General features: G+C 44.0%; 1 protein-coding gene across 1 annotated transcript; it reads left to right on the top strand.

Annotated features, from left to right (window-relative positions):
* The first annotated feature begins 17,754 nt into the window (after positions 1-17,754).
* Positions 17,755-110,759, top strand: NECTIN3 (nectin cell adhesion molecule 3). Its single transcript, XM_040424227.1, has 6 exons — positions 17,755-18,185; positions 81,989-82,330; positions 87,336-87,632; positions 96,516-96,633; positions 99,285-99,436; positions 109,979-110,759. Exons 1-6 carry the CDS (start codon positions 18,110-18,112, stop codon positions 110,560-110,562), a joined length of 1,569 nt encoding a protein of 522 aa, XP_040280161.1. The 5' UTR covers positions 17,755-18,109; the 3' UTR covers positions 110,563-110,759.
* Positions 110,760-144,179: the final 33,420 nt, after the last annotated feature.

Consider the following 144,179-nt stretch of genomic DNA (forward strand, 5'->3'; position numbering starts at 1 on the left):
AACTACAAACTCTGGTGAAATATGGTGGTGAAAAAGGCATCCTGAGCAAAAAAGAGATGGATTATTTAAATATAAAAGAACCAATGACCCCAATTATCTATATACTGCCGAAAATACATAAGAGTATTACGAATCCCCCCGGGAGACCGATAGTTTCGGGGATCAATTCTCTTACTAGTAGATTGACGGAGTATATAGATAATTTCCTGCAAAAGTATGTACCAATAGCACCTTCCTATTTGAAAAATAGCGGGAGTGTGGTTGAAATAATAAAGGAATTACAGGGAATTGGGGACAATACATGGATGGCCACCATCGATGTATCGTCCCTATACACCATCATCCCGAAAAAACTAGGATTGCAAGCAATAAGAGAAACCCTGTACAGTGACCCTGACACAAGCGGACTTTATAGTACGATGTGTTGAATTCTGTTTAGAACATAACTACTTCTGGTTCAAGGATCAGTTTTACCTACAGAAGGTCGGGACGGCGATGGGGGCGAAATTCGCCCCCAGTTTCGCTAACATCTTCATGACCAGGTGGGAAAAGCAGTTCATTGACCCCGAGCTAAACAAATCCAGTAAAAGGGGATCCCTAAAAACCTGGAAAAGATATATAGACGATTGCCTGGTGATATGGGAAGGGGAAAAGAACCTACTTGAGATCTTCATTGCCAATTTGGAAAATAAAGAATGGAATCTTAGCTTTACCAGTACGATCAGTGCGGTTGCTGTGGATTTCCTGGACCTTACTATATATGCCGAAGAAGGACGGCTCAAAACCAAGACCTTTTTTAAACCAACTGATGTAAACGGCTATATAGATTTAACGAGCTGTCACTATGCCCCTTGGTTACTTAATGTACCGAAGGGACAGGTCCAGCGAATCCACCGCAACTGCACTGATTCGGCGATTTTTAAAAAACAGAGCAATGTAATAAAGGAGCGCTTTGTTGAAAAGGGCTATAAAAATGAAGACCTGGAGAGGTGTATAAAAGATATAACAGAACAGCAAGAGAGAACTCCCAATAGTAAACCTAAAAAAATAGAGAAGACCATGGATTTTCGCTTTTCATTTATAACCCAGTTCACACAGTGTTCTGGTGAACTGAAAAACGCAATCAGAAAAAACTGGTCGATTTTAAAAAATGACCCAATTTTGGGACGTGTTATTCCTGAGCAACCGACAGTCATCTATAAAAAGGCTTCCAACCTAAAAAATAAATTGGTACACAGCGCCAATCGTTCTGAAAATAAATATAAAAATAAAAAAACGAAAAATAGCTTTAATTGGTGTGGTTTTTGCATTCCATGCAAGAACAGAAAAAGAACAGAAAAATTACAAAAGAGTACGCTAATCAAAAGCACCAATAAAGATAAAAAATTAGAAGTAGTAGGTGAGATGACTTGTCATAGTAAAGGGGTTGTATATGTACTGGAGTGCCCTTGTGGCCTCCAGTATGTTGGACGGACTATTAGACCTCTAAAAGTCCGCATACAGGAACACATAAGAAATATAAAAAAAGGTCTTGAAAGTCATGGAGTATCGGCCCATTATAAAAAATACCACCAAAAAAACCCAGAGGGTCTAAAGTTTATGGGAGTGGAATCCGTACAAAACCATTGGAGGGGAGGCAGTCTTTTGGAAAAAATCAATAGGCAGGAAACCAAGTGGATATACGAATTAGGTACACTACAGCCGGGAGGTCTAAATGTAGATTTTGACCTGCAGGCTGTATTGAATTAGTGAAAAAACGTTATACTAAAAAGCATGCTCATGTGAATGGGGACGTAACTACTTGCGTCTTCTTTCCCCTGGGGATGAGGAGAGTCCAGTATAGGGTTAATAGCAGGATAGGAAAATACTGTGGAAGAATACACCTGATTCCTGATTAGTTGCAAGGAAGGAATAAGAAGGTGGGGGAGGGAGAAAACAAGTGTGCCCCTGACGAAGCTCTAGGAGTGAAACCCGGGTCGGGCAGAAGCAGCAGACGCTGGGAATTTTATGTGTTTTAAAAGCTGTTTTAAGAAAGTTGTCTTGTGAGTATGGACAAATAAAATGTTTTAAAGAAGTATTACGGAGCTTCACTATTGCAGAAGCCATTCTTGTCCACAGAATACTTCCAGGAATCTGAAGAAAAGAAATACAGATTTGTCTGTGGTATATACCATTTGAGTCCGTGTGGGGACTGAACCAGATTGTATGGAAACGTGGCTGTTTCGACAGAATAAGAGCAACCTACCACGGAGAGATTACATTTACGCCTTGTGTGATACGCAGTGTGTGAGTATAATCAGTGCAATGCAGGTTATTGTTACATACGGATTTACACTATTATAATTCCATTGGTTGCAGGATATCTACTTGAGGCATATTTGCAGCCCTCAGGCTCTCTCTGCAAACGAGGAAGTGAGAAGGATTAAAGAACTTGCATACTGACCTGGACCAGAAACGCGGTCCGAACCCTATATATTGTACCTGTTTATAACGTGATTGAACCCACATCACTTTTCGGACCTGCTGCATAACATTATTGCGGACTAGTGATATTTTTATTTCTTTATCAGGTCAAGTATATGGTGGCTTTCATGTCTTATTGTCATTCGGTATTGGCTTTATCCTACAACACCATTAGGCTATATTTGGCTGGGGTGCAGCATTTTTTGGCACTTCAAGAGCCAGACAGACCCTCTATATTTTCAGCTCACCCGATCAAGGCCATCCTCAGAGGCATTCAAAAAAGCCAGGTCACGGTCAAGTCGGTCCGTCGACCTATTAAGGGGTACACGTTTCGTAGCCTGTCGGAAGTTCTCACATTGTCACCATTCGGAGTCCTTCCCAGCCTGGTGATCAAGGCGGCGATGTACTTGGCGTTTTACGGGTTTTTAAGACCAGGTGAAGTGACACAGGCCAGACAAGGGGCGGTGGCTCTCCGCAAGGGAGATTTAGTCAGGATGGGCAGTAACTCATTCGCAGTTGCCTCACAACAAAACAAGGCAGGTAGGTCCCGGCCATGTAGTTAAGTTCTTCCAGACCACAAACGCATGGTGTCCAGTGACAGTCTTGGACAACCTCTTGCTAGCCCTTAGTCTTCACAGCCCCACCGACCCATTACTTCCATTCCCTGTTGGTCCACTGACGTCCAGCCAGTTCATCAAACATATTCGCATCCTGTTGACCAGTGTAGGATTGAATCCGGCTCAATTCTCGGGGCATTCTTTCCGCATCGGTGCGGCATCCGCAGCGTCCAAGCATGGAGTCCCTGTGCATATCATTAAACACTTGGGGCGCTGGCGCTCGGGGTGCTTTGTACGGTATATCCCGGAGCCACAAGCGGAGCTGGTCCAAGCATTCAGTACATTGGCAGAGTAGCACCTCAGGCCAATCCTTCCCTCACTGGTGGGTTTTGCCCCCTTTTTCAGGCATACCGACCTAGTGAGGCCAAGGCACACCTCAGGCCAATTAGGTAGGGGGGTGGTGGTTGGGCATCTTCCACTCGTTTAGGTCCTGACCACAAGTGTTAAGGCTGGCCGCAGGCTAGCCTGGATTTGTGGGAGGGGCCGGTACCTGTCTTAAGCAGTCTGACTCTCCCAGGCAGCACGTCGGCATTCGGACGTCCCCTGCCCACCCATTCCCATTCTTCATTCAGTCATTCAACCATCACATTCAGGGTATGCCCCCATTTTCAGGCATACCGACCTAGTGAGGCCAAGGCACACCTCAGGCCAATTAGGTAGGGGGGTGGTGGTTGGGCATCTTCCACTCGTTTAGGTCCTGACCACAATTGTTTTTAAGCCATTGCATTGATGTTTTAATTATCCCTTTAAAGTCCATTCCCTAGGCAAGTCCAATATGACTATGAGGGGAAGGGGTTGTGAACCACATAGTTCTCAACCTACAGTACACTGTTCCTAGCAAACCACCCATTCCCTTACAGGGGTTGTCCGAGTTATGAAAAAAAAATAATATAGCACTGAAAATCTGATGGGTAGCAATATATAACTAAGCTAAGCAAGTTTTATGCAAAAAAAATATATATATATACAGTGGGATGCAAAAGTTTGGGCAACCTTGTTAATCGTCATGATTTTCCTGTATAAATCGTTGGTTGTTACGATAAAAAATGTCAGTTAAATATATCATATAGGAGACACACACAGTGATATTTGAGAAGTGAAATGAAGTTTATTGGATTTACAGAAAGTGTGCTATAATTGTTTAAACAAAATTAGGCAGGTGCATAAATTTGGGCACCACAAAAAAGAAATGAAATCAATATTTAGTAGATCCTCCTTTTGCAGAAATTACAGCCTCTAAACGCTTCCTGTAGGTTCCAATGAGAGTCTGGACTCTGGTTGAAGGTATTTTGGACCATTCCTCTTTACAAAACATCTTTAGTTCATTCAGGTTTGATGGCTTCCGAGCATGGACAGCTCTCTTTAAGTCACACCACAGATTTTCAATTATATTCAGGTCTGGGGACTGAGATGGCCATTCCAGAACGTTGTACTTGTTCCTCTGCATAAATGCCTTAGTGGATTTTGAGCAGTGTTTAGGGTCATTGTCTTGTTGAAAGATCCAGCCCCGGCGCAGCTTCAGCTTTGTCACTGATTCCTGGACATTGGTCTCCAGAATCTGCTGATACTGAGTGGAATCCATGCGTCCCTCAACTTTGACAAGATTCCCAGTCCCTGCACTGGCCACACAGCCCCACAGCATGATGGAACCACCACCATATTTTACTGTAGGTAGCAGGTGTTTTTCTTGGAATGCTGTGTTCTTTTTCCTCCATGCATAACGCCCCTTGTTATGGCCAAATAACTAAATTTTAGTTTCATCAGTCCACAGCACCTTATTCCAAAATGAAGCTGGCTTGTCCAAATGTGCTTTATCCCACCTCAAGTGGCACTTTTTTTACTGCTGTGGGCGGAGAAAAGGCTTCCTCTGCATCACTCTCGCATACAGCATCTCCTTGTGTAAAGTGCGCCGAATGGTTGAACGATGCACAGTGACTCCATCTGCAGCAAGATGATGTTGTAGGTCTTTGGTGCTGGTCTGTGGGTTGACTCTGACTGTTCTCACCATTCGTTGCTTCTGTCTATCCGAGATTTTTCGTGGTCTGCCACTTCGAGCCTTAACTTGAACTGAGCCTGTGGTCTTCCATTTCCTCAATATGTTCCTAACTGTGGAAACAGAAGCTGAAATCTCTGAGACAGCTTTCTGTATCCTTCCCCTAAACCATGATGGTGAACAATCTTTGTCTTCAGGTCATTTGAGAGTTGTTTTGAGACCCCCATGTTGCTACTCTTCAGAGAAAATTAAAAGAGGAGGGAAACTTACAATTGACCCCCTTAAATACTCTTTCTCATAATTGGATTCACATGTGTATGTAGGTCAGGGGACACTGAGCTTACCAAGCCAATTTGAGTTCCAATAATTAGTTCTAAAGGTTTTGGAATCAATAAAAGGACAACAGTTCCCAAATTTATGCACCTGACAAATTTTGTTTAAACAATTATAGCACACTTTCTGTAAAGCCAATAAACTTCATTTCACTTCTCAAATATCACTGTGTGTGTCTCCTATATGATATATTTAACTGACATTTTTTATCATAACAACCAATGATTTATACAGGAAAATCATGACGATTAACAAGGTTGCCCAAACTTTTGCATCCCACTGTATATTTCCTCATTTCCCTGGTTCTTTTCTGGCCCTTTGTTTACATGCAATAAAAACACTCTCTGCCCCTCCTCCTGCACTGCTAAGGGAGTGAATACAAGAGCTGCCCTGAGTGACATGTCTGCCTGCTGGGAGACTCTGCAGCTTGTTGTATGTGTAGGACTACAAGTCCCAGCTGTATAATGACACTGCTAAGGGAGTGGATACAAGAGCTGCCCTGAGTGCTGGGAGAATCAGCAGCACGTTGTATGTGTAGGACTACAAGTCCCAGCTGTATAATGACACTGCTAAGGGAGTGGATACAAGTGCTGCTCGGAGTGCTGGGAGAATCAACAGCAACTTGTATGTGTAGAACTACAAGTCCCAGCTGTATAATGACACTGCTAATACACACAGGATCTTCCCCCTACCTTCTTGTGCAATGCTCTCTCTAGTCTGTCAGCTCCTGTGCCCAGAATCGTCACTGCTGCAGCTACACAGTCTGTGCAGCTGAAGGGGTTAAGAATCCTAGGAGAGAGCAGACGGCAGTGAAGGGGGGCGTTGCCAGCACAGTGTTTACAGGCTTGTAAACTAACTTTATCAGAGCAGGGAGAGAAGCTGACATCACAGGTCATGTGACCCTGAGAAACCAGGCACTGCAGATAAAGTGAGTTAGGCTACTTTCACACTTGCGTTAGGAGCGGATCCGTCTGGTATCTGCACAGACGGATCCGCTCCTATAATGCAAACGCTTGCATCCGTTCAGAACGGATCCGTTTGCATAACCATGAACAAAAAAAAATAATAATAATAATTTTTTTTTTTTGTTCATGATAATGCAAACGGATCCGTTTTGACTTTACATTGAAAGTCAATGGGGGACGGATCCGTTTGAAAATTGAGCCATACTGTGTCATCTTCAAACGGATCCGTCCCCATTGACTTCCATTATAAGTCTAGACGGATCCGTTCGCCTTCGCACGGCCAGGCGGACACCCAAACGCTGCAAGCAGCGTTCAGGTGTCCGCTCACTGAGCGGAGCGGAGGCTGAGCGCTGGCAGGCGGATGCATTCTCAGTGGATCCGCCTCCATTGAGAATGCATCAGGGCTGGACGGCTGCGTTCGGGACCGCTCGTGAGCCCCTTCAAACGGAACTCACGAGCGGACACCTGAACGCAGGTGTGAAAGTAGCCTAAATTGGAAAGCTGTTACATTTTCTTAGTTAGGAACATAGAAAGAACAAAAAAATAACTTGGACAACCCCTTTAATTAGCTCAGTCACTCTCCTCTGCAGTTAAGGCCTCATGCACACAACCGTTGTTTTGGTCCGCATCCGAGCCGCAGTATTTGCAGCTTGGATGCGGACCCATTCACTTCAATGGGGCCGCAAAAGATGCGGACAGCACTCTGTGTGCTTTCCACATCCGTTGCTCCGTTCCGTGGTCCACAAAAAAAATATAACCTATTCTTGTCCGTTTTGCAAACAAGAATAGGCAGTTATAATAATGGCTGTCGGCTCCGTTCCGCAAATTGCGGAACGCACACGGACACCATCTGTGTTTTGTGGATCCGCAATTTGTGAACCGCAAAACACACAACGGCCTAAGCCTCATTCACATGTCAGTGTTTTCCCATCAGTGATTGTGAGCCAAAACCAGGATGGAGCCTCCACAGACATAGGGTATAAGGGAAAGATCTGTTGCTGTTCTGTGTTTAGAGCCGCACCTGGTTTTGGCTCAAAATCACTGATGGAAATCACTGACCGAACACTGACGTGTGAATAAGGCCTCTTTCACACGTGCGAGATTTCCGCGCGGATGCAATGCGTGAGGTGAACGCATTGCACCCGCACTGAATCAGGACCCATTCATTTCTATGGGGCTGTGCACATGAGCAGTGATTTTCACGCATCACTTGTGCGTTGCGTGAAAATCGCAGCATGCTCTATTTTGTGCATTTTTCACGCAACGCAGGCCCCATAGAAGTGAATAGGGCTGCGTGAAAATCGCAAGCATCCACAAGCAAGTGCAGATGCGATGCGATTTTCACGCATGGTTGCTAGGAGATGATCAGGATGGGGACCCGACCATTATTATTTTCCCTTATAACATGGTTATAAGGGAAAATAATAGCATTCTTAATACAGAATGCTTAGTAAAATAGTGATGGAGGGGTTAAAAAAAAATTATAATAATTTAACTCACCTCATCCACTTGTTCGCACAGCCCGGCTTCTCTTCTTTCTTCTTCTTTGATGATTTGTGAGGAAAAGCACCTGTGGTAACGTCACTGAGCTTATCACATGGTCTGTCACATGAGCCATCACCATGGTGATGGATCATGTGACGGACCATGTGATGAGCGCAGTGACGTCACCACAGGTCCTTTTCCTCCTGGGCATCAAAGAAGAAGACAGAAGAGAAGTTGGGCTGCGCGAACAAGTGGATGAGGTGAGTTAAATTATTATTTTTAAAAAATTAACCCCTCCAGCCCTATTTTACTATGCATTCTGTATTAAGAATGCTATTATTTTCCCTTATAACCATGTTATAAGGGAAAAGAATAAAATCTACACACCTAACCCAAACCCGAACTTCTGTGAAGAAGTCCGGGTTCGGGTACCAAACATGCACGATTTTTCTCACGCGCTTGCAAAACGCATTAAAATGCTTTGCACTCGCGTGGAAAAATTGTGCGTTTTCCCGCAACGCACCCGCATCTTATCCGGCCCTCAAACGCGACGCCCGTGTGAAAGAGGCCTAGGGCTTTACTCTAGTTCAGCTGCTTCCTTCTTATAGACAGGTTAATCATCTATGATGTATATGTTTACCAAGGGAAATTGTCTATTCCTTAATTTTCTTTATAAATTACTTTTTTGAATATTGATTGTACCACCAGATTTGTTTTGCAATCACTAAAAAAAACACTGCAGTTAACAGCATTATTTTAATCCAGAAGGTAGATCCTTCTCCTTGCCAGCAAGATTTGAAATTTTGCTTGTCCTTCCATGCCCTTCATCCGTGCAGAATGCAGAACTATAACCGTGAAGATGCAGGCAATACCCACCGACTACCTGACCGGCCATGTGCATCTTACGAAGCTTTACAGTGCTGCTATGCCAGTTGCATCAGAATGAATTGGCATGGGGTAATGCACTGAATTCCCTCTCCAGTAATACAGGCCCATGTCTGGAGCGTTTTCTTTATCTGCTTGGGACATGTACATGGTCATAGAAATAATCCTGTTCCCTTCAGTCAAATACTAACCAAAATGCAGTTCATACTAACTAAGGGTCAAAACATGCAAAAGTAAACTTGATTGATACTGATTTTTAGATCACCAGTCATTATGATCTCAGAAGGCAGCGTAGGGTAAGGAAGAGAACATTTTATTTGGGGATGTTTTCTACTCCCCTGTGCTGGGATCCCTCCCTGGCTTTGGTGAATAAAGACAACCCGTGTGAATACATCTCATGACCCCATACTGCTGACACTTGAACAATCCTGACATATAATGTTAATTCTACATGTGGGCAGGTGGCTGGCTGGCTGGTGAAACAGTATCTGCGTTTGAGGCTACATTTATGAAACCAGGCCCAAAAATGGGAAAAGTGATATCCTTCTGCTCAGCAGGTGGGTAACTGTGTGGAGACAGTCTATTCATTTAGCCTCTTGATGGCTTTTGATGTGCCATTCTAAGCCTATAGGATGTTGCATCTATGTGCTTGTAACCTAGCGTTGGGTTCAGTCAACGTGAATTATTTCTAGAGAAACATCTATGACTGCTACAGTTTGAGATCCGCAACCAATGACTGGCCACAGAGGTGACGTGTCTGCATTCTGTCACGTTGGGTTAGATGACACACGTTTGCTAACATGTTCTGTACAATGTGTTAGAGGTGTAAAAGTACGTCTCGCCCCCCGTTCGTATAGTGCTTTATGTAAAGGGTAGTGCAGGGTGTTCTCTTTTCTGTTCTTTCTTATGAGCTCCGTTATGACCCGCTGTTAAACTATGTTACCCACCCACTTTGATCACTTGAATTCTACAGCGCCTGCTGTGTGAACTGTGCAATCCAACAACAGCCTCAATACAACTCTCATAGGAATGCATAGACATACTGACTTCTCCTTCAAAAAGCTGTCACAGTAGGATTCGGGTGGTCACATTTAAGGCTCGCGTGAAATAAATGGAAGCCCAAAATGCCTTGCACTATTTTTCATTTGCTTGTGCAGGCAGTATATATTGATGACCTATCCTCAGAATAGGTCATCAATATCTGAACGGCAGCCCTGTCAATCATCTGTTTGAAGAGGAGGTGGTGATCCATGTGAGCACTACTTCCTTTTCATTAGGGCTCCTGCACATGACCGTGTGCCGGCCGGGCCTGTGCTGCGGACTGCAATGCACGGGCACTCACTGTAGGGCCGCCGCATGTGAACGCAGGACCCATTCACTTGAATGGGGTCCACGATCCACATCCAAAGGTCCGCACCGCAAAGAAGTAGTGCATGCATCTGTTCCGCACCGGACCTTCCGGATTGCGGACCAATTTAAGTGAATGGGTCCGGCCGAGGCCTGTATATTGCAGACCCGCTGTTTGCGTGCCACAATACGGGCCCGGCCGGCACACGATCTTGTACATGAGCCCTTCCAATGCACATCGTCTCCCTTGACAAAGTGAATTGAGCAAGTACTGGCAAGATGACGGGCAGTTTAATGAAGAGAAAGTAACGCTCACGTGGAGCACTGCCTCCTCTTCAAAAAGTTGAATGATGGGGGTGCCGGATGTCGTACCCACTGATCAAATATTGATGACCTATACTGAGTATAGGTCGCCAATATACTATATACTGACTATACAATCCCTTTAATGCATATTACAAACAGATGGGAAAATATTTTTCCACGGTGTGCATCTTTAAAGGGGTTTTTGTCTGAGTTGAATAAAACTTTGGGCAGCCTCTAACATGTGGTAAAATAACAAAAGAAGTGATACTTACCCCTTTTCTCCCCTGCCATTTCCAGCGCTGTACTCCATTCCTCCTTGGTTTTTTGTGACTTTTTCAAAAGCTGCAAATCATAAATCTGCCTTACAAATGGTGTAAGCAGAAAACACAGATACGTTTGTACTCCAAACCCAAAAGTGACGCCACAAAGCGCCTAGATCAAAACATCACATTTTGCACAAGTACTGCATGTAACATCACTTGCAACATTTTTATGCCAAAATACTGGCACATCAGACTTCATATATATCCTCCATACAGTGGAGGTGATTGCTATATGTAAATGCAGCTCTCCGCTACTTTGAAGAGGAGGCAGTTTTTGGGAAGGAATGGTTCCTTTCCGATAATTCCCTGCTCAGTCGGTGTGTAGAAATGTGCCATTAGAGAAACAAACGGATAAAATAAGTAGTCATACATAAAACTGCACTCTTACATTGCACTTTCCATCATTGGAATATAAGATATTACTAATCATTCCTTATGTATAAAATTGACAGTTGAGGGCTGGCAGGCGATGTGGCCTTTGATTAAGGCCTCCTACACACGAACGTATGGCTTTTTCAGTGTTTTGCGGTCCATTTTAAACAGATCCGTTTTTCCATTTTTTTGTTTCAGTAGTGTTTCCGTTCCGTTCCATTTTTCCGTTTGGTTTGCGTTTTTTGCGGATCGGAAACGGAAGCATTGCATATACAGTAATTACAAAAATTGGGTTGGGCATAACATTTTCAATAGATGGTTCCACAAAAACGGAATGGATACGGAAGACATACGTTTTTTTTACAGCCCCATTGACTTGAATGGAGCCACGGAACGTGATTTGTGGGCAATAATAAGGCATGTTCTATCTTTGTACGGAACGGAATCAGTCTAATGCCATGTGCTCCTGAGAAACTAGCAGTGTCCATAACGGGGGCTCACGCTCACACACGGAGCCTGTATTCTGCACTGGATGTCTGAAGCTACCCTAAAGAGTGCAGTCTTCATCCTGTATGTGACACAGCCGCACCGTGTGGCCGGGCCCTAATCCTGGATAAGGCTACATGTACACAACCGTATGTGTTTTGCGGTTCTATTTATTTTTTTTTTGCGGGGCTACAGAACGGACATGCTTATGCGGACAGCACACGGTGTGCTGTCCGCATTTTTTGCGGACCCGCTGAACTGAATGGGTCTGCATCCTATCCGCGAAAAAAACAGAACGGACATGGAAACAAACAACGTTCATGTGCATGTAGCCTAAATGGCACAAGAACCTAATCCTTCATATGTAGCCATCATAGAACATAAGCCTTTTGCACATTTTATGGCATTGAAGCGTTTTCCCAGTAAGCATCCTTGCTTGGACACAAATGTCATCAACTTGGGATCACTGGATACGGATGACTTGCTTAGTCTTTGTAGAATGACAAAAGCTGTGGAAAGCTTCTCATTGGTTCCTTGAGGATAATGTGGGTCAGTGATATAGTGAGGAGATGTGTTGAAATCTGCATCATCAAGATGATAAACATTTAGGTATCACCAGAACAATGAGAAATGTCAATGCCCCATTCTACTGAACGTCTTATCTCTGAAGTGCTCAGCTATTTATGGCAGGAAGGTGGTATACAAGCTACAAGTAAAAGATATCCCAGGGAGACTTTACAACTACCTACAGCAGCTGATTGAAATGTTGTAACTATATTAATAGAATAGCTTGCTGCTTGTATAGCAGACATTGATATCTGGATATGCTTTAGCTATGCTGACTTTAAAGAAAATTGCTGTTATCCACAGTGGATTACTCGGTCACATTTTGGTGACTTTCTGAATTCTCTAGCTGGATCTCAACCACCTGGTACTGAACCCAGAATGAATGGCATGTCTTAACCTGGACAATATGCACTATCCCTCCTCCTTGTTTATAAGGCTATGGTTACATGCACACAACCGTTTGTGTTTTGCGGCCCGCAAGAAAAAAAAACGGATGACATCCGTTTGCCAGCCGTTTTTTTTTTTGCGGATCCATTGTAACAATGCCTAAAACGGACAAGAATAGGACATGTTTTTGCGGGGCTAAGGAACAGGCATACGGATGTGGATAGCACACGGTGTGCTGCCCGCATTTTTTGCGGACCCATTGAAATAAATGGGTCTGTAGCCTATCCGCAAAAAAAACAGAACGGATACGGAAACAAAATACGTTTGTGTGCATGAGGTTTATGTCTAAGGTTTTATTTTTCTTACACATCCCCCCTTACCTTGCCTATTTTCTTTTATGCTAGTGCTAATGCTAGTTGAGATGACATTAGCACTGTTTGGCTGTGCCTTGATTTATATCTGTAAATCTTGTGATTTTTTTTTGCATTGATGTGGTGTATTTGTTCCATTGTTTTCTTTTTTTATATACACTCACCTAAAGAATTATTAGGAACACCATACTAATACGGTGTTGGACCCCCTTTTGCCTTCAGAACTGCCTTAATTCTACGTGGCATTGATTCAACAAGGTGCTGATAGCATTCTTTAGAAATGTTGGCCCATATTGATAGGATAGCATCTTGCAGTTGATGGAGATTTGAGGGATGCACATCCAGGGCACGAAGCTCCTGTTCCACCACATCCCAAAGATGCTCTATTGGGTTGAGATCTGGTGACTGTGTGGGCCATTTTAGTACAGTGAACTCATTGTCATGTTCAAGAAACCAATTTGAAATGATTCGAGCTTTGTGACATGGTGCATTATCCTGCTGGAAGTAGCCATCAGAGGATGGATACATGTTCTCATTCTGTTTACGCCAAATTCTGACTCTACCATTTGAATGTCTCAACAGAAATCGAGACTCATCAGACCAGGCAACATTTTTCCAGTCTTCAACAGTCCAATTTTGGTGAGCTCGTGCAAATTGTAGCCTCTCTTTCCTATTTGTAGTGGAGATGAGTGGTACCCGGTGGGGTCTTCTGCTGTTGTAGCCCATCCGCCTCAAGGTTGTGCGTGTTGTGGCTTCACAAATGCTTTGCTGCATACCTCGGTTGTAACGAGTGGTTATTTCAGTCAACGTTGCTCTTCTATCAGCTTGAATCAGTCGGCCCATTCTCCTCTGACCTCTAGCATCCACAAGGCATTTTTGCCCACAGGACTGCCGAATACTGGATGTTTTTCCCTTTTCACGCCATTCTTTGTAAACCCTAGAAATGCTTGTGCGTGAAAATCCCAGTAACTGAGCAGATTGTGAAATACTCAGACCGGCCTGTCTGGCACCAACAACCATGTCACGCTCAAAATTGCTTAAATCACCTTTCTTTCCCATTCTGACATTCAGTTTGGAGTTCAGGAGATTGTCTTGACCAGGACCACACCCCTAAATGCATTGAAGCAACTGCCATGTGATTGGTTGACTAGATAATTGCATTAATGAGAAATAGAACAGGTGTTCCTAATAATTCTTTAGGTGAGTGTATACTCTACTTCAATAAAAACCTACTTAACCAGAAACCATTACTGTTATCCAAACCGACTTGTCTGCATTGGCATCCTGGGCAGTGATGGTCAGTTCGCAGTGTTCGCCAGCGAACACATGCGGGCTGCCATCTTTAGTAAGGTAGACTCACCCGTTCAGCGATGCACAGGTAAGCCCTTACTTGTGCTGGGAGCCGGTCTGAAATCAAATGCAGTCACCGGGAGGCCTTCATCACTCTCAAATATTGTTCACAAATCTGTCTAAATCTGTGTTAGTGAGCAATTTTTCTTTGCCGAGATAATCCATCCCACCTCACAGGTGTGGCATATAAAAGGCCACTCTGAAATGTGCACAGTTTTGCCTTACTGGGGGATGACAGAAAACCAGTCAGTATCTGTTGTGGCCACCATTTGCCTCACACATCTCCGTCACATAGAGTTGATCAGGTTGTTGATTGTGGCCTGTGGGAAGTTGGTCCATTCCTCTTCAATAGCTGTGCGAAGTTGCAGAATATTGGCAGGAACTGAAACACGCTGTCGTATACGCCGATCCAGAGCATCCCAAACATGCTGAATGGGTGACATGTCCGGTGAGTATGCTGGCCATGCAAGAACTGGGATGTTTTCAGCTTCCAGGAATTGTGTACAGATCCTTGCAATATGGTGCCGTGCATTATCATGATGCAACATGAGGTGATGGTCATGGATGAATGGCACAACAATGGGCCTCAGGATCTCGTCATGGTATCTCTGTGCATTCAAAATGCCATCAATAAAATGCACCTGTTTGTTGTCCATAACATACGCCTGCCCATACCATAACCCCACCGCCACCATGGGCCACTCTATCCACAACGTTGACGTCAGCAAACCCCTCACCCACACACGCTGTCTGCCCTGAACAGTGAAAACCGGGACTTATCCGTGAACAGAACGCCTCTCCAACGTGCCAGACGCCATAGAATGTGAGCATTTGCCCACTCAAGTCGGTTACGACGACAAACTGCAGTCAGGTCCAGACCCCGATGAGGACGACGAGCATGCAGATGAGCTTCCCTGAGACGGTTTCTGACAGTTTGTGCAGAAAATCTTTGGTTATGCAAACCGACTGTTGATGAAGCTGTCTGGGTGGCTGGTCTTAGACGACCATGGTGGTGTACATACTGGATGTGGAGGTCCTGGGCTGGTGTGGTTACACATGGTCTGCGGTTGTGAGGACGGTTGGATGTACTGCCAAATTCTCTGAAACGCCTTTGGAGATGGCTTATGGTAGAGAAATAAACATTTATTGCATGGGCAACAGCTCTGGTAGACATTCCTGCAGTCAGCATGCCAATTGCATGCTCCCTCAAAAGTTGCGACATCTGTGGTGCTGTGTGATCAAACTGCACATTTCAGAGTGGAATTTTATTGTGGGCAGTCTAAGGCACACCTGTGCGAAATTCATGCTGTCTAATCAGCACCTTGATATGCCACACCTGTGAGGTGGAATGGATTATCTCGGCAAAAGAGAAGTGCTCACTAATACAGATTTAGACAGATTTGTGAACAATATTTGAGAGTAATGGGTCTTTTGTGTATGTAGAAAATGTTTCAGATCTATGAGTTCAGCTCATGCAAAATGGGAGCAAAACCGAAAGTGTTGTGTTCAATGTAATTCATGGGAATGGTCAGATTGCTTTTGTGGGGTCAGAAAGGAGTCTCTTTTGTTTTTATGAGGCAAAATTGTCTACAATCACCCAGAAGATTGTTTCTTGCTTTTCTGTGGATCAATTAGGTCTGGAAAAGGTTGAACTAGACGGATATGAGTCTTTTTACTTATTAAAAAACATATCATATGAGATAACGACTGCACTACTGAGGTAGGTAGTAAGCAGCTTTAGGGGTCTGTGCCGTTTCTCTTTGAAACAGACAAGGAGATATGGGCTTAGGAATGGCTCCAGGGGAGAAGGTGCTGGATCACCTTTCTGTACCAATAAAGCCTGTTTCACATGTTCATGTCTGTGATGACATCCATGAAAAGATGGTCGGTGAATTCATTAAGATGTCTATGAAGGATCTGTGTTTGGTCCGTGTGTCCATTTTTTGCCCTCCATGTGTTATCCATATTTCATGTACACTGCTAGGCTTAAAATTTGTTTCCAGAGCATCTCCTAGCAATGGTCCGTGAAAGCCACTGAACACTGATGCCAAAATAAATGGGTACCTGTGAAAGAGGCCTAACAGATAAAGTGGTAAGATGGCCAGCAGTCTTGTTCTCTGCTCATAACGGCCAACAATGATAAATCTGGGTTTTGGGGGGTGACAGGCACTGCAGCAATGCATGGATTTATTGATAGATAAGTTTGTAGAAGCAAAGGTGGCCGTCCATCCACATCACCTGATCATGTTCATGAATTTGAAGATGATGTGTGTGATCGAATTCAATCTTGTACATACAGGCAGATATCTGCTGTCCAAGAGTGCGAATGTCAGGGAAAGCTTTTTCTCTTACACTGACGACATTTGCCATGGAGACGAAGCTTACCTGATGGTGCCTGTCACACTAAGATACAACCTGATCCTATGCAATGTGAATGCACAATAAACCAACCAACAGTGAGAGACACAATGGTCACTGCGATTCCAAGATGGCAGACTCAATGTAGCAATGAAGGAAAGAAGTTCACTAGCTTTGCACAGCTATCCGTGTGAGGTCCAATATCACTGCCTTTTATAACAGCAGTTCATTGTCTGTCTATCCATATCATATCTATCTATCTATCTCATATCTATCCATCTCATATCTATCTATGTATCCATCTATCTATCCATCCATCTCATATCTATCTATGTATCCATCTATCTATCCATCCCATATCTATCCATCCATCTCATATCTATGTATCTATCTCATATCTATCCATCCATCTCATATCTATGGCATATCTATCCATCTCACATATATCTATCCATCCCATATCTATGTATCTCATATCTATGTATCCATCTCATATCTATCCATCCCATATCTATGTATCTATCACATATCTATCCATCTCATATCTATGTATCTATCACATATCTATGTATCTATCTCATATCTATCCATCCATCTCATATCTATGGCATATCTATCCATCTCACATATATCTATCCATCCCATATCTATGTATCTCATATCTATCTATCCATCTCATATATATCTATCCATCCATCCATCTCATATCTATCCATCCTATCTATCTCATATCTATCCATCTCATATCTATCCATCCTATCTATCTCATATCTATCCATCTCACATATATCTATCCATCTCATATCTATGTATCTATCTCATATCTATCCATCTCATTTCTATCCATACATCTCACATATATCTATCCATTTCATTATCTATCTCACATATATTTATCCATCCCATATGTATCTATCCATTCATCCCATATCTATCCATCCATCAATCTCATACCTATCTAATATATATCTATCCATCAATCTCATATCCATCTAATAGCTATGGATCTATCCATCTCATGTATGGGTCTCCCTTCCTCTCCCTGTGTCCAGTGACTCTGGAGAGTGGACTTCGGAGCCTGTTGCCAGTGCAGATGGCAGACCTCTACCCAGCAGGGTGAGTGTTCCGGGGACACCGGGGGACGTGTGGAGCATACGTAACCAGCGAGCCCTCACACTTCGGACTGAGATTTGTACACGCCGCCTCCTCTCTGCTCTACAGCAGCCGCTTCTCCCCTGAATGCAGGGCGGATCTCTCCGGTTGCCAGGGGCTGGCGGGGGTCACACATGGTCATTCCAGGGGTCCCCAGCAGCTCTCGGGTGACCTCTGAGATCTGTCTGGCCTAGCCCCTCCCAGTCGGCTCGGGTTCTGCGGCGCATCCCAGCCGCCACCCCCCTCCATGCTCCTAGCATTGTGAGGCTGGGACTAGGAACCGCGTTGTGTTCCATTACAGCAGCTGCGATTCGGGGAGAGGAGGGCAGGCGGCATTCCGCGCACAATCATGGCGCGGAGAAGAGGCTGTGCTGCGGGACTGGCGCGCTCTGCCCTCGCCTGGCTGCTGCTCTGCAGGGTGTACGGTGAGTAGAGTTCGGGCAGGGGGCGGGGTTGATTGCTGGAGGGGAGCACAGCTCTGTGGTGAGGTGCCCGGCTTGTGTCACTCATCTCCCACAACTTTTCCATGCACCGTCATGCTGTCCAGGGCTCACCCCACCCTGTGACCGGTCCCCGGGGACGAGCCGTGCCCTGCGGCGGTTGTCACTTGCCCCTGCCTGAGGACCGTTACTTGCAGGGCAGGAAGTCCTCGTCTGATTGAAGAGCCCACATTCCTTCACAAAGTCCGAGGCATCCCTGCCCGCCCCGTCCATGTTTCCATGCCTCGTTCTATTCTTCCTTTTAAACTTTGGAGTTTGGAGAGCGCTCCCCTCCCCCTATGCAGGCAATTGTCTGCCATGGGCTGAGCCTCCCCTCACAATGTCTGTGATACGGGCCTGTTCTCGGTGCTGGCTCCCGTTCTGTGCCAAGGACCGGCCACCTCGCTGTGACCTGGGAGACCATGGCTGATGTCACAGGGAAGGAGGCGGCTGGAACCTGTGTGCAGTGACAATGGGGATTAACCTTCGCTTTGGTTACCACCTGTGCGTGCATAGGCATTGTCAAGGCTTTCCATCTTCTCCCGGTCTCTGAGGGGAAGGATTCGTATGGCTGCAATGTGAGCACGGTCCTGTCAGTCAGATATTCCCTCATGGACATGACGTTGGAGTCAGACCTTCATGTTCTCCATCACCTCTGGTTTCCCCAGAGGGGAAATTACCTCAGCCCTGCGAGCTGTGCTGCATTTACCTCAGTCTTCTGTGTCATATCCTATATCTACATGTGTATATATATATATATATATATATATATATATATATATATTAGACATTAGGTGGTGGCTCTCTGGCTTTAGTGACTGAGGCTTATCAGCTGTTTTTTAACTCCAACTCCCCTCATGTCCTGACAGAAACGGGCTGTCGGGGAATTGGAGATCCAGAGGTTGGTTAGGTTGAGCAGTTGGCATTGGCATATTCACCTCATGTTTGTGTGGGTACACTCACCGTCTCACTCTTAAACTTCACTGTTGCATACCCTCCAACATTTGTAACGTTATACAAAAGATTCACCCCAAAACGCCAGCAGCAGTGATGCCCCCCACACGAGTGCCCTACTTGTCACGTTGTACAATGGAGCTCGGTGAATTCTTTGGTACATTTTACAGGGAAATATTTCAAGCAATTCTTGGATTCTGTCTGCAGGCACAGACTTCGAACTTCTGCGGAATATAGGCTGCCATAAACACGCATGGTAAACCGATGGACATTACATGGGATTGTGTGATTGCCACAAACTAAAGTGAGAAGCAGTCCCAATTCAGCGTAGCCGAGCGTCGCCCGTCCCTGGGGGTAGTGTGTATAGTAGGGTGCTGTTTGCAGCGTTACATTAGGCACATTGAGTCGACAACACCTCGGAATCTGATTACATGTTTGCTTGTGAAATCTATTAACAGCCTAGATCCACATTTCCCTTTAGAAAACGGAGTATCTTCAGTTTCGTGTATGAGGTCCTCCTGATCGTCGTAATAATGAGATAAAAAGCCAGCCCACCCCTCGTCTGTGTGCAGCACCAAGGATAAAAGTCACTTCAACTTCACTTCAATGCTATAGAATAAAATCACAGCCAAGGGATGAGTTGTAATGAAAAGTAGGAACCACTTATACGTTTTCAGCACAACACGCCCTCTTATTTATAGATTGACCTTCGGCAGTAGTTTGGGGAGGGGTGAAATAAACTTACATGCTCAGCCAAGTTACGGTACAACCACGCGGCACAGTCGGTTGTGGCACAGCCAAGCTGCCGTTGGGTACCGCACTGCCGTACAAGTTGCAGAGGTCTGTGATTAAATTTGCGGTCCACAGCACGGGCACGGAGGGGCAACGGTCGCGTGAACAAGCCATTATACTGTGTGTCTGTGTCCAACCTTGCATCTACTAAATTGGGCCTCATGCACACGACAGTATTTTTTTGCGGTCCGCAAAAAGCTGTTCCCTTGTTCCGTGATCCGTTTCCGTTTTTGTTTCCGTGTGTCTTCCTTGATTTTTGGAGGATCACCAGACATGAAAAGTGAAAAAAAAAAATCTAAGTCAAGTTTGCCTTGCAAATGATAGGAAAAAAAACGGACGCGGATGACAATCTTGTGTGCCTCCGTGTTTTTTCACAGACCCATTGACTTGAATGGGTCCGCGAACCGTTGTCCGTGAAAAAAATAGGACAGGTCATATTTTTTTGACCGACTGGAAACACCGATCACGGACGCGAATGACAAACGGTGCATTATCCGAGTTTTCAACAGACCCATTGAGAGTCAATGGGTCCGCAGAAAATCACGGAAAACAGAACAACGGACACGGAACACAACAACGGTCGTGTGCATGAGGCCTTGTACTGACATAATGCTGCAGAGACATACAGCATTAGGCCTCCTGCACCCGACCGTATGGTTTTGCGGTCCGTTTTAAACGGATCAGTTTTTTCAGCTTTTTTTGTTTCAGTATTGTTACCGTTCCGTTTTCCCTTTTGGTTTCAATTTGTGATCCATTTTTTGCGGATCGGAAACGGAAGCATACAATAAGGCCTCATGCACATGAATGTATTTTCTTTCTGTGTCTGTTCCGTTTTTTTTCCAGACCGTATGTGGAACCATTCATTTCAATGGGTCCGCAAAAAAAATGGAAGGCACACCGTTTCCGTATTTCCGTTCCGCAAAAAAAATAGAACATGTCCTATTATTATCCGCATTACGGACAAGGATAGTACTGTTCTATTAGGGGCCAGCTGTTCCGTTACGCAAAATACGGAATGCACACAGACGTAATCCGTATTTTTTTGCGGACTGCAAAATACATATGGTCGTGTGCATAATGCCTAATGTTTAGGGTCCATTCAGACGTCCTTAGTGTTTTGAGCTCCGCAAATTGCGAATCGCAAAACACTGACGCCGCACATTGCTGGCAGCTGCGGACAAGAATAGGACATGCTCTATTTTTTTTGCGGAGCCGCGGACCGGAAATGCGGATGCGGACAGCACACAGTGTGCTGTCTGCATCTCTTCCGTCCCCGTTGAAAATGAATGGGTCTGGATCCGTTCCGCAACGTTGCGGAACGGATCCGGACCATTCTACGGACGTCTGAATGGACCCTTAAACAGTAAGTGCATAAAAAAATTGGGCTGGGCATAAAAGTTTCAATAGATGGTTACTCAAAAACGGAACGGATACGGAAGACATATGGAGTAAATTCCGTATGCATTCAGTTTTTTTTGTGGAACCATTGACTTGAATGGAGCCATGGAACGTGATTTGCAGGCAATAATAGGACATGTTCTATCTTTGAACGGAAATATGGAAACGGAAGGCATATGGAGTACCTTCTGTTTTTTTGGGGGATCCATTGAAATGAATGGTTCCGTATATGGAACGCAAAAAACGGAACGTAAACGGAAAAAAAAACGTTTGTGTGCAGGAGGCCTAATGCCATGTGCTCCTGAGAAACTAGCAGTGCCCATAACGGGGGCTCACGCTCGCACACGGAGCCTGTTTTCCGCACTGGATGTCTGAAGCTCCCCTAAAGACAACAGAATTTGGTGCAAAATTGCTCAGCTTAGGTCATGCTTCCTTTAAACGAAGCAAGTCGAAAAAAGTGTAGCATGTGTAATTGCGCCACAGTATTTGGCGTTTATAAGGCCTGCTGAATGTACGCCATACATGGTTAAAAAAAAAGTACAGTTGGGGCTGGCAATTGTGTGCAAGGCAAAGGGCACTGTTTTGGCATACAGGTTTGCCTACTAGTGTCTATGGGCACGTCAGCGTATACCTGGGAAATACACCATAGACCATGGATGCTCAACCTGCGGCCCCTCCAGCTGTTGTAAAACTGTAACTCCCACCATGCCCTGCAGTAGGCCGATAGCTGTAGGTTGTCCAGGCATGCTGGGATTTGTAGTTTTGCAACAGCTGGAGGGCCGCAGACGTATGTGGCATGAATGGAGGCTGTCTTCTGCATGTAGGCAGGGTAGTGGTATGGGAATATTTTCACATTTTCCACCCTGTTTGTGTGCGGCGCCCGGTCAGCGGTCACCACCTTGCAGTCTTGGTTAATCATAAATGAGCTCAGGTATGTGAACTGTGATTACCTACTTCCTGCTTTCACTTAGAGACGCTGGCTGTCAGGCCGCTTGTTTACTCGGTGACATCTTGCTTTGTCAGGTTGTGTACTAGGGCGTTGTGCCACTACATTCAAGAGGTGCACTAGCAATATGGGAGCAGGACTAGACCAACAAAAGACGGGCGCTTCTCACATGCCTTAACACTGCATGGACTCTGATCTCACAAACCTGATGATGGGGGTGCTGCCCCCTCCTGACTTGTCTCTATAACAATTCTGGAGCATCTTCTCTTACAGTTGTTATTCCTCATATCACTGTATGAATAATTTGACACTTGGTTGGTACCAGTCAGGGGTGGATCCCTGCATACTCTCATATAGTCCAATCAGTGTGGTCTGCCAGTCATTGTAGACAGACACTGCCTTGGCAAGGAGAATGATGGCACAAATGTCTGATAGTTGCGGCTGGAACCCTCACCTATCGCTGGAACGGAGCCCGCAAAGTGAAGGAGAGCGGACTGCACATGTGCGGTTATTTCTGTGATCCTGCTGAAAATAGCTGAGCAGCGCTGGGCTATTTTCGAACGTCCATTGTGCAAGCATGGCCATAATTCCATTCACTTCTATGGGACAGATGGAAATTTTCATCAGTCCCATAAAAATGAATGGAGGGTGGCTGGGCGGGCACGGTGTGCTCTCCTTCACTTTGCGGGTTCCATTCTAGAGATAGACATTTAGTGATATATCCTAGCGATATGCCACCAATGTGTCAGTCTATTCATGATTTTCTAGAAGGAATAAAAGAGGAACAGTACAGTTGACAGTTTGGATAAAAGGTGCTCCTATGATAATGACAGGACCGTCTTTAACAAGGGGCAAAAGGGGCAGCTGCCCCTGGCCCAGTTGCTCCTGGGGGGCCCAAGGCAGCTGCCTCTTGAGCCCTGCTAGCCACTGCCCCGGGTGTCAGGCTGTCAGCTACACAGGGGGTGCTGCCATGCCTGCCTGCCGGCACTCCAGGCAGCGTACTGTGAGAGCTGTGATTCTCTAGGACCTTAGATGACATCACCATGTGACCAGTAACCTAGCAATATTACTGGTCACATGGCTATGAGGTTATCAAGGTCCTACCAGGAGTGTTGCTGTAGAAGTTTGCCTTAACTGTGGAGCTTTTTTTGTGAAGATTACATCAGAAAAAGGTGACCGGGGCTATTATGCTAATTAGGGATGTCCCGATACCAGTATCGGTATCGGGACCGATACCGGGCATTTGCACGAGTACATGTACTCGTGCAAATGTCCCCGATACCACTGCCGATACCTGTGCGCTGCTTCTGTGTCCGTCCACGGCCCCTGCACCTCGCACAGCTAACAGCTTCAGAGGCAACAGCAGGCAGTGTAATAGGAGCCTACAGTGGAAGCTAGCTCCGCCCCGCCCCTCCCCGCCCTCCAACCAATCAGAGGCAACCAGCACTGACTCACAGCACAGGGAGCGTAGTGCAGGGACTCAGAGAATCGTCTGACAGTTTATTAGTTAAAAGAATCGCCACCGAGTCCCTGCCAGCCGTCCTGCTCTGCGGCTCCCTGTAAGTCCGTCCGGGGGGAAGAGGGGGTGGGGGGGGGGCATTATTAGCATAGCATGTAGTGGAGCTGTGTGTGTACAGGGTGCATGTAGCAGAGCAGGAAGCCTGGCAGGGACTCGGTGACACAGTCTCTGACTCATTCGATTCTTTTAACTAATAAACTCTCAGACGATTCTCTGAGTCCCTGCAATAACTATACATTGTAATTACATCAGTCTGCTCCACTGCATTCACTGCAGCAGAGCTGTGTTTGCCAGGAGCGAGTCCCTCTAAGGCTACTTTCACACTAGCGTTTGGGTGTCCGCTCGTGCGCACCGTTTGAAGGGGCTCACGAGCGGCCCCGAACGCATCCGTCTGGCCCCAATGCATTCTCAGTGGAGGCGGATCCACTGAGAATGCATCCGCCTGCCAGCGTTCAGCCTCCGCTCCGTTCAGTGAGCGGACACCTGAACGCTGCTTGCAGCGTTCGGGTGTCCGCCTGGCCGTGCGGAGGCGAGCGGATCCGTCCACACTTACAATGTAAGTCAATGGGGACGGATCCGCTTGAAGATGACACAATATGGCTCAATCTTCAAGCGGATCCGTTCCCCATTGACTTTCAATGTAAAGTCTGAACGGATCCGCTCAGACAACTTTCACACTTAGAAAATTTTCTAAGTTTTAATGCAGACACATCCGTTCTGAACGGATGCGAACGTCTGCATTATCGGAGCGGATCCGTCTGATGAAACATCAGACGGATCCGCTCCGAACGCTAGTGTGAAAGGAGCCTAAAGGTGATAGTGTCTGTCTTCTATGGCCCTGGTCCTTCCCTTCCTGCAAGCTGCACATTGATCTCTAAAAGCAGGCATTAGGGCAAGAAGAAATATACATTACTGTATGATGGCCACAAGACTATTATACTGAGGAGGGGCTTCAAAAATTGTTGTCCTGACTCCTTACAGTAGCGTCTCCTTGTGGCCGTCCCATACAGTGTAACGTCTCCTTGTGGCCGTCCCATACAGTATAACGTCTCCTTGTGGCTGCCCCCATACAGTATAACGTCTCCTTGTGGCTGCCCCCATACAGTGTAACGTCTCCTTGTGGCTGCCCCCATACAGTATAACGTCTCCTTGTGGCTGCCCCCATACAGTATAACGTCTCCTTGTGGCTGCCCCCATACAGTATAACGTACCCTTGTGGCTGCCCCCATACAGTATAACGTCTCCTTGTGGCCGCCCCATACAGTATAACGTCTCCTTGTAGCTGCCCCCCATACAGTATAATGTCTCCTTGTAGCTGCCCCCATACAGTATAATGTCTCCTTGTAGCTGCCCCCATACAGTGTAACATCTCCTTGTGGCTGCCCCCATACAGTATAACGTCTCCTTGTGGCTGCCCCCATACAGTGTAACGTCTCCTTGTGGCTGCCCCCATACAGTATAACGTCTCCTTGTGGCTGCCCCATACAGTATAACGTACCCTTGTGGCTGCCCCCATACAGTATAACGTCTCCTTGTGGCCGCCCCATACAGTATAACGTCTCCTTGTAGCTGCCCCCCATACAGTATAATGTCTCCTTGTAGCTGCCCCCCATACAGTATAATGTCTCCTTGTAGCTGCCCCCATACAGTGTAACATCTCCTTGTGGCTGCCCCCATACAGTATAATGTCTCCTTGTAGCTGCCCCATACAGTATAACGTCTCCTTGTAGCTGCCCCCATACAGTATAACGTCTCCTTGTAGCTGCCCCCCATACAGTATAACGTCTCCTTGTAGCTGCCCCATACAGTATAATGTCTCCTTGTAGCTGCCCCATACAGTATAACGTCTCCTTGTGGCTGCCCCCATACAGTATAACATCTCCTTGTGGCTGCCCCCATACAGTATAACATCTCCTTGTAGCTGCCCCCCATACAGTATAATGTCTCCTTGTAGCTGCCCCCATACAGTATAACGTCTCCTTGTAGCTGCCCCCATACAATATAACGTCTCCTTGTGGCTGCCCCCATACAGTATAACGTCTCCTTGAAATGTTATAGTTCTGTTTTTGGGCCTTTTGGTTGGTCAGTGGTCAGAAAATACATGTGTGTGTATTTTATTGTTAAAATTTGTATCGGTAATTGGTATCGGTGAGTACTTAAATAAAAGTATCGGTACTCGTACTCAGTCTTAAAAAAATGGTATCGGGACATCCCTAATGCTAATATACTGTAAACTGCTGTATACTGTGGGGGCCTGTATAGTGTGGGGGGCTGTATACTGTGGGTGCTGTATATTGTGGAGTGCTATACTGCTGTACTGTATACTGTGGGGGGCTGTATACTGTGGGTGCTGTATATTGTGGAGTGCTATACTGCTGTACTGTATACTGTGGGTGCTGTATATTGTGGAGTGCTATACTGCTGTACTGTATAGTGTGGGGGACTATATACTGTGGGTGCTGTATATTGTGGAGTGCTATACTGCTGTACTGTATAGTGTGGGGGACTGTATACTGTGGGTGCTGTATATTGTGGAGTGCTATACTGCTGTACTGTATAGTGTGGGGGACTGTATACTGTGGGTGCTGTATATTGTGGAGTGCTATACTGCTGTACTGTATAGTGTGGGGGGCTGTATACTGTGGGTGCTGTATATTGTGGAGTGCTATACTGCTGTACTGTATACTGTGGGTGCTGTATATTGTGAAGTGCTATACTGCTGTACTGTATACTGTGGGTGCTGTATATTGTGGAGTGCTATACTGCTGTACTGTATAGTGTGGGGGGCTGTATACCAGGGCTGTGGAGTCGGTAGATAAATGTTCCGACTCCGACTCCTCAGTTTTATGTACTTCCGACTCCCCGACTCCGACTCCTCTGTATTAATATGCAAATGTATTTTATACATTCCTTGAGGGAAAGAAACGCAGCCTACCACAGGACTACTGGCTGGGAAGCTGCTTTCTCCTTTGTGTGCTGATCTTCTGCTGAAGATAGGGCAGTGGGAGGATCCAGGAAGGGGCATTTATTCTAAAACATGATTTTCCTAGGAGAATCCCATAGTCATGTTTAAAGTTTAAGCTAACAATCAGAGTTTACAAGTTTTTATAGCCTTGGCTAAATGACAGCAGTTTTTCCAATGGTTTACAGCTTCAGTCTTGAGCTATTGGCCCTTCATTCCCTTCACTTATACAAGTGTCTCACTCTCTAGTCCTGCAAAAAACATATTTTTTTAATCCCTTATCAGTGAGAGGCTAGGTTACACATGGACGCTGCGTTCCCTGTAAAAGCAGAACACAACATTATGGAAAGTATAAGTATTGCAGCTCCTAATTGTGCGTTGCGTGCCATATAGTGAAGCACATGAAAAGCATGCTTCTTCACGGTCACTTAACGTGTTTGTTTTGCGGTTACGTGAGGCACTGCATGCATTGGTCTTTATTCTTACAGTAGAGAAGTCATTAATTATAACTTTTTGTGAATTGGGACATTTAAACTTGCTTTTTTTTTTTTTATTGAAATCTAAATTTTGTAGGAGTAGGAGTCGGAGTCGGTGCATTGTTTGCCGACTCCGACTCCAGGTACCCAAAATTTCCCCCGACTCCGACTCCTCGACTCCGACTCCACAGCCCTGCTGTATACTGTGGGTGCTGTATATTGTGGAGTGCTATACTGCTGTACTGTATACTGTGGGTGCTGTATATTGTAGAGTGCTATACTCCTGTACTGTATAGTGTGGGGGGCTGTATAGTGTGGGGTGCTGTATTGTGTATAGTTTGGGGTGCTGTATACGGTGAGGTGCTATACTGCTCTACTGTATACTGTGAGGTGATGTATACTGTGGGATGCTGTATACTGGGGGCTGCTATACTGCTCTACTATATACTGTGGGGTACTGTATAGTGTGGGGTGCTATACTGCATACTGTGTGGTGCTGTATACTATAGGGTGCTATACTGCATACTGTGGGGTGCTGGGGTGCACTGTAACACTAGGGTGAGCCGAGCCCTGGTCTCCTTCCTGCAGAGCGGTGCCTACTTCCAGCCTGAGCCCAGCTGCCCAGAGCACTGATCATGAGCCGCTGGAGTCTTCAGAACTGGAAGTATTTACAGTCATTCACTGTACTCTACCAGATGTGTGGATTTTTTGTGTGTGTGTTGTGATGGAGGGCGTGATTGCCTGCTAGGTTGTGGGAAGGCGGGATCCAGGGGGGACCAAGTAAATTTTTGCCCAGGGTCCAATCAATATTAAAGACGGCCCTGGATAATGATACATCCTGTCCATATTATAGGACATGTCTCCTGACATAACAATTCTAGATCTTCTTTCCATAGAGCTCTGCATTGTTCCATTCCATATTATTCCTCCTAAAAATGTATGAATAAATTGAGAAGAAGGATACCATAACTATCGAGTCAGTGCTGACAGTGTCACATTCTGCAGGGACACACCCTTTTTGACAAGGATACTGGTATCACCCAACAGTCCGTTTATTCACACATTTCTCGGAGGAATAATTACAGAACTGCACAATAAGAAAATATTCTCCAGAATTTTAACATTAAAAAGATACGTTATTGCATATCTGTACATGACCCATAATTTCATACGGACGTGTGAAGGAGCCCAAAGGCTTGTTCCCTTGACCAGCAGCGTCTTGGTTAGGCCTCTTTTACATGGCCGTGTGCTGGCCAGGCCTGTGCTGCGGACCGCAAATTGAATGGGGTCACTTGAATGGGGTCCACGATCCATCCGTTCCGCAAAAAGATAGAACAAGTTCTATATTTTTGCACAACGAAAGCACGGAACGGAACAAGCCGTAGTGCTTCCGTGGGGTTCCGTTCCGTGCTTCCGTTCCGCACCGCATCTCCGGATTTGCGGACCAATTCAAGTGAATGGTTCTGCATCCGTGATGCGGAATGCACACGGCTGGTGACCCGTGTATTGCGGAACCGCCGTTTGCAGGAGCACTACGGCCGTGTGAAAGAGGCCTTAATGTTAGGCCTCTTGCACACAAAGTTTTTTTTTTTTTTTTTCTGTTTTTTTTTATTTGAATGGTTCCGCAAAAAAAACAGAATGTACACCTAATGGGCGTTCTTATGTTTTTTTTTTTTTTTGTACCAGACGTGAAAAACAGATGACATAGGGCTCATGCACACGACCATTGGCTGTTTTGTGGTCTGCAAATTGCGCATCCGCAAAACACTGTACGTGTGCATTCCGCATTTTGCAGAACGGAGCGGTCAGCCCCTGACAGAACAGTCCTATCCTTGTTCGGAATATGGACAATAATAGGACATGTTCTATTTTTTATTTTTTTTGCAGCATAGACATACGGACATGGAAGGTACATGTCATTTCCGTTAGTTTTTTTTCACGGCCCAATTGAAGTGAATGGTTCTGCATACGGGCCGCAAAAAAGTGGACATGGAAAAAAAATAAGTTTGTGTGCATGAGCCCATACCACACGGACGGGAATAAACGCACAACAGAACGCAGGCTGAGACCAAACTGATTCAACCTGATGGAAAACTGCCTCTTTTTACCGCCAGAATCCAAACTATCCCTAGACTGGCATCAAACGGCCATGTGTGTTGTGTGAAAAATGGCTCTTGTGTCAGCTGCATCTCCCGGACTGACCGCAGCTCTTCTGGCATGATAATATGTGATGTCCGCTTTATGTCAGACATGTGCACTCATTGGTGGCATTTCTGTTTGCCATGCTGAGGTTTCCTGTCATAGATTCCTGTACTTCCTATTACCTACAGGACATCCCGTGATGAGCCGTCCGCTATCAGATGTGGCGCTGATTCCTCTTCTGATGCCTTCTGTTATCAGGTTACTAGTAATACATATTCAATGGACAACGTAAAGGTCGTTATAATGTCTTTACGATTGTTATTGTTAATATCGGTATAATGGTGGTTTTTATGCTATTATTCTTCTAGATCTTGGGAACAGTAACTAATGACAGAAGTAGAATTTAAAGGGGTATTCCCATTTCAGACGATGGCATATTGCTAGGATATGCCATCAATGTCTGATAGGTTCGGCTCCCACCTCTGTCTCCAGAACAGGTCCCCCAAAGTTAAAGAGGTGACACCACATTTGCAACTGCTATGGGAATTCCAAAAATAGAATGCGCACCACCTCTCCATTTACCACTATGGGACTGCCTGATTTTGGGCCTCCCATAGCAGGGACAAGGATAGCTTTGCATACATGGCTGCACTCCCTTCACATACGGGGGCCCCTTTCTGGAGGTAGGGGCAGGTCTATTGATGCCATATCCTAGCGCTATGCCTTCAGTGTTTGAGATTGGAATACCCCTTTAACGTCTATAGTACAGTACTAAACTTTAGCGTTAACCCTGGGAGTTACTTACATTGCCAGTGTTTTGGTCACACTAATAGGATTAAACGGGGTTGTTCGCCAATAGACATCTATCACCTATCCAGGATAGATGTAAAATCTCTGATCACAGGGGGCCCCACTGCTAGGACCCCACTGATCACTGCTCAATTCTTTCATTGCTATTTATTTCTTATAATCTAATTTAGATGCCTTCCTATTATGAAAAACAAAAATTATTGACACTCCGTCTTCAAGTCATTTTCAAAAATATAGCGAGGTTAGAGATTACAGTCCATAATTCAACTGCTGGCTATTGTGCTGATCAGTGATAGTGCTCAGTGTAGGGCTGTCCATGGCAAGATTTACTAATGTGTACGTGCCAAAAATCTGTCTAAAAAGTGGCGCAATTTGGAGCAGCTAGGATTTCTACATTTTGAGACATGTTTGATAGGGGGTTGGACTAAGTGGAAAGGGTGGAGCTTATTAGGAAGCTAGGTGGCCTTAAGATAGTGTAGATTTGAACTCTAATCTATGCTGCTTTCCGATGTAAATAAAGTGAATCTGATGGGCCACGAGAAGCCACACCCTCTCCCACTTTTCCACCCACCTTTCTCACCACTTTTGAAAAATGGTGAGAACAATGAAAAGTCAAAAAATGATGCCACAATTATGGCGTGCAGCATTGTTTGCGACTTTTTGTACTCCACAAAATTGGTGTAAAAAGCTTAGTAAATGTGCCCCATAAGCCTTTCTGAGAGGTGTCACTTTAAAGAATTTAGAAGCCTATTTTCATCACATGGTAAAGCAGCCTACTGTTCTTCATTCATAGGCCTCATGCACACTGCCATTGTGCAGACGTTACGTGCATTGAGGACTGCAATTTTTGGTCCCCAATGCACAGGCAACATCCGTGCGGCGGCCGGGACGGATTCAGACCCATTCAACTTGAATGGGTCCGTGATCCGTCCACACCGTAAAAAAAATAGAACATGTTCTATTTTTCTGCGGTGCAGAGGCACCTCTCCCGGATTGCGGACCCATTCAGGTAAATGGGTCTGCATCCGTGATGCGGGGTGCACACGGCCGGTGCCCGTGTATTGCGGACCCCCTATATGTGGGTCGCAATACAGCCACGGCCGGGCAACAACCGTGTGCATGAGGCCATAGGCAAACCTTTGGAGGGGGCTGTTCAACTCCAGAGACTGTGACACTATAACTCTCAGCATACCATTTCGAAAAAGTCATTTAAAAACAAGGGGGATTTGCACTTTATTCATTACTTCATCTCCAAACAAAAATTTTATACAAAATTATCAAAAAGTCATACACAACCAAGTGGTATCAATGAAAACTACAGATCGCCCAGCAAAAAAGGAGCCTTCACACAGTTCCGTAGAGATAAATATAAAAAAGTTATGGCCTCAGAATATGGTGATGACAAAAAATTATAATAGTTTTTATTTTTTTAAAGTATTAAAACATAAGAAAAACTATACAAATGTAGTATTTCTTTAATTGTACTGATCCAGAGAATGAAGGGAACAGGTCTGTTTTACCTCATAGGGAACGCTGTAAGAACAAAACGTAAAAATCTGTGGTGGAATAATTTTTTTCCCCAGTTTTATCCTATTTGGAGTTTTTCTTCCAGCTTCCCACTGCATCATATGCAATAATAAATGGTTCTATTAGAGAGTACAACAAGTCCTGCAAAAAACAAGCCATCATACAGCTATGTGCATGGAAAAGTAAAAGGTTACGGCTCTGGTAATGCAGGAGGTGAAAAATGAAAGTGTAAAAACAGAAAATTGCTATCTCAGGAACTACGAGAAGTTTTAATTAGTAGAAAATATTAATTTTCTAATTTCCTGGTGTCTAAACCTTGGGAGAAGCTTATGTTCAGGTGCGTCTTATCGTCTTAAAAACACAGTAATTTATAAGAAATTGAGGAAAACTGTGCAGTGGGTTTGCCCTACCACAGTGGCACACGTGTTGGCTGGATTTAGAAGCGAGGACCCCTGCACCTGTTATGCTTTTTTTTATAGTTGGAACTGTAGCTTTTGGTCTTTGTTGTAACAGTTGCTCTTAGATGTTGGTTGCACGCTTGCACAGTAATAACACACCCTCTGGTGTGCAGTCATTTTCCTAAAAGTCATGACCTGTCATGTGCCAGGACATTTTCTAACTTGTTGTAACATTTCAACAGATGGCCATATAAAGGTTAAAGGTTAGCCATTCCTTGGACATGATGTTAGAAGATCTAGAAGAAGAGGTGGAGTAGGATATGTGATTCCAGAGTAAGTGCATTGAAGGTATCTGAACCATACCATACACAGGCATGCTTGCAGTTTATTTTGTTTGGTAAAATGAGAGCCTATGGGTGACAGATGCACCGAAATCCTCCTGACTTATACACACATCCTTCTGATGGAAAGTGGAAATGCCGGGTGACACCGGCCTAGGCATCTCTGTTTTTTGCATGAAAATGAGATTCCAGCTGTTTGATCAGCTGTTGTGTTCTGTGAGGTTGACTTCTAATAAGCGCTGAAAGGAGAATCCAGCCACAAACATCTGTGACCTGTCCAGCACGGGGAGTCCCCCTATCCGCATTGCTGTGAATGGAGCACTCATCACCTGTGGGGCTGAAATACCCCTGAGTCAGATGTCTCATCAGCCCCTTTAATGACTGTTTTTAATAACTTTCCTATGTATTTTGTCTGTCACCATTTCAAGATCTGTTTGCTGTAAGTGAATGTGGACATTTTCATTTACATCTTGAGGCTAGACTCTAGTACAGACCTCAGCCTTTTCACAGCTGACAGCCTGATAACATTGTATTCAGTAGTAATCTATCACCAGACACCTCTGGTGGTGGCATACTGAAATTCATCCTGGTCCTGCCCAGTCCTTTCTCCCCCTGAGATATGCCGAATGAGCGTCACTGGACCATTAAATGGTCGGCTGGTGTTACTGTAATTGGTCGGTTCGGTTGACCTGAATTTACTGTGTGAGCTAAACCAATACATTTAGTCACCACTGCCATGGTTCGCCCAGGAGATGGGCGTCCTGTGTGAGTCCTGCATGTAGACCATGGTCTGAATGTGGGGCAGATCATGAATACATTTCTCTCCATTGTTGTCTTCAGTTTCTATTATGATGTCTCCTTTTTTCTCGTAAGGCAAAAACAAAGATTACTTATGGTGCAGCAGCTTGTACCTCCATCTGTACCGACAAGTACTTGGACTGACTGTAACCATACAGATTGTATTTATACAGTAGGTTCTTCACATCGTCTGTCTGGTCCTAATGAATTCTGCTTCTCATTGTATCACATTATGTACGTTTCCTGTAACTTATATAGTGAGGTCACCCTCGCCAGTCCCTGGCAGTACTCCTGATAGCTGTCATTCAGACTCTCATTCAGCCGACAACTACTCCTCCCAGCCTTCCATAGGGGAGAGGAGAATGAGCCTCTGCTAGACATCTCTGGGTAGGGCATATTGACTGCCCAATCCTTATTTTTCTTCGCACGGACAGAAGCTAATGCTTCCTGCCATTATCATGGTGATATGGTGAGCGGTTTTCTTCTTATGGTCAATAGAAAGTATATCAGTTAGGGTACACTGTAATATCATGTATAATAATAGAAAGGTGATACATAGCTCTTCAAATATTTCATCTCCGCAGATGATTAAAATGATAGGTTTTCGCAGCATTGGAGACATTGCCCAGAAAACAGATGGATCATTACTGTTCCTGTTTAAGTCACAAGATATGAAGGCTGGAGGATGAGGAAGAGAATTAATTAGTTACAGGAAACTATAAGCTTATGATGGGGGCTACATCTGTTCCATTCTGGAGAAAAAGATCCATATTACATATTGGAGCGCTGCCTCATGTTATTACAGATCCTCAGGAACTATGATTTTATTGAACCTTAAAATTCCCTGGGGATTCAGGTAAATGAATCCTGTATGTGCGGTACTATACTGAAATGGCAAGCATGTTCTACAATCCTGACGCTACGTCTCGCCAAGGAAACTTCCTTCCTTATTTCCCGCTCGTTAATTATAACTTGCCATACCGTTAGACATAAGATAAATGACTATTCCTTTTTTCAGTTTTGCTATTGATTTTACTGTCTCTTGTGAAAGGGCATTCCACAGTTTAACCACATTTACAGTAAAGGTTCCCCTCCTCATGTTGATGATGGGAATTCCTGTTCTGCCCACAAATAACCTGTGTTATTCTGTTGTACACATCTTGTGATGAAAAGCTCTGTATTGCTATTCCTCATATTCTTAGTTTTTTTTTCTTCTTCTCCCGTTTTACAGCCCGAACCGCTTAACGTACAGACTCTGTTCAAACTGCGTTTCAAAGCTTTTATTGCTGAGAGGTGTTCCGGAGTTGTCATTTTTAATACATTTTAATACACGGCACCTCTAGTATTACAGTCAGGCCCTTAAATATTGGGGCATCTACACAATTCTAAAATTTTTGGCTCTATACACCACCACAATGGATTTGAAATGAAACGAACTAGATGTGCTTTAACTGCAGACTGTCAGCTTTAATTTGAGGGTATTTACATCTAAATCAGGTGAACGGTGTAGGAATTACAACAGTTTGCATATGTGCCTCCCACTTGTTAAGGAACCAAAAGTAATGGGACAATTGGCTTCTCAGCGGTTCCATGGTCAGGTGTGTGTTATTCCCTCATTATCCCAATTACAATGAGCAGATAAAAGGTCCAGAGTTAATTTCAAGTGTGCTATTTGCATTTGGAATCTGTTGCTGTCAACTCTCAAAATGAGATCCAAAGAGCTGTCACTATCAGTGAAGCAAGCCATCATTAGGCTGAAAAAACAAAACAAACCTCTCAGAGAGATAGCAAAAACATTAGGCGTGGCCAAAAAAACTGTTTGGAACATTCTTAAAAAGAAGGAACGCACCGGTGAGCTCAGCAACACCAAAAGACCCGGAAGACCACGGAAAACAACTGTGGTGGATGACCGAAGAATTCTTTCCCTGGTGAAGAAAACACCCTTCACAACAGTTGGCCAGATCAAGAACACTCTCCAGGAGGTAGGTGTATGTGTGTCAAAGTCAACAATCAAGAGAAGACTTCACCAGAGTGAATACAGAGGGTTCACCACAAGATGTAAACCATTAGTGAGCCTCAAAAACAGGAAGGCCAGATTAGAGTTTGCCAAACGACTTCTAAAAAAAGCCTTCACAGTTCTTGAACAACATCCTATGGATGAGTGATGGGAAGAGAAGAGTATGGAGAAGGAAAGGAACTGGTCCTGATCCTAAGCATACCACCTCATCAATGAAGCATGGTGGTGGAAGTGTCATGGAGTGGACATGTATGGCTGCCAATGTAACTGGTTCGCTTGTATTTATTGATGTTTTGACTGCTGAGAAAAGCAGCAGGATGAATTCTGAAGTGTTTCGGGCAATATTATCTTCTCATATTCAGCCAAATGCTTCAGAACTAATTAGACGGCACTTCACAGTGCAGATGGACTATGACCCAATTCATACTGAAAAAGCAACCAAAGAGTTTTTTTTTCAGGGAAAGAAGTGGAATGTTATGCAATGGCCAAGTCAATCACCTGAGCTGAATCCGATTGAGCATGCATTTCACTTGCTGAAGACAAAACTGAAGGGAAATTGCCCCAAGAACAAGCAGGAACTGAAAACCGTTGCAGTAGACGCCTGGCAGATCATCACCAGGGATGAAACCCAGCGTCTGGTGATGTCTATGCGTTCTAGACTTCAGGCTGTAACTGACTGCAAAGGATTTGTAACCAAGTATTAAAAAGTGAAAGTTTGATTTATGATTATTATTCTGTCCCATTACTTTTGGTCCCTTAACAAGTGGGAGGCACATATGCAAACTGTTGTAATTCCTACACCGTTCACCTGATTTGGATGTAAATACCCTCAAATTAAAGCTGACAGTCTGCAGTTAAAGCACATCTTTTTCATTTCAAATCCATTGTGGTGGTGTATAGAGCCAAAAATGTTAGAATTGTTTTGATGTCCCAATATTTATGGACCTGACTGTATATTCATTATATTCAAAGTAACACTCACAACCACAGTATTATGCAGAGCTTACTATGTACTTTGAACTGTTCTCTCTCTCTCTCTCTCTCTCTCTCTCTCTCTCACACACATACTCTTTCAGCTCTTTTCAAGCACTAGGTATTTCCTTATTTCCTTCAGGAAATGCACATGTAGTTTGTGCTTAAAATCTTTATGTGGTCCCTTTATATGTTTGTTCATAATACAATATGGCTAGATAGGTGAAAAGGAGCTTATTCTGAATGTCATTTTTACCTTGCTGCCCTCTGGCATTCCCCCACATTCAGCTCACAAAATGGGCCTGTATGCTTTATGGTGAGCGTGATTACGTCAGCGCAGGTCCTGCAAGAAGAAGAAAGAAGACGATAACGTGGATGAGGTGAGTAATTTTTTTTAAATTATTTTTTAACCCTCAAGGGACATTTTACTTAGCATTCTGTATTAAAGAATGCTATTATTTTACATTATAACCATGTTATAATGGAAAACAATAAAATCTACAGAACACCAAACCCGAACTTCAGTAAAGAAGTCTGGGTACCACATTCAGTTTTTTATTACGCGCATGCAAAACGCATTAAAGCGCTTTGCACTCACGCGGAAAAAACTGAGCAACGCAAACGCAGACAAAACTGACTAAAATTGCGTGCGCACTCGCGCGGGTTTCCTGCAATGCACCCGCAACGCATCCGGACAAAATTCGTGACGCCTGTGTGAAAAGGGCCTAAGGGTTGTTTCACACGAGCGATTCCACTGCGGGAATCGCGCTCCGTGTGTAGCATGATCATCCGTTCTGAACTTGCAGGAACGCATGGCATTATACTGATTTATAATGCTATGTGACTCTGCTTGACCTTACTGCTACAGAGTCATACTGACAGCTTTATGTCACTGATTCTGTAGCAGTAAGATCAAGCAGAGTCACATAGCATTATAAATCAGTATAATGCCATGCGCTCCAGAACAGGGGATCATGCTACACACTGCATGATTCCCGCAGTGGACTTGCTCGTGTGAAACAACCCTAAGTGACCCATTCCAGCCATTACTTGAGTTAGTCGGAATAACTGCGGGGCCGCAATGGAACGGAAGTGCGGATGCGGACAGCACACGGTGTGCTGTCTGCATCTTTTGCGGCCCCATTGAAAATGAATAGGTTCGCACCCGTTCCGCAAAATTGCGGAATGGATGCGGGCGCATTTTGTGGACGTGTTAATGGACCCTGTCAGCTCTCCTGACATGGTTGCTGTTGTCTTTATTCACACACACCACTGTGCAGTAGCAGAATCTGCCACAGAGGACCTGACAAAGATATGAACATATTCTAATTACTCACTTGTATTCCCCATTAAATAATTCTGAATCATTTTTCCATAGAACTGTACTTTGTAGTGTCCCTCTGTTATTCCTTATATAAATGTCTGAATAAATTGACAACTGGGTACTACCATTCCTTGTGCGAACATGATGTACCCCTATAACATCAACTTCAACTTGGCCACACTGTGTGCAGGGACATGCCACTTTGAGTGACAGCGACAAGTTGTCAGTTTATTCATACATTTTCAATAGGAAAAACAGAAGAAGGTACAACACAGCATTCTGAAATGAGAAATACGAATATTTACTAAAATAGTCAGGAGAGCTTACAGATTCTCTTTCTTCCCCAGCAACCTGTTTCTGCTTCTTATAGGGGCTGCCAGCAATATCTGATAGGCGGTGGTCCAGCTCCTCGCACCCGCAGTGATCAGCTGTTTCAGCAGCGGAACAAAGCAGCTCCATCCATTGTGTAGTAGATATTTCTCATTACTGCAGCAAAGTGAATGGGGCAGTGCTCCATCCGCTGCAAAATAGACGGAGCTGTATAGTCCCGATGCTGGCGTTAACCCAAGATAGCTGATCATTGGGGGTGCCATAAGATATTGCTGGCCAAGTCCGTATATTTCTCCAATTCTGTCTTCCATGTAATGCTAACTATTTTTACCAGTTTGTCCCTTTTTGTAGGGATGGTATTTTCTGAAACTCTTTTTTACAGTGTGACCCACATAGATTAAAAATAAAATGTTTATTTAACCTTTATTTTTCTGCTTAAAGAGCTATTTATAAGTTTGGGGTTGAAATATTTTTAGACGTGCATTACGTTGCAGAATTTGCAAGTGTTATGTGAACTCCTTTTAATGGACGCTGCTTGATCAGCAAGAACTCATTCTGGAATAATGGACTCAAGTTTAGATGCTAGAGTTTAGTCAAGACGTTTGTACTCTTAATTAGAGAGACGGTTTCCTAGTTAATTCAAAAATGAAGACCCCCTTTCCTTGTGTAACTACAGCAGAACACTAATGATGTACTAAATGAAGATGTAATTCACCCAATTATGGGGAAGATCATTTAGAGCTGTAGTGTGCTAGAAATAAATGCAGCGCCCTGGAAGTGAAGATGGAGTGTCTTGTGAAGACGCATACATCATTTATGTTCTCACAAGCTGATAGGAAACTGAAGGACTCGGTAGCTTTGTCTCTCTCGTATTGCTCTGACAGCAACTAGAGTACAGGGTTATGTAAAAGTAGTAACAGGTTACCGGTTCCTTTACCATCTTGAGTGTGTGTGTGTGTGTGTGTATATATATATATAATATAATATATATATATATATATATATATATATAAAATTTGTGGTCCTGGCTACGGCACAAAGCCTGGTGTGTGAGTCTGAACCTAATCTAACTAGGTGGCTAGTGGTGTGCCTTTAGCCACGTGACGAGGGTAGGCCAAATAAAGGGGGCATACCCTGAAGGAGATGTATGAAGAAGGGCTGGGAGGGTGGGGCGAGAGAGGACGTGCACCAGGTAAGCTGGGCGGCGGAGCTTAAGAAGCCCCTTACGCCCCTCCCACAAAAGCAGGCTGAGTTTAGCCTGCTGAATTTGTGGTCCTGGCTACGGCACGAAGCCTGGTGTGTGAGTCTGAACCTAATCTAACTAGGTGGCTAGTGGTATGCCTTTAGCCACGTGACGAGGGTAGGCCAAATAAAGGGGGCAAAAATACGAGTAGGAATGGTTAGGATACAATTCTTTTATTGTGGATGGTAGTATTACAATACTAAGTCAGAGAAAGCTCTGGCGATTTCGGCTTTTGGATGCGGGATGTATTGCGAGAAACAAGATTACTTCCATCGACCCATTTTGCGTATGATATGGGCCGGGACTCCGTGTTTGGATGCAGCGGAGGCGGCTCCGATCCGGAATGAATGGCCCGGTGGTCGAACCATAACCCTGATGCGAGGCTGCGCATGTGTTTAATGAACTAGGAGGACGAAAGTGGCCGTGACGGGAAAGGAAGGAGAGGGCTGGCAGGAGCCCGGTCGCCCAGGGTGGTTAGTAACCTGTTGAGGACGGTCACAGGGCACCAAAGGTTAGTAGTGGGGAAATATTCTATGCACACAGGGGGCCCTGTTTGCGAGGTTTTGGAGATGGGTAAGGTGAAAATAAAATGCTTGTGTCTGCGGGTGAGTTGGCTTAGGGCAGGGCCTGTGTTGTGAGGAGAGGTGCCGGTGAATTCCCCGGGCTGGAGAAAGCCGTAGAAACTTGGGTAGAGGGCAGCTTTGAGAATGCAGCTTCTGAATGGGCCAAAAGAACTGCCGTCTAGGGAGGATGAGAGTTTCCTGAACAGGTCCCCTGAGATTGGTTGCCTGGAGGGTTCGGACTTGTTTGAGCTCTTTTGAATACCCCGCAATGTGGCTTTTATGGCATAGGAAGAAAAAATGGAGTTGCTGTCCGGATGACGGATCATGAGGTGATGCTGGACCCCTGACAAATACAACCTAATGGTGCTGTACGAAAGGTGTAGGTCTTTGTGGCAGTATGCCAGGAAAGCCATGATGAATGTGACTTCGCTCGCGTTGCCCCTAGGATGAAGGTGAGAAAAAACCTTAAAAGCCTTCCAACCTGACTGGTAGTTCCTGGTGGAGTTTTCGGACAGGGACTTGCGGATGAGAGACTGAGCCACTAATATGTGCCTGTCTAGTCCAGGATCAGGGAGCTGAAATCCGGGGGAAGGGGGGGGGGGGGTATCCCGATTCTCTCGGCTTGTGGCATGACCTGGAAAAAAAGGTTTCGATTTAGGCGAGACAAGGCGTCTGCTGCAACGTTCCTGATGCCCTGGATGTGGGTACAAGAAATATGGAAGTTGTATTTTAGGGCTAGCCAAGTGAGTTTGCGTAGGAAGCGCATGACCTTGGGCGAGCTGGGACCTGCCTTTGGCGAGGATGTCGACTACCGTGCGGTTGTCAGTGATGAAACATACCGGCATGTTGCTCCATTCTTCGCCCCAGACTTGTGCGGCCGCCACGATGGGATACAACTCTAGGAGAGGAGAGGACTGAATGGCCTGGGGGCCCGAGTGGATTTGGGAGGGCCAGGAGTCCGCGAACCACTGGTGGCCGAATAAGGCACCGAACCCGACGGATGCGGCTGCATCGGAATACACGGTCGGACAGGTGGGACTCCAGTGAGGGACGAACAGGGAGATGCCATTCCATTCTGACAGGAAGACCCTCCACATGGCTAGGTCGGCCAGGGCTTCTCGGTCCAGCTGAATCAGTGAGTCTTGCGTTGTGGCTGTAGGCAACAATTGGAGGAGTCTTGTCGTGAAGGATCGACCCTGTGGCATGATACGGGTGGCGAAATTGAGAGAGCCCAGCAATGACTGAAGGTCGCCCTTAGACATGGTCCTGGATCCTACGTGAGTGGAAATGGACGTTTGGGGTCTGACTAATATGTCCTCTGGGAGTCTGGCCTCCATTCTGCGGGTATCTAAAGAGATGCCCAAGAAAGTGATGACCGTGGAAGGGCCATCAACCTTTGGCGCCACTGGGACCTGTAAAGCGGTGAAAATGCTGAGGAGACTTTCCAACCTGTCGGGCACATGGTTGGGGTTCTCGACCAGTAAGAAGTCATCCAAGTAATTACTCTGGGACAGTTGCCGTGGTTTACCAGAATCCAATGGAGGGCCTGTGCGAACTGATCAAAGAGCCAGGGACTGCTCTTTGACCCGAACGTGAGGTGGGTGGCAAAATAGTACTGGTCCCTCCATTTGATTCCGTGAAACCTCCAAAGGTGAGGTTGGATTGGCAACAGCTTGAAGGCGTCCGAGATGTCCGCCTTTGAGAGCCAAGCGCCCGCCCCCACCTGTAAGATCAGTTGAATGGCTTCATCCAGGGAAGAGTAGTGCATCGAATTTTCTTCAGACGGGATCAAAGAGTTGAGACACTGGATGCATGAGGCGCTGACAAATTGTAAATCAAACGCTTTTTATTGGTGTTTTTTTTGCTGACCAGACCGATGGGGCTTACCCTGTAGACCTGAAAAGGAGGTTGGGAAAAAGGGCCTATGACGAATCCCTTCTGCAGCTCGACCTGCAGAAGAGAATCCACCGAGGCCTGGTCCTCCATGGCTGACATGAGGTTGGGGGCCTCCCATGAACACCCGGGCAAGGTGACTAGACCGGTGTGGAAGCCTACGGAAAAAACAGATTGCAGAAATTTGACGAGGCCGGGGTTGTGGTGGGTTTTGAGGAGGGAGACAAGAAGGGGGACATTGATGTCGGCTAGTCAGCTTTTTGCCGAGCGCTGGGAGCAGGAGGATTGGGGATGGGCCCAGAAGCAGGTAGAACAGATGTGGAGTGCCTTACACTTGTTGTAATTGCAGAAGCTGGTGTTAAAGTTGTTGCACAATATATTTTTCCCTAGATACACAATGGGGCGACCTAATTTATCCAGGAGCGGACCCGGCTTTTGAGGGGCTGAAGTGCTGGGCTGCTGTTTGGGCTGGGAGGTGACGTGCGAGTTTGGGCACCAGTCGGACGCGTGCAGTACTGACTGGCAGTTGGAGCAATATGGGGACCTGAGACCGGCAAAATGTCTGCAGAATAGTTCCATGTCTAAAGATGCCCAGTTGGTGACATGCTGGAACTGGGCGAGGGCTGCGGCTGCCTTCGCCGAGAATGACCGATGGTAGTCGTAATAGGCGAATCCTCCGTATTTGCGTCAAGCATCTCCCTTCTCGCTGGCTGTGCAGAGCAGATGATGTCCCGATACAGGCTGAACGCAAGCACAAACTCTGGGATGGAGAGTTTTTTGTTGAGGCAAGTGTCTTTGGCCTTCAGTACCACAGACACATCCCCGCATGCGATGGTCCTGTTTTCCACAGTGTCATGGGTGGAGATGAGGACCGCCGCCAAATTGACATCCTTGCCTGCAAGTATATCTCGGCGCAGGTTTTCGGGTACAAAAAAGGAAGGAGCAATCTCGGCGGCCCCGGAAAACCTACCTGGGGAAGAAGGCCGGGCAGTGGAAGGACCAGGAGAGGGACTGGTGGGAGCGGAGGGAGACGCGTCCCTGCTTTCGACTGCCTGGAGTCCATGTCGCAGATGGAACTGGACAGGTTGTTGATGGTGGCGTGCCGTTGTGTTAGAGACAACTGTATGGTCAACATGGAGACTTGCTCCATGGACCCCGTGGATGGCTCTGGAAACAAAAGGCGATATAGTTCGGCCTTACGGGCTGTGGCCGAATGGCGGATCCCTCGCTTGTTCAGCTCGGCGATCATCTTGGGGATTGTCCAAGTTCGGTAAGATGACCGGCTTGCTCGCTCCAACGCCGCGGACTCTACGGTCGACAGAGTGTCCTCTAGGTCGGAAACGTGAGACCTGTTTTGAGCTGAAAAACGAAGAGGGACATGACAGAAGCTGGAGGGGGAAGAATGTGGGATGGGCGCGGGTGGTGCTACCGGAGAACGCTCGTGGTGGGGTGGTGGGTCTTTCGTCTGGATGGCGACCAGAGAACGCGTAGTCCCCTTGCTGGGGGTGTTTTGTCAACTTACCTTAATTCACCAGAGCCGATTGCGCCGTGATTTAATGGGACTTCACCTAAAAAAAACGGTATATGATGCCACGATTGGCTATGCCGGGAGGCCGAAATAACGAATCGTGTCTTATACTTACCTGGAAAAAGAAGAATAAATTCTAACGGGTACACACGGGGGAGCTTAGCACCTGAAAGAACAAGACCGTACATGTTGACTTCATGAACCGTGACAGGGACGTGACCAGATGTTCATGGGGTATGATGGTGCTGGTACCGGAACCGAAACGTGTGACTGCTGCGGAGGCAGGCCCGGCATGGGGGGTGCGTGAAATGAGCAGAACCGGCAGCATGGAGGGGGTAATTGAGCATGGACCATGACCCGTTGACTGGTGGAAAGACTAGCAACGAGGGGTCTGCTGAGTGGAACGTGTACCAGGGCGATCCTGGGGGTCGGAGACGGAGACCTGTGAACAAGGGCAAGGTATGGTCCAGGGCGTACCTGGTAAGGGTGACTGTTAGGAAACGTGGGCCCTGGGCGTACCAGGCTAGGAGGTTGGCGTGAGAATGTGTGGTGCGGCGCACCAGCGTGAAAAGACATGGGTTGCGTGAACCGAGGAGAAGACAAAGAGAGAGGGATAGGACACAAGAGATAGCAACGACATATGGAAGGAAGGAATACAGGGCGTACCTGTAAGGTTCGAAGAAAGAGAGAGGAAAGTAATGTGAAGAAGGCAGGGCGTTCCTGCGGACAGGAGAATCATGAATGATGGACGTGTTTAAAACCTGAGCGTATCCTCATTTTTTTTTTTTTTTTTTTTTTTTTTTTGAGGTCCACTGTGCTGGGTCAACAAGCGATGGGGGTTTGCGAATCATCGATGCTGGCCAGACTGGGACGGGATGGTCATGGCCGCGGCGGAACCCTGGGGCCGCTAGGGCCGTCCCTCCGTCACAAAAGCCCGGCGGCCACCACGCAACCGGAATGGGTGACGGCAGCCACGCGGACCTACCGCGTGGCAACCATGACCCTGGCGTAATCACCACTGACTGGTGTGACAGAGGGCCATGGACAGTACCCTGGCGTGGGACGCATGCACGCGGAGTGCACCGCTTGACGACAGGTGCACTGACCATCATTTTACACCTGAATTGATTGGTTTATCTGGACTGAACATGTGCTGAAGGGCGCGGGAACGCTCACCAACAGTGGGGCCCCAGGTAAGATCTGGAAAGCTGAATGGCGCGCCAGGAGGGAAGGGACGCCGGACCGGAAAAGCAGCAGCACCCTCCCGTGATGCCGGCGCACGTATGCAGCTGTGTGTCCGTGAGCATGTAACTGGTGGATTTATTGTGCCCTGTGCCAAAATGATTGTATGTTTAAATTTGAGGATCGTGAACCTCATGAATGTATGTATGGGTCTGTATTACTGCTACTCTTTGTTATGTACTTTTTTTTATTTTGAGCCGGTGCCCGGCCGCCGACTTCCTGGTCACTGCCGCGGTCAAGTGATGCGCGCCACGCTGGAGCGCATGGCGGCAGGCGGAAGCGGCGAGCGGCAGGGGACTGATTGCGGGGCATGGCAGTGATGGTTGTGGTGCGGGAAGCGCGGCCGGTGGTCACGCTGGAGCGCAAGACGGCAGGCGGAAGAGGCAGGACCGGGCAGTGGGAGACAGCGTGGGGCCGGGCGGAGCTACTGTGGGTGCCGGGAGTGGCGGCGGACAGTGCCGGCGTTCCCTCCCTCCCCCCCCCCCCCCGGCGGCAGGTCGAAGCGGCGAGGGAGGGAGGGAGAGGACAGGCGGGTGAGGGATAATGGGAGCGGGGAGGGAAGAAATAAACCTGGAGGTGGTTGATGAAGAGACCGGAGCGACTTACCTATGAGGCGGCGGGTTCTGGCGCACAGAATCGCCGTACGTGTGGGCAGCTCGGCCGGAAATAGGATGCTGACCGGTGCAACTCCTCCTACCAAGGAAAGGCGAGAGGACGTTCACCAGGTGAGCTGGGTGGCGAAGCTTAAGAAGCCCCCTACGCCCCTCCCACAAAAGCAGGCTGAGTTCAGCCTGCTGAATATATATATATATATATATATATATATATATATCTCGATTCCACGCCCAAAAAATAAAACACTAAAAAAAGCTGCGTGCATTCCGCATTTTTTTTGGAACGTCCGGCCCATAATAAAACAGTCTGATCCTATTTTTTTGGGGGGACAAGGTGACAAAAAAAATGGCGAATCATGCAGTTTTTTTTTTTTTCTGTTACGGCGCTCACTGCATAGGAAATTTTTTAAATATTTTAATAGTTTGGACTTTTCAGACGTGGCAATATGTGATATGTTTATTTATTTATTTATTTATTGTTTATATATTTTATATGTAAAATTGGGAAAGGGGGTGAATTATACTTAATATTTTGATGTTTTTTTTTATTAAGGGCTCTTTCACACTTGCGTTGTTCTTTTCCGGCATAGAGTTCCGTCGTCGGGGCTCTATGCCGGAAAAATCCTGATCAAGATTATCCCAATGCATTCTGAATAGAGAGAAATCCGTTCAGGATGTCTTCAGTTCAGGACCGGAACGTTTTTTGGCCGGAGAAAATACCGCAGCATGCTGCGCTTTTTGCTCCGGCCAAAAATCCTGAACACTTGCCGCAAGGCCGGATCTGGAATTAATGCCCATTGAAAGGCATTAATCCGGATCCGGCCTTAACTAAATGTCGTTTCGGCGCATTACCGGATCCGACGTTTAGCTTTTTCTGAATGGTTACCATGGCTGCCAGGACGCTAAAGTCCTGTTTGCCATGGTAAAGTGTAGTGGGGAGCGGGGGAGCAGTATACTTACCGTCCGTGCGGCTCCCGGGGCGCTTCAGAGTGACGTCAGGGTGCCCCACGCGCATAAATAACGTGATCGCATGGATCACGTCATCCATGCGCATGAGGCGCTCTGACGTCATTCTGGAGCGCCCCGGGAGCCGCACGGACGGTAAGTATACTGCTCCCCCGCTCCCCACTACTACTATGGCAACCAGGACTTTAATAGCGTCCTGGCTGCCATAGTAACACTGAACGCATTTTGAAGACGGATCAGTCTTCAAATGCTCTCAGTTCACTTGCGGTGTTACGGATCCGGCGGCACTTCCGGCAAATGGAGTACACGACGGATCCGGACAACGCAAGTGTGAAAGAGCCCTTAATAACTATTTCCCCCCTTAGGGATAGAACCTGGGATCTTTTAATCCCTTGTCCTATTCACCCTGATATATACAATATACCTTTGTACTTTATTTGGTTTGTAGAGTGCTGTTGCACTATGTGTTTGATATGTATTTTCAGCCATAGCAACGTGCACCTGCACATTGGGATGTGCTTACCCTCCCCCCCTTTTTTTTGTTTTGTAGTTTGTATGGGAGTTGTGGCTGACTCCTATTGGGTCGTGCACTCCTGTAGCCTGTGTTGCGTCATGGGCTGATTTTAATTAGCATGAGTACTTAGTTGGCTCAGCATGCATGCTGGTATTTATAGTCCCTGGATTTAATGGAGGCCATTTTGGCACCATAATGAACCAAAAGGGTTCCAGCATGCATGTGGGTCCTGCACTTCTTGAATTTCAAGGTCGCTGTTATGACACCCAACAGGTGAGCTTTAGTGTTAGGACCCGTCTGATTAGAGATCGCCTTGGCGTGCGGCAGACGGGCTCAAATAATTTTGTACAAAAAGTATTTGCAAATCATCTCTAAGTTATTAGCATAGCATTGGCAATATAATATACCTTTGTACTTTATTTGGTTTGTAGAGTGCTGTTGCACTATGTGTTTGATATTAGGGTGAATAGGATCTCACACTCTCCCTGCTGCCCTGTGCATAGTACACACAGCAGCAGAGAGCTTACCATGGCAGCCAGGGCGTCAGTAGCGTCCTGGCTGCCATGGTAACCGATCGGAGCCCCAGGATTACACTGCTGGGGCTTCGATCGGAACTGCCACCAATGAGGAGGAGGGGAGGGGACCCTGTGGCTACTGCCTCCAATGATTTTAATACTGGGGGGGTTGGGTGGGCGCACTGCGCCACCAATGATTTTAATGCTGGGGGGTTGAAGTGAGGGGGCGCACTGCACCACCAATGATTGAAATACAGGGGGGGGGTGCACTGCGCCACCAATGATTATATAATTAGCATTTAATACAGGAGGCGGGTGCGGCACCTGAGGGGTTAACTGCCGCTGATCGCAGCTCCCCGCCAGCACCCGCCTCCGCCTCCTGGATTTGTATTAAACATTTACTTTCATTGGCGCCTGCCCCTCTCTCCTCATTAGTGGCAGCAGCACAGGGGGAGGGAGAGACTGCTTCCTTCTCCCCTGTGCTGCTGAGGAGAACACGAGCACGCTGAGAGCAGCGCGCTCCTTGTTCTCTGATGCTAGACTGCGCAATAGAGAAGCCTAGTATCGAAAAAAGGCAAATCGAGGTCGATACCAGGCAAAAGTATCGATTGAGTATTGAAAATTCGATACCCAAAACAACCCTAATATATATATATATCAGTACAGACCAAAAGTTTGGACACACCTTCTCATTCAAAGAGTTTTCTTTATTTTCATGACTATGAAAATTGTAGATTCACACTGAAGGCATCAAAACTATGAATTAACACATGTGGAATTATATACATAACAAACAAGTGTGAAACAACTGAAAATATGTCATATTCTAGGTTCTTCAAAGTAGCCACCTTTTGCTTTGATTACTGCTTTGCACACTCTTGGCATTCTCTTGATGAGCTTCAAGAGGTAGTCCCCTGAAATGGTTTTCACTTCACAGGTGTGCCCTGTCAGGTTTAATAAGTGGGATTTCTTGCCTTATAAATGGGGTTGGGACCATCAGTGGCATTGAGGAGAAGTTAGGTGGATGAACAGCTGATAGTCCTACTGAATAGTAAAAAGCAGCTAAGTAAAGAAAAACGAGTGGCCATCATTACTTTAAGAAATGAAGGTGAGTCAGTCAGCCGAAAAATTGGGAAAACTTTGAAAGTAAGGGCTATTTGACCATGAAGGAGAGTGATGGGGTGCTGCGCCAGATGACCTGGCCTCCACAGTCACCGGACCTGAACCCAATCGAGATGGTTTGGGGTGAGCTGGACCGCAGAGTGAAGGCAAAAGGGCCAACAAGTGCTAAGCATCTCTGGTAACTGTGTCTATCTCAGCAGAGCACCACCGTATCCATTTGCTGAATCGCATCTCCTGTGTCTTCCCTGCAATCCTGCATATTGGTCAGGTGTAGCAGTGCCGGCAGCGCTTTCTCCTCTTGATTGTTTTCCTTCAAGACTGTTGGAAGACCATTTCAGGGGACTACCTCTTGAAGCTCATCAAGAGAATGCCAAGAGTGTGCAAAGCAGTAATCCAAGCAAAAGGTGGCTACTTTGAAGAACCTAGAATATGACATATTTTCAGTTGTTTCACACTTGTTTGTTATGTATATAATTCCACATGTGTTAATTCATAGTTTTGATGCCTTCATAGTCATGAAAATAAAGAAAACTCTTTGAAGGAGTAGGTGTGTCCAAACGTTTGGTCTGTAGTGTATATATATGTGTGTGTGTGTGTGTGTGTGTGTGTGTGTGTGTGTATATATATATATATATATATATATATATATATATATTTATTGTGGGGGTTTGCTCTGGAGACAGGCTTTGTGTCCAAACCGTGCTCTTTTATTCACTCCTGTGCATCACATCAAAACTGTGCAATTCACACAACAGCAATGTTCATAAACCCCACCTCCCACAACGGATCCCCAAACGCTGCAGGCGTCTTGGTGCCTGTTCACACAGTCTCTCACATCCGTGATCAGTACTACACCTTGTTGTGGGGCGGGTTTGTCCAAGTTCGTGCAAGTTAGACAGGCCACGTGTCGGCCTGGACAAGGGATTGGCTCCGGCCACAGGATCCCTTCTTTTGGTCCTTCGCTGAGCCTGCAGCAATTGGGCAGTCTTTGTTAGACGAGCGGACTACAGAGCTCAGCCCGACCGTGCGATCAGCCTCCCGTACAGCTTCCTGCAGTGAGACAGGAGACCACACTTCATCAGCCCCACAGTCAGTGAGCATCAAACCTATATTCACAGCCCTGGGTGTAGCAGGCAGACCACACCCACCGAGCATAGTGAAGGATTAACTCCTTCCCTACCCAACTAAGGCCAGAGATAACCAACCTGCCAGGATCAGTGTAGACTGACAAAACACAAAAGACCCGGCTCTTACTCCACCGGGGCCACGACCCCCGGTGGCACGTATCTTCCATCCACTACAACTCCAGACACTCTCTTACAATATATTATATATATATATATATATACAGTTGCAAGAAAAAGTATGTGAACCCTTTGGAATGATATGGATTTCTGCACAAATTGGTCATAAAATGTGATCTGATCTTCATCTAAGTCGCAACAATAGACAATCACAGTCTGCTTAAACTAATAACACACAAAGAATTTAATGTTACCATGTTTTTATTGAACACACCATGTAAACATTCACAGTTCAGGTGGAAAAAGTATGTGAACACTTGGATTCAATAACTGTTTGAACCTCCTTTGGCAGCAATAACTTCAACCAAACGTTTCCTGTAGTTGCAGATCAGACGTGCACAATGGTCAGGAGTAATTCTTGACCATTCCTCTTTACAGAACTGTTTCAGTTCAGCAATATTCTTGGGATGTCTGGTGTGAATCGCTTTCTTGAGGTCATGCCACAGCATCTCAATCGGGTTGAGGTCAGGACTCTGACTGGGCCACTCCAGAAGGCGTATTTTCTTCTGTTTAAGCCATTCTGTTGTTGATTTACTTCTATGCTTTGGGTCGTTGTCCTGTTGCAACACCCATCTTCTGTTGAGCTTCAGCTGGTGGACAGATGGCCTTAAGTGCTCCTGCAAAATGTCTTGATAAACTTGGGAATTCATTTTCCTTTCGATGATAGCAATCCGTCCAGGCCCTGACGCAGCAAAGCAGCCCCAAACCATGATGCCCCCACCACCATACTTCACAGTTGGGATGAGGTTTTGATGTTGGTGTGCTGTGCCTCTTTTTCTCCACATAGTGTTGTGTGTTTCTTCCAAACAACTCAACTTTGGTTTCATCTGTCCACAGAATATTTTGCCAGTACTGCTGTGGAACATCCAGGTGCTCTTGTGCAAACGTGTAGCAATGTTTTTTTGGACAGCAGTGGCTTCCTCTGTGGTATCCTCCCATGAAATCTATTCTTGTTTAGTGTTTTACGTATCGTAGATTCGCTAACAGGGATGTTAGCATATGCCAGAGACTTTTGTAAGTCTTTAGCTGACACTCTAGGATTCTTCTTCACCTCATTGAGCAGTCTGCGCTGTGCTCCTTACAGTCATCTTGTACAAAAAAAGAGCAAGGATTTTTGCAAGGTAAATATAAATCACATGATCATTACAGGTAATGCTCAAAAGGGACAGGACATGGAGACTGAGCCACAAAGGGCTATACAATGTGGAGAATCACAATGGGGGATAATGTGACCATAAACAGCAGGGAACAACAATTTACCAGAGGCCGTGAACAAAGGTGTAGTTGCAGGTGCAATTGCTAATCCCTAGTGTAAAACAACTACCTAACTATTGTTCACAACATCTGTCCAAGGATGCTGTAAGGTGTCAATGGACAGTGCAGTACTACTAATGAAGATGGCATATAACAATGAACTGCAAGCCTCTCGTCCCACCCTGATCGAGCTGCCAAGTTACCTACCCATGTTGCTGCTGTAGAATGGTAACACGATTCCCCCACTGCTTCAACCTCGACACGTGTTTCGCCACGTAGGCTTCGTCAGGACGGCCACTCCTAGGGAGAGTAGCAGCAGTGCTGAACTTTCTCCATTTATAGACAATTTGTCTTACCGTGGACCGATGAACAGCAAGGCTTTTGGAGATACTTTTATAACCCTTTCCAGCTTTATGCAAGTCAACAATTCTTAATCGTAGGTCTTCTGAGAGCTCTTTTGTGCGAGGCATCATTCACATCAGGCAAAGCTTCTTGTGAAAAGCAAACCCAGAACTGGTGTGTGTGTTTTTTTTTTTTATAGGGCAGGGCAGCTGTAACCAACACCTCCAATCTAATCTCATTGATTGGACTCCAGTTGGCTGACACCTCACTACAATTAGCTCTTGGAGATGTCATTAGTCTAGGGGTTCACATACTTTTTCCACCTGCACTGTGAATGTTTACATGGTGTGTTCAATAAAAACATAGTAACATTTTAATTCTTTGTGTGTTATTAGTTTAAACAGACTGTGATTGTCTATTGTTGTGACTTAGATGAAGATCAGATCACATTTTATGACCAATTTGTGCAGAAATCCATATAATTCCAAAGGGTTCACATACTTTTTCTTGCAACTGTGTATATACACTCACCTAAAGAATTATTAGGAACACCATACTAATACGTGTTGGACCCCCTTTTGCCTTCAGAACTGCCTTAATTCTACGTGGCATTGATTCAACAAGGTGCTGATAGCATTCTTTAGAAATGTTGGCCCATATTGATAGGATAGCATCTTCCAGTTGATGGAGATTTGAGGGATGCACATCCAGGGCACGAAGCTCCCGTTTAACCATATCCCAAAGATGCTCTATTGGGTTGAGATCTGGTGACTGTAGGGGCCATTTTAGTACAGTGAACTCATTGTCATGTTCAAGAAACTAATTTGAAATGATTCGAGCTTTGTGACATGGTGCATTATCCTGCTGGAAGTAGCCATTAGAGGATGGGTACATGGTGGTCATGAAGGGATGGACATGGTCAGAAACAATGCTCAGGTAGCCCGTGGCATTTAAACTATGCCCAATTGGCACTAAGGGGCCTAAAGTGTGCCCAGAAAACATCCCCCACACCATTACACCACCACCACCAGCCTGCACAGTGGTAACAAGGCATGATGGATACATGTTCTCATTCTGTTTACGCCAAATTCGGACTCTACCATTTGAATGTCTCAACAGAAATCGAGACTCATCGGACCAGGCAACATTTTTCCAGTCTTCAACAGTCCAATTTTGGTGAGCTCGTGCAAATTGTAGCCTCTTTTTCCTATTTGTAGTGGAGATGAGTGGTACCCGGTGGGGTCTTCTGCTGTTGTAGCCCATCCGCCTCAAGGTTGTGCGTGTTGTGGCTTCACAAATGCTTTGCTGCATACCTCGGTTGTAACGAGTGGTTATTTCAGTCAACGTTGCTCTTCTATCAGCTTGAATCAGTCGGCCCATTCTCCTCTGACCTCTAGCATCCACAAGGCATTTTCGCCCACAGGACTGCCGCATACTGGATGTTTTTCCCTTTTCACACCATTCTTTGTAAACCCTAGAAATGGTTGTGCGTGAAAATCCCAGTAACTGAGCAGATTGTGAAATACTCAGACCGGCCCATCTGCCACCAACAACCATTCCACGCTCAAAATTGCTTGAATCACCTTTCTTTCCCATTCTGACATTCAGTTTGGAGTTCAGGAGATTGTCTTGACCAGGACCACACCCCTAAATGCATTGAAGCAACTGCCATGTGATTGGTTGACTAGATAATTGCATTAATGAGAAATAGAACAGGTGTTCCTAATAATTCTTTAGGTGAGTGTATATATATATACACACACACACACACACAGGTGAAACTCGAAAAATTGGAATATCGTGCTAAAGTCCATTTATTTCAGTAATGCAAATTAAAAGTAATTGCATTAATGCAGCTTAAAATTAGGATTTTGTGAAAAGGTTCAATATTCTAGGTCACACTCTAGTCAGCTAATTAATCCATATGCAAAGGGTACCTCAAAATTGTGACTTTGGGGTTTCATAAGCCATAATCATCCAAATTTATAACAAATAAAGTCTTGAAATATCTCGCTTTGCATGTAATGAGTCTATTTCATATGTTAGTTTCACCTTTTAAGTTGCATTACAGAAATAAATGAACTTTGCACGATATTCAAATTTTTCGAGTTTCACCTGTGTGTGTGTGTGTGTGTGTGTGTGTATATATATATATATATATATATATATATATATATATATATATATATACACACTGCTCAAAAGAATAAAGGGAACACAAAAATAACACATCCTAGATCTGAGTTAATTAAAAATTCTTCTGAAATACTTTGTTCTTTACATAGTTGAATGTGCTGACAACAAAATCACACAAAAATAAAAAAAGTGGAAATCAAATTTTTAACCCATGGAGGTCTGGATTTGGAGTCACACTTAAAATTAAAGTGGAGAAACACACTACAGGCTGATCCAATTTTGATGTAATGTCCTTAAAACAAGTCAAAATGAGGCTCAGTAGTGTGTGTGGCCTCCACGTGCCTGTATGACCTCCCTACAACGCCTGTGCATGCTCCTGATGAGGTGGCGGATGGTCTCCTGAGGGATCTCCTCCCAGACCTGGACTAAAGCATCTGCCAACTCCTGGACAGTCTGTGGTGCAACGTGACATTGGTGGATAGAGCGAGACTTGATGTGCTCAATTGGATTCAGGTCTGGGGAACGGGCGGGCCAGTCCATAGCATCAATGCCTTCGTCTTGCAGGAATTGCTGACACACTCCAGCCACATGAGGTCTAGCATTGTCTTGCATTAGGAGGAACCCAGGGCCAACCGCACCAGCATATGGTCTCACAAGGGGTCTGAGGATCTCATCTCGGTACCTAATGGCAGTCAGGCTACCTCTGGCGAGCACATGGAGGGCTGTGCGGCCCTCCAAAGAAATGCCACCCCACACCATTACTGACCCAATGCCAAACCGGTCATGCTGGAGGATGTTGCAGGCAGCAGAATGTTCTCCACGGCGTCTCCAGACTCTGTCACATCTGTCACATGTGCTCAGTGTGAACCTGCTTTCATCTGTGAAGAGCACAGGGCGCCAGTGGCGAATTTGCCAATCTTGGTGTTCTCTGGCAAATGCCAAACGTCCTGCACGGTGTTGGGCTGTAAGCACAACCCCCACCTGTGGACGTCGGGCCCTCATATCACCCTCATGGAGTCTGTTTCTGACCGTTTGAGTAGACACATGCACATTTGTGGCCTGCTGGAGGTCATTTTGCAGGGCTCTGGCAGTGCTCCTCCTGTTCCTTCTTGCACAAAGGCGGAGGTAGCGGTCCTGCTGCTGGGTTGTTGCCCTCCTACGTCCTCCTCCACGTCTCCTGATGTACTGGCCTGTCTCCTGGTAGCGCCTCCATGCTCTGGACACTACGCTGACAGACACAGCAAACCTTCTTGCCACAGCTCGCATTGATGTGCCATCCTGGATAAGCTGCACTACCTGAGCCACTTGTGTGGGTTGTAGACTCCGTCTCATGCTACCACTAGAGTGAAAGCACCGCCAGCATTCAAAAGTGACCAAAACATCAGCCAGGAAGCATAGGAACTGAGAAGTGGTCTGTGGTTACCACTCCAGAACCACTCCTTTATTGGGGGTGTCTTGCTAATTGCCTATAATTTCCACTTGTTGTCTATCCCATTTGCACAACAGCATGTGAAATTGATTGTCACTCAGTGTTGCTTCCTAAGTGGACAGTTTGATTTCACAGAAGTGTGATTGACTTGGAGTTACATTGTGTTGTTTAAGTGTTCGCTTTATTTTTTTGAGCAGTGTGTATATATATATATATATATATATATATATATATATAATTTATTTTTGTTCATTTTGAGCATAGGCTAATAAAAGAAACCTCCTCATATAAATTGTAGTTTGCACTTTTTAAAAACCTGTAAAAAATGGTTTAAATCAAATCAGAGGAGCCTGTGGCGGGTTTATTTATACACAGCAATGGCACCAATTTTCAAGGTTAAGCTCACAGCTTTAGATGACCGTATCAGTTGGTGCATTGCCGTCATGGTGACATTTTGATGCGCACAGCAAATCATTACTGTAATTTAATTAGAGTGCATCTGATGTACAGCCGGCATTGCATCGTCCCCAAGTGATATGTTGCAGATGGAAACTTGCAGTATCTTCTCATTCAGGGTCTAATAGGAATTTCTGTATGTGTGCATACAGATATACACAGCCGAGTCACATTATTATGACCACTAGCTAATATCCGCAGTAATCGCCATGGTCTGCACGGACAGCAGCTAAATAGGCTGGGAGTGGCTCAATGAGGTCTGGGTAGGTTGTCACAGGTATCTGGAGTCATGCTGACTGCAGTGCATCCCACAGCTGCTGGAGTGTGCACAGGGGGGGTTCATATAGCGAACATGATGATCGAGGTGATCCCACAGATGCTCAGATGGGTTCAGGACTTGGGAATTAGGGGGACAGGGTAGTACTTGGAAGTTTTGGTTATGCTCTTCTAACCAATGTCAGACATTTCTAGCTGTGTGACATGTTGCATTGTCTTGCAGGATGATCCAGCCTGCTCCAGGGAAGACAATAATCATGAATGGGTGTATGTGATGTGCAAGGATGGATTCCTATCCAAATCAGTTGACAGTGCCTTCCACATGGATGAGTGGGCTCAGAGAATGCCACAAAAACATTCCCCTGACACGCAAATGTCCTGGAGAAGGCAATCTTTTGTCAATCAGTGGAGGTCCTTTTCTGTTGATGCAACTTCCTAAGCAGAGGTGCAGTGACCATAAATCTGCTTTGGAGCCCCATATGCAGTAGGGTTCACTGAACTGTTGTTTAAGACATGTGTCTGGTAGCCCCCTGGTTCATTTTGGCGTTGAGATGCTCCACTGCAGCGTGTTGGTCCACTCTCATTCACCCTCACATCAATGGCATATGGTGCTCCGTAGTTTCCACTTTGCTTATTCACAATGGTGCCATTTCTTTACTCACAGTGCACTTTCATCACAGCAGCACATGAACAGTTCACGAACTGCGCAGTCTCAGAAATACTGCCACCGTTGCCCAAAAGCCAATAATCTCTTTTTGGAACTCTGATAAATCACCCCGATAAATCGCCCCAATGAGGGATATGAGAGCAGACAGTCTATCTCACATCTTATATACCCACCAGGCATTTCATCACACGTGACTTCCTCCATGAGCTTTGAGCTGCCAACATCGAAAGTGGTCATAATAATGTGACTGGACCGTGTACATACAATGCACAGGTGTACATTACAGCCTGAATTGGAGGGCACACTTCTTTCTTCTCATTCTCACTTCAGTTTTTTCAATTGCTTTAGGCCTTATGCACATGACCGTGCCGTTTTTTGCGGTCTGCAAACCGCGGATCTGCAAAAAACGGAAGCCGCCCACGTGCCTTCCGCAATTTGCGGAACGGGGGCGGCCCATTGTAGAAATGCCTCTTGTCCGCAAAACGGACAAGAATAGGACATGTTTTTTTTTTTTTGCGGGGCCACGGAACGTAGCAACGGATGCAGACAGCACACGGAGTGCTGTGCGCATCTTTTGCGGGCCCATTGAAGTGAATGGGTCCGCACCCGAGCCGCAAAAAATGCTGCTCGGATGCGGACCACAACAACAGCCGTGTGCATGAGGCCTTAGTTCTAGCTTGGGATTGTATGGGCATGTTCTCACATAGTGCATATGTGTTACAGACTGGACGAGATTTTATCAAATCTCATTTTCTCACACAAATGCAATCACTTACTTAAAATATAACTTCTGATAAATCCACGTCAAAATGGAACCAATGGGCCAGTCACAAAAGACAAAGAAAATAGTATTTCTGCAAACACCTCTCGTTTCACCATAGTGTGGACCTGTTTAGACAGAGCCCCCACACAAAGAAGTACAACTGCAATCTCTGACCTGACCCTAGTGAGACCCTAATAAAGACCTAGTGCCAAATCTTGTGCAAGCGGCATAGGATAATGGGGTATACAAACACCACAAGTGTGATACAAAAAGTCAGTTATATACAGATCCCTTCCCCACTAGATATAGGGAAAAGAGGGTGTACACAGGCAAACACATCGAACTTGTTATACAGTCCTTTTTTTTTTTTTAACCTGTGTCTTATATAGCCCTCATCTCTGTATGCAGGGATTATCTATTGTTTGCATCGAAGAATAATTCGCAAATTTTCCCCCCTCTTTTCCATTCATCTGGTGGGTAAGGGATCTGTGTATACATATATTTTTGTGGCGTTTGTGTACCCAGTTATCCTCTTCCTGTTGCACTTGATCTAGCAACAGGGTCTTTTAGGGAGTTGACCTAAACAGGGCCAGACTAGGGCTACACCAGAGGTGTTTGAAGGGATACTATTTTTTCCTTTGTCTTTTGTGGCTGGTGCATTGAGGCTGTTTTTATGTTGATTTATTAAAAGGTATGGTTTAAGCAAATGATTGCCTCCCTGTGAGAAAATAATCACGTTTTTCTTGACGATCCAACAGTAGTATCTAAGGGGACCTAAATTCCCAAAGAAGTAGGTGTTGAAAAAAATCGCTTCACTGACATCTGTAGCATGTCATCTCGTTCAGAACATTGTTGCTGCGTATTTGCACCCTTTTAATGTAGTGGGTGAAGCTGAGTCCGCAATAAAATCTGCATGTTATACATAAGGATCCACTACTGAATTTATGGGAAAATATCATATAAAATAAAAGTACTGCCAAAAAGTACTGCCAAGATACGTATATTGGTCCACTGCATGCAGATTCTGTCCTTTCATTGTTAAGTTAGGTTCTTGATATTGGGCTTTCTGAGCTGGCTGGTACATCACTTTGGTTTTCTTCGCGTTAATGATGAGGCCAAAGTTGTCACATGATGCTGCGAATTTATCCATACTGGTTTGCATTTCCTGCTCTGATTCCACATTAAGGGCACAATAGTCAGCAAAAAAAAACTCACGAAGCACAGTCTCTTTTACGTTGGTGACAGCCTGGAGTCTTCGTAGGTTGAACAGTTTCCCATCGGTTCTATACCTCAGATTGATTCCCAGTGAACTGTTCAGAAAGTCATGTGACAGCATGGCTGAAAACATTATGCTGAACAGGGTTTGTGCGAGCACGCACCCTTGTTTCACGCCATTTGTGACAGGGAAGGCCTCTGAAGATTCACCATTGCTCAGAACCCGAGCTGCCATACCATCATCGAATTGCCGTACCATCAGGATGAATCTGTCTGGGCATCCAAACTTCGACATAATGCGCCATAAGCCTTCGTGACTAACTGTGTCAAAAGTCTTGGTAAGATCTATAAAGGTGGTGTATAGTTCACGATTTTGCTCCTGACATTTCTCCTGAAGCTGTCAAGCTGCAAATATCATGTCCAACGTGCCACGCTCTTTGCGAAAACCACACTGTGTCTCAGGTAGTAAACCCCGTTCCAGATGATCAATCAGACAATTTAGCAACATTCGTGCCAAGATCTTGCCTGCAATTGATAAGTGATATTCCTCTATAATTATTGCAGATTTGTCTATTTCCTTTCCTCTTATAAAGGTATACGATGGGCACGTCTTTCAGTTCCTGAGGTATGGAACCTTGATTCCAGAAAGACTAGAACAATTGGGTGAGTTTTTCAACAAGCGCTGAACCACCAGCCTTATAGACTTCCGATGGAATTCCATCAGATCCTGTCGCTTTACCGCTGGACAATTGACTGATAGCCTGTAAGGTTTCAGCCTCTGATGGTGGGACATCCAGGCTATAGTTTATATCCACCTGGGGTATTCTGTCAATTGCCTCATTGATGGTAGATGGGCGGTTCAGCACAGAGTGGAAATGTTCAGCCCAACGCTGTAGAATCAGAGTTTTCTCAGTGATGAGAGTTGTATCATTCAAATCCAGTAGAGGGGAGCTTCCTGAAGACAGAGGTCCATACAGGGATCTGATGGCTTCATAGAAACGTTTGGTATGGTTTCTATCAGCAAACTTCTGAATTTCATCTGCTTTGGCACTCAGCCAGGAGTCCTGCTTCTTACGGAGTTTACTCTGTATAGTCCTGCGAGTGTTGATAAAAGCATTTTTCTTTGCAGTTGACGACGGGTCATTTTGATGAGCACGGTAAAGGCAATGTTTTTTTGGGTAGCAAGGCCCTAATCTCTTCATCGCTTTCATCAAACCATTCCCGCTGTTTCCTGCATGCGGGTCCGAGAGCCTTAAGTGCAGACGAATGTAAGATGTTCCTGGAGCATTCCCAGTCCTTCTCAGCACTTTCCTGCATTTGCAGGTTCGTGAGTTGATTTTCAAGATCTTTTACCAATGAGGCTGCGATATTGGGAATTACCAATGTATTGACATTGATCTTCTTTATCACAACTCTGTTTCCCTGTGGCCACTTCTTAGGTTTGATGTCGATATTTAGTTTAGAAATGATGAGGTATCACAGAGAAAAATGACTTTTCATATAAAACATAACTTTTACTATCATTAGTTAAAATATTACCCCATCTAGATATAATCGTAGGCTAAGTCAGATAGATAGACAATGCCTTACTTTGGACATATCCAGGATAGTACAATCCGATATATAAAAAATTGTGGCAACTTACAGTTAGATGACTGTGGACCTGGCCAGACGGTGAACGAGAGGTGAAGTCTGGGGAGGGGAGGGGGGAACCAAATCCCTAATACGTCCTTCAATATGCCCCTGCCTACAGGTGGAGAACCCGCCCCGAAAGGGGTGACCCCACCTCTCGGTGGCGAAGCCCTCGCTGTCGCCTACTATTACCCTGCCTGTAAAGATTGAAGATGTTCGCCCCTTCTTAGCAGCTTGTCCCGACGCGTTTCCCCAGTATCCGTAAAAACTAGTTCATTAGGGGACTGAGGATAAGTAATCGGACCTTGGCAAACTTCAATTCTAGTAGTTGCTAGGTAAAGAATAAGTTGTTGCAGGTTTCACTAAGGGTAATTGCCCATCTGATATTCTGGGGCAAAAAATTATTATATGATAATTATTTAGCAGACCTCCTGTTATGGTAAGGTGCACTTGTGCTGGTGTACCACTGATCTAAATACCCGTATTTGGCGCCTTAAATCAAGTACCAATCAAGTGATCAATCTGACTGATAGACCGTTGACTCGCCAAGGAGGAGAGACTTCTAACAAGGGGTCTTTCTTTCGTTCCTACCACCGAATTTTGTTGCTTTGACTGGGTTAAGGATCTTAGTCTCTTCATCCGTAAATTAAAGTGACATAAATTTTTCAAAACCCATGACAAGAAGGAATGTACAAAATTAGGTATTTCCTTGGAGGATCTGGAGGCAGTTTGGACATTGAGCTCTCTCCTGACCGAAAATGAGTGCACTCCTAGTTTAGGTCCTTTTACACATCTTAGGCCAAAAAGTACTAGAATGCCTCCACCACAGGACACTCCAGCTATTGACCTTTTCAATAGATTAGTGATAGACCAACTAGAAAAACTACAGGAAGCGAACAGAAAAGGGCCCAGGAATCTAAGTAAAGATCAGATGGATGCATTAAAAAGTCTAGAATCGGATAAAAATATTGTATGCAAACCATCTGATAAAGGTGGCAATATTCTGATAATGGATCATCCCACATATCACAATATGTGTCTTAAATTATTGGATGACAGGACATGTAACTCCATTCTTCCATCTAATCCGACAATTAAGTTCTCTGACGACCTAGAGTCTATCCTTATACAAGCTTTTGAGAAGGGTTTGATTTCTAAGTATGAGATGAAATTTTTGGTACCATCACACCCACAGATTCCCACTTTCTACTCACTTCCCAAAATCCATAAGGGGTACCCCCCCCCCCCCCCCCCCCCCCCCGTTTTGGGCTGTTCCATTGTATCAGGGGTAGGATCAATCACTCACAGCCTCAGTACATATGTGGACAACATTTTGCGTCCCATTGTGTCAGCTTTGTCCTCTTTTATATTAGAGATACAACGGATCTACTACTTAAGATCGACAATATCCAAGTAGATGATAATGTTCTGTTGGCGTCCATTGATGTAGAGGCTTTGTATACCAGCATCCCTCATAAATGGGGGGATTACAGCTGTACAATATTAGAGGGACAGTACAAGAGGGACTCAATACAAGTCTCATTCTGATTTTGTTATCCAGTCACTTGAGTTTATATTGACGCACAACTACTTTATCTTTGGGACGCGGTTCCTCCACTAGCTCAGGGGTACGGCAATGGGTAGCCCCTGTGCGCCCAGTTATGCCAATAGGATACCATAGTGTTTAATGAGCCATGTTGTCAATGGACCCCGAATATATTATTCTGGGGTAGATACATTGACAACGTGTTTATCATATGGGATGGCACCAGCGACTCCTTCTCTGAATTTGTTACTCAATATTTGTTAACAATATAGGTCTCAGATTCACATATAAGAGTAACAGAGACAGTATTGCCTTTTTGGATATACGTATCACTAAATGTCAGGCTGAGCTGCATACCGAAACTTATAGAAAACCAACGGCTACCAATAGCCTTTTACAATAGGACAGTTATCACCCTGAAAGTCTAAAACATGGTATCCCAAAGGGACAATATCTTAGATTTAGAAGAAACTGTTCCTCATATGAATCATTTCATCACCAGGCAGCCGACATGTGCAAGAGATTCCAACAACGGGGATACCCCAATCAAGTTCTGATAGATGCTTTTCAACATTCTAGCAAAATTGAACGCCAAGCCTTGTTAGTCAGCAAGACTCAGAGTGCCAAAAAAGGGGATAATGTTATCAGAATTATCGGCACTTTTGATCATGAAAATCAAAAAGTTAGGGGTATCCTAAGTAGATATTGGGATGTCCTCCTGACTGATCTAGACATCTAAGATGTGCTCCCCCTTAGGCCTGCAATCACATACAGACGTGGACAGTCTTTAAAGGACAGATTGGTACACAGTCATTACCAAAAACCAGTAGGAACCACTACATGGCTTAATCCCAAACCGACAGGAACTTATAAATGTGGAGACTGTGTTTGTTGCCCCTTTATTTTAAAATCAAGTGTTCACTAGCATTAGCACAGGGATAACATATACCATACGGTATTTTGCTAATTATCGTACCCAAGAGGTTATCTATGCACCTGTAGCTGTCCCTTAAGTTATGTTGGAAAAACTAAACGTGTACTTAGGAGACGGGTTGGGGAACACCTGGGTGATGTAAGGAATCGCAGAGACAAACCCAGGAGGTGGGTCAGGTTTTAAGGCGCCAAATACAGGTATTTAGATCAGTGGTACACCAGCACAAGTGCACCTTACCATACCAGGAGGTCTGCTGTTATTTAATTATTTAATTATCATATAATAATTTTTTTGCCCCAGAATATCAGATGGGCAATTACCCTTAGTGAAACCTGCAACAACTTATTCTTTACCTAGCAACTACTAGAATTGAAGTTTGCCAAGATCTGATTACTTATCTTCAGTCCCCTGATGAACCAGTTTTTACGGATACTGGGGAAACGCGTCTGGACAAGCTGCTAAGAAGGGACGAACAGCTTTAATCTTTACAGAGTGGCAGGGTAATAGTAGGCGACAGCGATGGCTTAGCCACCAAGAGGGTGGGTCACCCCTTTCGGGGCGGGTGCTCCCCCTGTAGGCAGGGTTACGTTGAGGGACGTATTTAGGATTTGGTTCCCCCCCCCCCCCCCCCCCCCCCCGGCCCATACTTCACCTCTCGTTCACCGTCTGGCCAGGTCCACAGTCATCTAACTGTAAGTTGCCGCAATTTTTTACATATCGGATTGTACTATCCTGGATACGTCCAAAGTAAGGCATTGTCTATCTATCTGACTTAGCCTAAGATTATATCTAGATGGGGTAATTTTAACTAATGATAGTAAAAGTTATGTTTTATATGAAAAGTCAGTTTTCTCTGTGATACTTTATATTGATACTTTTCTAACCCTATAATACTACTGTGATTTGTTAGAAAAGATGAGTCTATGTTCAGTCCTGCAGGCAGCACTCGGCATGGCCTTAGTTACTCTTACATTCTGTATGTCTTTCCTCCGCACTATGACATAATCAATTAGATGACAGTGCTTGGAGCGTGGGTGCATCCAGGACGTCTTTTTGCGAGTAGGTAGGCGGAAGATGGTGTTAGTAATGACCAAGTCATAAGCAGTACATGTCTATAAAAGTAACGGACCATTGCTGTTACATGTGCTGATTCCATTTTTCCCAATGACGCCATCCCAGGTAAAGTGATCGGATCCCACTCTCGCATTAAAATCACCAATTAGAATCATTCTGTCAGTGCGCTTCACAGATTAAAGTAGGGCATCGAGATCATTATAAAACTTGTCCTTTACTTCATCTTGATTTGTCATTGTGGGTGCATAGGCACTGATCAGTGTAGCTTGTTTTTCACGTTGTAATGGAAGTTGCAGTGACATGAGCCAATTGTTTACACCCTTAGGAAGATTGAGAAGTTGACGAACAAGATGATTTTTAACCACAAAGCCAACTCCAGACTCACGACGTTGGTCACTGCCACGTCCACACCAAAAGAATGTATAGCTGCCTCCTGTTTCTGTGAGTTGACCTTCATTTGCTAAGCGAGTTTCACACAGGGCCGTAATGTCAATGTCGAACCTTGCAAGCTCTTTAGCTACCAGAGCTGTTCTTCTTTCTGGGCGATCTGTTAATGGGTTGTCTTGAAGCGATCTGATAATGGGTTGTCTTGAAGCGTACGTACATTCCATGTACCAATAGTAAGTGGTAATACCTTTTTTCTCATCTTGGGTTTTGTATTTCGACCGCATGAAATGGGATTCCCTCCAGCCATAGTAAGCTGGAAAGGATTTTGAGAGAAGCAACAAAGTTTAGGGCACCTTTTCTAGCTCCTTCCTCATACTATGGAGGTGAGCAGTGTTATCCTAAATTGGGCTGCTCAGTCACTCAGCTAGACGCCGAATCCAGCTCTTGCTTCGTCAGCATCAAGACGACTATTAGACCTGAGCCGCAGGTCCACGTCCACAGCTCCCAGTGCTTCCATACCTGCTGCTTCATCGCTCGCCTATCACCACAGGACTTTGAACTGGTCAAGATGTCAAGACTTGCGCGTGAATTGGATTTAAGTGAGGGAGTGGTGCGCAGAGTCAGCCTCACTCTCTCTTCCCAGATTACATCTTGCTCCAATGGCAGGACAGAAGTCGGGACAATTGGAGATGGGCTGGGCGCAGTGGTTGACCAGGGCATCTTTCGTGTCTTGCCGTGCTCTTAGCGTACCACATCACTTGCAGATACTGCCTTCATGACCGTTGGTCCTATTTAGTAGCGCTCATCCGCTCACTTTGCCAGACTCTGTCTTCACCTGCTCGGGATAGATAAATCCCTCTGTTACCGAAGGTCAATTACCCGACAGCTACTCTTAACCTGGTTTAGCCAGCCTGTCAAAGCTGTTGCCCGGGGTGTAGCCGCTGCGCATATTACAGCTGCTAGGAGCCTACAGATGAAAGCTGAGTGTCAGGTGGGGACCAAAGGTGTACGAGCTGCCCTGAAAAGAGCATGACATGCCCTCCACCAGAGGTACTACCCCTCCCTAGACACCCCAGACACGTGTGAATAATAACTGAAGAATAACAATCTACATCTCCTGGCAACCATCAGTGAAAAACACTGTATCCGGATGCCTTGTGTTGTACACATAAGCCCCCTTCACTTTTATGGATGGAAAACTCGCTTGTGGGACAGAGGCCTTACGTATCAGGAAACTACTTCATGTGTGTCAGAGAGATAGCTTTAATATAGATTTTGGTTTCTATTCTCAATCATTTTTTTATTTTTTCAATAATTAAAAAATATCCAGTACAAATCTAGTATTTTATATATTGTGCAGTGTCCACTGCAGAGATTTAGCAATGAACGATTATATATGATGACTCCTTGTGTCATTAGAGGAGCGTACGGATTTCCATATGGAGCCTGGAATAATGAAGGTCATGTGTAAGCAGCTGTCTCAGCAGTAAAGACTGCAGTGGTATCTCCATCAGATCTGAGAACCCAGCCCTGCTGTCTCAAATGCTTCCAGTCAGCTCCATTAACAGGTATTGAGACTTATCATACGACATGACGACCCTGAGGTCAGTTCAGCCGGACAAACTTCTGCAGCCGCTCCGCCTTACTTTCGTCTTCTGAATTTTCAGTCCCTGCCAATTTGTTATTTGTTTCCACAATCCAAGGGCATGAGTTCTGTATGCATAGATTTTGCCTCGGTGACGAAGCCTCAGCTTACTGTGCACATAGCTCGGTGAATAGGAGCTCTGAAAGGACTGTAATAAAGGATACAATGCCTTGAACTTATCAGAATGTTTTTGCAGTGATTTGTTTGACCTTGATTTAGAAAGTAAAAGCGTTGGCTTTTGTAAAAAGAGCGTACGGCTCATTTTATTACTTAGAAGTGCCAGTTCATGGTCACCCACATCTCCTAGCAACCCACCCACTTTAGGTGTTCTGTGTTTCTGCATACATGGTTTTGAAACAAATGGGATTCTGCCTCATTTCCCTCTCCACAGCATCGGTATATACCTGCATGTCAGATCATCACATCTACTTCACTTTCCACTCTAGTTGTCATTAAAGCGGTTCTCCAGGGTTACAAAAACATGGCTGCTTTCTTCCAAAAGGAGCACCACACTTTTTCCACAGGTTGTACATGGTATTGCAACTTAGTTTCATTTGCTTCAATAGAGCTGAGCTGTAATAACAGACATAACACATGGACGTGTGGTGCAGAAAGCAATCATATTTCCCTAATCCTGGACAAGCCCTTTAATTTTTTAGTGTTTTTATTTTAATAGACCCTTTTGAAAGCATGCTACCAGAACTATGCAACTCTATCACTATAGCTCCCTAAGGCCCCTTGCAGACGAGCGTGTCCAGATTAGGTCCGGATGCGTTGCGAATGCGTTCAGTGAAAAATGTGCGATTTCGCATGCAAACTCATTCAGTTTTGCCTGCCATCGCGTTCAGTTTTTATTGCGTGGGTGCAATGCGTTTTACACGCGCGTGATGATAAACTTAATGTATACAAACAACATCTCTTAGCAACCATCCGTGAAAAACACATTGCATCCGCACTTACTTGTGGTTGCAATTTTCACGCAGCTCCATTCACTTTTATGGGTCAGCGTTGCGTGAAAATCGCAGAATATAGAACATGCTGAGATTTTCACTCAACGCACATATGATGCGTGAAAACCAACGCGCATGTACACAGCATCAATGAAATGAATGAGTCCAGATTCCTTGAAGGCGCAATGTGTTCGTATTGCGCATTGCACCCGTGCGGAATACTCACTCGTGTGAAAGAGGCCTAAGAGTCCTAAAAGACGGCCTAAGTAAATAACTGCAGGACTATCTGCATGGGGTCATTAGGGTATAACATTTAGATCAGGTTTGCATGGGGCAGAGCCACACCATTCACAAAACTAGTATGCTGTTTCATGTAGCCCTACTGGAGGGTTGCACAAAATGTGGCCTAGGGGGTTACATGCGACCCTCTATAGTATTCTCTTTGGCCCCCTAACCATCTAGTCATGAATATGCTTATCTGACTAGTGGCTGCTCACATGTATTTTTCATGACCATACTTAACAACGTTTCAGTTAGTAAAATCAGGGCAAATAAGCCCCGTCCCAGGAACGCCTGAACATTGCCGGAAACACCCACTTATGGCTGGTGTTTGTGCTAGCTCCATCCATTTTGGTCTGGCATGGCAGTCCTGCCAAATTTGGGACAGTTGGCAACCATGCATGAAAGAAAAGAAAAGAGTGGCACATAGGGCAGGAGCAAGAATGGGTAAGAACCAAAGCTGCTTGGTAGTCATCACTGGTACCCCATATATTGGCAGAATAGGGTCTCCCCTAAAACTTAATTAGGCAAAGTGGTCATTCATTAGTGTAGCTATACACTGACATAAACTACAATGTATGGTCTCTGTATGTCTGGAGTGTGAACGGAAGAGAAGGGGGCCCCTACTTTCCAAATACATTTTCAGGAAGTGGAAACAGCACCTATCAGATATTTATGGCATATACCTTTCGATGCGTTATACATTTTTTAGTTGGTAATAACTCTTTAAAGGGGTTGTCCAAGACTGAAAAATGTCCCCCCATATGCCCGGGCCTCTAACACTGAATATACTTACCTGGCTCCCCGCTCCCTGCGCCGCTCCTGGTCCCCGCACCGCCGCTACTGCTGCTTCTCCCTGTGCGCAGAATAAAAGATCCGGTGTCGGGGGGAGCAGCCAGACGGGGACGAGCCTCCCTAGCATTGCGGGTGACGCAAAGGGTGTGAATAGTTATTGATAAATCCACAGAGAATCAATGGATGGATGTCTGGTCATTGGGTAATAAAACACAAAGGAAAAAAGCTACATGCTATAGGACACATTTATTAATAACTAGCTGAAGGACCCTTTGCTCGGGTATATTTAATCTATTTCATTTAATGTTTTTGTGTGTCGTTAATAGATAAACACTATCCACTATAACAGTGACATCTACAGCACCCCACCCCCTTAATAGTGACATCCACCTAACCTCTTAACACTGCCCCCCCCCCCCCCCCCACAGTGCCCCGTCCCTTAAAATTGGACCTCCACAGTAACCCACCCCCTTGACAGTGACCTGCACAGGGGCCCGCCCCCTTAACAGTGGCCTTTACAGCAATCTGCCCCTTAACACTGACCTCCGTAGCGGACCATCCCCTTAACTGTGACCTCTACAGCAGCTTTCCCCTTGGGGTGGCCAGAGGTCCAGTTTTGGGTCGGACAGTCCGGCTTTCAGACTCCCTGTCCTCTGTCTGGCGCAGGGCCTGGACGGACAAAAGGATGTTCTTTTAAACAGCTCACTCTCAACAGCAGCACTGTGCTGTCTGAGTGTGAGCTGCAAGAAGAAAGTTACCGTCCCTCCCACCCCTGCAGCTGACAGAAATTGATTTTTAACTTCATTTTTTCAATCCCTGTCGGCTAAGTGGGAGGGGGCGTGACTGAACCAGATCGGGCGTGGCTTAGCAGGACCTAGAAGTTGATTTTTAACTTAATTTAAGGAGTTGGAGAGGGCGTGGCCTAACTGGATTGGGTTCATGTCGTTTTGAATAGCTCACTCTAAGAAAGCAGCCAGAACTGTGCTGTCTGAGTGTGAGCTGCAGGGAGAAAGTCACCCTCCCTCCCACCTCTGCAGATGACAGAAGTTGATTTTTAACTTAATTTTTTCAATCCCTGTCGGCTGAGGAGTGGGAGGGGTGTGGCCTAAACGAATGGGGGAGTGGCTTAGCGGGACTTAGAAGTTGATTTTTAACTTCATCTTTTCAATCCCTGTTGGCTGGGGAGGGGCGTGGCCTAACCAGATCGGAGGCGTGTCCTTTGAACAGCTCACTCTAGGAGAGCAGCACTGGGGAGGGCGTGGCCTAACCAAATAAGGGGTGTGGCTTAGCAAGACCTGGGGGTGGGCTTTAAGTTAGTCTTTTGAGGGTGGACATATTGTGGCAGGGGGCGTGTCTGGGCTTCTTCCTGCAAGAGTGACGCCCCTCTGGGCACCTTACTGGCTCATTTGCATACCAAATAAACTGGATTTTCAGAGGATAAAAACATCTATTGCTGGAACAAAGCACATCTTGAAATAAGGTACTAAGTGCCATTAGGCCATGGCTTTACTTCAATTGCAATTATCCTGGTGACAGATTTCCTTTAAAGCTCTCCTACAGCAGTGAAGAAAAATGGCTGGGTTGTTATGGAAACCTGGAGTAAAACTGTGTATGTGGAGGCTGGAGGATCTGCGAGCTTCTATTGGCTGATAAGGGTCATGTGACCAAGCTTCTATTGGCTAATGCATTTTTTGGGAATATCTCAGGAACGGTACTTCCTAGAGAATTGAGACCTGGTCTAAAACCTTTCCGGACACCTGATGTACCTGTGTGCCAAATTTCGTGATTGTAAATGCGACGGTGCGGATTCCTTTAGCGGACATACATACATACACACACATACACTCAGCTTTATATATTAGATGTCAAGTAGTAGTGTGGTTGTGTGCCCTATTCTTCAGTACAACATGCCCACCTTTTGGGAATATAGGGCCTGGCATTGTTTACTAAACATAATTCATTCCCTCTTTTTCCAACATAGATTTGGGTTCATAAATGATGATTGCGGTGAATTCCATTTTCATATATTAAACTAAACTCAGGAAAACTTGCTGGACTTATGTCTTTTTTTCAACCGCATTAACCCCTTAAGGACCCTGCCATATTTCACCTTAAAGACCAAGCCATTTTTTGCAAATATGAAATGTGTCACTTTATGTGGTGATAACTTTAAAACGCTTTTACTTATCCAGGCCATTCTGAGAGTGTTTTCTCGTCACGTATTGTACTTCATGACAGTGGTAAAATTGAGTCAAAAAATGTCATGTTTATTTATTTAAAAAAAAATAAAAAATTTACAAAAATGTTGAAATTATTACTTTACATTCCCCATATGTCTACTTCATGTTTGGATCATTTTGTGAATGCCATTTATTTTTTGGGGATGTTAGAAGGCTTAGAAGTTTAGACGCAAATCTTGAAATGTTTCAGAAAATATCCAAAACCCACTTTTTAAGGACCAGTTCAGGTCTGAAGTCACTTTGTGAGGCTTACATAATAGAAACCACCCAAAAATGACCCCATTTTAGAAACTACACCCCTCAAGGTATTCAAAACTGATTTACAAACTTTGTTAACCCTTTAGGTGTTCCATAAGAATTAATGGAAAATAAAGATGACATTTCAGAATTTCACTTTCTTGGCAGATTTTCCATTTGATCAATTTTTTCCCGCTAACAAAGTAAGAGTTAACAGCCAAACAAAACCCAATATTTATTTCCCTGATTCTGTAGTTTACATAAACACCCCATATGTGATCGGAAACTGCTGTATGGGCACACGGCAAGGCACAGAAGGAAAGAAACGCCATATGGTTTTTGGAAGGATTTTGCTGGACTGGTTTTGTGACACCATGTCCCATTTGATGCACCCGTAGAGTAGAAACTCCAAAAAAGTGACCCCATTTTAGAAACTACTCTATATTACACTTTTTGTGAGGCAAGGTAACAAAAAATAGCATTTTTAGCACCGTTTTTGTTTTTTTTTATTTACGTTCATCTGACAGGTTAGATCATTTGCTGTTTTTATAGAGCAGGTTGTTACGGACGCGACCATACCAAATATTAGGGATGTCCCGATACCATTTTTTTAAGACTGAGTACGAGTACCGATACTTTTATTTAAGTACTCACCGATACCAATTACCGATACTAATTTTAACAATAAAATACACACACATGTATTTTCTGACCACTGACCAACCAAAAGGCCCAAAAACAGAACTATAACATTCCAAGGAGACATTATACTGTATGGGGGCAGCCACAAGGAGACCTTATACTGTATGGGGGCAGCCACAAGGAGACGTTACACTGTATGGGGGCAGCCACAAGGAGACGTTACACTGTATGGGGGCAGCCACAAGGAGACGTTACACTGTATGGGGGCAGCCACAAGGAGACGTTACACTGTATGGGGGCAGCCACAAGGAGACGTTACACTGTATGGGGGCAGCCACAAGGAGACGTTACACTGTATGGGGGCCGCCACAAGGAGACGTTATACTGTATGGGGCAGCCACAAGGAGACGTTATACTGTATGGGGGCAGCCACAAGGAGACGTTACACTGTATGGGGGAAGCCACAAGGAGACGTTACACTGTATGGGGGCAGCCAACAAGGAGACGTTATACTGTATGGGGGCAGCCACAAGGAGACGTTATACTGTATGGGGGCCGCCACAAGGAGACGTTATACTGTATGGGGGCAGCCACAAGGAGACGTTACACTGTATGGGGGCAGCCACAAGGAGACGTTACACTGTATGGGGGCAGCCACAAGGAGACGTTATACTGTATGGGGCAGCCACAAGGAGACCTTATACTGTATGGGGGCGGCCTCAAGGAGACGTTATACTGTATGGGGACGGCCACAAGGAGACATTACACTGTATGGGGGCGGCCACAAGGAGATGTTATACTGTATACTGTATGGGGGCGGCCACAAGGAGACATTATACTGTATGGGGATGGCCACAAGGAGACGCTACTGTAAGGAGTCAGGACAACAATTTTAGAAGCCCCCCCTCCTCAGTATAATAGTCTTGTGGCCATCATACAGTAATGTATATTTCTTCTTGCCCTAATGCCTGCTTTTAGAGATCAATGTGCAGCTTGCAGGCAGGAAGGGAAGGACCAGGCCATAGAAGACAGACACTATCACTTTTAGAGGGACTCGCTTCTGGCAAACACAGCTCTGCTGCAGTGAATGCAGTGGAGCAGACTGTGATGTAATTATAGTTATTGCAGGGACTCAGAGAATCGTCTGAGAGTTTATTAGTTAAAACGAATCGAATGAGTCAGAGACTGTCACCCCAGACTTCCTGCTCTGCTACATGCACCCTGTACACACACAGCTCCACTACATGCTATGCTAATAATGCCCCCCCTTACCCCCGGACGGACTTACAGGGAGCCGCAAAGCAGGAAGCCTGGCAGGGACTCGATGACACGGTCTGTGACTCATTAGATTCTTTTAACTAATAAACTGTCAGACGATTCTCTGAGTCCCTGCACTGTGAGTCAGTGCTGGTTGCCTCTGATTGGTTGGAGGGCGGGGTGGGGCGGAGCTAGCTTCCACTCTAGGCTCCAATTACACTGCCTGCTGCTGCCTGTGAAGCTGTTAGCTGTTCGAGATGCAGGGGCCGCGGACGGACACATAGAAGCGGTGCACAGGTATCGGCAGTGGTATCGGGGACATTTGCACGAGTACATGTACTCGTGCAAATGTCCGGTATCGATACCGATACTGGTATCGGGACATCCCTACCAAATATGACTTTTTTTGTTGTTTGTTTCAGTTTTACATAATGAAGCATTTTTGAAAAAAAATATTTCATAGTGTCTCCACATTCTGACATTCTGAAAGCCGTTTTTTTATTTATTTTTTGTTCTTTTTGTGGCGTCTTATGTAGGAGCTCAGTTTTTTTTCGGTATGAGATGATGGTTTGATTGGTATTATTTTAGGGTGCATATGACTTTTTGATCGCTTGGTATTACACTTTTTGTGATGTAGGGCTTTTTTGACCCTTTTTTTTTTTACGGTGTTCATCTGAGGGGTTAGGTCATATATTTTTATAGAGCAGGTCGTTACGGATGTGGCAATACCTAATATGTATACTTTTTTAATTTAAAGAGGACCTTTCAATAGAATAGAAAATCTAAACTAAGTATACAGACATGGAGAGCGGCGCCCAGGGATCCCCCTGCACTTACTATTATCCCTGGGCGCCGCTCCGTTCTCCCGGTATAGGCTCCGGTATCTTCATATGTTAGGCTCCACCCAGTGGAACCTGCCGGCGTCTCTTTCTCCCATGCTGTAGCGCTGGCCAATCGCAGCGCTCAGCTCATAGCCTGAGAGGAAAAAAAACCTCTCAGGCTATGAGCTGAGCGCTGCGATTGGCCAGCGCTACAGCATGGAAGAAGGAGACGCCGGCAGGCTCCACTGGGTGGAGCCTAACATATGAGGATACCGGAGCCTATACCGGGAGAATGGAGCGGCGCCCAGGGATAATAGTAAGTGCAGGGGGATCCCTGGGCGCCGCTCTACTGTGGCACAGCGGGCGAACTGAGCGGCGCCCAGGAATAATAAGTGCTGGGACACCTCTGGGTGCCGCTCTGTGTAGCCTGCTACTTAAAGCCTGGACCCATATAAGGAGGCAGGTGCGCAGCAGAATCGCATTGCCGACACCCTGCCTCAGGGTGAGGGGTTAACTGCCAATGATCTGCTGCCAGTACCCGCCTCCTGTATTAAGGGTTACTTATTATTGGTGGCGCAGTGCGAGGACATATTTACCCTAATAGAGCTCTATCAGGGTGAATAGGACAAGGGATGAAAGATCCCAGGTTCTAGTTAAATTAAAAGTGTAAAAAAAAAAAGTTAAAAAATTCACCAAAATATTAAGTATAAATCACCCCCTTTCCTAATTTCACATATAACATATATAAACAATAAATAAATAAACATATCTCATATCACCACGTCAGAAAAGTTCAAACTATTAAAATATAAAAAAAATCTATGCGGTGAACGCCGGAACAGAAAAAAATTAATCAAACTGCGCTATTCGCTATTTTTTAAAATGCGGAATGCACTTTTGTTTATTTTTTCGCGTGGTATCGAGTATCGCAATACTTTTTTATGGTATCGAAATCGAATAGAAAATTTGGTATCGCAACAACCCTAGTCAGATCCGTTTCAGGGCTCTCACAAGCGGCCCAAAACGGATCAATTCAGCCCCAATGCATTCTAAATGGATAAGGATCTATTCAGAATGCATCAATTTGGCTGCATTTGGTCTCCGCTGCGCCTGTCTTCCGCTTTTGAGGTGGACACTAAAACACAGCTTGCAGCGTTTTGGTGTCCACCTGACGATGCGGAGCCAAACGAATCCATCCTGACTTACCATGTAAGTCAATAGGGACGGATCTGTTTTCACTGACACTGTTTCACTGGTGCAATTGAAAACGGATCCGTCTCCAATTGACTTTCAATGTAAGTCAAGACGGATCCGTTACTTTTTTTTTAATGCATAATGCAAACGGATCCGTTATGAATGAATAAAAGCGTTTGAATTATCGGTGCGGATCCGTCTGTGCAGATACAAGACGGATCCGCACCGAACTCAGGTGTGAAAGTAGCCTACAATGCATCACAATACTTCTGTATTACTGTAATACACTTGGCTGTAAGTGTATTACACACTGTAATACACTTACAGCCTGCTTGCCTCTGAGATCCAGGGGGCTGGATCTCACAGGCTGTCTCTGGAAGGCAGACACGATGCCTAAGGAAGGCATCAGGCTGCCTTCCCTGCCATCGGGTCCCAGTCACAGCAGCGCGGGGATCCGATGGCCACCCCGCACATTTCTGAAGCGCGCACGTGCCGCGGTCAGCGCTGACCACGGCCGTGCAGGGGTTAAAGCGACAGCATTGGTGATTTCACCAATGCCGGCGCATGCAGCAGGGGTCCGGCTATCAGTGACTGCCGGACCCCTGCCACTGATCGGGCAGGCGCATCTACTGCACCCGCCCGATCACCGTGCCGTAAATGTACGGCGCTGGTCCTTAAGTTATGGACATCTGCGCCGTACATGTATGGCGCGGGTCCTTAAGGGGTTAACTATGTAACTGGCAATCGCCTGCTCCTCAGTGGAGGAGACCACTGCTATTACATGCAGTGATCTCCACAGTATAGGGAGGAGCGATCACTAATACCATCGCACGTCCCCATACTGAGTCTTTGTTTGTCGGCAGAAGAATGCAGATTACACAGTATGATCTGCTGCCTGCAAACTTTATTTAGGTGACCGCACCAATGATCCTATTTACCCAACGAATGAGCATTTCAATCGTTCATCAGCTAATCGGCGGCACCTTTGCTCAGGCAGATAATTGCTAATGAGCATTTGTTCAAACACCTGTTAGCAATAATCTGCCCGATGTTCGGGCAGTGTAAAGGGGCCTTAAGTTGTGTGACTTAAAGTGGCTCTGTCACCGGGATCAACCCTATACAACAGGGAACAGCAACCTTCGGCACTCTAGCTGCTGTGAAACTACAGATCCCAGCAAGCAAATGCTTGGCTGTTCTTGTAACTACCTTAGAAGCACTCTGGGAGTTGTAGTTTCTGAACAGCTGGAGTGCTGCTATACAACCAGACATAAAAATATGCCCCCCCTTCCCTTAGATTGACAGCTGAAGCCGAAGGCACCGCCACTTCCGGTTTCCGTGATGTGAATGGCATGTGCACAGTATTCATCTTCACAGCTCTGAAAGTGCCCGAAGACTGTGTGTACACACACTGTTCTAGCGAGCGTTGTGTTTTTAACGAAAGAGGTGTTAGTTTGGAGCACCAGGAGTGTTGCTGGAGCGATGCTCAAACAGCATAAGCCCACCTCCTGGTGCTCCAATAGCTCATTTGCATACCAACAAAAGTTCATATTTGTCCTGAGTGCTGCTACCTACAGTTAAAAAAAAATCATTTTAATCAGCAACATCAACCCTTCCAGGCTATATGGCTGGTTGTATAGGGTTGATCCTGGTGACAAAGCCGCTTTAAGTGAATCATATTGGCTATTTAAACAGGTTAGTATTTCTTATTGTTCCCATATGTGACGCGTCTAGCTTTAATCACATGATTTCTACTCATTATTTAAAGCATGGGAAAGGTTAAGCTCATTTTGCCTGGCTATTTCTCCTATACTTGCACAGTAAAATGTCACCACGTTTCCATCTATTTATGTGCACATTACACGCTGCATGTCTATTGTGTTTTTTGCTTGCTGCTGTGCTCAGAAAAGGTAGCATACTTCTCAGGAAGCAATTGTATGCTAAAAAAAGAGGAATATTGCCATCTAGTGGATAGTATGAGTAGTTCATATTTTAAAATCTTTGATAACCACCAAATAACAGTGAAACAAAGCTTTACTGTGTTGCTTTGACGTTCATTGTGCAGCTGCAGGGGCTGGATGGTTTCGTTTTAGCATCATTCCAGGTATAGTTTCTTGTTAAGATTTTCCTCAAGTAACAAACATTTTATTTTATGATAGATGATTTCTCCTTTTCTATTCCCTGTTCTCAGGCACCAGTTCTTGCCTCTATGTAAGATGAAGTCTCCTTTACTAAAGCTGGTCCATACACATTAACTGGTAACGAAATGTGTATTCGGCCAGTGTATAACCCATGGAGTTCTATGGTACTATTTTATATTTTACTTTAACTTTTATTTTACTTTAATGTGTACCTTAACTTTCAGATAATGTTTCGGAATAAGCTGCCATGTGTGTATACATGAATAATAACACTATATTTGACTACTTTATTCCTTGTATTTGACATGTTTACATGTTTTCTTCTCTACAGGCTCCATCTATAATTCTCAGTTATTCCTGAGCTGTCACATAGAGACAGGAGATTCTGTTTACTAACTCTCAGGGTATGTTCACACTGAGTTCTTTGTGTGCTGAAAAAAAATGTATGCGGAACTTAGGCATATAGGACATTAGAAAGATGAACTGAACGGTATAGATGTGAATAAAGCACTTGGGGTAAGATATAACACTACTGATTCATGCCTGTGTCTAGATGGAGCCTGTTGGAGCCTTGTAAAACATGTTAGGTACAAGTCATATAGTAGTCAAATATATTGTTATTCTTCATGTATCCACACATGGCAGCTTATTCTGAAACGTTAACTGAAAGTGTAGTTACACTTTAAAGTCTTAAAATGTACTCTAGGGATTTCAAGTCTGTGAAGTCATTAATTACTAAGTTTTAGTTCCTTAGAGTGGTCACTCCACAGGTTTGTCTCTTGGGAATCATAGATGAGATTGTACAATATGGTTATACAGTAGGCTGCTTTCTGGCAACAACAAAAAAAAATTACTATGGAAGACAAAAGATCAGCCTGCCTTCAATGGTTAAGAACTGCTATAAATTGCTTTACATGAGAAAGGAGGTCCTGTGGGACAGGTGGATGAATTGGAGTCTCATTGCTGTGTTATATGTTAGCATACATGCCTTAGAATGTTTGACGGAGAGGAAAGGCTGAGTGAGTGACGACAGTGGATGTGTTGGTAAGAGTGGACATATCTGTGATGCTGTCTGGTTATCTTTTTCTGTCTGGATAGTTTGCCTCTACCCTGTAGATTGACACTGAGCACCTGGTACGGGCCTAGCATATTTTTATCTTTTTATGTGTTTGTCCTGACATACACAAAACATCGAGCCTATGAAAAGGTCTGCTTGACTCGCAGTGCTTAATTTTGTGTAACTTTTGCTTATAATGACTTGCATATAAGGTTGCATGGCATGCAGTGCACGCTCAGATTTTGGTAACATAAAGGTGTTTGAGGTGTGCCGTATATAGTTTGATATCTTTTTATGCGTGGTCCTAGTTGTGGGATTTTTGATACCGCTCTCTCTCGTTGATGAAGATGCTTTAGGTATGAGCTTTGCACATACATTTTTCATTTAGGCCACTGCTTATGTGTGAGTCAACTCACCAAGCAATTGCCAGGTTTTCTGCTTTTAGCAAGTACATAAGTTTTGTGGTTGAACTCACTTTTCAAGGTGTACAATCCCGGTACTTTTGTTTTAGGGCACTCAATCTCTGTACGCTCCTGCGAGACATAAGGGCCAGGTGTAAATATGTTTTCACTGCCTGTCCTGTCAGTCAAAGTGGTGGGTGGGGATACGGCCTAGGAAACAGGGAGCAGAGCCTCTATGGTGCAACAGCACTGCCCTCTTTGCACCAATGGGCTAATTTACAGGTTAAAAAACAGCTATTTTTCCAACATTGCAGCCACCTATGGATATGGTACCAGCATTAAATTCAGCTCACAAGCCATTTCACATGTCAGCAGGATTAATGCTGATATATGGTGACAGACTCCCTTTAAAAGGGTTATCTTGGAATAAACGGCAGTTCTACGGCAGTCACTAAGGGTCCTTAGCCTGGGAGAGCTGGGACTCGGCTCTCACATGAGAGCCGCGTTCCTGCTCTAACATCCTGGACCGGCAGGAGTGCTGATCTGGGCTGTTTAACCCCTTACATGCCGTGGGGAATGGTGTCCGCTTGCATTAAGCAATGACAAATGGAGCAGACTCCCTCTGTCCCCCATGCAACTGCGGGGTGCCGATGTGTGTAAAGGCTGGCTGGGGCCTGGTATAGGCCCCAAGCCAGCCTTGAGTGTTTTCCAGCATGCTGTGCCTCTCTGGCACAGCCTGCTGGTCAATGTCAGTATAGCACTGACATTAAAATGCAAAGCACTATAGAGTAATGCATTGTATTTTACAAGCAATCAACATATTGCCTGTTATAATCCCTTTGTGGGACTATTAAGTGGTAAAAAAATACATTTATTAAATTTAAAAAATTCCAATAAAAAAGAAATACGCCTTTTTTTTCCATTGAAAATGCGCTTTTCAATGGAAAAAAAATTGCAAAAATAAAAGCTTCCACAAGTGTTTGGTATCGCCACATCCGTAACAACCCGCACTACACAAATATCATGTAAATTATCCCCTACGGTAAATGCTATAAAAAGAAAATAGCAGCATTGCTAATTCATTCTTAGTCGCCACCGAAAAAACTTTATAACAAGTGATCAAAAAGTGTAACTTATCATGTTATTTATACAGAAAAATGAACGCCATTAAATTTATAACGTACATCTGCCATCTCCCTCCCCGAAAAAGTTAATAAAAATTTATTAGAAAGTTATGTGTACCCCAAAATGACACCATTAAAAACTACAACTTGTCCCACATAAAACAAGCCCTCATACAACTACATAGACGGAAAAATAAAAGGTTTTGGTCTTGGAAGGCGACGATGATAAGGGAAGAAAAACTAAGGGGTTAACCTTGTGTTTCCGTTGCCAAGCCCTGCAACTAATGCACTTGCGCTGCACTTTCTGTCTCATTCTGGAGATCGCAGTAGTGATCACTCTGCCAAAACTGAGTTTCTGCTGACATACTGAGCATGCCTTCCATGATGCCCTCTGTTCCAAACTCCGGCTCAATGGTCTTGACATCAGTCCCATGTCATATGCCGCCTATGCCCCGCTGTGCCCAGCCGGATTTCTCCCGCTCAGTATGCTAATACTGAGCATCGGAACAGGGAGGAAGAGACGACAGGGTTTCTCAGTGGGCGTCTCCTCCCTGGCTGTAGTGCTGTCCCCCGCTCTGGTAGGGCGTAGGAAACATATTTTAAAAAATGTAAGCAGGGTGGCAGCATCAGTGGGGGGGTACCCCGCAAGTACAGGTATCTATCTCCCTTCATAAAATCACATGAAAGGTCCTCTTTAAGGCTTTCTGGTAGGAAATATTAGAAGGAGGAAGCAAGGGGATGATGGAGGGTGTAGTGGATGTAGTTTTCAGCCAAGAGAAAGTTGTAGTAGGCATTTACATTCCGGGCAGATCTTACAGCATTATGGGAAGTGTTGTGGCTATATATCATCGACTCCCATAACCCGGAGGTCCGGGTTGTAAACAGCGGAGCGCAGCGAGAGCATGGTTGTTGAATTGACAGGTACAGTATTATGCTCGGTTGGAGACTAGACGAGGTTTACACAATGAAACATTTTTTATGGTCCCTCACAACCCCTTTAACACTCTTGTGTGTGAAAAGAGGGGTTCAAAGTCCTGAGAATTTTTATTTTTTTTAAAGGAGCATGGGCTTTGACGTGGCTTTACCCATTGATATCATTTACAAGCTGTAGTGTAAGGCTTAGTTCACACTTCAGATATTTGGTCAGTTATTTCCATCAGTGATTGTGAGCCAAAACCAATAGTGAATCCTACTCAGAGATCAGGTATAATGGAAAGATCTGCACCTGTTCTGTATTTTTGATCCACTCTTGGTTTTGGCTCCCAATAACTGATCGAAATACCTGACCAAATAACTGAAGTGTGAATTGGCCTAACACGGGTTTCCATAGAAACACTTTGAGGAATATTATGCTAGAACAGTTTCTTTTATAAATCATGACTACAACGAAAGCCTCATATACTTACATGGGTTTATTCATGGTTTTTCAGGAAGATCACAGTGAATCCCTCCAACAAGTCTTGCGGTACATTTTGTGTTGTTTTACCGTGTATTCGAGGATGCCAGGAGGTTTTTGGCATGTTGATGGCATCAGACTTATAGCTGCTCCCTGTTGGGTGTCCTGACAAAGTCTGTTAATAGCTCAGGAACATTTTTGCAAGTTGTTCCTTGGCAGATTTCTTTCCTATTATTGCTTTGAAATTGAGGTACTTCAATTTACTTAAATTGGTCTGTCACAGTATGAAACGCTAGGGCTTTTTGCCACTTCTTTCAATTATATAAATTATAATCTGCCATGTCCTTACTTTTTGTAATTGAAATTAAAAAAAATAGTAAAAATCCTCTGCAAAGGCAGAAACCTTGATGATGGTACAAAGCTGTGTTTTTCACTGATGGTTGCCAGGAGATGAAGACTGCTATTCTTAAGTTTTTCTTCACTTACATGCAAACTTACATGCAATCTGGATACAATCTGCATAGATAAAACACACACACTGAATGTAATCGCAGAAAAATCTAATTGACCCTGTGAGCAAAACCACCAGTTTTTCCCTGAGCCAGATTCTGACAGAATCCATATAGCTTGTGTAAAGAGAACTTCAAATGCCTAGTTCGCTAGGAAAAGCAAAAAATGAATAAATAAGAAGTACATTACAAAAATAATTTCCATCACATTTAGAACAGGTTTTAATGTTTTTATGAATGTTTAGGTGCACTTAAAGGGGTCTGCGGCAGGTTAAGCCCCATTTAGTGTTACTTTTTACATTTGAAAACTGCACATTTTTCTTTTTTTGGGCGATTTTTGTAAACTCATTCTCCTACAGTTTTTCAATTAGTTTCAATGAGGGAAAACAGCTATAAATTTCAAGAAAAGGTGAGCTAGAATTAATATTATGGATTAGGCCTCGTTCACATCACCGCTTCTCCGGCTCCATTGAGGAGCAGGAGAACGGAAAGGACGGATTCTGCAGATAATGGAGACCTAACTGAGCGTAACGGAGCCTAAAGACCCCATAGACTATAATAGGGTCCGTTCAGTGTCCGCTCAGAACATGATTTTTGACGGAGCCGGAGAACGGAAAGGAGAAACGGTGATGTGAACAAGGCCTTAAAGTGTGTTCGGCATACTAATTATAACCTAACGTTAAGACAATGGGGATGTTATGGTGCATATAATATATACAGTACAGACCAAAAGTTTGGACACACCTTTTCATTCAAAGAGTTTTCTTTATTTTCATGACTATGAAAATTGTAGATTCACACTGAAGGCATCAAAACTATGAATTAACACATGTGGAATTATATACATAACAAACAAGTGTGAAACAACTGAAAATATGTCATATTCTAGGTTCTTCAAAGTAGCCACCTTTTGCTTTGATTACTGCTTTGCACACTCTTGGCATTCTCTTGATGAGCTTCAAGAGGTAGTCCCCTGAAATGGTTTTCACTTCACAGGTGTGCCCTGTCAGGTTTAATAAGTGGGATGTCTTGCCTTATAAATGGGGTTGGGACCATCAGTGGCGTTGAGGAGAAGTCAGGTGGATACACAGCTGATAGTCCTACTGAATAGACTGTTAGAATTTGTATTATGGCAAGAAAAAAGCAGCTAAGTAAAGAAAAATGAGTGGCCAGCATTACTTTAAGAAATGAAGGTCAGTCAGTCAGCCGAAAAATTGGGAAAACTTTGAAAGTAAGGGCTATTTGACCATGAAGGAGAGGGATGGGGTTCTGCGCCAGATGACCTGGCCTCCACAGTCACCGGACCTGAACCCAATCCAGATGGTTTGGGGTGAGCTGGACCGCAGAGTGAAGGCAAAAGGGCCAACAAGTGCTAAGCATCTCTGGGAACTCCTTCAAGACTGTTGGAAGACCATTTCAGGGGACTACCTCTTGAAGCTCATCAAGAGAATGCCAAGAGTGTGCAAAGCAGTAATCAAAGCAAAAGGTGGCTACTTTGAAGAACCTAGAATATGACATATTTTCAGTTGTTTCACACTTGTTTGTTATGTATATAATTCCACATGTGTTAATTCATATAGTTTTGATGCCTTCATAGTCATGAAAATAAAGAAAACTCTTTGAATGAGGTGTGTCCAAACTTTTGGTCTGTACTGTATATATATATATATATATATATATATATATATATATAAATTAAAAACCCATGAATCTTAACCGCATCTATTTTTGGTCTTTTTACAGGTACATTTGCTGGTCCAGTACATGTGGATCCATATGAAACTGCAGTATGGGGAAAGAACATTACTTTAAAATGCTTAATTGAGGTCAATGAAACAATAACGCAGATCTCATGGGAGAAAGTCATTGGCAAAAGTGTTCAGACCATAGCTGTTCAGCATCCAATCTATGGAATATCTTTTCAAGAAGCATATGAGAATCGAACATCTTTCAAAAATACATCTCTCCATGATGCCACAATTGTTATAAATGATGTAGACTTTCCTGATGCTGGGGAATACATATGTAAAGCAGTTACTTTTCCTCTTGGAAACGTGCAGTCATTGACTACTGTGACAGTACTTGGTAAGTCGGTACCGCTATGTTGTTACCATTCACATGTAATAGTAAGGGTATGCCCACACGGGACAGAACATATCCATTGCAGATTTAGCTGGAAATTCTACTACCAACCTACAGCAAAATGTATTACCTCTAGTCTTTTTCTGCTTATTTGCCATGGATTTCTCCCTATGCTTTGCCTTGACATGAGTAAATCTGCCTCAGTGAGTTTCATGAGGCTGATCTGTAGAAAATAGCAATCTTTACAGGACACTGTCACATTCCCAAAGGAAGATAACTAGCTGCATAGCAGCGCATCTGGGGCTGCTGTTTTTTGTGCCTGCTAACTTCCACTGTTTGGCCACTAATGGTGCATTCGTTTTGGCTCCCGATAGCAGTCAGGCGGGCAATCTCCAGCTCTCAGAGTCAGTGACTGGCCACCTAACGCCTTCAATAGTGGCCAAACAGGGCAAGCTAGAGTCAGGTATGCAGTTAGCTGTATTTCTCTGAAGACGTGATGTCAAAAAAAGGAAAACCAAATCTACATGGATTAGAATTATGGAACAAAAAATAATCAAATGCATGGCTAAAATATAACCTATACCGCTAATATGAATAAGCAAATGTGTTACAGCCAAGGTACATTTTTAAATTTTAGCATGAATCAGTGCACAGTTTATTGGACAAATTAGGCTACTTTTACACTGGCATTTCTGGGTCCGCTTGTGAGATCCGTTTCAGAGCTCTCACAAGTGGCCCAAAACGGATCAGTTTGGCCCCAATGCATTCTGAATGGATAAGGATCCGTTCAGAATGCATCAGTTTGCCTCCGTTCAGCCTCCATTCCGCTCTGGAGGCGGACACCAAAACGCTGCTTGCAGCGTTTTGATGTCCGCCTGACGATGCAGAGCCAAACGGATCCGTCCTGACTTACAATGTAAGTCAATGGGGACGGATCCGTTTTCACTGACACAATATGGTGCAATTGAAAACGGATCTGCCTCCCATTGACTTTCAGTGTAAGTCAAAACGGATCCGTTTGCATTATCATGAACAAAAAATGGTAATTCAAACGGATCCGTTCTGAACAGATACAAGCGTTTGCATTATCGGTGCAGATCGGTCTGTGCAGATACAAGACTGATCCGCACCTAACGCAGGTGTGAAAGTAGCCTTATGTTGAACACTTGCAGAAATGTACAGCAAAAATCACATTGCATAACTGCGCCATTTAGTGGTGCATATGCAGAAACATATCCAGTTTTTAATAACAGAGCAGCCTCTTTGTTTGGCCTCATCACTAGCCAAGTGGTTCCAGAAATCTTATATCATGTATAACTGCTATGGGTATGTTCACCAGATACTAACTGGAGCACGGCCTGCCTACTACCTTCGGACACTGAGATAAATACAAATAGATATATACGGCTGGCTCACAGTAATATTAATATATTTAATGATTATATAAAAACATACACTATTAAAATACTGTATAATGTAATCACATATAATCATACACTGATATTCCTACAGTCTCGGTCCCTTTTATCTTAATGTCCTCACATGCGTGGTTCCAGAAATCAATTACTTACTAAAGCCAATATACTGCATACTTTATTTGCGGACCGTAAAACAAATTTAGGGTAGACGTCCCGAACCATAACTATACCTTACTTGTGAAAATCCGGTCCTCTGGTCCTGAGAAATGTTTTATTTTATTTTTATGAGAATAAGGTTTTCAGTGCACCATCGCTTCACCAGGAATGTCACATAGGCCTCCCCTCATAAGAGGACAGTATTTTTGCAAGAAAGGTATGGGTGTGTTTTAGGACATGTACCCCACATGGCACTATACTTACCTCAATACTTATTTTGGAGATATTGCAATACACTACAATGAGTCTAATTGCTTTATTAATTATGGGGGTTGTTCACTCTTGGTGTGTTTTTTTTCAGCATAGCTGGACCGGCGGTGGTGAGCATACCTACCTGATCCCCACCGCTGGCTTCCAGTTCCATCGCTCCCCCTCCGGCACTGAAGGTCTCGGATCTCCCTGTGTCAACTTCCTGTTTGGTGTAGGTCATGTGACTGCTGCTGCGGTGACGGGTCATGTCACTGAGTCACGTGACACTACCACGGCTAGTCATTGGCTGCAGCTGCCACGTAACCCAAGTAAAACAGGATACGTGTCCCTCTTGTGAAAGGATTGTGGGAACTGTAGTTCTGAGGTATATTTTCCAGCGCCACAAACCATAAGGAGCTGAAGAAATGGTACAGCGCACACCAGTTGCTACAGGGAGATAAAAATCAATAAATAACAGTACTGTGAGTTACACAGCTTTATTTCAGCAGTACTGTGTTTTACCATGCAGTGTTTGATATTTTCATATTTCTGGATAACCCCTTTAAATCCCATTTCTGATATCTCTGTAATTGTACTGACCAGCAGAATAAAGATGTCATATTTCCCTATTAACACAAAAAAATTTAAAAAAAACACGCAATGGGTAAATGGTAAAATGTATATTCTTTATTAAATCGAATACAGTAAAAATAAATATCATAAAGTGATTGCATCAAAAGCGGTTAAAAAAGGATCCTATATAGCAGCACATGGTAGGTTACACCCACTAACAGTGGTCCGCAAATACCAGAAATATAGCAAACATAGTCAACAGATACCAGCCCATAGACCACTGCTGTGTGAAAAAGCAAAGATGAGTCAAGTAGGTAGGAAAGGCAAAATCACATCAATGACAAAGGTCAGTGTGAAAAACTATGAAGAGGGAGCCAGAAAAAGTTCCTGACAATCCTAAAAATCCATTAGACTCGCTCTATAATGCCTTATGCACAGGGGAATGGGAACCCATGTAGATGTATGCACAGCAGTGTGCCACCATATCAAACAGGAATGCAAACACTGAATACTGTATAACAAATTGCAAGTGGAACAAGTATAACATGGTACAGACTGCAGAGTGGTGTGGCCTTCAGTGACTCCCCGACGCACGTTTTGCCAAGCGGTTTCTTCCAGGGGGCGTGATACCTATTTGACTCATCTTAGTTTTTTCGCACAGTGGTGTATGTGCCCAATGTATCTGTGGACTTGTTGCTATATTTCTGGTATTTGCGGACCACTGTTAGTGGGTGTAACCTACCATGTGCTGCTATATAGGATCCTTTTTTAACCACTTTGGATGCAATCACTTTATGATTATTTTTTTTTACTGTATTGGATTTAATAAATAATATAAATGTTACTATTTACCCATTGCGTGTTTTTTTTTTTTTTTGTGTTAATAGGGTTATATTACCACGCTCATAGTTATTACTTCGTTTGTAGAGGAGTTTTGACTGTATGTCATATTTCCCACCTAGCGCATGCTGCAATCCCAAAGTCTTTTTTTTTTAAATAGTTTTTCCCAAAAAACAAAATAAAACGTCATCAAACCGTTCCCTTCTGAGCCCTACCACATGCCCATACAGCAGCTTACCTCCACATTTATGGCATTTCAGTATCTGATAGGTCCCACCTATGAATTCAAGTAGTAGTGTGAGTCTCAGATAGCATGAGCTCCGCGCAACACTGAAATGCCATATCTGTGTACAAATTGAAAATTTAATTTTGCACTGTCCGCCGCACATTAATTTCTGCAATATACCTGTGGTGTCAAAATGCTTAATCCAACCTATAATACCTTGAGGGGTGCAGTTTTGTAGTTTCCAAAATTAGGTCAGTTCTCGGGCTTTTCATTTATTATTTAACCCCAGAACCTCTACGGTTGTCAACACAAGCTGTGCAAATCACCACACTGGGCCTCAAAATGCACATAGTGCTCTTATACGCCTGAGCCCTCTCAGACATTCAGGCAAAATAATGGGGGCACATGTAGAGTGTTTATAAAACCAGAAAGCACGAAAAATCATTCCAGCAAAATCTGAAGTTCAAAAACCATGTGGCGCTCCTTCCCTTCTCAGCCCTGCCGTGTGCCTTTACAGCAGTTTACAACCACATGTGGGTGGGTGCTGTAAATTGTGACTTTTTAAGCCTCTTAATAAATTAGGTGCATCTCACTCCCATGCACATGACAGGGGCCAGACTGGTGTATGGGAACGTCAGTCTTGATGAATGTCAGGAAAGCATTAAATTATCACATAAAGTGACTTGTGAAATTTACAAAATTTGTCTCTCTCCTAGGGAAAACTGTCTGTGTCCTCAAGGGTTTAAAAAACATGCTGTTTGGTTTTTAGCTGCCCAGTGTGCACTACATGTGCCCATACCACAACATCCAGCATGCCATGACTGTGTATTCCTGTGAGACCTGGACTCTATTGAATTACACTGACATAATCAATCAAAAATGTATATTTCCATCTACAGAGATGTGTGAGGGCTCATTTTTTTCTGGGACGATCTGTAGTCACGTGGTACCTTTGAACCGAACTCGAGTTTGGGAAATGTTTTTTACAGTATAAATCAATTTATGAAGTTATTACCCGAAGTCTCGCGAGACGTCGCAAAGCAATAACTTGGGCTCATCGGAGCCAATACATTCTAATACTGTACATACCTCCTGCTCCGTACAGTATTGGAACAAAGTTTTATGCGAATAGACTTCGGATGTTTCATTTGACGTCGATTCGCTCATCCCTATTAATAACAGATAATTTTTTTTTTTCATTTTCTGTTGTCTAAACCTGAGGTGCGTTTTATAGTCCAGAAAATTTTACTTTAATTTTCATTATGTGAAAATGGGGAGTGATATGAATTTTTATATATATATTTTTTACATTTGTTATCTTTTTTTTTTACTTTTGCTTGAATGATCCCCTTAAACTGCAATGGATGGCAAATTTGCTATTTTCTTACAAAGTCCTGCCATCTTCAGGCCTTCATAAGAAGTACAGCAGTAATAGCCTGGAACTGTTCAGAGAGATCCAGGCTATTTGAGAGAACAAATGGCTTCTTCTATCACAGTATCATCATATTTATGTTTTTATAGTGGAATTTTGTCATTTATTTTTCAGTTGAACCTACTGTGAGTATAAGTAAAGGACCCTACCCACTAATGGATGGAGCAAATGAAACCATAGCAGCCACCTGCACAGCTGCCACAGGAAAACCTGCTGCTGAAATATATTGGGAAGAGTCTCTTGGGAGAGCGGAGACTACTTCCACAACATTTGCAAATAAAACTGTGACAGTCATAAGCCAATACAAGCTAATCCCAACGAGATTTGCAAGGAGAAGAAACATAACCTGCATCGTAAAGCACCCTGCTTTGGAAAGTGATATCCGGTATCCATTTACATTGGATATACAATGTGAGTAGAATTGTTAACTGGCGTTCTATTGGTAAAACATCTTTCATGCATTTATTTAGGTACATAATAAACTGGGAGAACTTGCAATGCAGTTGTTTTTACATTTTTTCATGGACACATGACTAGCGAGATGCAAGTACACTAGTTATATACATATACAAACAGTCCCAAAGGTTTGCTTTCAGGGCCATATTATAGGGATTATACCTTCTGATAAGCAGGCAAATGTTGGGAAGGAAAGCTTCCTTCCTGACAATCTTCTGCTCAATTAAGCAGTATAAAGGGGCCTTTATGCTCATCTGTCTTCACCTTAGCAGTGCTCACGTGACTTTCATTAGCCTATACAGTGGGGGAAATAATTATTTGACCCCTCACTGATTTTGTAAGTTTGTCCAATGACAAAGAAATGAAAAGTCTCAGAACAGTATCATTTCAATGGTAGGTTTATTGTAACAGTGGCAGATAGCACATCAAAAGGAAAATCGAAAAAATAACTTTAAATAAAAGATAGCAACTGATTTGCATTTCATTGAGTGAAATAAGTATTTGAACCCTCTAACAAAAAAAGACTTAATACTTGGTGGAAAAACCCTTGTTTGCAAGCACAGAGGTCAAACGTTTCTTGTAATTGATGACCAAGTTTGCGCACATTTTAGGAGGAATGTTGGTCCACTCCTCTTTGCAGATCATCTCTAAATCCCTAAGGTTTCGAGGCTGTCTCTGTGCAACTCTGAGCTTGAGCTCCCTCCATAGGTTTTCGATTGGATTAAGGTCCGGAGACTGACTAGGCCACTCCATGACCTTAATGTGCTTCTTCTTGAGCCACTCCTTTGTTGCCTTTGCTGTATGTTTTGGGTCATTGTCGTGCTGGAACACCCATCCACGACCCATTTTCAGTTTCCTGGCAGAGGGAAGGAGGTTGTCGCTCAGGATTTCACGATACATGGCTCCGTCCATTTTCCCGTTTATGCGAATAAGTTGTCCTGTGCCCTTAGCAGAAAAACACCCCCCAAAGCAAAATGTTTCCACCCCCATGCTTGACGGTGGGGACGGTGTTTTGGGGGTCATAGGCAGCATTTTTCTTCCTCCAAACACAGCGAGTTGAGTTAATGCCAAAGAGCTCTATTTTGGTCTCATCAGACCACAGCACCTTCTCCCAGTCACTCTCTGAATCATTCAGGTGTTCATTGGCAAACTTCAGACGGGCCTGCACATGTGCCTTCCTGAGCAGGGGGACCTTGCGAGCCCTGCAGGATTTTAATCCATTGCGGTGTAATGTGTTTCCAATGGTTTTCTTGGTGACTGTGGTCCCTGCTAATTTGAGGTCATTAACTAACTCCTCCCGTGTAGTTCTAGGATGCTTTTTCACCTTTCTCAGAACCATTGACACCCCACGAGGTGAGATCTTGCGTGGAGCCCCAGAGCGAGGTCGATTGATGGTCATTTTGTGCTCCTTCCATTTTCGAACAATCGCACCAACAGTTGTCACCTTCTCTCCCAGCTTCTTGCTAATGGTTTTGTAGCCCATTCCAGCCTTGTGCAGGTCTACAATTTTGTCTCTGACATCCTTGGACAGCTCTTTGGTCTTTCCCATGTTGGAGAGTTTGGAGTCTGCTTGATTGATTGATTCTGTGGACAGGTGTCTTTTATACAGGTGACTAGTTAAGACAGGTGTCCTTAATGAGGGTGACTAATTGAGTAGAAGTGTCTAACCACTCTGTGGGAGCCAGAACTCTTAATGGTTGGTAGGGGTTCAAATACTAATTTCACTCAATGAAATGCAAATCAGTTGCTATCTTTTATTTAAAGTTATTTTTTCGATTTTCCTTTTGATGTGCTATCTGCCACTGTTACAATAAACCTACCATTGAAATGATACTGTTCTGAGACTTTTCATTTCTTTGTCATTGGACAAACTTACAAAATCAGTGAGGGGTCAAATAATTATTTCCCCCACTGTATATGGTGGCTTTATTCCCTCTTCCGTGTTCACAATGACAAAGACAAGAGATGTCTGAGCAGACCAGAAATACTGTTATCACAAATGTGGGGATTCGCTCTGGTAGGCAGGGTAAGCGGATACAGTACAGAGGCAAAAAACTGTTTGTAAACTTCAGTGTTTATTCACACATAAGGTATAGCACAAAACACAAGTCACTTTGCAGTATTGGTGTTTGTTCACACACACGAAAAGTTCATAAAGCAAGAAAGTCACCTTATCTCCTGGGTGTTAGTTCACACCCTGCTGGCAGTTCTGCCTCGGCAAGTCCATAAGCAGGCTTTAGGAGGCCTGTTTCCCCTACACCCGGGTCTCAGCCCTCCAACTCAGCACAAGCCTCAGATCCCAACACAGAGATCCCCTCTGCTGATCCCAGCTATCTGAGATCCAGTCCGGTGTTTGACCCCACCTGGCCGCCAATCAGTCCAGCAGCACACATTGGGAGGAAAATACCTGTTTTCCCAGACAATACATTTCACTGTGACACACAAAGCACGAGTGGTCTAAAAGATACAAGACTATCACCAAAGTTTGCCACTCATAGAACAGTCAAGAATTTTGCAGAACGTGGTGGTGAAAAAAATTGATGAGCAAACCCTAAGAAAGTTGGTTTTAAATGTGGCAAATAAATCACATACAACATGCAAAGAACTTTTAGGCTGAGCTGGGGACATGTGGATGGATTGTTTCAACCCTACTGCTTAAAAAAGAGCAACTGAACTTCGCCAGAAGTTAAGTAGACAAACCACAATCCTTCTGGGAAACTGTTGTATGGACAGAGGAAACCAAACTAGAGGTCTTTGGGCGTGCATACTGGCATTATGTTTCTGGATGACGAAATGAAGCCTATAAAGAAACGTGCACCTACAGTGAAACATGGCTGAGGATCCATAATGTTTTGGGCTAGTTTGCTGGGGCTGGAGGCCTTGAACGTGTTACAGGAGCAATGAAATCAGAGGATTATCAGAGTATTTTAGAGTTAAGTGTGCTCCCAAGTGTAAAGGCCCCTTTACACTGCTGAACTGAGCAGACAATTGTCTGACGATTGTTCCTTCCCAAAGATCGCCTGCTTGTCAGTGAAGGAGTCCGCCGCTGCATTTACATGGCTTTAGTGATCACTCCATACAGATTCATTGTTTGCTGGCACAGAGTGTTGTTTAGATGGCACAATCTGCTGCCGGCAAATTATGATTTTGGTGTCCACACGAATGATCTTATTACCCAATTAACGAGTGTTTTGCTCATTTATTGCGTAGTTGGTGGCACCTTTACAGCGGCAGATAAATGCTAACAAGCTTTCCTACCAACACTTGTTAGCGATGACCTGCCTGATGCTCAGGCAATTTAAAGGGGCCATAAAGAGAACTAGATTTGAGTCAAACAAAATGGGTCCTGCAGCAGTATAATGAGCCAACCACACCTCAAAGTATACAAGGAGGATTTATGGTGGGTTTACATGGCCAGAGGAGCAGCCGACTATTGGGAAGGAAGTGTTCCTTCTCGACAACTGGCTGCGGTTTCTGGGCAGCAGATTGCTATTTAGACAGTAGGATAATCTGCCCAAAAAAGGATAATTACTGTAACATGCCTGCACTAATGAGTTTCACCCGATGAACCAGCGTTTGACAGCTGATTGTCAGGAACGAGCATTCGTAGAAGCGTTCCTCCCCGATATTCTGCCTGAATATTTGCACGTGTAAACCCAGCATAGGAAGGAAAAATGGACTGTGTTAAACTGGTCAGGGATGATACCATATCTCAATCCAATTAAAAATCTTTAGAGAGAGCGGAAATCTGCTACTGGGAAAAGGAACCTTGCAAACCTTCAAGAGCCTGAGAGAATTTTAATGGAAGAAACTACCAAGCTTACAGATGGCTGCAAGAATTTGGAGGCTGTCATTGTCGCCAAAGGATGTGCGACCAAGCAGAGAAAGGTGACTGTTAGGCCTCTTTCACACGGGCGTCATGTTTTTGGCCCAGATAAGATGCGGGTGCGTCGCGGGAGAATGCACGATTTTTTTGCGCGAGTGATAAACATTGTAATGTGTTTTGCACGCTCGTGAGAAAAATCGGGATGTTTGGTACCCAAACCCGGACTTCTTCACAGAAGTTCGGGTTTGGGTTAGGTGTTGTGTAGATTGTAATATTTTCCCTTATAACATGGTTATAAGGGAAAATAATAGCATTCTGAATACAGAATGCATAGTAGAATAGGGCTGGAGGGGTTAAAAAAAAGAAAAAATAATTTAAATCACCTTAATCCACTTGTTCGCACAGCCCGGCTTCTCTTCTGTCTTCATTTTTGCTGTGCACAGGAAAAGGACCTTTTGATGACGTCACTGCGCTCATCACATGGTCCATTACATGATATTTTACCATGGTGATGGATCATGTGACGGACCATGTGATGAGCGCAGTGACGTCACCACAGGTCCTTTTCCTGTGCACAGCAAAGATGAAGACAGAAGAGTCTGCTCAAACAAGTGGATTAAAGTGAGTTAAATTATATATATATATTTTTTTTAACCCCTCCAGCCCTATTGTACAATGTTCTGTATTAAGAATGCTATTATTTTCCCTTATAACCATGTTATAAGGGAAAATAATAATGATCAGGTCCCCATCTCGATCGTCTCCTAGCAACCGTGAGTTGCCCTTGCTTGCGGATGCTTGCGATTTTCACGCAGCCCCATTCACTTCTATGGGGCCTGCATTGTGTGGAAAACGCACAAAGAGGAGCATGCTGCGATTTTCACGCAACGCACAAGTGATGCGTGAAAATCACCGCTCATCTGCACAGCCCCATAGAAGTGAATGGGTCCGGATTCAGTGCGGGTGCAATGCGTTCACCTCACGCATTGCACCCGCGCGGAAATCTCGCCCGTGTGAAAAGGGCCTTAAGCTTCTCTATGCCATATACTATGTTCATTCTTTATTTCTTTTTTAACATCGGCAGAGTAACTTTTTTGTTGAATGTATTAGGGCACACTATTAGATATCCTAATAATACTAAATTGGTAAATATCGACTTATTTCTGAAGACAATTACATTTTTAAACTAAGGAGTCAAGGATGCCAATAAAGTTGATGACAACAGTATGGACGTAATGGAATAGTTCCACTTTATGAGCCAGAATGGAGCACAACTAAGAAGCAGCTGCACTCGTTCTGGTGGACTCAGGCCTTTCATGGATTACATGTAATACTACATTTCCCCTGTAGTGGTCACTGCATGAGAAATGTGCGGAGCGTCTGAGCACACAACCTCTCCATTAAAACTGGAGGAAAACTGCAAGCATGAGTCTTGCATTGAAACATCATGATTAAGAACATCTCCTTGGATTTTCAGCAGCTTAATAAATTACCTGAAATTGAAATGAATCTGAAAAAGCACTTCATACATCTGAACACAAGAACACAGGCCTTTTGTATAAATGCACTTGTAAAATAGATGCAAGAGCTGTTTGTACGACTAGAGAAGTAAGTGGGGAAGCAATGGCCTTGCATCACTATGTAGTTTCTGCTTAGATTGCGACATTTTAGCATTTTCCATGTAATCAGGTGTTGTCTGATAAATTGCCACCTATGCAAGAAAGCTGGGGCCATGGCTTCCTTATTAGGGGAAATGTTCAAGGTCTTTAAGAAGTGAGCATTCCTTTAGGCTTTTCTGGAGTCAGACAAAATGTATAAATGGAAAAAGCTTGTACACAGATGCTATATTTATACATTCCTAAGTGAGTCGCTGCACTGCTCATCTTTCCATGTGTATTGCCCTAATTCTAGCTGTGCTCGTATAGCAGCAGATGTTGGGAATGTGCTCCTGTCTTCTGTAGATTCTGTTCATTGAAGCTGCATTTTATGTGGGATGATGTATTGGTTAAAAAATCATCACAGGCGCCTGAGGGTCTTTTCACACTGCGTTACCAGTGTATGTTAAATGGACCCATAGGCACCATTCACCCCACAGAGGCAAAAAAGTGTCCAATCTGTCCAGCATACCATTATTTTTTACTGTACGGAATATAGTAGCAGACTGCGCTGTTATACACAGAGACATGGAGTAAAAAAACAATACTGCACGTTATATATATTTTTTTTGTATGCACCTATATAGCGCTGCTATATTCCGCATCGCTTTCCAGATCTAAGTTTCCTATCAGTATGGCTTTGGAGTGTGGGAGGAAACCGGAGTACTGGGAGGAAACCCACAGAAACACGGGAAAAACATACAAACTCCATGCAGATGTTGTCCATGGTCGTATTCAGATTGGGCACTTATGGTTGATGGCTGCCACTCCTGATAGAATCGGGGTTAGGAAAAAAAAAAAAAGGAAGAGGGTTAATCCTGTACTCTTGTAGAAGGAGATATAGGATACAGATGCAGGGCGCCAGGGGTAAAGGCCAAGGTGGAAAAAAGTGTATTATAAATAGAAGAAAATGTCCTGGGTCAGGGCATAAAATGAGAGATTGGAAACTGAGGGAGAGCAGGGCAGCCTTAGGTGATTAACTATATGCGGGAGCGCTATATAGTAACAATATAATAGAGAAAAGGGGGAAAAAATCACCAAATGGGAATATAGACTTGGTAAAAGATATATACTCTGCTCAAAAAAATAAAGGGAACACAAAAATAACACATTCTAGATCTGAATTAATTAAATATTCTTCTGAAATACTTTGTTCTTTACATAGTTGAATGTGCTGACAACAAAATCACACAAAAATAAAAAAAATGGAAATCAAATTTTTCAACCCATGGAGGTCTGGATTTGGAGTCACATTCAAAATTAAAGTGGAAAAACACACTACAGGCTGATCCAACTTTGATGTAATGTCCTTAAAACAAGTGAAAATGAGGCTCAGTAGTGTGTGTGGCCTCCACGTGCCTGTATGACCTCCCTACAACGCCTGTGCATGCTCCTGATGAGGTGGCGGACGGTCTCCTGAGGGATCTCCTCCCAGACCTGGACTAAAGCATGTGGCAACTCCTGGACAGTCTGTGGTGCAACGTGACGTTGGTGGATAGAGCGAGACATGATGTCCCAGATGTGCTCAATTGGATTCAGGTCTGGGGAACGGGCGGGCCAGTCCATAGCATCAATGCCTTCGTCTTGCAGGAACTGCTGACACACTCCAACCACATGAGGTCTAGCATTGTCTTGCATTAGGAGGAACCCAGGGCCAACCGCACCAGCATATGGTCTCACAAGGGGTCTGAGGATCTCATCTCGGTACCTAATGGCAGTCAGGCTACCTCTGGCGAGCACATGGAGGGCTGTGCGGCCCTCCAAAGAAATGCCACCCCACACCATTACTGACCCAATGCCAAACCGGTCATGCTGGAGGATGTTGCAGGCAGCAGAACGTTCTCCACGGCGTCGCAAGACTCTGTCACGTCTGTCACATGTGCTCAGTGTGAACCTGCTTTCATCTGTGAAGAGCACAGGGTGCCAGTGGCGAATTTGCCAATCTTGGTGTTCTCTGGCAAATGCCAAATGTCCTGCACGGTGTTGGGCTGTAAGCACAACCCCCACCTGTGGACGTCGGGCCCTCATATCACCCTCATGGAGTCTGTTTCTGACCATTTGAGCAGACACATGCACATTTGTGGCCTGCTGGAGGTCATTTTGCAGGGCTCTGGCAGTGCTCCTCCTGTTCCTCCTTGCACAAAGGCGGAGGTAGTGGTCCTGCTGCAGGGTTGTTGCCCTCCTACGGCCTCCTCCACGTCTCCTGATGTACTGGCCTGTCTCCTGGTAGCGCCTCCATGCTCTGGACACTACGCTGACAGACACAGCAAACCTTCTTGCCACAGCTCGCATTGATGTGCCATCCTGGATAAGCTGCACTACCTGAGCCACTTGTGTGGGTTGTAGACTCCGTCTCATGCTACCAATAGAGTGAAAGCACCGTCAGCATTCAAAAGTGACCAAAACATCAGCCAGGAAGCATAGGAACTGAGAAGTGGTCTGTGGTCACCACCTGCAGAACCACTCCTTTATTGGGGGTGTCTTGCTAATTGCCTATAATTTCCACCTGTTGTCTATCCCATTTGCACAACAGCATGTGAAATTGATTGTCACTCAGTGTTGCTTCCTAAGTGGACAGTTTGATTTCACAGAAGTGTGATTGACTTGGAGTTACATTGTGTTGTTTAAGTGTTCCCTTTATTTTTTTGAGCAGTGTATTAAAATATATTAGAAATATATAAAATATGTACAATAGAGTAGGGGCCTGTGAAAACTTATTGGTACAAACTAATGTCAATAGGTACCCTTTACCAATAGATAGTAGAACAATTAATATTCAGTATCCATATGATTAAACCATCTAAAATCCGGTTCTGACGTCCGGTGGATAGTATCATAAGGAAAAACAGTAAAAGGTATTTAAAATACGTATAAAACGGGTGATATACACCACACTCACTTCACCAGGGAGGGGTGTTGTGGGATAAAGCTCAAGACACCCAAAACAACCACCTCCCTCTCGTGGCCCACTCGTAGAATTGCTGGAAGATACGGCAGTCCAACACTTTGTACTTCTGGTATAGTCCTTTAATTAGTTCAGTCAGGTAAGCTCAACGCGTTTCGGGGAATAACAAACCCCTTCCTCAGGAGCAAGGTTCAGTGGAGACATTAATAATATAAGACTTATATTATTAATGTCTCCACTGAACCTTGCTCCTGAGGTGAAAAGAGCATTATCTGTTACAAAGTGCAAATTGTCCACCACTGGACATCAAAGCTTGCCCACTGTGCCCTGACAGCAGATATCGAGGGGCGGTGTAAGAATCAGAGCAGTCATGGTGAATTCCAACATTTCTGATTCTTCAGTGGGGTCTGAGCATAAACCTGAAGTTAATCCGTTATTTCTTCTTTTTTTAGATGCTCCTGAAGTTTCAGTCACTGGCTATGATGGCAATTGGTTTGTGGGCAGAAAAAATGTCCAATTGAAGTGTAATGCTGATGCTAATCCACCTCCTACTGAGATAAAATGGAGCAGGTAAACTCATTTCTGTTCAGTACAGTGGTTTGTTTTGGAGAAATGATACTAGTTAAAGGGGTTCTCTGGGATACAGATATTGAAGACTTATCCTCTGACAGTGTACCAAGCCTTCTGCCTTTACTCTAAATATTGTACAGTTTCCAGCACCATGGCAGCCCAAAACAACTTATCAGGGGAAGTGTCGGAGCCCCACCAGTTTGATATTAATCTATCCTGAGGATAGCTAATCAATATCTGCACCCTGGAGAACCCCTTTAAGAGGCCATGCCAGGATCCATTGCAGAATGTTTATACACAACTTAGGAATGAAAAGAACAATAGACTCAGTTATACAGTGTCTTATTCTTCAAAATGATGAATCCAGTAATGGCGATGTACTTTGTGTTCCAACTCAATCACCAGTTTACTGTCTGTAACGTGGGCTATTAAACAGCAATAAAAACCGACCTTTAGCTAACAGAGGCAAATGTGTATATTGTAAAGGGGTTGTGCACTTTTTTTTTTTGGGGGGGGGGGGCAGGGGGGGAGGGTTGCTAGGGCACACCTGCAAAGAGAAGCATACTTACCTGCTTCCTGGAGCTAGCTCCCCGCTCCTTCTCTTACTGGCATTGGCTGCTCCTTTGTGCTCCCAGGATGTAAACTTCCATTTTGACACTGCTGCAGCCATTCACTGGCCACTTGCTCTCCTTCCGTCACGTGACTATTTGACATGACGCAAAGAGAGCAGGTCACCTTTACGATCTTGTACAGTGCTGTGATATTGGTTGACCAGTCCTGAAGATAGGTCATGAATATCAGGTAGGTGGGGATCCGACAGCCAGCCCCTTTGAAGGGGCTGTCTCACTTCAGCAAATTGCATTTATCATGTTGAGAAAGTTAGTACAAGGCTCTTACTAATGTAATGGTATTGTCCATATTGCTTCCATTTTTGGCTTCATTCATTTTCCATCACCTTATCCACTGCTCATATCAAGGGGTTACGACCACCCTGCAATCCAGCTACAGTGGCCGTTCTTGCAGACTATAAAAAAAAGTGCCAGCTTCTCTGGTGGCTGGGACCATGCGAGTGTGCATAGGCACACATCCACAGCAGCTCCCTTTCTGGCCACCTCTTATTTGAGCTTATGCGCTATAGCGGTGGTCATAACCCCTGGATACGAGCAGTGCATAATGTGATGGAAAAATGAATGAAGCCAGCAAAGGAGACAATATGGACAATCACAATACATTAGTAAGTGCCTTGTATTAACTATCTCTACATGATAAATGCCATTTGCTGAAGTGAGACCACCCCTTTTAATGTAATTCATTGAAATAAATACATTAGGGATTGCTGTACACTCTGTTATGAGCGTTTTTGTCCATGCTGTATATACAGACATGACTATCATTATGGTATAATAGTAGTACCTAATAAAATGTAGCCTAAGTTATAATTATAGACACATGCAATCTGACTAAGATTCAGTATTTTTTTTCTAGCCCCTTTTCTGGCAAGGGAGTAGTCACTGGTTCTTAGCTCCAATCAGTGTAGAGGTGGGGGGGGGAGCAGAAGTTGTGGATCGGCAGCTAATTCCAGGTAAAGAGGGCTGCTATTGTTCTAGGGCAGGCATCCTCAAACTGCGGCCCTCCAGCTGTTGCAAAACTACAACTCCCAGCATGCCCGAACAGCCCACAAGTATCAGCCTACAGCAGGGCATTGTGGGAGTTGTAGTTTTACAACAGCTGGAGGGCCGCAGTTTGAGGGTGCCTGTTCTAGGATCACAAAAGGGGAAGGTAGGTGGACTACATGAGTCCCATTGTTGGGAGCCACACCCTGTGAATGCACTCAATAAATGGATTTACAATCTGACGCCTACCGGTCGTGGTTTTGCTCCTGCCAGCTATCGCCCCAACATTGGGACCCAAGGGGTCCAGCTACCTTCCCCTTTTGTACTGCGTCACCTCCTCTGTTTTATTGGCACTGACTGCACCAACCTACATTTCTGTACCTCAAACGCTCACTAGAGTTGTGCCCAACATCAAGACGTGAGCAAAATATATGCCCCACTGAGGGATTGTGTATCCTATGAGCGCCTCCTGCCATCCATTGCTATTGCTCTAGGATGTGACAGGTCCTCTTATGGAGCTGCCTGTAAAATGTGTAATATATCAATCCCTCTAATTGTGGCCATTTCTGTCATAGAACCTAAATGCTCACAATTAGACCCAGTTTAATCAGTCACAAATAAGATTTGAGTCTATCGCTGTAATATATACGAAGGAACGCCAGAGACCTGTTGTTTGCCCTAAGGTGAGTGGCTCCAGAGTTGTCTGACAGTCAGTCTCCCTCCATAGGATTCACATTCGGATGATCACTTTCAGAGGGATGGGGTCATAACCAGCGGCTGAAGCAGCCTCCAGATGGTAGTTATCTCATCTTTCTGTTCAGCATTATTCCATTTTACAATCTTCCTGTTCACTGGATACTAATTTGTGGGATCTGTATTTAGAAATGTACGCTAATACAGACTTACTCCCGTACAATGAATCCACATAAACATTCATAGTTCATGTCAAGAAAATAATAACCTTTTTAACGTCTACTAAATGTGCACACTTCTGTGGAGCACCTTAATTCAACATGTTTGTAACTTCTATTAATACAGGTTAGACGGAGTTTGGCCTGATGGCTTATTACCTGTCAATAATACACTACTTTTCAACTACCCTCTAACCCACAATGTTTCTGGGATATACATGTGCAGAGTGGCCAATGCTCTTGGTTACAAAAGTGACCAAAAGATCATCACTATTTTAGGTGAGTTGTTCTGGATTCTTAATCTATGTGCTCTACTTGTCATTCTATCTTGGTTAAGATGCATGGTATATTGGAGGGCACCATTATACTTATTTATTTGCCACCTGTGACTTTCTTACAAGGTTCTTAAATAGGACCTTTCATGGGTCCAGACTTTATAAACTAAATATGAGGGTATGTAGGGCATACAGCTGGGATCTAATAGCACTTACTATTTTTTCTGGGCATCGGTACAGGGAGGAGGTCTCCTTCTCTCTGGTTGTAGTAATGTCCAATCGCAGCCTCACCTTCTCCTTGGCTGTGACGCTCTCCGCTGTGATTGGACATTACTACAACCAGAGAGAAGGAGACGCCCATTGAGAAACAGGGCAGTCTCCTCCTCCCTGTACCGATGCGAAAATGAGCATACCAGGCGGGAGAATACAACGGGGGCCACAGCAAGAGAATGGAGCGGCGCCCAGAAAAAAATAGTAAGTGCAGTTAGATCCCCGCTGTATGCCCTACATACCCTGATACATTTTTTTTTATAAAGTCTGGATCCATGAAAGGTCCTCTTTAAGTAAAAGCAGTCAAGTCTAGTAAGTCAGTCCACACTGCAGTTTCTTCAATGTACAGGGTGGGCCATTTATATGGATACACCTTAATTAAATGGGAATGGCTAGTGATATTGACTTCCTGTTTGTGGCACATTAGTATATGTGAGGGGGGAAACTTTTCAAGATGGGTGGTGACCATGGCGGCCATTTTGAAGTTGGCCATTTTGAATCCAACTTTTGTTTTTTCAATAGGAAGAGGGTCATGTGACACATCAAACTTATTGGGAATTTCACAAGAAAAACAATGGTGTGCTTGGTTTTAACGTAACTTTATTCTTTCATGAGTTATTTACAAGTTTCTGACCACTTATAAAATGTGTTCAATGTGCTGCCCATTGTGTTGGATTGTCAATGCAACCCTCTTCTCCCACTCTTCACACACTGATAGCAACACCGCAGGAGAAATGCTAGCACAGGCTTCCAGTATCCGTAGTTTCAGGTGCTGCACATCTCGTATCTTCACAGCATAGACGATTGCCTTCAGATGATACAAGATGTGCAGCACCTGAAACTACGGATACTGGAAGCCTGTGCTAGCATTTCTCCTGCGGTGTTGCTATCAGTGTGTGAAGAGTGGGAGAAGAGGGTTGCATTGACAATCCAACACAATGGGCAGCACATTGAACACATTTTATAAGTGGTCAGAAACTTGTAAATAACTCATGAAGGAATAAAGTTACGTTAAAACCAAGCACACCATTGTTTTTCTTGTGAAATTCCCAATAAGTTTGATGTGTCACATGACCCTCTTCCTATTGAAAAAACAAAAGTTGGATTCAAAATGGCCGACTTCAAAATGGCCGCCATGGTCACCACCCATCTTGAAAAGTTTCTCCCCTCACATATACTAATGTGCCACAAACAGGAAGTTAATATCACCAACCATTCCCATTTTATTAAGGTGTATCCATATAAATGGCCCACCCTGTATAATTGATTGCAGGTACAGTTATGCATAATAGCTATCATTTTCTAGCGATATTTCACAATGTAAGTCTTTTCTAAATATTAGGGGTTCCCTGAGCCTGTCAAATGTGTCTTTCAGCTACCCTGTGTAGCGAAGTAGTTTTAGCAGTATTTACCCGTCGATCCCGGCTGGGTTCACATGACCGTCTGACTGGCTGCATGCTCTGACGTCCTGACCGGATACTTCAGTTTCCCTGGTCCGCTGCATAAGGCCTCATGCACATGATCACTCTGTGTTTTGCGGTCCGCAAATTGCGGATCTGCAAAACATGGATGCCACTCATGCGTTCCACAATTTGTGGAATGGAATGGCCCATCCATAATAGAAATGCCTATTCTTGTCCTCAAAACAGACAAGAATAGGACATGTTCTATTTTTATTTTTTTTGTGGGGCCATGGAACGGAACAACGGATGCGGACAGCTACAAAAACTGCGGATACGAACCCAAAACAGCATTGGTGTGCATGAGGCCTAAGGAATATGCAGCTTAACAGGAAGAAACAGGAGCACATTCAGTTGGGACATCAGGGGAGGTACCATTAGCCAGTCAAGCAGTTATGTGCCCCTAGTTGGACTCCCAGAACGATGGAGGGGTAAGTACTACTGAAATTGTATTGTCTCCACTGGTTAGCTGAAGAAACCATTTTAGGTACAGGCCCAGAGAAGCCTATTAAAATAGGTTTACATCCAGTCATGCCATCTAACAGCTTAACTTCAAGGCTTGGAATAAAGCCAATTAGAGTGCAAATTAGCATGTATTAAGGCATCCCAACTGTCCTACAGTGGCATGTATCAGAGGAAAGAAGGATTAGGTATTTTTAATTTCAACATGCCTTTTCTTTTCATTTTTTTCATTGACGTTAAGGAGATGCCAGAGGTGCTAGCAGCAGCTCAAGCTGGCCATGCATTAGATTGTGGACATTTATAAAGGCACCTTTTTATGACACATACACATGACCAATGGCACGTATTTTCCCAAAAGTTCATCTGCCATTTTCCGTCTTTTTGATTTGGTTTTAATGTATCAAACTGTCTACCACAAGCTTCAAGTGGTTCTGAAAATGGCCATCTGAAATCCCTAATGTGTGTCCAGCTTTATTCTAGCTAGAAAAGTGTCGGAAAACTATGATAGGTTATACCAGATAAAGTTGTGTGAGGTGAATTGAAGCTATTTGCTGGGATCCCAAAATGTGATATATAGATGCAGTGATGTGCCATGATATAAGGATATAGAAACTTTCCTAGTATTTAAGGGGTATTTCTATGCGGGATATTTATAGAATGTTTATAGGATATATCATAAATAGCTAATAAGTTCGGGTCCCACCTCTGCATCTCTCTCAGGACAACAGGACTCCATTCCTGAGAAATAAGCAGTTCTCCGCTGACCATTATGACATATCCTATCCATATGCTATGAATGTCCCAGATAGGACAAACCCTTTAATTTGTAGAGTGTGAAAATAATAATAATTTCTCTTCAGAAAGCAATGTGGGTAGTCAGTTACAAGCCTAGCAACTAATAGTTATGGGGAATTGGGATCATGGCTGCCTTCATCTAGTTTGTAGCATTGGATCACCACCTGGTGGACAGTTCTGGGTACTTGATTATTGCTCAGACGCTGGAAACACCACCATATAATGCAATTATATGAAACTTGCAAACATTTCTGCAGCTGCCCCACTCATCTGTGTTGAACTTTGCTACATGTAAATATGCCCACAAGGGGTGCGTGGTTGAGAAAACCCACTTTCAAATACCCCATAAGAGAATTCTGAGATGACAGAAGCAGATCCTCTAGTCAGGCGGGAGGGGAGAGATGCTACAAACATGGGCAGTGCCTTGTCCTTCGTGACACCGACAGCCAGTTGATTTGAATTGACACTGTGCACATGAATGACTGCAAATAACTGTAAACAAGAATGCTCTATTCATTGACCAGAAAAGAGATCTTGAAATGGTGAGAAAATTCTTGATACAGTAGTTAAGCTTTATTTTTCTAAGATCTGTGTGGAGTACACCTGTGCTATGTAGATCAAGCGCAACCACTGCCATTAGTCTAAATGGACCTCAAGTTGCTCATACACATTAGATTTCGGTGGGACCAGCCAGCCGTCTAATTTGTATAGAAACCTCCCAACAGCAGATGTCGACGGAGGGAAGGATTGGGCAGCTGGACTTTAACATGCCTACTACTAGAGGTGTCTGGCAATGGTTCAATGGTTTACTCCACTCTCCCTATTGAGAACACTTGCAGCCTGAGTGTGCACGTGTATGAGGCTGTCTAATGTGTATGGCCAGCCTTAGTATATGGAAACTATCCCTTCATCTAACTCTCTACCAGCTGTAAAAGAGATTCAGCTAAAGTGTTTGGAAGTTTTCCTAATAGGAAAGTGATAATAGATGAAAATAATCTGATATGATTTACTATATGGTAAGATTTAGTTAAGAGGGCTTCATTCTGAGATGAAATTAGCCACACGCTGACACATGGATATTAGTGAATATGTCACTGTCTCCTAAAAGTCTGCATTATTTAGCAAGATATTCATGGAAGTCTTGTAAGGCAATCCCTCATGTCCTTGAATTACTGTGCAACCTAATAGCATTAGCTGTGAAGAAGTGCAATATGAATATCCAGTAGTCACTTTGATACTATAAAACATGGCACACAATTTTTCTTGTTGTCTTTCAGACTATTTTTACATTTCAAATAAAAAGATTATATAGAAAAATCTTGTACATTTTTGACATCCAGAGGCCTTAGATGTATGAAAAATTATAAATCTCTGCTGGTACGCTTTTGTACCTTGCTGCTGCAGCACATTTCAGTATGTAAAGGCTAATGTAAATATACATACAATCTTAAAGGGGGTGTCCATTTTTAACCAAAAGCTTAGAATGGTATACAATAACAGGCTGAGTAATACCCTACCAATTCCTGCTGATCTTGTGCCACTGTTAAAAACTGACTATGCAATAGTTTCAATGAAAAAAAAAACGAACCGCTGGTTTGAGCATATTAAGGTGTTACTACTGCCATGTACAATAAAATACCTTATTTCTTGCTGTAGCCTTAATTTTTTGTTTCATGGTTTCATTAGCGATAAAATCCACTTTTTATGTTATGCAAATGAGTGTCCAAGGTGCCCAGAGGGGCGTTATTATCCTACTCTGGAGCCCAGTAACTGCCCCCTACAGTGCCCAGCCCGCCTTCCTTTAGAGCCCAAGCACGCCTCATCCAGTATAAGTAACTGCCCACACCCAAACTCTTTGCCGCCGCCACAGGGCTTCAGTTTTTCACTAATGGTTGCTAGGAGATCTTGTTTGTAAACCTTCAGTTTTTTATCACACGCATGAAAAAATGCATCAAAATGCATTCCACCCGTGTGGGAAAAACTGAATGCAATCGCAGACAAAACTGACTGAAGTTGCTTGCAAAATGGTGCGAGTTTCACTGAACGCATCCTGAATGCATCCGGTGCCAATCCGTCACGCTGGTGTGAAAGAGGCCTAAGGGTGCTATTTTCTATGTACATCCGAGCTGTGGTAACTATCATGGTTCCAATTACAGAGTACAGGTGGAGCCCAGCAATTAGCGGTAACTGAAGTACACTTACCGCAACTTGCCTCGCATGTAATAGTATCCTAAGGCTAGTTTCAGATGAGTGTATTCATTCAAGGAAACAATCTCTGTGTGTGAGCGGTATTTCCCAACCTGAATAATGGTGTATGGTGTTATGAATTCCAGTCTCACCACCAATCTACTGAACTGTAGTCACCACATTATGTGATAACAGTTTGGTGGATTGGCGGTGAGACTGGAATTCACTACATCATAAACCCTTATAATTAGGGATGAGCGAATCGACCTCGGATAAAACATCCGAAGTCGATTTTCATAATACTTCGTTTGAATACTGTACAGAGCAAGCGCTCCGTACAGTATTAGAATGTATTGGCTCAGATGAAATGGTTTTTTACAGTAGAAATTAATTTATAAAGTTGTTATACGAAGTCTCGCGAGACTTCACGAAGTAATAACTTCGGCTCATCTGAGTCAATACATTCTAATACTGTGCGGTCCGTACAGTATTCAAAGTATTATTCTAATTGATTTTGGATGTTTCACCCGAAGTTCATTCGCTCATCCCTAGTTATAATGTCGCACGTTCACTTCACAGGAGCAACGTTCAGGTCTAGAAATACCTCTCACACATGAAGAGTATTATGTGGAGTAAATATGCCTATCTGAAACTAGTCTAAGGGCTCATGCACACGCCCGGCCATGGCCGTATTGCCGTGTGCACCCCTGGAAGTTCGGTGCGGAACAGAGGCATGGAAGTACTCTGTAGTGCTTCGTAGGGTTTCTGACCGTGCCTCCGCACCGCAAGCGCTCCGTACAGTATTAGAATGTATTAGCTCAGCTGAAATGTTTTTTTACTGTAGAAATTAATTTATGAAGTTATTATGCGTGAATTATGCAGCTGCGGACAAGAATAGCACATGTTCTATTTTTTTTGCGGAGCTGCGCATCGGCAGTTCGGGGCCGCGGACTGGAAATGCGGATGCGGACAACACACTGTGTGCTGTCTGCATCTTTTCCATCCCCATTTAAAATGAATGGGTCCACATCCGTTCTGCATAATTGCGGAATGGATCCGGACCCAAAGTGCGGACGTGTGAATGGACCCTTAGTGATTAGAGTGCCCGGTTATAGGATCTGGCTTAGTCTCCAAAAATCTGACTAAAATAAAGCTTATTTGTTCACTCATATTCACATGTGACTGTTTCATCCCAGCATCTTTAGACCTTGCTCAGGTGCTGCTTCTGAACATATGGCTGAGTAACTAAGCTTTGTTTAACCTCATTTTTTAGGTGCCACCATAATTTTCTCAAAGATAGATAAGCTTTATGCAAAGTTGTACATAACTAAAATTATATATATTTCAGTTTTAGAACTATTTTCATGCAGAATTGAAGGCATTTAGTTTATCTTTTTGTCTGTATGGATATATTCACGCAGCGGATTTTGCAGAGGTAGTTTCTGCTGTGGCTTTTCATTGAATGGAGCTATACTGGTAACAGACTTCCGCCGTGGTGTTTGTCTAGACCAGGCATGCTCAACCTACGGCCCTCCAGCTGTTGTAAAACTACAACTCCCACAATGCCCTGCTGTAGGCTGATACCTGTAGGCTGTCAGGGAATGATGGGAGTTGTAGTTTTGCAACCGCTGGAGGGCCGCAGGTTGAGCATGCCTGGTCTAGACACTGTACCAAGAAAGGCCACTCGAATGGCAGAGCGGCCTATACCTGAATTTTGGCACTGAATCTGTACCCAAATTCTGGCAGGAATATCTGTTGTTAACATACCCTTATGGAAAATGATCTACTAAATTGTGTTGTAAAAAATGCGCTAACATAGTGGAGTGAAAGAAAATGCAAACAATAAAAATGTGCCTTGTCTAAATGGTTGTAAAATGGCATGTTTTGCTGAAGCTTTAGTGTGCCTTGTCATGCCATTCTTTCTGTGGGAACCAGGGGAGTAAGTATGATGGAAAGTCCAAAAGTCACTCTGAATGACCGGAGTACAGATAAGATCAATAAAACCTCATTAGTTTGTTTTAGTTATATCTATTTCTAATGTTACTTACTCTTCATCATCTTTTCTACATTGTCCTAACTGTTTTAACCATACTAATCAGTTTCTGATAATGATAATGGCTGCACATTCTGACCTAAAAGCTGCCCTCTAAATGGTTTTACTGCACGGAACCAGTCAACTTGCACTATTAAAAAGCTCAACCATTTAGGAGTGGGTTAAAATGCAGGAGTTAGAACTTCGGCTTAGCGACTCCACAGTCCTGTTAAAAAGATGAAATAGGTCATATTTAAAGGGTTAACAGGTACGAGAAAGTTTAGATGGAAGCAAAAGTAGTGCATTATTTTAATCCCATTTTTAATTTTTTAAGTATAAATAAAATTTAGACCAGGCAGGGGTAAGGGAAGATCCTGTGCACATCAGCGAGATATCAGTACTGTGCAGCTGAGACTTGTAGTCCCACACAGACTGCGGCAGCTCATCGGTTTTATTTATTCCCTCTGCATCAGGAAGTTCCTTTGACAATTGTCCATATATAGTGACGACATAGGACCTCCCTGAGAGGTGGCATCCGTCCCCCATAGGCTATTAAAGCCTCCGTTAAGCAGATCCTGCAGGATAGATTATACCAGCCAGTCAGAGGGCAAAAGCATATTCTTTTGGAGGTTTTTCTGACATACACACTAAAAGTAGGAGAAAAACATGATGTGAACCAGACCTTACATTTACAACATAGTTAGGTAAAATAATACAAAGCATTAAAGATTCAGAACCCCCGCAGTGTACATCAGTCTATGATCACTCCACTTGCTTCCGGAGGCTGCACATAATTGTAGAGTAGAAAAAGCTGCTCCAGAATTGTTGTGTTATGTATTTACTACAACAGGCGTCTCGGGAGAGGGGGCATGTCCTCTTGAAGTATCATTTGTAAATACTTTTTAACATTTCCATACTATATTAGATTAGGAGAAAACAGAAATTTTGTATTAACTACAGAAAATTAAAGAAAACCTTGTTAAAGGGAATCTGTCACCTATTTTGAGCATATAAAACTGTTAACATAGCAATGGGCAATAAAGTACCTTCATTCCAGCATCTGTCTTCTTTCTTTTATTCAACTTTTCATTTAGATGAAAAAGCAATTATTCTGATATGCTAATTAAGCCTCAAGGTGCCCAGAGGGGCGTTATTACTCTGCTCTAGTGCCCAGTAACGCCCCCCTGCAGTGCCCAGCCCGCCTCTTAAGAAATACATTTACTCCCACATCCTTGCCGAACGGCGCCGCCCCCTCCACTACGTCATGTAATTTATTCACCCCACCATCCTTGCGTCCTCCTTTCTTGGCCTCCGAAATCCCGCACAGCCGCAGTATCGCTGACTGCCTGCGCCTGTACGATACTCCGGCTCCTGAGGGCAACAGCGCTCTGATTACATCACTAGGCTCGGTGCATGCCCAGTGACACTATTGAGGCTGTTGCCCTCAGGAGCCGGAGTATCGCACAGGCGCAGGCAGTCAGCGATACTGCGGCTGTGCGGGATTTCGGAGGCCAAGAAAGGAGGACGCAAGGATGGTGGTGTGAATCCGCAAGGATGTGGGAGTAAATTTATTTCTTAAGAGGTGTGCTGGGCTTGGAAGAAAGGCAGGCTGGGCACTGCAGGGGGGCGTTACTGGGCACTAGAGCAGAGTAATAACGCCCCTCTGGGCACCTTGAGGCTTAATTAGCATATCAGAAAAACCGCTTTTTCATCTAAATGAAAAGTTGAATAAAAGAAAGAAGACACATGCTGGAATGAAGGTACTTTATTGCCCATTGCTATGTTAACAGTTTTATATGCTCAAAATAGGTGACAGATTCCCTTTAACTGTGAAATGCTGATCTGTTCAGGATGTGATTATTTCATCACACGGTATTTCACATTCAGGGTGGTTTTATTCTTTTATAGGTGAATACATAATTTGATTTGTAGGCATTCTACTTCAGTTACATTGAATTATGTCTGCTTGTAGAAAATGATCTGCGGGCTCTAGACATCATTTGCAGAAGGATGTCGAGAGCGGTCACTGTTTGAGTTCAGCACTAAATATAGCCAGAAAAATTCAAGATTTTCTAGTGACACAATACACACTTCAGTGATAGATGTCCTTAAAATACACTGTGGCTTCCAGTACTGTGATGTCACACAGTACATTCTCTTCATGCCAGAGCTTAGCGTATGGTACCATCATTTAAAGGCAATACGTCACCTATATTTTTCCTGACATTAGGCCTCTTTCAGACGAGTGTATCCTGTGTGGGCATGATTTCCCATTACGGACACTGCTTGATTTGCAGGAGCGCACAGCTTTATACTGATTTATAATGCTGTGTGTCTCTGCATGACCTGTGTCTACTGAATTGTACTGACATAATGCTGTCAGTATAATTCTGTATAAGTAAGATCATGCAGAGACACACAGCATTATAAATCATTATAATGCCATGCGCTTTAGAGGAAAAACTATTTAAAAAAATTATTTTTGACCCAAAATCATTAGAATGCAACAATAAAAAATTGCATCCAAAGGCGTTTATAGCCTTTAAATAACATATCATTTTCTGATAACACATTCTATGTAAGTGATTGGGATGGAGCTGCAATATCAGACACCACCTATAGACAAAAGAGAAACTATTTCTGGGGGAGGAGGTGGGAGCAGGCCCTTTGTTTTAATCTCAACCCCTATAAAGAGGATCTGTCACTTTCCTGACGAGTCTTTGGTGACAGATCCTCTTTAAGGTGATTTAGATCTAAGCAAATCAAATACTACAAGCGGAGGAAAGTGATCTTCTGCTTTGTCAAGACTTTATACACAACCTCTTTTTTGAAGGTTAGGACTATGTGCAGTAAAATCATAGGATGTGTAAAAGAAGGTACCTGACAGCCTTGCGACCATGACAGAACGTCCAACCAGGTTATGTATTTTAGATGGTCAGAAGGTTGCCCACTACCTTGTTTCCCATATGGAATCCTTTCCCCATGATTTGTGTGCAGTTTAGCCCTAATGAACCTGGACAGCAAAGCACAAGCTGTTGGCTTGTATACATGCATGTTCATGTCAATTTGTATCAAATATCTGTGCTTAAAACACATTGAAGGTTTTCTATTCATACTGCACAATATACGCAGTGGTGTTGTCTGTTGCAACCAGTTAGTTGCATATGAAATGAAATCTGTAAGTTATTATGGACAATACCAGTGTTCATATTTGTACCAGGTTTTGTATATGACCACCATACTTCTTTGACAACAGAAGCCATGTTCATTGTCATTATTAACCTTAGTTGCTAGCATATATTGACATTGTTTCCCTTTTGTCTATGTCTACTTCCATTAGATCCTCCTGTTACTACTGCTCTTCCTACAGTTGCAGACACCCATTCAGACTTTGATGCAGAGTTAACAACGTCCTCCAGAAAACTTTATATTCCAGCTTCAACCATTGCAACTTTTCAGGATGGCAATTTTGGCACCATTGTTGGCAGCGTAGTTGGAGGTTGTCTTTTCTTGATTCTTTTAATTGTGCTCATTGGCGTGATATACCACAGAAAAAAACAGACGTTCCGTGGTGATTATTTTACCAAGAGCTACATTCCTCCTTCGGATATGCAGAAAGAGTCCCAAATTGATGTTCTGCAGCCTGAAGATCTTGATCCTTTTCCTGACAACCTAAAAAAGGAGGTTGACATTAAAAGTAATGATCATATTTATAATGAATATCTCCATGATGATGACAACTCGGATTGGAACCATATTGTTAGCTATAACCGATATCAAGAGCACTTTGATAGACCAGTCAACAATTATACCGACAAAAATATGCCGGTTGTTTCACGGTACAACCAGAACTTCGACAATGAAGATGACTTGGTTTCCCATGTGGATGGTTCTGTCATATCCAGAAGGGAGTGGTACGTGTAGAGACTCCTGCAAGTGGACTAATGTGCATTCAGCTACATGATTGTCAGATTTACAGTTCTGATTTTGACTTTTTATGTTGCTATTCTTTTTGTTGCCTATTTTACCATATTTTAAAGCCAATCAGTCAAATAATTTCTTGCATCTACACAAATTTGAACTATGTAAATAAATGTAAAGTTTTGAAGAATAGATTTAGTTAAATAGCAAATTTCCAGTAAGCAAGACAAACATCGGAGCTGATTTGTAGCATAGCACTAGGGTCAGAAATGTGTTAGAACTGGCAGCAATGTCCGTTTCCCAGGTGAGCGGCACATTGAAATGTCATGTGGGGCGGTTTTGATATGCTTGTGCTGTGTAGGTACGGTAAGTCTTTTTATTAATAGCTACTATAGGTTCATCGGTACAGGAATGCTCAGTGTAGATAATCCTATGATTTTCTGCTATGGCCGGGAAACTAGTAATGATAGGAAACTGCTGCTATCAATGAAATGTACCATAGTCCAGTAGCCTTTAGGAGCACTTAAGAGAACAATCCAAACATTTATTGTAAGATGCTTCGCCACATTCGAGGACGCAATTTATTTTTGTAAGGTATTTTTTAGCAATTTTGTACTTTTTCTACAGCTCAGATTAAGTGCTGTATGTTTAGTATTTCACTTGGGAAAATACATGTTTAAACGCTTATGAGCACTGAACTACCAGACCGTGCAGATCAGATTTGTAATATTATTTAATTTTATTTCTTTATTTGCCTTGATGACTGTTTTATAACTAGAATATTAAAAAGGAATATTTTGTGTTAATGTAGCCACCAGACTTTCTATAGATTTTGTAGTATGAGCATGTTTTCATCTATCTTTTTCTTGTCCTACTGATAATTTAAAGAACACTGAACACTACTTGCAGTAGTCATCCTCATTGATATTCCCTAGAGATCTAGTTTATCAGTTTCCTAGCATCAGGTACTTTATTAATATTGCTTATAAACTGTTGTGGTGGAATCCTGTATGAGGAATAGTTAAAGGGGTTCTCCAGGACTTCAATATTGATCTCTGTGGTTCTGACTCCTGACGCCCCCACCAATCAGCTGTTTGAAAGGACTGTGGTACTCAGGCGATTGCTGCAGCCCCTTTCTCAGTTTGTCATGTTATGTCCCTCGCTCACTTTTTGCAGCTCCATCCCATTCAAGTGCCATAGCCTGTTCAAACAGTTTTATTGGCTGGGAGTCAGACCCCTGCTGATTTGACTTTGACAACCTATTCTATACTGAGGATAGGTCATCGATATTTACATCCTAGACAACCCCTTTAAGAACACAAAATTGCTGCATTTTTGTAGACAACCCTGAAGCTATTTTCTTTCCTTTACTATATATATATATTACACACACACACACTCTTAGGCCTCATGCACACGGCCGTGTTCCGCGGCCGAGAGCGGTCCGTGGTAACCCGGCCGGGATTTCTTCTGACAGCAGGAGCGCACGGCGTCAATGGTTGCTATGACGCCGTGCGCTTCATGCCGCCGCTGCTGTACAGTGATACACTCGTATGATCTACGGCCGTGTGCATGAGGCCTTAGTGTGGCTTCTCATTAAAGTAAATTGTAACTCCCCGCCCCCAATTGGGAGAGATTTATCAAACTGGTGTAAAGCTGTCCATAGCGACCAATCACATTCCACCTTTCATTTCCCACTGCAGCTTTGAAAATTGAAAGGTGAAATCTGAATGGTTGCTATTGGCAACTAAGCCAGTTTTCCTTTATACCAGGGTTAAATCTCCCCCAGTGTGTTATTGTGCTCATTATTCCAGTGAATTTTAGGAAGGGTTTTTACAAATAGATGTTTGATCATTTAGATCATAGCATAGAATTAACTGCTCTGTGCAAAAGATTTTAATCAGATCTGACATTAGAAATCAAAATCTGCAATATGGATGTATGCCAGAGATGTTGATTTTTGACACTGGATTAGGGGAAATAATCCTTAACCCCCTTTAGCAAGTCTTAGTTGCAGTGCTGGGTTGGATTTACCAACTAGAGAATCCATTTAGCGATTAGACCTTCAGTTGACCAAAGGAGCTTCAGATTAACACTGTATAGGTTGATATGTAATTCACTAAACAAACTCCAGAGTACCACATTTAGGACTGAATTTAAGTGTGAATGAACATGGGACATTCCCTCAGTGATTTTCCAGTCAGCAGTGCCAGTGATTATTATGTGACACTTTGGAAATCAAACATGAACATTTTTTGGACTGTGCTTCCTAAATTTATTGGGGTTATTCTATGACTAATGTAAATATGAAAATCAGCCATCATATAGTACATGACAATCTCTAGAACCAGCCCTGTACCTCACATGGATCCAGAGATCTCCTCATTCACTGCTCTGCTAGGGAGTGTCTTTCCTGGTACAGCTCAGGAGACTTGTCTATTCTGCTGCACCTCTCCCGATTACTGCTCAGGAGGCAGTAGAAGGATGAAACCGAGCATGTGCGGCCTTCTCAGTAAGCAGGTCAAAGAAATAATAAAAAAAAATACAGTTACATTGTATTGAATACCTCAGTGGGCTATGCTAAATTTTTAGTGACATTCAATTACAGAAGTATTCAAATCCAAGTGCTGGATTGAAAATTGTAGAATATTTTTCATGGGACAACTCCTTTATGTGGCACATAATGCTTCAGTTTATAGTGATTTCCTTTTGTATAAGCCATGTTGATGGAAATACAGTTGAGTTTAATAGAGCTATAATTGAGGTCTTGTTTACTTTACTTTTAGATATGGAAATTGCATCTAGTGGTTCTCTCTGTGTCAGTTCTACAGAGTAAGAACTACAAGCAGCGTTATAGCTCTCAGCTTTCTGTAGCCCTGTGTGTATGATTTAGAGAGGAGTGGGACATTGGGCTTGTTGTATACTTATCCTATCAATGTAAATGTTATTTTGTGGACCCCAACACTCGCATTGTTCCTAGAGACTCATTTGCATATATTAAAACATCATTTTTCTCAGTAATGCGGGCACATATGAAGATGGGACCAACACAGATGCCTTCAGCTGCCAAGCGCACATGCAACAGGTCAGCCAATGTCATAGGTCCAAATCTGCTAACGGATGCCCTTTAATTGTGGGTAGACTAATTTATATGGAATGGACATCTGAATCCTTGCCTGCCCACTCACCAGTGTACTCATTGACGAGGGCTGCCCTTAGAGCTAGACACAAAAATGGATTTAAAAAGCACCTATTCCAGTCAATTGATGTCTCATTGGTGGGCACCAGCAATTAAATAATTTATTATCTATTCCTGGAGTGGGAAAAACTGCTTCAAGGGCAAAAAAGTTATATGAAAATCACAATGTATGAGATCTGCCAAGCCTCTTTGGGGCCGGTCAAAATCTATTTACCATTAATAAAATGGTTTTCCTTTTTCTGTTTTATCCCTTCTTTTCCGATTAAGAATATAAAGACTGACTTTCATACCTTCCTCCACCCAGTTTCAACCATTCTGTAGGTCTCATAGACTACAGAAACTCATTATCTTTGTAGGGAGGTCTAAATGTCATTTAGTTTGGTTAAGGTATAGTTATACCTATGTACATTACGTTTCACTCATGTATAGCACACATATAGGGTCATTTAGAACTTGCTTAGTTGCCCATAGCAACCAATCAGATTCCACCTACTGTATACATTTTTGACAGCTCCTTTGGAAAATGAAAGGTGGAATCTGATTGGTTGATATGGGCAGAAAAGTCAGTTCTACTTTACAACAGTTTGATAAATAACCCCAATAGTCTTCACTCTGGGCCTGGCTGGTTATTCCCTCCCCTGGGTATTACTGCTTTAGGGCCCAGGCCTTGTATAATGCATCACCTGGAGTTTTCTCTTGAGCGGTTTCATTTAGAAATAATCAGAAAAGTCCTGTCCATGTTCTTGCCTAGAGCTTGTAATCTTTTATGATTGGTCTGTTCTTTATATTGGGATGTTGTATGAGGGACATTTACTATTCTATTTATGCCACTTTTGTGGCCTAATAAATTTGCAGGTTTTGTTGCACGCCATATTTGCAGTAAAATCTGTGACATTTTCCCCTTCACACCACTTTTTAGAAGTAGCGAGGGCAGGGAGAGGGCATCACTGTAGGTCCACCGCTTTTATCTTTATTCACACCAGTTTTCTGCCACTAATAAAGACAGAAATCTATGGCAGTTAGGAGCCTGCAGTAGATTTTAGAATGTCTCACAGCCAGCAGAAACGTGCACCAAATCTATGAGAGGCCCTTGCCTCTATATAAATTTGTCACATCCTCCGGTGGCGCAGGAGGAATAAAGACTGGCATGTCTTGATAAAGACACCAGTCTTGATAAATGCCCAACTGACTTTAAAGTATGGACCTGCCAGTGGTTCTACTTGGCCAAATGTACATCACCATGGTACTCTATGGTAATTTGTTTGATTAAGTACTGTAGAATCACAAGGGGTCCAGGTGCTGCAGCCATAATACAATATGTTAAAATGTGACCATACATGGTTGTGTTAAACCAGCTTGAGTAGAAGTTGGGTTCAGAGACTGGTAACACAGACTGTAAAGTTAGTCTTATTCCATTACAGCTTTGGCTACAATATATTCACATAATGGTAACAAATAAATAGGGGATTAGGACCTCAGTTACTTTGGAAACCAATATGGATAGCCAACACAGAGTATTGTAATTGCTCATACCAATGCTATTTTCAAGGTTTGGTACTCACTCTCTCTGCCCTTCTCATTGTCTGTCTCTCTCTCTCTCTCTCTCTCTCTCTCCCCTACATAGTCCATCAGATGTTGTTTTACTCGTACATATGTGTAGACTTTGCAAGTCTTTGCCAATATATACGAATAAGATGGGAAACAAATAATCTTGGTACTCTTCCTAGATGGAAGGTTGTACTTTGTAGGATTATATTGTGTGCTGTGCACTGTAGACTGTACTAGTACATATGCTTTGGGTCCATATTAATAGGCTTATAATTAACACATTTCAGAAAGGATTATTGATTGTTAATGGGATGCAGATGGTCTAAGTGCCTATAAATGAGGGTGCTCTTGCCACTTTGTACATATCATTTTGTGCCATTATCTGAACAATTATACTGAGTACTTACGTTTTATCCTATGCTGTGCTGTTCATAATTTCAACGATTGTCAATGCCGTATAAGAGCCCTGGTGCCCAGGAGAGCCCATAATCCACTCTGTCATGTAAGACTACACCTGTATTATAACTAGACGATTTTTGCATTGAGGCCTAGGAACTCAGTAGAACCTTACTACCAAACCACATTACATACATGAATATCATGAAAAGCTTTTTGGTTTTTATTTTTGTTGGTTCCTGCTTCTGAGGAACATGCTGTTCTGCTTAGAAGATCTCTGTTTAGGTACTTTGTTATAATTGCATATGCCAAAGCTTTTTGTATTATGTTCCAGTTGACAGGCACAGAGGATTACAACCTTTTTAGGTCTGAAACACCTTAGCAATGCCTTTTTGTTATGATTGTTTAATGCTGGATTATTAAAAATGGGGTTTTTTTTAATGCAAAGGGGCCCTCTGTCACCTGGTCTAGTGCGTATACTGTAACAGTACTGCACTGGACCTTGGTGGGATGACCACTACATCATATTTCATATTGGGTTCCAGTTCACAAATATTTATGGGTGTATAAACTGTTGGTTTTGAGGGGTTATATAAGGTCAGAAAAACATGGCTCCTCTCTTCCAGAAACAGCTCCAATCCTGTCCATGGGCTGTGTCTGGTATTACAACTTTGGCACCCAAACTACTGTACTTTTCCCCAAACACACAAGTGCACACCAGCTCCCAAAAACAACTCTCCAAAACCATAATTATACCTGACAGATTGAAGCTTTGTAAACCCCAAACAGGAAGAAATTTACATTAACCAATACATATTGTACATGAATGCAAATCCCCTTTTTTATTTGAAGGTGAATAAAATTCCATCTACATTTCGGAAAAGTAAAAATGATGCCTATTTTATAAAGTTCAGAAGTATGATAGTGCTGGCACTATAAAAATTCATTATGTTACCTAGTGCATGTACATTGCTTTTAGGATGTGATTTTATAATATAATCTGAGGGAAATGGATGAGGAAGGAAAATATAGGAATGATTTCCTTCCTTCTTGACCTTCGAAAACAGCTCATTTTAACGTTAGTCTGTAGGTAAAATGCTTACATTATTTTCTTCTTTTCTCGTTCAATCCACTTGTGTTCCTTCACTGTACAGTGCAAAATGTTTAAGGTGAATGTCAACCCTTAAAAACGTTTTTTTAAATTTCTAAATTTTGCCCTGATTAATTTCTTAATATTTTTTATCTTCTGACACAGAACTCAGTATCTCTTGTAGAGTTAAACTTCTAATTCTTGCTACCTGCAGCTGTCTCTTAGGAGATGCCTACCTACAATTTATACATTGAACTACATAATGAAATCTTAAAGTACAAAGTTCCTTCTATTGGTGACTGGCCACCATCCAGATTTTTATCATTTAGGCTCCATTCACACGTCCGCAATTTCGTTCCGGCATTTCCGATCCTGAAAAAAATAGAACATGTCCTAGTCTTGTCCACAAAATAGAATAGGCATTTTCTATTAAGTGCCAGCAACGTGCGGTCCGCAAAATGCGGAACACACATTACCGGTGTCCGTGTTTTGCGGATCCACGGATTCGTGGATCCGCAAAACACTTACGGACGTGTGAATGGACCCTTAATCATAGGATTTGGTGCTTTTTAGCAGAGAAACAGAGTTCGGATTTCTTTAAAGGCATTTTAAGAAATGAAATAGCTCATGACTGTTGGACCTAAAAATGGTAATTGGTCCACTGTTTCTCTAAAGTTTTGAAGCTAAAACCAGTTGTGGATCATAATAGAAGAGATAGTATAAAAGGCAGATTTTACATCTTTTTTTTATTTTTTATTGCACAACTGGTTTTAGCACCAAAATTGCATCTAAAAACCTCATTGTGTACCCTAACAATGACTGTACAGAAATTTGGATTTGGCTTTTGGGTTGCATAGGTCTGCCATTCCCCTAATGGTACTTTGTGCGTAGGGGGGAGTAGCCAACCTTGTGGGTAATCCAGCCACAATGTATTCACCATTGAACATGTATAGGACAAATGCATGTCTCGTATTATTTCACATTGTAACCTTCTTGTTATGATTAGTTTCATAGACAATAGAGCCCTTGCCTAAATTCATGTGAGAAACCTAAAGGTTTTCTACTGATTGATGCAGCTCCCCTTCTCCAACCCCCAGACAATTAGCAATAGACATCTGTACATAGACGTAGATGACGCATCGAAAGGAAATATTCATGTATTATTCTTGTGTGTTATTAGAAACTGAATCCATTACCAAAATTGTGAGAGATACAGTTACTCTCCTAGATTTAGCAGATGTATATTAATGTGTACGGTGGGTAGTGTTAAACGTAAGGTGAGAGATTGAGCTTTGCATAAATATTAGGTGACCTACAATAGATCATATAATCTGTTCGCTAGTTAGATTTACTCAAGGAAGTCAGATCTGCCGCATGTTTGGTTATTCAGCAAATGAGCCAAATGTTCTGGGACTGTTTTTGTTTGTGCGTCTTTGTCCAGATAGACTTCCTAGTAGTCATTGGATAGGCCATATTGGTCTAAATAGTTTGAAGTCACCCACGTCAGTCTGCATTACCTCTTTGTGCATTGGCCGCCTCCATCTATTATGTAATGAATTTGCCAAGTTTAGTTCTTTCCTTTCCAATCACAACTACTGTACTGGGAGCAGAGTTAGTTTTAGATATTGTTTGTAGCTTGGATATATTCATTTTATGCTTACTGTTGGATTTTTACTTAATACTATTACAGCTATGGAGAAAACACATTGTAAACTCTATAGAGTTGTTTCCATGTGTAAGAATATTATACCAGTAGTTTGGTAAATGTTTCCCATGTCCATTGAAGTATGTCTGTTTGTAGAACTTACTTTGATGTTGTGGCCTGATTTACATTTTTGCATATTCTTTTAACAGAGTAAAAATATTTTCCTGTCTTCCAGACCTTGTAAATCTTTTTCTAACCTGTAAAAAAAATATTTTTCCGTTTCTACACCCTTGATACTACTATTGATCCATTACTAGTATCTTCAGATTTCATTAGTGATGTTCATCAATGAGAGTTGGGTGACTGTTGCATTGGGCAAAACAGAAATAAGTAGCCTGTAATAGTTTAGCCTTGGACTACACATGCTATTGAGTTGAATGAATCTGCAGATAAGACCCTAACTGCGATCTTAGATGTAAAGGCACAATTATTTGTATCATTATAGTACTTATGGCAACATTTTTTATGCAAGCCCAATTGTAGTGGCATATGTATTGTAAATGTTAAATTAATTCATCATCAGTTTTGATCCACAATAAAGGCTGGCCATTAGGATACATTGATGAGGAATGTCTCTATGACCTCCTGGTGACAAACTGCAGGATAGGCATGTTCAGAACAATTTTCTCAAGAAGCAATTGACTGTTTACAAAACTGAATGAAGCCCTCAAACTTTCATGAGGTTAGCCCAATACCAGCCTTCTACTGCAAGAGATCTTCAAGGGAATGACAGAAATTTCTTGAACAGTTTTTATTTTATTTTTATGAAATACTGATCTATGATTAGTAGGTTCACTTTCAGGTCAAAAGACCATTTAGGTACTATTTTGGGAGAGATTTATAAAGACTGGCACTTTCTGCACTGGTCATGATATCCTCTGCGCTGCTGGAGGATGCTCCTAATTTATGATGAGGCACACGCCTCATCATACATTAGGCGCATTCTCCGGCAGGCCATGCGCCTAAACAGAAGTCTACGACAACTCAGAGCTGCTGTTGATTTCTGGCTTCATTTGCCCTAGAGAACTGGTGTAAATGTAGATAAACTTGTCTTGGCTGTTGGCCAAAAGAGCCATTTGGTACTTTTTGTTATCAAAAAGGTGCGTTTAAAAAGTCACAAACACACAGCTTATGACTTTTTAGAGTCACTTTTCTGGCGCAAAGGGGATGATAAATCTCCCCTTTTTTTATGTAGCCGGCTATATATAGTGTGCTTATAGATTTGTACTAAGTGGCTTATTTTTCTGCTTTCACATTATCGAATGTATGTATGAGCATAACTATGTGTTAAAATGCTGTCTGCTGCTATCAGGGATGTGAATGATTTTAAAAACCAAAAAAAAATAAAAAATAATGTAAAACTTCTGTTAAAATAGTTGAACAGAAATATACGATTGTAAAATCTCTTTGAGAACAGTGGTCTTAAGATCTTAATTTTATCTGCAATAACATATTTGGAGCTTAGAAAAGCATTATAATGTGAATTTTTATAAATAAAATATTTTACTTGCGCTTCTGGTAAGTGTTAGGTTGTAATTTTTGAGATTCTGAAGTTTTTTTATGTGTCCAAAGTTAAGTTTACCAATTTTTTATGATTTGCTAGAGTAAACTATGTTTTTATGACAAATAATTTGTTATTCTTGCAACTGTTGGTGCTTGCTGTGATGTTTGCTGTTCAGCAATGTTTATTACTATTATATTGTAAAATATCTTTTTAATAAATGATTGAAATTCCATACTTATATGCAAGTTTATAGAGTAATTCTTTAGCAAAAACCAACTAAATCAAAAACAACTAAAACATATCTTGTTAAAGGACACATTGGCAGGGCATTGTGTTACCTCATATTTGCAGATACTTCATGTTCTCTACTTTGTAGCTCAAAGCTTCTTTGATTTAAGCAAAGATACTTCTGTCACTCCATCGCACCCTCTTCACCATTGTGAGGTGCTGCTGCTAGCTTTTGCAGCCAGGAGCCCTACAATTGCCTCCAGGTCTGTCAGTTATAGAAGTCTACTAGGCTACCTGTGAGTAAAATATTTATAGGCAGACATTAAACACAGCTCTACATAAGGCTAATTTCACACAGCGGCTTGGATTTCCGTTTGTGAGATCAGTCATGGGCTCTCAAAAGCGGCCTGCATCGTTTTTCTACAAAGAAAAAATGTGGGGGATTGAGTCAGCACAACCTGTATGTAGGTGCACATCACTATGGCGAAATACATATACAAACGGAAAATACAAATGTGATAGCACTCTGCATCCAGCATTCTGCCCTGCCTCCATGCTGGATGAGGCATTGGTGTACATTTTGGCCAAAGCGTAATAAGCCACTCACCACGTCAAGGTCGCCTCTATGGAGTGGTCCCTAACACTAGTTCCTACCTGTTTATGGGCCATGACAGCCACACAAAGTCCAGGGAATGCAGGTCAGCATGCACGCCAAGCACACTCTGCTTTTAACCCCGTCCGATGCCATTATAGCTTTCATCGGATCCAGGGATGCAAGTACCAACATTCACGCTGAGCCCACCATATACTTCTCCTGGAGCCAAATGGCTACTGGTAGGCAGGGCAGAATGCTGGATGCAGAGTGCTATCACATTTGTATTTTCCGTTTGCATCATTTTTCTCTCTGGAATGTGGTGCGGAGCAAGAAATTGTCCTGGCACACAATGTAAGTCAATGGGGACGGATCCGTTTTCTCTGACACAATAGAAAACGGATCCGTCGTCCATTGACTTTCAATGGTGTTCATGACTAGAGATGAGCGAATTTCATATTTTCAAATTCGTTCACACTTCGTTTGCTGGTAAAAGGTGAATTGCGTTATGGATTCCGTTACCACGGACCATAACGCAATTCTATGACTGAATGCATAATGGAATGCCTTTAGAGGCAGTCATAATAGAAGTCTATGGGCTGCAAAACGGATCCGTCCCGTTTCTGTTATGCAGGGGAGTCTTTCCCTGCATTTTTTAATGGTACCATTTAATTTTCCATATCTTGTATTGAAAACCAGGTGAAATTGACATAAAAAAAATGTAATTCCGCCATTGTTTTTTGGGCTTTGTTTTTTCGTACTTCACTGTTTGCTGAAAATGACATGACCTTATTCTGCAGGTTATTTATGTACTAATTATAATGCTTTACTACTTTTTTTAAATAAAAACTTGAAAAAAAAAACTGAAATATATTCTGACATCCATAATTTATTTTTATATATTTCCATCTAATAGAGCTTAATGAAAGCTTTTTGTTCACTTTTCATTCAATTTGTTAGGGGTGGCGAGGTGACAACACAAAGGTAAATCAGCCATTTTTATTTTTTTCCCATTGGCGTTCGCCACACATGATAAATATTTTAATAGTTTAGACATAGCAGTACCATTTATGTTTATTGAATTGTTTGTTTTTATATGTAAAATTGGGAAATGAGGTAATATGAATTTTTAATGTTTCTGTTTTTATATTTTTAAAAAAGCTTTTTTTCACTGTAGGTTTTACTACATTTAGGGGACTTATACATGTGATTTTCTGCTTACTTGAACTAAAGAAATTAGTACTGCTGTCTCTGGTATTTTGAGAGGCATTCTATTATGCATTGCCTCAAAAATCTTACTATGGCGGGCCTAGGAGCCTTCACAAGACCCCGGGCTGACATGGTAACCAATCTAAACTCTGTGTTTTCACTATGGGGGTCAGATCTAACCCCTCAGATGCCACGGTCGCTATTGACCATGGGATCTGAGGGTGTTAAATTTACTAGGATCGGAGTTACGCAGTACACACCAGCTTGCTGTATATGGGGATGTGTACCTGTGAGACTGGTCAGAGTGCTATTGCTGACCCCTGTCCACTGCTGAAAGCACCAACTATATGCACATTAGTATCAGAACAGCATAGAGCAATGGAAGAAGGTGGTCTTGTCTGATGAAAAACATTTTCTTTTACTTCATGTGGATTGTCAGGTGCATGTGCATTGATTCCCTTGGTAAGAGATGGCACCAGAATGCAGTATAGGAAGAGGTCAATCCAGCAGAGGAAGTGTAGTACTGTGAACAAAGTATTCCTTGGATCCTGGCATTTTAAGTAACTGTTACTTTGATGTTTACTGCCTACCTAAATATTGTTGCAAAGTACACTAGCCTTCAAAAGCAAAAAAAAGCATCCTACCACACTGCAACCAATTGCCCAGGAATGGTTTGAGGAACATGAGAAATGGTTCAATAGGTTGATTTGACCTTCAAATTACCCATATTACAATCTAATAGAGAATCTGTGGAATGTGCTGGAAAAACATGTTTGATCCATGGGGGCTCACTTTGCAACTTATGTCTTGGTGACAAATACTACAAGACACCATCATATGTCTTCTGGGGTCCATGCTTCGATGGGTCAGAGCTTTTTTAGCATCACAAGGGGAACCTACAAAATATTAGGCAGGTAGTGTTAATGTTATGACTGATCAGCTTTTATAGTACAAAATCTGCACAGAATGTACCATTGATTTTTTTTATATTTTTTTTTTCAAAAGGCCAATATCTTACACACTCTTACTTGGTGCTAACATCATCCTTCCCACCTAGCTTTCCCAAGACCCCCAACCAGTCATCACACAAGGTTCACAGGATGGTGGAATAGGAGAGCAGTGATACCTTTTCTAACAAATTAAGGGAGCAAGTTCCTCAAGAGAAAAGGATTCTTCATACTAGTCCTTTTACCCAATGAAAGGGTAAAAGGTTTTATACATTTCTATTTATAGTGCAGAAACGTTTCTTTTCTTGTCTGCAAGACATTGAAAATGGAAGCAGAATCTTTGATTATCCACCATTTCTCCAATAATTGTTTCATGACCCCAGTCTCTGTAATGCATTCTGCCATGTTCTTATTCACTTGGCTAATTAATGATAATATCTTCTGAAATCATTCATAGATATTATTCCATCCTTGTCAGTGTAGGTTGGAAAGTCCAGTTGTCAATGGCATTAGTCACATCATGACAAGTTTTGTCTTATTCTGAGAGTAAATGGCGGATCCGTTTACTTGCGGATTAGATGCTGTCCCATTCATTTCTATGGGGCCCTTTTCTTCCATTAGCAAAAAAAATGAAACGTGTCCTATACTTGTCAGTGTAAATCAGGACATGGCCCTATTGAAATCTATGGATCAGCAAAAAAACGGAATGCAATCAGTTTTTTTGTGGACATGCTGAACTGGCCGCAAAAAAAAGGATCTACATTTTTGCGGACAGCATACGGCCGTCTGAATGAGCCCTAAATATATGTGAAAGTCTCAGAACAAGCCGAAATGTGTCACATTGTTATTGATGCCATTAATTAATAAACTCACTGAAGATTGTGCATATTCACAAGTGCTGGTCTTTCCTTACTACTGTTACTGGGGATGCTTTTCAGTACAGGCCGGTTTGACTGTTTTTGTTCATATCCCTCCCCCCTCCCCAGAGATTAAAAATGCTTTATACTGTTTTAAACAAATATTTTTTGTCTTGTGTTTTTTATTTTTGTATATACAGGCAAACCCCTGAAGACGCCAAGTGCTTGGCGAAACATGTCGGGGGGCAGATAGCGTGTTTTAGCCAGCTTATGCACAGCTAGGAAAGTGATCTGACAAGAATACAAGGAGAAAGAGTGTACCTCATGAGGGCGACTGCTGTTGAAAAGAGCGCACTGTGCTAATAACAGAGCGCAGAAACCTAGTACTGGGGCACCGCAATAACAGGCAGGAGAGCCTTAACAGCTAATGGTCATAAGCGCCCTCTAGTGGAATCACTCAGTATTCAGAATCACTGGCACCATTGATATATATTAAGCATGCATAGCTGATTATTTTAATAGTAGTGTTCGAAACATTTTAAGGACAAGCAATAAATGTTACATTTTAGACTTAGTAACACGTGTCAATCAGGGACATCTATGGTCCTAGTGACCAATTGTAAATAAAATGTTTGTATGGTCCCAACACGTGTTAGGGAGAGATATGTAAAGGTGGTTAACTTTGGAGGGAGGACCACTTGTGGTTTGGGCTGGTAGCAGCATTCTATTATGTTGGATACTTTGTGCCCTTTATAAGGTCTTCAGAGACCTTTGGAATACATTTTCTTATATTTCTGTCTTCTCATGTAATTTGTAATCTTTAACCCCCTTAATGACTGTCGATGCATATTTTTATGACAGTCATTAACAGGCCTGATTCTAGGCTGCCTTTTTATGACACCTTTACATGAGGAGAACAGGAGCTCGGCTTTTGCATGACAGGCGAGCTCCTGCTCTAATGGCCTTGATCGATAGAAGCGCAAATCTGGGCCATTTAATCTCTCAGATGCAGTGTTGGTCCGTCTTTCAGGCATCAGCACACTGCGAATGAAATCGTGGGGGTGCCAATGTCTGTACACTGCAACCAGGGGCCTAGTACAGGCCACCAGGTCTGCCTGCAGTGTATGTCTATCAGGCAATGCCGGGGGCACATCCTGATAGTGTCTGGCAGTATCCCACTGACAGTACATAGTACACTTTACTACTCATATAGTGCAGTGTACTATGTGGACAATCAAAGGATTGCAAGTCAAAGTGGTGAAAAAAAGTATTAAAGTTTTATTAAATAAAAAAATCTCCAAGTTAAAAAATACATTTTTCCTTTTAAAAAAAATTGTTTTTAATGTAAAAATAAAAACCTCTCCACATATTTGGTATCACCATGTCCATATTGACCTGCACTATACAATTATCATGTAATTTATCTCACATGGTGAAAGCCATAAAAAAAGCAAAATTGATGTTTTTTTGCATATTCATGTATCCCCAAAATGGTACCAATGAAAACTCCTATTCATCCCACAAAAATCAAACCCTCGCACATCTCTGTACAATGAAAAATAAAAAAGTTATCGGTCTTGGGACGTGGCAATGCAGAAACATTTTCTTTAAAAAAAAGCTTTTTATTGTGCAAAAGTAGCAAAACGTAAAAAAAAAACTACCATATTTTTCACCCTATAAGATGCTTCTGCCCATAAGACACACCTAGGTTTTAGAGGAGCAAAATAGAATAAAAATATTTTTCACGAAACCTTAGATCAGACCTCAGATCAGACCCCCCAGTCTTAATCAGATCCCCAGACCTCCAATGTTAATAATATCCCTAACAAGATCTCAGATCAGACATCCAATGTTAACAAGACCCCCAATCAGACAACAGATCAGACCCACATGTTAACAAGACCTCAAATCAGACCTCAGATCAGACCCCCATGTTAATCAGACCTCAGATCAGAAAAAAAAAAATCAACTAATCTCTCCTGTTCCGGACACCGCTGCAGCTCCTGAGATCCAGTGCTCTACCTGCGGTGCTGTGCTGTGATGTTGCACAGCGTGAGGTCACAGAGCACGCCTACGTCCTCACACTGTGCACAAGTCACAGTACTGCATGTGGCAGACGAAAACCAAGAAGCGGTGAGTACAGAGCCAGCACAGGGAGCGATGCATTCACTGCTCCCCGGTACTACTGTAGTAGTGACCGCTTCCATAGTGAAGAACTCATTAGTATTCACTCCATAAGACGCACTGACATTTTTTCACCACTTTGGGGGTGTGGGGGGGGGGGGGGTAAACAGAGCAATCTTGTACAGACCCGGATCAGCACCTCCCAATAAAACACACACCCCGACACGTGTTTCGCATCAGCTTCCTCAGGGGAGAGGATATAGGGGGAAAATATTATACATACACACTAGCAGAAGGACCCGGCTTCGCACGGATATATTTCTTCTATTTCATTTAATGTGTGTGTGTCGTTGAAAGATATAAACAGTATCCCCCATAACAGTGACCTCTACAGTACCCCGCTCCCTTAACAGTGAATTCCACAGCCCCCCACCCCTTAACACTGACCCCCCCCACAGTGCCCCAACTCCTTAAAATGGGACCTCCACAGCAGCCCATCCCCTTAACTTTGACCTTCACAGCAGTGCGCCCCTTTAACAGTCAGTTTCACAGCACCCCACTCCCTTGACATTGACCTCCTCAGGAGCCCGCTCCTTAACACTGACCTCCATAGGGGATCGTCCCTTTATCTGTGACCTCCACTGTTCCTTGCCGCCTTAACTGAGACCTCCACAGCACTCGTCCCTTTAATGGTGACTGCCACAGTACCCCGTTCCCTTAACAGTGACCTCCACAGTACCCCGCTCCCTTAACAGTGACCTCCACAGCAGCTGCCCCTTTAATAGTGTCCCCTGACCCTTAACAGTGACCTCCACAGCGCCCTGCCCCTTTAAGGCTAGGGCTACATGACGACATGTGTCACGCGACATTTTGTCGTACTAATGTCACGCAATTTTTTTTATAATGTTAGGCTATGGTGTCGCACTTCGACATGCTGCAACTGCGACATGACAGTCGCAAAAAATCCATCCAAGATGGATGCATGTAGCAGTGTAGTTGTGCCCTATGTGTCGTGCGACTTATTGTCGTTGTGTAGCCCTAGCCTAAAGCTGACCTACAGCAGTGAAGAAAAATGGCTGGGTTGATATGGAAACCTGGAGTAAAACTGTGTGTATATGGAGACTAAGGACCTGTGAGCTTCTATTGGCCGATAAGGGACATGTGACCGTGTGTATGGCAGTTGGGATATGAGTGAAAGACTTAGAGGCTTCTATTGGCTAATGCAGGTAATTTTTTGGGAATATCTCAGGAACGTTATGTTCGAGAGAGCTGAGACTCGGTCTAAAACCTTCCCGGACACCTGATGTACCTGTGTGCCAAATTTGGTGAAGATCGGTCCAGTCGTTTGGTTGCGCATAAAGAACAGACAAACAGACAGAAATGAATTTTTATATATATACTAGCAGAAGGACCCGGCTTCGCACGGGTATATTTCATCTATTTCATTTTATGTTCGTTGTCTCGTAAAAAAAATATCAACAGTTTCCCCCATAACAGTGACCTCTACAGTGCCCGCCCCTTTAACTGTGACTTTCACTGTGACTGCCCCTTTAACTGTGACTTTCACTGTGACCGCCCCTTTAACTGTGACTTTCACTGTGACCGCCCCTTTAACTGTGACTTTCACTGTGACCGCCCCTTTAACTGTGACTTTCACTGTGACCGCCCCTTTAACTGTGACTTTCACTGTGACCGCCCCTTTAACTGTGACTTTCGCAGTGACCGCCCCTTTAACTGTGACTTTCACAGTGACCGCCCCTTTAACTCTGACTTTCACTGTGACCGCCTCTTTAACTGTGACTTTCACTGTGACCGCCCCTTTAAGCAGTAAAGAAATATGGCTGGGTTGTTAAGAAACCTGGAGTAAAACTGTGTTTATGGCAGTTGCGATTTGAAGAGAAAGAATTGCAGGCTTGTATTTGGGGGGGGGGCTCATTTTTTGGGAATATCTCAGGAACGGTACGTCCTAGAGAGCTGAGACCCATTCTAAAACCTTCCCGGACACCTGATGTACCTGTGTGCCAAATTTGGTGAAGATCGGTTCAGTCGTTTGGTCGCGCATAAAGAACGTCTAGACGGACAGACAGAAACTCATTTTTATATATATAAAAGATATACACTCACCTAAAGAATTATTAGGAACACCTGTTCTATTTCTCATTAATGCAATTATATAGTCAACCAATCACATGGCAGTTGCTTCAATGCATTTAGGGGTGTGGTCCTGGTCAAGACAATCTCCTGAACTCCAAACTGAATGTCAGAATGGGAAAGAAAGGTGATTTAAGCAATTTTGAGCGTGGCATGGTTATTGGTGCCAGACGGGCCGGTCTGAGTATTTCACAATCTGCTCAGTTACTGGGATTTTCACGCACAACCATTTCTAGGGTTTAGAAAGAATGGTGTATAAAGGGAAAAACATCCAGTATGCGGCAGTCCTGTGGGCAAAAATGCCTTGTGGATGCTAGAGGTCAGAGGAGAATGGGCCGACTGATTCAAGCTGATAGAAGAGCAACGTTGACTGAAATAACCACTCGTTACAACCGAGGTATGCAGCAAAGCATTTGTGAAGCCACAACACGCACAACCTTGAGGCGGATGGGCTACAACAGCAGAAGACCCCACCGGGTACCACTCATCTCCACTACAAATAGGAAAAAGAGGCTACAATTTGCACGAGCTCACCAAAATTGGACTGTTGAAGACTGGAAAAATGTTGCCTGGTCTGATGAGTCTCGATTTTTGTTGAGACATTCAAATGGTAGAGTCCGAATTTGGCGTAAACAGAATGAGAACATGTATCCATCCTCTGATGGCTACTTCCAGCAGGATAATGCACCATGTCACAAAGCTCGAATCATTTCAAATTGGTTTCTTGAACATGACAATGAGTTCACTGTACTAAAATGGCCCCCACAGTCACCAGATCTCAACCCAATAGAGCATCTTTGGGATGTGATGGAACGGGAGCTTCGTGCCCTGGATGTGCATCCCTCAAATCTCCATCAACTGCAAAATGCTATCCTATCAATATGGGCCAACATTTCTAAAGAATGCTATCAGCACCTTGTTGAATCAATGCCACGTAGAATTAAGGCAGTTCTGAAGGCAAAATGGCGTCCAACACCGTATTAGTATGGTGTTCCTAATAATTCTTTAGGTGAGTGTATAAGATGTGGCTATGTAAATGGCTACATCGACTGAAAAATAGCTCTTGGAATGAAAACTGAAAGACAATGCTGGATCACTAAGGCCCCAAATGCATATGGGGAGATGCAAAGCAATAGCACCTGGGGGGCGGAGCTTGGGTGCTAACAAGTCCGGTCGCACTTCCTCTCGGCTCTGTCAGCGCTGTCTTCAAACAACCGTTTAACACAGTAAACAGACCTAAAACCCCCCGAAAAGGACATACTGTAACTGGTCACCGAACATCCCCAGGATTCATTTAATACCAAATTCATTGAGGTAGGTGACCTCCGGAAGCTGTGGCCTAGAGCGAGGCTGAAAGCCGTGGACAAAATTTGCGGTCGCCAGTGAACACCCACTGAAGCTTTTTTTCAGCATTGCTTTAAATTGGCGTTTCATTCACCTTCGGAAGCTGCGGCCTAAAGCAGCAAACTATATTCACGGCCACTGATTGGAGACTATTGAAACTATCACGACTGCACTGCTATCCACCATTTATAATGCCCGAGCTCTCATTTAGGCCTCATGCACACGACAGTTGTTTTTATCGGCCTCCGTTCCTTTATTTTTGCGGATAGGATGGGGACCCATTGATTTCAATGGGTCAGCAAAAAAATGCTGATAGTTCATCCGTTTGTGTTCCGCGTCCGTTGTCCGTGTTTCCCTTCAGCAAAAAAAATAGTGCATGTCCTACTTTTTTCACATTTGCGGACAAGGATAGGCATTTATTACAAGGGATCTGTGGAAAAAAAACGGATCCTCCAAAAAAAACGAATGCCGCATCCGTTTTTTTTGCGGACGCACAATTTGCGGACGCAAAAAACAACTGTCGTGTGCATGAGGCCTTAGAAGACATGCCTGAGCTACCAATACCCGTGGTTACATGAGAAAAAAGCTAAACCCTAGATCTTCAACCACAGTCCTGCCAAAAACGACTCATCTTCCATCTGCAATGGTGGAAGATACGCAGGAGAAGAATGGGAAAACAAACTACAACTTCTTTGCTAAAACAGAAATCAAAAGAGTCAAACTCCAACAGGCTTCAAGAGAATACCAGATCCTTGCCACTACGCACAGCATCCCAGCATTCTCCAAGATCCCCTGAGGCTACAGATAATATAGAGTCCATACAGCAACCCACTAGAAGTTATACCCACTTGTTTTGCTCTGAAACAGATCTTACGATAAAGAAAACAACCATGTCTCGCACAACTAAATCATCTACCCTTTCTACAGCTTCTCGGGAAGACAAAGGAACTACAACTAGATCTATATCACAACCAAGTAAACAAGCCCGCCATTAACCGAAACCTATGAAGATTGAGGGCGAATCCCCACTTTCTAGCCCGGCCAAGCAAAAACAAAAGCTCCAAACTCCAGATGAGGAGGACCAACTTGAAGATTCCTCTGCTAAGGACTCTCAACCTGCTACTCATACCAACGCATTTGCAGACTTCCAAACCACAGATAAAGAAATGTCTGTGCAAACAATCAAAGATATTTTAGAGGCATTTAGAAACACTCTGAATAACAACTTAAAACATGGCTCCCCTTCAGTCTTCAGTTCAACAAGTGGAAGAAAGGGTCTCCCATATTGAACCCAAAATGTGCTCTTTTGCGACCTCTCACAATGACCTAGTTGATGCTCACGACTCCTTAGAAGATGAAGTGGAAATCTTAAGGGCCAAAGTTGTAGATCTAGAGGACCGTAGCCATAGAAACAATATTAAATTCAGAGACATCCCAGAAACCATCACTAATATAGCATTGCCCCAATATGGACTTGATGAAGATCCTGATTCTAGACATACAGGACTATGAGTTGGCCATTGATAGGGCACATAGAGTCCCAAAACCTAAAAATATTTCTGCAGAACTTCCTAGCGACACGCTCGCAAGATTTACATTTTTTCATATTAAAGAAAAGATGCTGGCAGCAATGAGGAAACCACATCACCTCCTTGCTCCATATACTGAAATTAAACTCTTTGCTGATCTCTCTACGATCACCCTCCAAAAAAGACGCAAATATGCTACCTTCACTCAGGGACTGAGAAACCTCAATATCCCATACAGATGGAGCTTCCCTGTCAAGATTCTGCTTACCTATCAAGGAACCTCTCATATGGTGTCCTCTCCTGAAGCAGGCATGGATCTCCTGAAGAAATGGAACCTATGCTTGGTACCCTCTTCCCCACAAAAACAAGGCCCGCCTTCTAAGCTTGTGAAGGAATGGTCCTGACAGACTCTATTATATGTTTTTTCTCCCTTGCCCATTCTTTGAGTGAGTATTTGTGGGCTTAAGTTAAATTACAACTTGAATGTTTATGTTGACTTTCTCTCACCACCAGTGGCTTACATACAGGGGTCGCAGGGGTCGCACTTGCGACCGGGCCCGGCACTCCAGGGGGCCCGGCCGCCTGTGGACCCGCCCTGCAGTAGTGCTGTGCCTGTATAACCCGGGCGGCAGGCCCGGGGCCCGCCCCCCAGTGTTAAGTTTCCTTGCTGCCAGCCCTACCCTCCCTTGAGTCTCCTCCCCCTGAGTCTCCTCCCCGGCCGGCGGTGCGGCTTGCCGGACATAACGTTCTCTACACCTTGGCAAATGTGTACTTGTCACGGCCATGGCTATGACCGTGACTCCTGAACCGCATGCGGTTGTCAGCGGTTTTCTTTGGTGTTCAATCACAGGTGAGGGCTGTGGTATTTGCCTCACCTGTGGTTGCCGCTGGCAACAGTATGTATGTGGCAGCGTAGCAGTCTGAGCTGTGCCATTGCAGCTTGCTATGTTGTGCATGCGGTTTTGTGTGTATGTGTGCACTTGCTTTTTATGTTATTGTGTGCACGTCTCCTATTAGTGGTGTTTTCCCTTCCCTGGTGTTGGAAGGGTTAATCTCCTTCCTAGTGTGTGTGCACTGGGTGTGTCCGTTTGTGGGTGTGGCTGCCTGGGCTATAAAGCCTCAGTTTAGACAGACTTCTGAGGGGTACTCCAGCCTTGTAAGCTGGAGGAACTCTCCTGGTCATTTCCATCTGCCAGTGTGGGCCACCCTTGTGATCATAAATTGTGATACACTATGTTATGTTATGATCAGTTGATTTGTTCCTGTTGTATATTTGTGCAGCTATGGATCTGGGTTCCTGTGTGTGGTTGTGTGTTTGCTGGGTTCATTGAATCTTGTCTGGACTTCAGCTTGCCTGCACAGGGATCCAGTCAGCAAGGCTGTGGCAGGTAAGTGGAACTAGTTCACATTACCTGCCATATCCATAGGACTGTTTGTGTTCCCCCATTTTCCCAACAGCTTGGCCGTTAAGACTCCTGCTCCTCCGTGCCTAGGAGGAGTAGGTCGTCTTACCCTGACTCCTAGCGCAGGGACCGGACGGAGGGTGAGTTAGGGATCCGAGGTTCCTGCGCATGGGTCCTCCTACCTTTAAGGTCGGCCCATGCAGTTAGGAGTTAGGGTCAGGGTAGGGACGCTGTTAGGAGGTGACCTGCTCCCTATCCTGTTCTCCTGGCCGAGTAGGCCATAACATGACCTGGCTTTACACGGCTGAGGATTTCCCCCATCCTCAGCCGTGACAGTATGATCACAATGGCTCCTCACGTGGTGTTCCCTCGAAAGAGGGTAAAGCATGCACCGCTATCTACGGATGGGGTGCATGCGCGTTCTCCGGAGGGAGAGCGTTATGGGGGTTTCACCGTTTACGGCGCGGTGACTGGCATTCCCCGCCATTCCTAGTTCACCGTTGTCTGTGTTGGTGTCCCCTTTTGTTTTGTCTTTCCCCTCCCCCCCATTGTTTTTTGTGCCTCACCAACCTTCCCCTTTTGTTGTTGGGAGGGGCTTTGAGGGGTGGGAGTATGCATTTCCTCGAAAGAGGGTGAAGCATGTATCGCCGTCTGCGGAAGGGGTACATGCGCGCTCTTCGGAGGGAGAGCGTTCTGGGGGTTTCGCCTCTGACGGCGCGGTGAGTGGCGTTTCCCCGCCATCATCGTTGCCTCGTTTGGCGTTCCCCCTGATTTTTAGAACACGTGGTGTTTGTTTGGTATGCGGTATGCATACCTTCGAAAGAGGGTGCAGCATGCAGTGCCATACCTTTGTGGCCTGCATGCGCGTTCTCCGGAGGGAGAGCGTTCCTGGGGGTTCTCCGTTTACGGCACGGTTGGTGGCTTATTCCCCGCCACCTTACCTTCCGTGTCCGTGTTGGGGATCCCTCGTCCCTCTCCATGTTCCCATCTCTGGTCGTCTGCTGGCAGCACTCCGTAAGTGGTCCGGCTGCGTGCTGGTTAGGAGTGTCTGCTGGCAGCGACTGGAGTGGGGACGTGAGTGGAGAGTCCCCTCGTCCACTCTCAGTGGTTCCATTTCCGTGTCGCTGGTACGGGCTGCAGGCCTCGTCGGACTGGCTGTGTTGTGTGCTGGGAGAGGATGCAGCTGACAGCGACTTTCTGGGAACCATGTCCTGAGAGTGGACGTTCCCTTCTCCTATCCCCTTGTGCGAGTCTCTCACCAGTTTCCTTTTTTTTTGGTGGGGGGGCTTTGAGGGGTGGGAGTGTGACGGCCATGGCTATGACCGTGACTCCTGAACCGCATGCGGTTGTCAGCGGTTTTCTTTGGTGTTCAATCACAGGTGAGGGCTGTGGTATTTGCCTCACCTGTGGTTGCCGCTGGCAACAGTATGTATGTGGCAGCGTAGCAGTCTGAGCTGTGCCATTGCAGCTTGCTATGTTGTGCATGCGGTTTTGTGTGTATGTGTGCACTTGCTTTTTATGTTATTGTGTGCACGTCTCCTATTAGTGGTGTTTTCCCTTCCCTGGTGTTGGAAGGGTTAATCTCCTTCCTAGTGTGTGTGCACTGGGTGTGTCCGTTTGTGGGTGTGGCTGCCTGGGCTATAAAGCCTCAGTTTAGACAGACTTCTGAGGGGTACTCCAGCCTTGTAAGCTGGAGGAACTCTCCTGGTCATTTCCATCTGCCAGTGTGGGCCACCCTTGTGATCATAAATTGTTATACACTATGTTATGTTATGATCAGTTGATTTGTTCCTGTTGTATATTTGTGCAGCTATGGATCTGGGTTCCTGTGTGTGGTTGTGTGTTTGCTGGGTTCATTGAATCTTGTCTGGACTTCAGCTTGCCTGCACAGGGATCCAGTCAGCAAGGCTGTGGCAGGTAAGTGGAACTAGTTCACATTACCTGCCATATCCATAGGACTGTTTGTGTTCCCCCATTTTCCCAACAGCTTGGCCGTTGAGACTCCTGCTCCTCCGTGCCTAGGAGGAGTGGGGCGTCTTACTCTGACTCCTAGCGCAGGGACCGGACGGAGGGTGAGTTAGGGATCCGAGGTTCCTGCGCATGGGTCCTCCTACCTTTAAGGTCGGCCCATGCAGTTAGGAGTTAGGGTCAGGGTAGGGACGCTGTTAGGAGGTGACCTGCTCCCTATCCTGTTCTCCTGGCCGAGTAGGCCATAACATGACCTGGCTTTACACGGCTGAGGATTTCCCCCATCCTCAGCCGTGACAGTACTCTCCCCCAATCCAGAAAGATCTCTTTGTTTCAGAAGGTTGTGAAGAAGATTAATAAAATGAAGGGGTTTTCTGATCATAGCAGGCGGCTTCAACACTACTTTAGACAATACATTAGATACTACAACTAACTACTTCTAGAAGAACAGAGATGTCCTTCTCCAAAATAGTGAACTCACACAATTTATATGATATTTGGCGTCTCCAACACGCATCTGAGAGAGACTATACATTTTTCCCTCCCCATAATAAAACCTATTCAAGAATAGATTTTTTTTCTTGTTCGAAAAGACATTATAGACAGAACCAAAAAATCCACCATTGGAAACATCCTTTGGTTTGATCATGGCCCTATTACTTTGACAATTAACAAAATGTATCCTTCTGACTCAGACTACATTTGGAGAGTAAATGCAATACCTCATATTTAATAATAAACATGCCACTAAAATAGAGATAGACCTGAAAGAATACTTTAAATAAATGACACCCCAGACATCGGTCCATTTACACTATGGAACGCTCACAAAGCGCATATTAGAGGTACTTTTATATTAGGCTCCACAATTAAAAAAGCTAGATCCCTGGAAATGGACACTACTATACAAAAAATTTTACATTTGGAAACCAAACATAAACAGTCTATATCTTTTGAAATCACCTAACAACTCAATAAAGAGAGGCTACACCTAAGCAATTTGCTCATATAAAAACATAAAAAAATATACGACGGTCCAAAATAAGCTACTACTCACTTGATAATAAAGCATCCCGCCTTCTAGCCAATAGACTAAAATCTCAAGCTAATAAAGCGAAGATAACCTATATAGAGGACCCCATAGAGAGATCGCAAATACATTCAAAGAATACTATAAGCATCTTTATAACCTAGAAGCAGACCCTGCAATTAATCCTGTCTCTTAAAATAACATCAATGATTTCCTGAGAAAAGTAAAGCTGCCTACTCTTTCTCCAGAACAGTTTGATAAATTAAATCTTCCAATATCGGATATACTGTAGAAATAACTAGGGTAATTATGACCGCTCTGCTAAATAAATCCCCCGGACCTGATGGTCTGATAAACGAATATTATAGGAAATGTGCACATATCCTACATCCATATCTCAAAAAGGTCTTTCATAAATCAATGGAGTTAGGTAATATTGTAATACCTAAACAAAATAAATCACCCAGTGAAACCAAAAACTATAGACCAAATTCTCTCCTCAATGGAGATGTAAAATTATATGCAAAAATACTTGCTACAAGACTGAATTCTATACTGCCCTCCCTTATCCACCTCGACCAAGCCAGTTTCATCAAAGGAAGACAGGGACCGGATAATACCCGGTCGAATGATCTCTATTATTCAGCATAGTGAATAAAACCACACCCCGACATTACTAGTTACAATCGATGCGGAAAAATTGGGTTAATTGGAAATACGCTTTTTCAGCCTTGGAGAAATTTGTTGTCACCGCCAGTTCTGTGAGAAGGTCTGGCAGACGTCCTTCTCTACCTCTTGCATGACGTTCTTTGTTTTGGTTTCACTTTGTCATCTCCTTTCTTTCTCCCAGGTGTCACCTATTTAGACTAATCATCTCCCTTTATATTCCCTCCCATACTGCCTCACTTTTCGGTTTATACTACTTCCTGGATGAAGTTTTCACTGCTGGAGGCTGCTGCTGCTGTTTGCTCAGATAAGTCTTTTCATGTATTGTGTTTCCTTGCTGGCTTGATTCTAGGTGACCCTGACTCCGTCCATATTAAGTGCAGGGAGCCGGTGGTCTTGTCCCCTCACTATTATAGGGTTTTCAGGTGTCACACAGTCTACATGCAATCGTCTACCATTGAAACCCTTGCATGGGCATAGCAGTCAGGGAGAGCTCTTAGGGTTTTATAGGGCTCACCTATATGCTCCTTAGTTTGGGATCAAGCCAGTCGGACGTTTATTCATAAGTTCCAGCTATCTGCAACATCATCCGTGACATTATAAACCGCCGTAACCGTCTTAAGCATGGATCCGGTTTCAGCCTTGATTGACCGCATGCAAGGTCTTTCGCTGGAGGTAGCAGATCTCCGTAAAACTGTCTCAGTTTCAGGTGACCGGTTCTGCTGGCGTTCATGGAGTTTGTTCCGAGCCTAAGATCTCGCTTCCGGATACGTTCTCCGGGGGTAGTGAGAATTTTGTTCGCTTTAGAGAGGCTTGCAAACTCCATTTTCGCCATTCCTCTGGTGATGAGGAGCAGAGGGTGGGGATCATTATCTCGCTGCTCAGGGATAACGATCAGTCTTACGCCTTTTCGCTGCCGGTAGGGGCACGGCCCCTCCGATCGGTGGATTAATTTTTTATAGTCCTGGGGCAGATATATGATGACCCGGATCGTATTGCTCTGGCTGAATCTAAACTGCGTCTTTTATGCCAGGGTAAACAGTCCGCAGAGATATATTGTTCTGAATTTCAGAGATGGGCAGCTGATACTGGTTGGAATGATGCTGCACTCCGAAGTAAATTTTGCCATGGTCTTTCGGAAAGATTGAAAGATGCATTTGCTTTTCATGAGAGACCAGCCTCGTTAGAATCTGCCATGTCTCTAGCTGTTCGTATTGACAGGCGTCTTAGAGAGAGAGAGGAGACTACTCCTTCCTGTCATATTCAGCCCAAGGACAGTGGGTCTGTCTCATTCATTGCGCAGGGGTCTCAGTCTCTCTCAATCCCCTCTGAGGAGGAGGCCATGCAGCTGGGTTTGCTTGCCTCTGATAGTAGAGGATTCAGCTCTTAGAGGAGGGTTTGTTTCTGTTGTGGGGGTATAAATCATTTGGCTGATGTTTGCACCTCTAGGAGATTCATGGAGTTTTCTGAGGGTAATAAAAAAAATAAAAAAATAAAAAACCCTCTAAAAACTTTCCATTTGCTACTATTGGCAAGGTTGATGCAGAAATTGAAGGTTTGCCGTTTGCTTGTAGTTCCCGTTTTCTCCTACCTGCCAGGGTGGCGCTAGACAGCAAGAACATTGTTTGTGAGATTTTTGTAGATAGTGGAGCAGCTGTCAATCTCATTGATAATCAATTAGCAATAACGCATGGAAAAGGATATACCTGTTTTTGCTATCGATTCCGCTCCACTTTCTCAAAGATCATTAAAGGGCATAGTTCACAATATCTGTTTGACTGTGGGTGACGCTCATGTTGAGGATATGTCATGTTTCGTCCTAAGCAGATTACCTACTTCTCTAGTGTTGGGGCTACCCTGGCTCACTAAACATAACCCCAACATTGATTATCAAGCAAGGCAAATAAATGGTTGAAATGAGTTTTGCAGAGAGAATTGCCTCACGGCATCTCTTTCAGAGGTTTCTACCAAGACTGTACCATCTTTTCTCTCTGAATTTTCTGATGTGTTTTCCGAGAGTGGTGTCCAGGAGTTGCTCCCTCACCGGGAGTACGACTGCTCTATTAATCTCATTCCAGGCGCCAAGCTGCCAAAATCACGTTTATACAATCTCTCCCAACCTGAAAGAGTCGCTATGCGTACTTATATCTCTGAGAACCTGAGAAAGGGACACATCCGACCCTCGAAGTCACCTGTTGCTGCTGTTTTTTTTTTTTGTTAAGAAAAAAGATGGTTCTTTAAGACCTTGTCTGGATTTCAGGGAGCTGAACCGTATCACAATTCGTAACCCATATCCGCTTCCTCTGATCCCGGACCTGTTTAACCAGATTGTTGGGGCTAAGGTTTTTTCTAAGTTGGATTTAAGAGGGGCATACAACCTAGTCAGGGTCAGGGAAGGGGACGAATGAAAGACGGCCTTCAATACCCCTGAGGGTCATTTCGAGAATTTGGTTATGCCCTTTGGTTTGATGAATGCTCCGGTCGTCTTCCAACATTTTGTGAACAGCATTTTTTATCATTTAATGGGGAAATTTGTACTGGTGTATCTAGATGACATTTAGATTTTTTCTCCTGATTTCAAGACTCATCGGGACCACCTACTTCAGGTCTTGCTGATTCTGCGGGAGAATAAATTGTACGCTAAACTGGAAAAATGTATGTTTGCGGTTCCGGAGATTCAATTTCTTGGTTTTCTTCTCTCTGCTTCTGTTTTTCGCATGGACCCTGAGAAGGTCCGCGCTGTGCTTGATTGGGAGCTTCCTGAGAATCAGAAGGCGCTGATGCAGTTTTTGGGTTTTGCCAATTATTACAGAAAGTTCATTTTGAATTATTCCTCTGTTGTTAAGCCACTCACTGATAGGACAAAAAAGGGGGCAGATTTTTCCTCGTGGTCGGTAGATGCGCTTAAAGCCTTTTCTAGTATCAAAGAGAGTTTTCCTTCCGCTCCCATTTTGGTACAACCTGATGTCTCTCTACCTTTTATTGTTGAGGTGGACGCTTCTGAGGTGGGTGTGGGTGCGGTCTTATCTCAGGTTAAGGTTATATGGTTAAGGGGAGGTAGTTAATGTCTAATCTGCACAAGGGATGGACAGGTCCTGTGGGATCCATGCCTGGTTCATTTTTCTGAACGTCAACTTGTCCACATTGGCTGTAGACAGGCGGATGCGTTTGTCTGTAATGACGCCCCCTGCCGTGCTGAATACACGTTCAGACAAAACGCTGGCCGCCGGGCAGGCCAGCACCTCCAAGGCATAAAAGGCTAGCTCTGGCCACGTGGACAATTTGGAGACCCAGAAGTTGAATGGGGCCGAACCATCAGTCAGTACGTGGAGGGGTGTGCACAGGTACTGTTCCACCATGTTAGTGAAATGTTGCCTCCTGCTAACACGTTCCGTATCAGGTGGTGGTGCAGTTAGCTGTGGCTTGGTGACAAAACTTTTCCACATCTCTGCCATGCTAACCCTGCCCTCAGAGGAGTTGGCCGTGACACAGCTGCGTTGGCGACCTCTTGCTCCTCCTCTGCCTTCGCCTTGGGCTTCCACTTGTTCCCCTGTGACATTTGGGAATGCTCTCAGTAGCGCGTCTACCAATGTGCGCTTGTACTCGCGCATCTTACTATCACGCTCCAGTGCAGGAAGTAAGGTGGGCACATTGTCTTTGTACCGTGGATCCAGCAGGGTAGCAACCCAGTAGTCCGCACACTTTAAAATGTGGGCAACTCTGCTGTCGTTGCGCAGGCACTGCAGCATGTAGTTGCTCATGTGTGCCAGGCTGCCCAGAGGTAAGGACAAGCTGTCCTCTGTGGGAGGCGTATCGTCATCGTCCTGCGTTTCCCCCCAGCCAAGCACCAGTGATGGGCCCGAGCTGCGTTGGGTGCTACCCCGCTGTGAACATGCTTCATCCTCATCCTCCTCCACCTCCTCCTCATCCTCGTCCTCTTCGTCCTCCAGTAGTGGGCCCTGTCTGGCCACATTTGTACCTGGCCTCTGCTGTTGCAAAAAACCTCCCTCTGAGTCACTTCGAAGAGACTGGCCTGAAAGTGCTAAAAATGACCCCTCTTCCTCCTCCTCCTCCTGGGCCAACTCCTCTTCCATCATCGCCCTAAGTGTTTTCTCAAGGAGACATAGAAGTGGTATTGTAACGCCGATAACAGCGTCATCGCCACTGGCCTTGTTGGTGGAGTACTCGAAACAGCGCAACAGGGCACACAGGTCTCGCATGGAGGCCGAGTCATTGGTGGTGAAGTGGTGCTGTTCCGCAGTGCGACTGACCCGTGCGTGCTGCAGCTGAAGTTACGCTGTAGCGCAGACAGGCGAGCAGCGGCAGGATGTGAACGCCGGAAGCGCGAACAGACGGCCCGCACTTTATGCAGCAGCTCTGACATGTCGGGGTAGTTGCGAATGAACTTCTGCACCACCAAATTCAGCACATGCGCCAGGCAAGGGATGTGCGTCAAACCGGCTAGTCCCAGAGCTGCAACGAGATTTCGCCCATTATCGCACACCACCAGGCCGGGCTTGAGGCTCACCGGCAGCAACCACTCGTCGGTCTGTTGTTCTATACCCCGCCACAACTCCTGTGCGGTGTGGGGCCTGTCCCCCAAACATATGAGTTTCAGAATGGCCTGCTGACGTTTACCCCGGGCTGTGCTGAAGTTGGTGGTGAAGGTGTGTGGCTGACTGGATGAGCAGGTGGAAGAAAAGGAGGAGGAAGCTGAGTAGGAGGAGGAGGAGACAGGAGGCAAAGAATGTTGCCCTGCGATCCTTGGCGGCGTTAGGACGTGTGCCAAAGACCTCTCCGCCTGGGGCCCAGCCGCCACTACATTTACCCAGTGTGCAGTTAGGGAGATATAGCGTCCCTGGCCGTGCTTACTGGTCCACATATCTGTGGTTAGGTGGACCTTGCCACAGATGGCATTGCGCAGTGCACACTTGATTTTATCGGATACTTGGTTGTGCAGGGAAGGCACGGCTCTCTTGTAGTGCCGGCTGGGAACAACATACTGTGGGACAGCAAGCGACATGAGCTGTTTGAAGCTGTCTGTGTCCACCAGCCTGAATGACAGCATTTCATAGGCCAGTAGTTTAGAAATGCTGGCATTCAGGGCCAGGGATCGAGGGTGGCTAGGTGGGAATTTACGCTATCTCTCAAATGTTTGTGAGATGGAGAGCTGAACGCTGCCGTGTGACATGGTTAAGATGCTTGGTGACGCAGGTGGTGGTGTTGGTGGTACATCCCATATTTGCTTGGCGGCAGGTGCCAACGTTCCTCCAGAGGCGGAGGAAGAGGCCGAGGCGGCAGCAGTAGAAGAGGCCGAGGCAGCAGCAGCAGAAGAGATAGCAGGGGGAGCCTGATGACTTCCTTGTTTTTAAGGTGTTTACTCCACTGCAGTTCATGCTTTGCATGCAGGTGCCTGGTCATGCAGGTTGTGCTAAGGTTCAGAACGTTAATGCCTCGCTTCAGGCTCTGATGGCACAGCGTGCAAACCACTCGGGTCTTGTCGTCAGCACATTGTTTGAAGAAGTGCCATGCCAGGAAACTCCTTGAAGCTGCCTTTGGGGTGCTCGGTCCCAGATGGCGGCGGTCAGTAGCAGGCGGAGTCTCTTGGCGGCGGGTGTTCTGCTTTTGCCCACTGCTCCCTCTTTTGCTACGCTGTTGGCTTGGTCTCACCACTGCCTCTTTCTCCGAACTGTGAAAGTCAGTGGCACGACCTTCATTCCATGTGATCGTCTTCCACCCCGTCTTGACCCCTGACCTCCTGTTCAGTCTGCACACTGCAGAAAGACGCAGCAGTTGGCACCTGTGTTTCGTCATCATCAGAGACGTGCTGAGGTGGTATTCCCATGTCCTCATCATCAGGAAACATAAGTGGTTGTACGTCAGTGCATTCTATCTCTTCCACCCCTGGGGAAGGGCTAGGTGGATGCCCTTGGGAAACCCTGGCAGCAGAGTCTTCAAACAGCATAAGAGACTGCTGCATAACTTGAGGCTCAGACAGTTTCCCTGATATGCATGGGGGTGATGTGACAGACTGATGGGCTTGGTTTTCATGCGCCATCTGTGCGCTTTCTGCAGAAGACTGGGTGGGAGATAATGTGAACGTGCTGGATCCACTGTCGGCCACCCAATTGACTAATGCCTGTACCTGCTCAGGCCTTACCATCCTTAGAACGGCATTGGGCCCCATAAAATATCGCTGTAAATTCTGCTGGCTACTGGGACCTGAGGTAGTTGGTTCACTAGGACGTGTGGCTGTGGCAGAACGGCCACGTCCTCTCCCAGCACCAGAGGGTCCACTAACACCACCACGACCATGTCCGCGTCCGCGTCCCTTACTAGATGTTTTCCTCATTGTTACCGTTCACCACAATAAGAAAAATATTATTTGGCCCGATGTATTGAATTCAAATTCAGGCCTTTTTTTACAGACACCTAACACTATCTGGCTATCTATTTAGGTACCGTATTACACTAATACAGGCACAGCAGTAATGACAGATTTAGCTGAATATAAATTTGAGGCCCATTATTTAGGCGCTGGGTGGCAGGTATACGTTTACGGACAGAATTAGACTTGGATCTGCACTGTAGCGTGTGTGTGAAGTTATTGAGAATAACCCTATCTGCACCTTGAATCTTATATACCCTTTTAGGGATAGATTTAAAGTAGGCCTGATACAGCAGAAACCACTAATTTAGAGAATTGCAAAATTGGGAATTGTATTTCAACCCAGAACAAAAACTGTGCTTTGACAGACACTAAATAACTTGACCAGCTAAAGCAATAATGACAGATTTGGATGAATATAAATTTGAGGCCTATTTTTTAGGCGCTGGGTGACAGGTATACGTTTACACACAGAATTAGACTTGGAATTGCACTGTAGCGTGTGTGTGAAGTTATTGAGAATAACCCTATCTGCACCTTGAATCTTATATACCCTTTTAGGGATAGATTTAAAGTAGGCCTGATACAGCAGAAACCACTAATTTAGAGAATTGCAAAATTGGGAATTGTATTTCAACCCTGAACAAAAATATATCCTTTGCCAGACAGCAGACAGTATTACAATTGGCTGGCCACAGCTGAAACACCAGATTTAGGGTACTGCTATTTTGGCAATTGTATTTCACCCCTCAATAAAATAGCAAGCACAGCCAAGCCCCATATGTAGGATATAGCCAAAAAATAACCACACTATTGATGGTTAAATGCACTTGGTGTGACAGCTTGCCCCATATGTAGGATATAGCCAAAAAATAACCACACTATTGATGGTTAAATGCACTTGGTGACAGGCTCAGCTTGCCCCTGATGTAGTATATGGCCAAAAAATAACCACACTATTGATGGTTAAATGTACTTGGTGGCAGCTTGTGCTGGCGCACCACAAGACACAAAATGGCCGCCGATCAACCCAGAAAAAAGTGAATGAAAAACGCTCTGGGCAGCCTAAAAACAGTGAGCAATTGAATAGCAGCAGTTCAATGATCCACAGCTGTAGATCGATCACTGAATGAAGTCTTTTGGAGGAGTTAATCACTGCCTAATCTCGCCCTAACGTCGCAGCTGCAACCTCTCCCTACACTTGTAACAGCAGAGTGACGTGCAGCGCTACGTGACCCAAGCTTATATAGAGGCTGGGTCACATGCTGCACTGGCCAATCACAGCCATGCCAATAGTAGGCATGGCTGTGATGGCCTCTTGGGGCATGTAGTATGACGCTTGTTGATTGGCTGCTTTGCAGCCTTTCAAAAAGCGCAAAGAAAGCGTCGAACAACGAACCCGAACCCAGACTTTTACGAAAATGTTCGGGTCCGTGTCACGGACACCCCAAAACAGTTATACAGTTATACAGTTCGGGTTCGCTCATCCCTACTCCTTAACGATATGGCCAAATCAATGTCTGAACTTTCCAAGACAGCTACCTCGTGGATTGGTAAAATTGCTGCATACAAAATGCTCATACTCCCCAAATTTCTATATCTGTTTAGATCTCTACCCATTCATGTCCCTAACTCCTTTCTTACAGCGGCAACTAGGAAATTGAAAAATGTCATATGGGAAGATCCCCAGAGTCACTGCTAATATCATGAATCTACATCCCAAGGCTGGGGGCCTTGGTCTC

This window comes from Bufo bufo, chromosome 3 (genome assembly GCF_905171765.1).
Source record: "Bufo bufo chromosome 3, aBufBuf1.1, whole genome shotgun sequence".
Taxonomy (NCBI): domain Eukaryota; kingdom Metazoa; phylum Chordata; class Amphibia; order Anura; family Bufonidae; genus Bufo; species Bufo bufo.

Bases quoted from the DNA above. Each gene is read 5' to 3' on its own strand.
- NECTIN3 (XM_040424227.1), top strand. From the start codon at position 18,110: ATGGCGCGGAGAAGAGGCTGTGCTGCGGGACTGGCGCGCTCTGCCCTC. The intron at 87,633-96,515 runs GTGAGTAGAATT...TTCTTTTTTTAG, and splicing joins ATTTACATTGGATATACAAT to ATGCTCCTGAAGTTTCAGTC. The intron at 96,634-99,284 runs GTAAACTCATTT...CTATTAATACAG, and splicing joins ACTGAGATAAAATGGAGCAG to GTTAGACGGAGTTTGGCCTG.